Genomic DNA, 142,101 nt, shown 5'->3' with positions numbered 1-142,101 from the left:
TGGACATGGTCCACACGTGGCCTCGGGTGCGCGTCCACGACGTGGACGGCCCAGATCGGCCCAAGCCGATCGGGCGGCTGAGGAGAGCGGTGGCCGGGCACGGGCACAGCCGGGGCTGGCCCGACCGACCATAGAGGGCGGCGGCGCGCAGTCACCGGCGACGGCGGGCGGCGGGCGGCACAGGGAGCGGCAGCGCGCAGCGCGGGAAGCGGCGAGAGGAAACGGAGGCAGTGAGGGAGAGGGAGGTGGCGGAGCTCACCGAGGGGCACGGCGACGGCGAGAGCAGCCGGCGGAGGGAGGCGGCGGCGCTCCACAGGTCGACAAGGAGGAGGGGCTCCCGGCGGCGGAAGGCGGCGACCGGGCGGCGGATGGGGAAGAGCGGGACGCGGCGAAGCCGGCGATGCAGCCGATGCGTCGCAGCGGCAGCCGGGGTGAAGGCAAACGGCGACCGGAGGCGGAAAAAAGGCGGCTGGTAGGGTGGTATGGTGGGGAGGTGGTTCTGGTGGTGGAGGGGAAAAAGGGATCGGTGGCCGGGCTTGCCCGCGCGGCGGCGAAGCCGGCTGCGGTGGTGGCAGGGCGCGGGAGCGGCTCAGGCGGCGACGACATGCGGCTGGAGGCGGTTTAGGGTGGTGGCGACTCGGGTGCATGGTGGAAGGGGAGTTTCGGTGGAGGTTTGTGCAAATGGAGCGGTGGCCGATGTGCGGCGAGGCATGGCGAAGCCGGTGGTGTAAGCGGCGCAGCGCGGCGGTGGCTACGGCGACGGCGGCGTGCAGCCGGAGCTCGCCGGAAAGCAGCGGAGCGCGGGCTCGCGCGGGGAACACGGGAGAGGTAACGAGGAGCTCGGGGAGGAGAGGGAAACGGAAGAGGAGAGCACGAGGGTGCTTTTTATAGGCTCGGGGAGGAGAAATCGTGGCCGGACGTGGCGGATTTGAAGCGGCAACGGCCGGCGACGTGGGCGACATCGTGGGCGAAGTGGGGCTCGATTTGGCGCCAAAAATTGGGGAAAAGTGGGGGATTTGGTGGAGGAGGTGGAGGGGAACCGATTTTATGCGGTTTGGGCGCGAGGGCGCGAGCGGGAGGAGCCGGAATCGGCGGCGACGTGGTGGCAATGGCGGCAATGGCGGTTTTGGCTCTGGAGGCCGAAGGTAGAGGAAGGACCTGACAGGTGGGGTCGTCGGGCCCACCTGTCGGGGAGGGAGAGAGGGAGGAGAGCCAGGGGGTTATTTAGACTTTGCACGAGGGGAAATTGATCGGGCCGAAAAGGGAGGGGTCGGCCCGAGAGGGAGAAGGGAAAGAGAGAGGGGCGAGCGGGCCAAGGAGGGGAAAGGATCTTGGGCCGAAAGCGGCCCAAAGACAAAGAGGGGAAAATTTATTTGTTTTCTTTTTATTTGAATTGATTAAATAAAATTTGTGCTATTAAAATTATTTCTCGAGCTCCGAAAATTCACGGAAAATTCCGGAGAGTATTTTAGGGCACAAAGAATATTACAAAATATTCCCGGCCAATGATTTTTAAGGGAAAATTTTAATTCTCCCATCAATTCATTCGGATAAATTGCTTTAACTTTTAATATAATTTCTAGAAATGCATTATTAATTGATTTTTAATCCCGAACGAAAATCGGGGCGTTACAGCAGTGCATGTAATGGCATACGTAGTAGCCGGACAAGTTAGTCCCCTTTTCCTGCTTTGCACACTGAAAGAGAAACAACGAGAGATTTAGTATGCATATCTGATTTAGAACAAAGAAGTGATTCAATACAAAATTGGAGCTAGCATGTACTAACCGGAAAATTGAACCTTCGGGTGAGTTTTTCATTCCAGATCCCGCGGACCAATGTACGGAACCGAATCCATGCTCTATTTAGAGTTGTTAGGAAGGATTAATTTATTATCCGAGATCTAGTAGTTATACAATGATTCATAATGACAGTGCAATATATGATAATACCTATCTATCACTTCGAAAATCTTTGCGAAAGTTTTCTCCGGTTTATCCATTGAATCGTAGACATGAACTTTGGATTTCTCAAGGTCGAAAAGAAGAAGGACCCAATGGAATCTGCAATTTGCATTACATGATACATTGTATGATTGTAGGAACTTTGTAGGAACAAAATTGAAGGAACAAAATTGAAGTTAATTATGATTGTAGGAACTCACGATGTGTTGTAGGGAAGTAGTATGAACCTCTTATAATGCTGCTGCACCAGGAAATGGACGATATTGTCCTCGGTTTGTTTCTCGTATTGTTGTATCATCAGCGTGTTCACTTTGCGTGGGTCCATGAATCCAGTATTGAATTTGTTGTGTTGACGACTCAACTGAATCTCCATTCTACAACGGGGAAAAGGAATGTGTGTGAGCAACGTTCAAAGGAGGAACAAAATTGAACTATAAACGGTACTTACAAAGTCCACGCGCTGAGAATAGAGACGTCGAGGGCCTTCAGGTGGTATAAGTCGAAGACTTCTTCGTAGCGGATCCAAATAACATCTTCTCCTTGGTAATAATCTGAGTTTCGCACCCTAGCTCTGAACATCTCTCTACCCATCGCTGATTTGTCCATGTACCATTGATGGAACCGGTACATCTGTGTAGGTAGCTCTCTGATCTTATCAGGCGTGACTAGCGGTTCACCGAGTTTAAACGTGTACATGACCAGAGTATGATGGCGTGGGCTGTGTCTCCAAGTTTCTTCTCCCCGTCTCCTCCGGGGATGTCAAACTCGAGATCCTCGTAGGTTCGTTCGATCAGCTCTATCTCGACCTTCGCATATCCATGTGGAATGGGCCTACAATGGTATGTACTCAAAGGGTCCGTGGGTATGGCCATACCCGACGCGACCTTCACAAGAAATATAGTTCATTAATTACTAATCAACATATATATGTAACAAATTTGGCATTTCGCATACCTTGATAGACAAGTTCCTGAATGGAGTATGCATATCGCAGGGTGTTTGCTGCGTGATATCATCAACGGGGAAGTGGGTTGCTTCGTGAGCTGCCACTGCCTCAATGCCCTCTGATCCAACTTGGCCCGTTGATGCGCAGCTGCTGCGGTTGCCCGAGGGGCTCACCATGACGGGCGCTTGTGTTTCCATTCCGCGCTGCTCGGCCAGGCGTTGGTCCACCTGTCTTGTCACCTCCTCTTGCATCCTTGCCTCGTAGGTGGACACCCTGTACTCAAGATCGATGATCTTAGCCTCTGTATCCCTCTTGCTCCTCATCCGACTCCTATACGTGTGGATGTCCTCTTTGAATCCATATTTCCAAGGAAGGACGCCTTTTCCTCACGTTCGTCCTGGATGCTCAGGATTCTGTAGTGCGAGGGTGAGCTCGTCCTTCTCTCTGTCGGGCCGGAAAGTCCCCTGCGTAGAGGCTTCAATTGCATCCGCAAGTCGGCGTGCTGCATCTCGAATCTCATCGCCGAATATGAGGGAGCCATCACCTGGATTGAGCGATCCACCGTGTGCATAGAACCAGTTCCTCGATCGCTCAGGCCAATTAGCCGTGGCCGGCTCGATACCCCTTGCTATCAAGTCAGCTTCCAACTTGTCCTACTTAGGGATTGCCTTTCCATATCCGCCTGACCCAAGACGGTGATGGTATTTCTTCTTAGCTGCATTGGCTTTGTTCTTTTCTATCTGTGCTTGCCCTTGCGCTCCAGTCTTGTATGCCACAAACGCATCCCAGTGATCCCTAAGCTTGTTATGCACGTTGAAATCAGGTGTCAAGCCCTTGAGGATGTATCTCTTGTACAGATCTGATTTGTAGCTCTGGAATAGTTCTGCCATTTTCTTCAGGGTCCATTCTTTGCATCTGGGACGATCTGCCTCAGGGATCGTGAATGTCTCCAGCATGGTGGTCCACAACATGTCCTTCTCTGTGTCAGGGAGAAAGCTATCTTCATCCCCGTGTGACCTAGTTCGACGCCAGTACACTATGCTGATGGGGACGTTGTCTCTCAAGACCCAACCACAATGATTCACAAACTTTCGTCCTATACCCACCGGGGCTACTGGTTCACCGTCTGGGGCAATCTCAGTAACGATGTGCCTCCCTCAAGCTTCTTCGCGGGACCTCTTTTCCCGCGTGGCCTCTTCTGTCCAGCCGATGGTTGATTATTAGTCCCCTCCTCGGTCCCCTCCTGGTTAGCCTCCTGGTTACCCTCATCGTTGCCCTCCTCGTTCAGGTATTGGTTGGGATCCTCGTTCCCCTCATCATCCACCCAGTACTGACTGCTGCCCTCTGCGATCGTGTCTAACAGGATTTGTTCGTCATCGCGGTCTGCCATCTGTGCGTGCAAAGAAAAAAAGACAGTGAGGTCATGGACATCAACATGTACAGCTTATACGTCTAAACCCTACAAGTATACATGTATAATTCGCTAAGTCATTGTTCTCGTTAAGTCGTTAAGTCGCTAAGTCGTCGTTCTCGCTAAGTCGCTAAGTCGCTAAGTCGCTAAGTCGTTGTCCGTCAAAGTCGCTAAGTCGTCGTTCGTGAAAGTCGCTAAGTCGTCATTCGTGAAAGTCGCTAAGTCGTTGTCTGTCAAAGTCGCTAAGTCGTCGTTCGTGAAAGTCGCTAAGTCGTTGTCCGTCAAAGTCGCTAAGTCGTCGTTCTCGCTAAGTCGCTAACTCGCTAAGTCGCTAAGTCGTTGTCCGCCAAAGTCGCTAAGTCGTCGTTCGTGAAAGTCGCTAAGTCACTAAGTCGTCGTTCGTGAAAGTCGCTAAGGTGGCGGCGGCGGTGGAGGTGGAGGTGGAGGTGGAGGTGGAGTTGGCGCGCGGCGGTGGCGGCGGCGTAGGTGGAGTCGGCGCGCGGCGGCGCGCGGCGGCGGTGGAGGTGGAGTCGGCGCGCGGCGGCGGCGGTGTCAGCGCGCGGCGGTGGAGTCGGCGACGACGATGGCGGCGAGGTCCGGTCGGCCGGCGTGTGTCAAGATCGATCGAGAGAGAGAGAGAATGCGAGATCGGAGGCGCAAAATTTGCGCCCCTCACCTTGAGGGAGGCAACGCTATCGGTGGCGTTCGCGAGGGCGGATGAGCATGGCGAGCACGACGACGACGACGGCGGAGGCGACGGCGACGTCTGGGGCGGTAATGGCATGGGAGGAAGAAGATCGATCATGGAGAAGTCTAAGTGTGGCGCGGGGAAGCCGATGCAGTGGATATTTATACCCGGTAATCTTTTGTCCCGGTTCGTGGCTTCAACCGGGACTAAAGATATCTTTAGTCCCGGTTGGTAGTAACAACCGGGAATAAAGAACAAATATTTACTCCCGGTTGTTACTACTAACCGGGACTAAAGATATCTTTAGTCCCGGTTGAAGCCACGAACCGGGACAAAAGATGTTTTCCCGCTATTCCAAAATTTGTATTGGTCCCGGATACTGTTAAAAACCAGGACTAAATATGTGTACACAAAACCGATTTATGGCCTTTTTAAATTGTCTTACAAGTCGAAATAAATACCAATAAATCCAATATAATTAGCACATGGCCGATTTATATGGTTTCAAAGTCCAAATAAATACCAAAATCGTACGTAATTTACGTATGGCCGAATTAAATGTTTTCAAAATTTTAATAAATAGAAATAAACAGGATATGCCTAAGTAAATGGTCTCAAAGTATAAATAAATAGAAATAATCATTTATAATTAACATAAGGCCAATTTAATTATATTCAAAGTGTAAATAAATAGAAATTATCATTTATAATTAAGATATGGCCTACTTAATTGTTTTCAAAGTGGAAATAAATACCAATAATCAGTTATAAATAACATATTGCCTAATTAATTGTATTCAAAGTGTAAATAAATGGAAGTAACCATTTATAAATATCATATGGTTGAAAAATAGTAATACATTACAAATTAAGCAGTTGAGAATAATATATTGATCCAAATTGTTCGACCTTCAATACAATACAAATAATTTACATCTTCCATCAAACAACCTAGGTCACTGTCTTCCTCACGTACTTTCTCCTCACTATTGTTCCTTCGCTATGATCGTTGCATGAGTATGGCGTGTCCTCCTTTGATAGTATGATGCTCGGGTCAACCGTCACTGCAAACGGAGGTTGCCCCTCAAACAGATCGTAATTTTCGTCAGTCTTATCCTCGACTCCAACGATTTTCCTCTTGCCTGGGAGAACAACATGGCGTCTTGGCTCATCGGGCCCTTTCCCCTTCTTTGGTTTGCTATCCATGTTCTTCACGTAAAAAACTTGTGTTACATCATTGGCTAGAACGAATGGTTCATCTGAGTATCCTACCCTGTTTAGGTCATCTCGCTGTCATCCTGCTGTCATCAATCATTACGCCTCCACCGGTCAGCCTAACCCATTGGCACCGAAACAGAGGGACCTTCAGGGGTCCATACTCTAGTTCCCAAATGTTGTCGATGACACCGTAATACATGCTAGTTGGACCATCGTGTCCTATGGCATTGATACGAACACCACTGTTCTGGTTCGTGCTCTTTTTGTCTTGGGCTCTTGTGTAAAAAGTGTATCCATTGATTTCATGACCTTGGAATGTAGTTACCGAGCCGGAGGGTCCCCTAGCCAAGAAGGCTAGTTGTCGGTCAATCGTCTCGTTACCCAGGAGGTGTTCTCGCAGCCAAGCGGGGAAAGTATCAATATGATGGCGTGTAATCCAGGCATCGGACTTGCCACTGTTTTCTGAGCGAACAATCGCAAGGTGCTCATCAATGTAAGGAGCAACCAACGAAGATTGTTGCAAAACCGTGAAATGTCCTTTACGGAATAAATCGTTGTCTACAGTCATAATTGCTCTCCTTCCAAGTGTGCCCTTTCCCCGTAGTCTCCCCTCATGGATTGATTCGGGTACCCCGATTGGCTCGAGGTCTTCAATAAAATCTACGCAGAACTCAATGACCTCCTCTGTTCCATACCCCTTCGCGATGCTTGCTTCCGGACGAGAACGGTTACGAACGTACTTCTTTAGAACGCCCATGTACCTCTCGAAAGGAAACATGTTGTGTAGGTACACAGGACCGAGAATACCGATCTCTTTTACAAGGTGGCACAGAAGATGTGTCATTATATTGAAGAATGATGGTGGAAAGATCAACTCAAAGCTGACAAGGCATTGCACCACGTCATGCTGAAGGGCGGCTAAACTTTCTGGATCAATGACTTTCTGTGAAATTGCGTTCATGAAAGCACAAAGCTTCGTTATTGTTACCCGCACATTATCAGGAAGGATACCACGAATTATAACAGGAAGCAGCTGTGTCATAAGCACGTGACAGTCATGAGACTTTAGGTTTTGTAACTTCTTATCCTTCGTGCTTATTATTCTCTTTACATTCGAGGAGTATTCGGACGGTACCTTGATGCTCTCTAGGCATTGAAACATACTCTCCTTCTCTTCCTTGCTTAGGGTGTAGCTCGCCGGACTTAAGTAATGGCTTCCTTTCTCGTTCGGTTCCGGATGAAAGCCCTCGCGTTGTTCCATATGCTTGAGATCATTGCGTGCTTCGAGTGTATCTTTGGACTTCCCATATACACCTAAGAAGCCTAGCAGGTTTACGCAAAGGTTCTTAGTGAGGTGCATTACGTCGATTGCGTGGCGAACGTCCAAGACCTCCCAATAGGGTAGCTCCCAAAAAATAGAGTTTTTCTTCCACATCGCCGCGTGACCATCTTCGCTCTCTATAGGTTGGCTGCCAGGCCCCTTTCCAAATACTACTTTCAGATCCTTCACCATTTCGAACACTGCTTTCCCGTTGCGATGTTTAGGCTTAGTACGATGGTATGCCTTCTGTTCGAAGTGCTTGCCTTTTTTCCGTACAGGGTGGTTTGCAGCAAGGAGTCGACGATGGCCCATGTACACAACCTTCCTGCAATGCTTCAGATAAGTACTTTCAGTTTCATCCAAACAGTGAGTGCAAGCGTTGTACCCCTTGTTTGATTGTCTGGATAGGTTACTAAGTGCAGGCCAATCGTTAATTGTAACGAATAGCAACGCTCGTAGGTTAAATTGCTCCTGCTTGTCCTCATCCCACACGGGGACGCCCTCTTTCCTCCACAGCACTTTCAGATCTTCAACCAATGGTCTTAGGTACACATCAATGTCGTTACCAGGTTGCTTCGGGCCTTGAATAATAATCGGCATCATGATGTACTTCCGCTTCATGCATAGCCAAGGGGGAAGATTGTAGATGCACATGGTGACTGGCCAGGTGCTATGGCCACTGCTCATCTCTCCAAACGGATTCATTCCATCAGTGCTTAAACCAAACCTCATGTTTTGTGCATCCTCGCCGAAGTCTTTAAATGTTCTGTCGATATTTCGCCACTGCGACCCGTCAGCGGGGTGTCTCAGCATCCCATCCTGTTTACGTTCTTCTGCGTGCCACCGTATCATTCTAGCTTGTGATTTGTTCCTGAAAAACCGCTTCAGCCTTGGTATTATAGGAAAATACCACATCACCTTAGCAGGAATTCTCTTCTTCAAAGGTTGTCCGTCAACTTCACCTGGATCATCTCGTCTTATCTTGTATCGTAGTGCTTTGCAAACAGGGCATGCTTCTAGGTTTTCGTACTCACCGCGATACAGGATATAGTCGTTCGGACACGCGTAAATCTTCTGTACTTCTAGACCTAGAGGGCAGACTGTCTTCTTAGCTTCGTATGTACTTTCGGGCAATTCGTTCCCCTCCGGAAGAATGTTCTTTACGAGTTTCAATAACTCGCCGAATGCCTTGTCACTCACACCATTTTTAACCTTCCATTGCAAGAATTCTAGGATGGTACTCAACTTTTTGTAGCCCTTCTCGCAACCTGGGTACAACGCTGTTCTGTGGTCCGCTAACATGCGCTTCAGTTTCTGCACCTCCTTTTCACTTTCGCAGTCCTCCTGTAAGTCCCGCAATATTTGACCAAGTTCATCAGCACCGTCATTCCCTTCAACATCCAGCTCCGCCTCGCCCATTGTGTTTTCTTCAAATCCGCCATACTGAGCCCAGTCCGGAATGTTCTCATCTTCTACTTCATCTTCTTCCATTGCAACCCCAACCTCTCTGTGCGAGGTCCAACAATTGTAGCTACGCATGAACCCCCACTGAAACAGGTGGGCATGAATAGTTCGTGGGGTGGAATACTCCTTCTGGTTTTTGCACTTGTCGCATGGACAGCTTATAAAACCGTTACGCTTGTTATCATTGGCCACACCCAAAAAATAATGCACGCCGTCAATAAACTCTTTCGACCGCCGATCCGCGTACATCCATTGCCGATCCATCTATATGAAATACATATAAATCATAATTATACAAAATCCAAGATTTACAAGGTAATTACATAATAATACAATAATTGAATATAATTATTCATACAATTAATCATTATTATTAAATTCATTGTACATATTTTTCATGTTTTAATTACATTATAAACAAATATTTAATATGTTTTTCTTATTTTAATATTAAATTAGCTTAGTTTTATAATTTCATACAAAATTATATGTAATTATTCAAACAAGTATTTATAATCTTCTTTATTCCCTACACACACTTTCTCTCTCATCAGCTTCCATCACATTTTTTAGAGGGAAAAATATGTAAAAAAAATAGCTCCAAATGTAGATGCTAAGCAAAACAAAGAGTAGGATGAAGTTACTAACCTTTTGAAGACCTCAAATTTGTATATTACCACCAAAAAAATTTACTTAAAATTTTGACAGCAACTCCCTCCCTCAAAGCTTAATTTTGAAGCAATGGCTCGGGCTAGAGGAGGAAGAAGGGGTATATAAAGCTGTGCAACTTTAGTCCCGGTTGGTAACACCAACCCGGCATAAAGATCTCAAATCACTTTAGTCCCGGTTTGTATTACCAACCGGGACTAAAGATATGATCTTTAGTCCCGGTTGGTAACACGAACCGGGACTAAAGATCCCAAGCCCCCCGACAGAGGTCTGACATGCCCTGTCAGGAGACGAACCGTCTTTAGTCCCGGTTGGTATCGTCCCGTTGAAGTAATAAACCGGGACTAATAAGCCACTTTAGTCCCGGTTCGTTTTGGAACCGGGACTATTGTGGAAATCGGCCGACCCTCTAAAGACCTCTTCTCCAGTAGTGATATATCTCAAGGATCTGTTTCCAATAAAAAAGAAATCTCCTCTCTCTATACATACGTACTCCTCCCTCTGTGGTAAGTACCTGAATTTCCTACTTTATTGCTAGCAACCCCATATAAAATCTTAAGTTACTAAATTATACTCACTCTGTTTCTAAATATTCGACACGTTGACTTTTTTAAACATGTTTGACCGTTCGTCTTATTCAAAAAATTTTATAAAATATGTAAAACTATATATATACATATAATTCAAATGATAGGAAAAGAATTAATAATTACTTAAATTTTTTTGAATAAGACGAACGGTCAAAGATGACTAAAAAAAGTCAACGGCGTCAAACATTTTGGAATGGAGGGAGTATAATAAACCACAAAGATGCAGAGAAATCAAAACATTGAATATGTTTTCAACGTGCGTGCTGCTTGCTTTAATGTGGTTATCCAAATAGACTAACCTATTCTTGCTAGGGATTATCAATGCAGTTAGCATTAGGTCTGCTACAAATGAGGGTGTGCACGTGTTTTCATCCTGCTAAGCTCTACTAGATTTATCTTAATCATCAAATTTGCGAACACATTTAAATTTAGATCCATGGTGTCTTTAAAATACTTAATGATTCAACCGTGGTAAACTTCTATGGAAAAGAATAATTTCTAGGGCATGTCATCCTAATTACCATTTTAAAATTAAAAAAAATTATATACTAAAGGTATACAAACACTCCTATACTACCACGTGGTACGCCTATAAACACTACTAAACCGCACGTGGAATTATAATAAATCGGTAAACCATCAATTTTCGACTATTAGATTTATCTTTTTTTTCTTAAAAAAAACCACAATCCACATCCATCGCCTGTCTCCCACCGGCATAACTCTCCTCTCCCCACTGGCCCACCCTTCCGACCACCCCACGCATGTAAGTATATATATATACACTTTCTCCGTCTTCAATAATTCTTTCTCTCACCTTCCTTTTTTATAAATAAAAAATTTAATTATAAAAAATATTATGAAGAAAACAAATCTAACCATCAATTTTCAATTAAATTGGTGGACTTATAATTTCATCAATTTTCATTTAAATCAGTGGAGTTATAATTTTAAAAATTGGATTTAAAGACATAAATAATTCAAACAGATGAACGCATTAAATCTACCTCAATAAAAAAAATCTCCTTACCAAATAACAACAAAACATTAAAAAACATGACAACGCATATTAGATATTCTTGAATCATTTTACATAGTAAAGATCAATTAAACGTGCTCTACAGCACTCTTAAGTCACCACGTATGATATTTTAAAACTTTGAAAAAATTGAAATTCAAAGAAAAAAATAAAGTACTCCCTCCATCCACAAAAGTTAGACATATTTCACATTTGAGTTTTTCCAAATAAGTTGTTCCTATTTATAGTCTTTATGTATTTAAGACTTAAATGAAGAGATAAATTAAATGTTTGATTAGAACCGGAGGAGTCATCTAAATATTCATTGGTTGCATACTTGCATGCTTGCATTTACTCCTTGATTTTATAACATCCAAGATGATTTAATATTTTCTTGGTTTTGGTGACAAAAGTAATATGTGTGGATGGAGGGAGTATATATCTATACATTGGTTTCCACTTAATTTGATGACCCATTATTTTTAACTATTAGATCACCTTTCTCTTTATAAAAAAACTTAAGCCACCACATGTCTTGTCTTAAAGATCCTTAGAATGAGAAAACAACAAATCATAGGTTCTCACTTAGATTGTTTACAAAGATTGAAAAAAAAATAATGTACCCTCCACCTCCCTCTCCAATCACATGCACATAACACTATTACACTGCGAACCCTTTCTTATACCTGATTCGAGTTCTATGCTATTCGTTTTTCTCCAGTCTCCTCCCTATTTTCAGCTACTAAACTAAAGAGAGAAACAAATATTAAAAAGACCATAATTTTAAGCTACACTTATAATTTTATTTTATATATCATCTAATCGATGATGGTTTCTTTTTTATATAAAGTCTCCACATGTTACCCCATAAATCCTCCTAGGCGTTTTTAAACTGATGAACCCATTATTTCTAGCCATTAGATTTATCTCATATTAAAAGACAAGTGTGTATTCATAATACATCATCTTCCAAAATAATATATTGCACAACTATATTTCTTCATCCAATATTATTCACGCTAAGTTGCATGGAGTCTCACCCACACTCTACATAGAATGTTCACATATGGATTCTCTCTCAAACTAAACAATAATATTAGACTATATAAACCCATGCATTTAGTGGAGCCTCATATCCCACCCAATTCATCCGTCAACAAACAATGACAACCTACATTCAATTAAAAAAACACCTTACTTTTGAATTTACACTTAATTTGCTATACATGTTTTCTAACACAAAATATGTCAACCTACTTTTTAGATGATGAAGAATATTATAAATAATTGCTTGTAGGGATTAATTAAATATGACATGTTATAAAAATAACTAATAGCTAGGTTAGAAAATTATAAAGCAATGCTAATGAAAACAATTTATGGAGAAATCATATATTGTAGATGTTCAAACATAGTCTACGACACATGCTCGCGTGAATGCGCGGGCAATCTTCCTAGTTCTTCTTAATAGCTGATGAAAGGAGGGTTGTGGGTTGTGAATAAGCAACGATAAAGATGAAATTTTATAGATGGAACAACTTGGGTTGAGTCAAAGCCACTATGGCCTTGAGTGACTTCAACACGTGCCTTTAGATTTACTGGGGCCATTTGAGACCACTTTGCATTGTGGCTAGTGTAGCATGGGACTTGGGCTTACATGGCACTTAGGGGAGTGCCCCTCATTGTTCATGGCCTAACCCCTTCAGGCTGCATACAACTTTTGGTTGTGCCAGCCAGTTAACAATCCTTTCTTGTTCTCCATGTCCTGATCGATAATCAGATTGTCGATTAATCCAGAGTTTTTATTCTCGGAATATTGTTTGCATATTGTCTCATGAAACGGACGTGGTACTCTGGAATTGAAAGTGTTAACAAATAAGCATGGTGATGCTAACCATAGAAACAATCTTTTTAAACGTGTCTATACATTTAATAATCATGGATATCATGTCTTGTTAAACGTGTCTAAGTTGTGATATTTTTAAACGTGTCTATACAGCTTCTAAGTTGTGATCTTTTCAGCACAATTTCAAGTTTTCAACCCAGATGGCTGCTTTTAGTCCCAAAGATTATTTTGAGGCATTCAGATTTGATAGTTTAATCGAGTTGGCTAAGTCCTATCCGGATGATTTTACTTCATTGCAACTGAAGGATAGCTTCATATTTACATTGATAATATGCGAGCAGATGAAAGATTTGGCAATGTAAACACTATTTCTGAACTTGCTAAGCTGATGGTTGAGACAAAAAAAACATCTTGCTTTTCCTTTGGTCTATTTTTTGAAGTGGAATTTTCCTTTGGTCTATCACCTCCTCAAGTTAGTACTTGTCCTCCTGCATCAGTAGAGAGGTGCTTTCCAGCTATGAAAACTGTGAAGACAACACCACGTAATCGCATCGGCGACCAATTTATGAATGATTATATTGTGTGCTTCGTTGAGAAAGACTTTCTAGCTACAATTCTTGTTGATGAAGTGATTGCTCCTTTCCAGAAAATGGAAGATCGTAAAGGGAAAGTATGAGAGATTGAGAGGTAATCACACTTCTCGAAAGATAATTTATTTTTGCAATACCTTGTTGTCAACATTTATCATTATATTATATATACATTGTTAATTTAATACAACATATATGTCTGTGTTAAGACTAAGGATTCTATAGTGACCCCATCGTCATTTTGGGCTGGTTCCGCCCCTGTCTCCAAGTTTCTCTCAATTGGTCCTATTTTCTGGTTTCATGTCGGTTGGCTAACGAATATCAACCTATAGCAAAGGAAACGTATGTCAGTTTTGGTGCGAGAAACTGATAAATCAGTTCTGCACTTCTGCTAAAATCAATCATAAGATGTGCTCAGATGCAAACTCCATAAACACACACCTGCCAACTGTATATCGTTTGGCAAGGTAAGTAAGGTGTGCCAGCTCCGCTCTACTGCATGACATGCATATCACTTGCCTTTTATACTGGTAGAAAGCAGTGTTGTAGCACAAGAGCCCTCAAAGCAAGATTAGCTGCCAAATGCGACGTCTAATGCCTTATCAGTGTGGCTATGGATAACTCCTAGAACACTGATGTATGGGACAAATACATTAAAGTGTAATTTTAATGTTCGGTTTGATAGTATGTAGTATCAATATGATCAATAATTCAAGATGTGCATGTAAAATATATAGAGTAAAATGTTATGCGGAAGGTTGAGTATGTCCATTCAAACCATAGATCAGGAGGGAAAACAAAAACATCACAAAAAGGAAACACTTCTTGGTGATCATTTTGTTTAACATTGTCAATATTTCATAAGCAAATAGACATTAAGGGCCTCTTTAAATCGCATGAATAGAAAAACTGAGTAATAGGGAAAAAAACAAGATTCTAATAGGAATGCAAGTGCAAAACAGATGATTATGAAACACATGAATGACCGTTTGATTGAATCGTAGGAAAATCGCAGGAATCAGATGAGATAGATTCAAAGAAAAATTTCCAAGAAGTTAAAACTCTTGCTAAAATTCCTCCAAAATCTCTATAGAATTGTCCATTTCATAGAAATTTCTAAAAATATGATATGATTTAATCCTTTGTTTCAAAGGTATTCATATAGGCCATCTTCTGTTGTCCTGTGAGGAGAAGGAACATTAACATTGATCCTTCCTGATTTTGTTCTCTTTTTGACGCAAAAGATTTTGTTCTCTTAAGTAGCTCGATCGATCTTTGACATGGCTTTGCCCCCTACAGGGTTTTGATGTGTAGATAAATGTGATGAGATGAATCCACGTTATTGCAGTTCTCATTTCTGGTTGATTGCTATGTGCGGAGTTGATTTCTGTGCATCTTTTCCCTTGAAGTGTGATTTTTTCCCTGCCGGCTTGAGTGCCTTATGAGTTAATTTTGAACTTAATTATTGCACTCTATATGGGTTTTGATTATTGGCATTGGCAGATAGTATAGGAAGTGGTAAGGTTTTTACTGTTTTCCGTGATAAGAATCTTGCTTACCCATAGTGTTGCTGTTGTCAGTTGGCCATCAGCTGGCTTAATTGTGGCTTGTGAGAGTTGGGAATTGTCTTGCACGGCACCCCATCTGGCTGGATTTTGCATTGCAATATAAAATAGGAGATAAAACTTGCAGGGGTTTCTTGTGCTTCACCGCAGTGTTATCATGTTGTCACCTGATTCAGATAGCAAATGTTATCCTCACTTGTCACAATGAGAAGAGCTTAAGCTCTTTTTTACCATTGTAACAACATATATATATTGGGCTGCGTGCAAAGGATAAACAGGCTGGTTACACTAAACTGGGAAGGATGTTTAGTGGCTTGGGATTCTGTCTGCATGCCTAAGAACGTAGGCGGGCTGGGGGTCAAAAACATCGAAAAGCAAAATACAGCTCTCCTAGTAAGAGATTACACCACCTCCACGCTGATCACTCTTCCTGGGCTTCCTGGATATGGGGGGAACATCTAAACTCGAACTTAGCTGCTCATAATTAACATGCTTGGAACGCATTGGGACTCCATGATGTCCCTGCTGCCAATTCTTCAGAAACACACCTCAGTACGTTCAGGTTGGAGATGATCAACGAACCTCATTTTGGCATGACCACTGGTGTGGCGATGTGCTGGCTGACAAGTTCAGGCCTCTGTATACTCACTCGCTTGAAAAAAATGCCTCAGTGGCGCAGGTCCTTGCTGACGACCTCAGAACCCACTTTGCCCCCAGGCTCTCCACAGCGGCGGAAGATCAATCCAACCATCTCAGCAGCCTCTTGATGCAGTGCCTAGTGACTCATCATCTTGATGGGAAAATATGTAGTGCAAACCACATATGTAGTGGAAACTTGGAAACTACCGTTGGATCGAGAAATGGACGTCCGAGATTCGTCCACGTCACCATGAGTTAAAATTTAACTCCCTGTAAAATTTTAACTCATGAGTGAATCTGTGAGTTAAATTTTAACTCATGATGACGTGGCCGAATCTCGGACGTCCATTTCTTGATCCAACGGTAGTTTCCAAGTTTCCACCACATATATGGTTTGCACTATATATTTTTCCCCATAGAATCCTAAAAACTAGGGATCTTTATCTTGCAGGATACGACGAGATGGAGAAGTGCCCCAACTGGAAATTTGTGTGGGAGAATAAAGCTCCTATGAAAGTTCAGTTCTTTGCCTGGCTCTTGACTAAAGATCGTTTCCCAATAAAACGCAACTTGCACAAGAAAACCATAGTACCGGCTCCGACCTGTGAACTTTGCAACTCTGCTGATGAAACAGCCCTCCACCTATGCTTCCAGTGCCCCTTCGCTGTGACCTTCTGGAGCGCGATGAATATACCGGTCAATGTTGCGATGCTTGTTGAGATTGCCTCAAGTTCCCTTGAAGCACTTTAGGGTGTTCTACTTGCTATGCTTTTGGAACATGTGGAATCACCGCCACGGGGTTGTCTTCTGACACGAGGCTCCTTCTTTGCGCCGTTTACTAGAGCAGTGTATCGAGGATGCCTCCCTCTGGGGGGAAAGAATCAAAGTAGAGGAGACATGTAATTTCGACCTGGAAAGATCTCTTTTCTTCCTCCCTCCACTCTCTCAATATGTAATGCTCTAGACTTTGTAAAACTGCCCTTTGCTCCCTTTTTAATGAATTCAGGTGGGGAAGCTCTCCCCCCAGCGAATTTTCTAAAAAAAAAATGGGAAGGATGGGACATGCCTGAGTTTATTTCCATAAAGTTGGACACACCCTGATCCAAGAGTGTCAGGAAACTCATTTTAGCCTTGGATGCTCTGCATCACCTCCTTCAACTCGGGAGTTCTCAAGAAAAATTAAAGTTAGGTTGTGTTTAGTTCAGCGCAAAGTTTGGATTTTGGTTGAAATTGGAGATGATGTGACTGAAAAGTTGTGTGTGTATGACACGTTGATGTGATGGAAAAGGACTGAAGTTTGGATCCAAACTTTGGATCTAAACACAGCCTTATTGTAATTCATCAGCGATGTTCCTTAATCCGACGTGTCGACACCGTTGTCAACAAATCTTGAAAGAGAAAATTGACATTTAGCCATCCTCGGGTTGGGGTTTCGCTAGAATGCCATCCCCGAATGTGGCTTCGTTATAATGCCATCTTCAAACGTCACCATCTTGCCATATTGCCATTCATCCAATTTCAGTTATTTGCAAATGTTATCCACTATGATCTGACTTTTTTGCCCCTATGGCTATTTCGTTGACTTGCATGGGAGGGACAGATCGATCTCCATCCAGTCGTCTTCTTCCTCTAGTAGTCGCAGCCGGACGGCAAGCATAGCTCGGACGTGCTCCCGGTCCCAGCGCTATCGCAGCCGAGCTCTAGCAGTCGGCTGCGCATCTTCTCCGGCACGGCGAACCCGACGCTGGCGCAGGAGGTGGCGTTCTATCTGGGCATGGAGCTGGGTAGGGTGAAGATCAAGCGGTTCACGGACGGGGGAAGCGTGCGTGGTTGTGACATGTTCCTGGTGCAGGCCACCTGCCCACCACCCAACGAGAACATGATGGAGCTCCTCATCATGATTGATGGACGGCCGCCGCGCATCTTGCGGTTTGGGCGGCAGCAGCAGCACTAGTATGGCTATCGATCTCGCCAGCCATGGCGGAGCTCGCCATTGAAGAGGGACTTCAAAATCCACAACAGAATTAAGCCGATTTGAGTGGGATTTGTGGGGGGAATTGATGAGGAGGACGAGAGGAACTGATTTTTGCATTCAATTTGGGGCGAGAGCAACCGAGGAGGGAGATCAAGAGAGGGCATTGTTGCATGAGTTCACCGGAGGGAGAAGGATGGTGGCGGGCGGAGGTGGAAGACGCTCCTGGCGAGTGGGCCCCACGGTGGAAGGATCTTGGCCGGTGCGTGGAGTGGCTAAAGCAAGGGCATTTTGGTCAAACCAAATAAGCAAAACAATGAAAAATATTTGCAAATAACTGAAATTGGCTAAAATGGCAGTGTGGCAGGATGGGGGCGTTTGAAGATGGCATTATAACGAAACCACATCCGGGGATGGCATTCTGGCGAAACCCTAATCCGAGAATGGCTAAATGTCAATTTTCTCATCTTGAAATGGTTTGGTGATATGACATACAAGCAGTTGAGATTATAGGCATATAATGATTTAATCTATTCCATAAATAAATCATGACATTACAGATAAAAACTAGCATGAACGCATCATTAGATCTGCACATGTAAACTACACAGTATAACATGAACAGATCAAACATGCGCAACATATTGAACACGTACCGAGGTGGCGGAAAGACCGGCTGCTCGGTCGAAACTTTTCGCAGGCGTCTATGAAGGCACGCAGCACGCGAGCGAAGAGGAAGACGAGCCGTCGCGGACGAACAGGGAGCAGTCGTGCAAAGCGCTTCCTAAAAACCTTATTACCGCCTTCTCCCGGTGCAGGACATCGAAGGCAGAGGTTCCGGAGACCTGCTCTCCCGATCGCAGGTACACGCCGGCGAGCGGGATGGAGTAACCTACGAGCGATGGCGCGGCACAGAGTAGGAGGCAAACCCTAGATTGATTTCGCGTGTGTTGCGTGAAGGCGGTGGCTCGGTTTATATAGAGAAGGGTCGCTTGATCAGGGCGCCCGCACGATCTCCACTACGCGTAACCGAACCGGATAAGTCGCGCGTAACTTATCCGGACTCCACGCCGTTTGCACGCACCGGATTTTTCGGAACGTTTCCAAAACAAAAACGAATCCGAATTTTGCAACAAAACAAAACTGCAAAAGGAGGCTGCATCTGCGTGTGTGTTCTCTCTCTTCTCTCCACCACACATGCTTCAAGTAGCTAGGAGGGTATCCTCTCTTTTAAGGAGGTCCCTCTTTTCTAGAATAAGCAAGGTGATACTAAACTCCATATGCATGTCATCCCATGAGGTGGGCTTTTGTGATTTTTCAAAGAATTAATCTTCGAGTGGACTAAGGCCCATTCATTAATTCCAACACAAGCCTCGAAGTCGATACTAGGTACAGAATGGCAAATATTCTCCAAGATTCTGACAGCATGTACAGACTTTCCGATGACCTATCTTGCTTAAATTTCAGCTAATAACCACGTGCACAAGGCCAAGGCAGGTACATTTGCAGAGGCTTGCAGCCAATACAAGCTTATTGGATTATTAAGACCAGAAAGGGCATGTCATAGTGTCGGACTGTATCGTGTCAGAATTCGTCTGGTGTCCTCGTCAACAGTTAGATGACGAAGCGGAGCCTCAAATCCGAGTCGGAGTCGGAGAGAAGACCGTGCACTCGTGCAGCCTCCAATCCAAGTCGGAATCAATATATCAGGGCTCTTCAATCCTTATAAATAGCCTACACCCCTTGCCCGCCACTTCCACGATCAGCAAGTTTCTCTCTGTGTGTGTGTCAGTGTCAACTTTTCATCTTTGCCCGCGCTGCAAAACCAACTCATCAACCAGCGACATCGAACGATCCATCCATCACCGATGGCGGGAAGCGACATGGACGACCTCGTCGCGCGGTTCATGGACATCACCATGCTCGACAGTCGAGACGCCGCAGCTAACCACATCAGATCATGCCGCGGCAGCCTCGACGACGCCCTCGCCCTCTACTTCGCCGCCGCCGACGACGAGCCCCCCATCCGCCCGCCCATCCCGACCCGCACCGAGAGGCTCTACGGCGACGACGACGACGACGACCACGGGCATCTCACGGCCACGCCACCGCCACCGCCACCGCCGCCCCCGCCGGTGCCCGTCGTCCGCCCGCCAATGCCGGTCCCTGCGCGCACGGAGAGCTTCTTCCAAGACGCCGGGTATCTCAGGGCCGTGCTCGGCAACAGCAACGTGGTGGAGGAGGAAGACGGCGACGCGGCGTCGGACTACGGCGAGGCGACGGAGGGGGAGGAGGCGTGCAGTGTGCGCGTCAGGTTCCCCGACGGGCGGGTGGTGCAGAAGGAGTTCGGCGCGGCACGGCCGGTGGAGGCGCTCTTCCGATACTGCCACCGCCACTCGGTTTCGGCGGCCGGCGGCGGGAGGCGGGCGTTCCGGCTGGTGCGGTTCGCCGGCGCGGCGTCGGAGGAGATTCGCCGGGGCGACGCCACGTTCCAGCAGCTGGGCCTCCACTGCTGGACCCTTCACCTCCTCTTCGGGCTCGGCCCACGGGCCCCCAGTGACGGACACTGACTGAACAACTCCCGAGTCCGAGACTATTATTATTGTCTTCGTCCACGGCGTTACTGCTGTATTCGCCAAATTCTTTTGTTTTTGTCTCATTGTGAGAGCAAATTTCGAATTCAATTCGTGTCAGATTCTTACTTCGATTTTAATTTGTGTTAAACGCTTAGAAGGTTCTTAAGAGAGGCACCAAAGGGAAGCCTAGATGACCATGCACCAAGTGGACTTGACACCATGTGCCAAATTGATAGTACTAGTATTTATAATTATTTACTCCCTCCGTTCCAAAATATAGTTATTTGAAAGTGTCGTCCCAAAATATAGCTATTTGAAAGTGGATGAGACATATCCAGTCCAATGAATTTAGACAAGGGCCAGATTCATTGGACTAGGATATACACATCAGTCCCAAATTGTTATATTTTAGGATGGAGGTACTAGTATACTTCATAAGTTAAGATTTTTGTTTGAACATTGGCCGTCTGCTACATGTCGCAATGCAGCCATTGGCATGTATTTGCGTAACATCAAATGCTTAGATTCAGATGTAATACGACCAAACGAGGACAGCAATCTCACGAGTTAGAGAGACAATTCGTTTGGTGCAAGGGGCCGCAGGCATACAACAGAGGGCACACAAACTATATAGAGATGTTGATTTACATATGAAGGTCGATAGATACGGTCAAAGTTCCCTGAAGACAAAATCGGAACTCCTCTGCACACAACTTAAAAGAGGAGACCTCAACTCAAAATGGAACATAGATGAAGACGCCAGAAAAGGTTCCAAAAGAAAATGCAGGGAAAGACTTCCTCTCCACACCACCACTAAAAACTCATGTAAATTGTCTCCTTGCTCTCCTCTCTTTCTCTCTCTCCCCTCAGCACAGTTACTGGAAACTGCTATACAACATGGGGTTAATACATTCTTAAAAAGTGACCAAAATCTGGAAGCTCTCGCTGCGCCTTTCACCTTTCTCGGCCTTCAGGTTAATATGATAATGGTAGGTTCAGGGGAAACTGGAAGCACCCTCTCTGTCTCTCTATCCATGTTTCCATCAGGGACAAAATGTTGCAGCAATCTAGCCAAGTCTTCGGTAACCCGCATTCATGGAAGTTAATAAATACAGATTGGGGGTCATACCAAAAAAACCAAAGTTGGGGGAAAAAGGGCGGAAAACTGGGAAATGGAAACCGCGTCGCAAAAGTTATGATTTGGGATTTGGGGGTTAGTGATCCAGAGCAGTTGTGTTACTCAGTCCTTGGCAGGCCCTGTAGTATCAACTCCATTGGTAGAAGTGTCACAATTAACCGAGGTGATTGAGATGTCCTGGTGGCTTTCTTCGCCAGAGGAAGCTCGCGATCTCCCTGACCTGGCTCGGATGTTTGTACCCATAGGGAATGGTTCCTAATGGACAACAAAAGGACAAAAGGTGTTAATCATATAGTTAAAGGAATAGCAATCTGCATGGAACAATAAACCTTTCAGAGCTAACATAAAAGGTTCTGAAAGACCAAACAAGAATGACTAGTGATTATGGAGCAAACTCAGTGCCATTAGGAGAGAATAATAAGTAACAGATACTATTATCTTCTAGTTCCCAAAGAAATGAGAAGGAATGGTGCTTGCAACTGTAATATATAGGAAAGAGACCATGACATGGCATGCAAAAGAAAAAAGAGAGTGAGAAGGAACCCACAATGTGGCATGAAATTTGGAACTGCAGAACAGAAACAACCACAAAATATAGGTCTATTTGTGATAAAATACATTCAAATACAGCAGAAAAGGCCTGCTAACAAAAAAGAACTTGCCATAAAACAGCAAACTGTGTCCAAGTGTCATCTGCTGCTTTAACTCCATTTATCAACGAGAGAGAGAGAGAGAGAGAGAGAGAGAGAGAGAGAGAAAGATCATACCTGATCTCCTGCATTAGGACCATCCGAATGGAATAGTATGGGGCGGCAGCGCTTGTCCTCATTCATCAAACTGGAGTTCTGGAAGTGAGCAATAAGAGCTGATTTCCCTTGGATTCTAGCATAAGCAAGTGATGCCACTTTCTCACTGTTAAACTTTTCCCACTTCTTGCCATTGAACGTCTGCAAAAAAGGGATGAGGGCACAATATTGATTTATTTCAAATTGGATAATGTACAATGTCCAAAGTTGACAAGCCGCATGCAGAACGTAAGCTATTGCCTTCATGCGACTAGCACTTGATAATGGTTTCTCTTGGCTGAGCTGGCTGCAGGAGCAAGCCACTGGCATTGCTGCTTCGGGCAGCAGCTGGCTGTGATGCAGTTGCAGCCAGCTCAGCTGGGCAGGCCCTATAGATAGTATCTCTCACCTGATAAAATGGAATGATATGCTGAGGATTGGTCATATTGATGAAAGCATAGCCTACATTGCACTTGTTCTGAAAAGTAGGACACATCCCATTCAGTAATTCGATTAGGCAAGACTATCTGAACAAATATGATGTATTAGTTGCATACTAAATAAATCTAGATCACCTTGAAGTCAATTGGTAGGTAAATAAAATCATAAGTCCCTTTATGATTTTCATCAATAGCAGCTAGAAGCATCTTTGAGGTGTACCTGGAATCCCAAGTCAATTAGAAATACATGAAAATGACAGAAAAGAAGGCAAAGGCAAGAAAAAAAAATGAACCTAAATTAACAGTTGTTACACATACTTGTTTGGGATATTCTTTATCATCAGCGTAGTCCGGGAGTCATCACCACGAACAATGCGGTCAACATCAAGCTCATATTGCTTTTTATTATCAGACTGATTACCATTTGAATCATTTCTTCGGCTCCTCATCCGTTCACCAGGTGAATCAAAGGATGGAAGGGGAACCATAGGATTCCTTCCATGGAACATCGAACCTCTCTGCTGAGGAGATGGACCACCAATCTGTGCAGGAGACACAGTTGGGTCCATGCAATTCCCTCCAGTTTGAGGGTATATGTTATTAAGCTCCATCGAGTGAAGCTGAGGACTACCAGGAAATCCCATGCTTCCCACACTACCAGGATGGAAATTTGGTGCTTCTGTCAATTCCCCTGCATAGCCATGCCGCCTATCCCAAAGTGATGGGTTGATCGCTGGTGCCGATCCTACATGGAGATGGTGCATGGGAAGCACATTGTCAATCATGTGCGACGATGGTGCTCTTGGAACTCCATGCATTTGTGCAGGGGAGCGAGATGGAACATTGTTTACAAATGATCCAGGGCTTGGCCATAGAACAGGAGAATTTGGGTGATGATGGAAGTTACTTGAATTATTCCACATTAACTGGTGACCACGGACAGAAGAACTTCCACTTCTTGAAAATCCAAGAGCTGCAAGTGAAAAAAAAAATACACATTCAAGGAATGATTAGATAACATATAAGGCTTGTAGATTGATCCAGATGTAATTTCTTTCATCCAAACATTACACAACTTTCATTGGTTTGAGAAACGAAATGTGTTTGGTCGATCACCACCTCATCCCACAAAAGCATGTAATTATAGAAAACGAGGAATTCATCCCACCAAAATCATGGCATGACCCATGATGGAACCAACATATCCTAGGATAGTTCAGTTCCTCTTAACATAACAGATTTTTCAAACAAAGGAGATTAGGATATACAAATTACCTCCTTCCGCACGATCAAATGAATGTCCATTGAGGTTGCCGGAACCCACTTTATGGAGATGTCTGTTGTCCACAGCTTCAGCTGTCCTCGAGTTGGTTCCATTGACAACTTGTGCCATGCTGTTTAAGTTGTAAGGGACACCATTGTTCACTCCATTGTGGACTTCAGGCAGAGAATGAGGATGAAGAGCACTCATGCCCTGAAAACTATAGTTCATATGCCCATTCATCCGACCTAGAGATTGGCTGATCTCACCAAGGGCAGCCTGGTTACTATGAGTTGCACCGGATGAAATTCCAATTGGAGTGGACAAACTTTGTGGTATGGTAGAAGATAGGCCTGGAAAAGATGTTTCTCTGAACTGGCTTATTGATGTCTGAAGTCCAGAATGCATACCCTGGATACTTCCATTTTCATGACCAGTTGAAGTTATTGTTGCCAAATTAGTAGAACCTTGCAATATAACCATCCGTGTCAGAAAATGCACCTATCAGCAAAACATACATTGAGATGAAAAAGGAAAACAGCATACCAAACGAAGCAATTGGAGGGCTACTTGTGCTTGGACTCCCCAGTTTGCATACACCAAACTCTTCCTGACACAATTCTGAAGACATATGCTGCGACAAGCTGTGATAGAGAGCATTGAAATCAGTCAAAGCAATAGCTACAATTAAAATACTCAGAGAAATGCCATTCTACCAACATGTTTGACATTTTTTTCGTTTATTCAATATGCTGCATTCAACTAAACTATTCCTGCACAGCTCAGCATGAACATTATGTGGATAAGAAACTCAAACATAAAAGAAGATACACTATGCATTCAAAATATATACTCTATACTCTACCACTGCCACCACCCACCACCCACCACCACTGCTATGTGAGTCCCCCAAACAGTGAGGTAGGTGGACTTTTGTCCCTTTCCTAACCTCAAGCCGTCTAACAGGGAAAACAAATTGGAGGTGAAAATGACGACAAAAAATATGACCCTAAGATTTACATTGAGGATAGTTTTATATTAATTTTTGAGGCTTTAGAGTGTGCAGTGTGGTTCTCTAATAATTAATTCCCATTGCAATGTATGGGCATTCAGCTAGTATGTCAAAAATGTTAAAATGGTGAATATGTATGTTATAAAAGTGATGAAGAAAGTAGTAGTAAGAACTAAAAAGAAAACAGCAAACAGAGTATTATCACTGTTGACAAGACCCAAATGACTTACCGCCTAGCAGCACCCAGACGGCTGGTCTCCAATTTGATTTTCTTGCCTGCAATATCATTCCTGTTTAATGCACGAAGTGCAGCTTCAGCTGCTCTGACATCATAAAATTCTATTATTTTGTGATGACCCTTCTGTGGAGTGTCACGAATCTGCAAATAGAACTAGTGAGTCATACTTTCTAGCTATAATAGTAGTCAGCAAATGAAATATCGTACCTCCTTTATTTCACCATAGTCACCAAAGATCTTATGTAGATCATCATTTGTTAAAGATAGGTCAACGTTAAAAAGTACAATAGTTCCCTGGTTAATATCTTTCTCCGAAGGATTGTCCTGTGGGGAAAGAAAAGCAAATGTGCTCAATTTTAGTGAATATCTAGAATAATAACATTCTAAGCACAAGAACAGGCAACAGAAAATGCAGATAAGCATTTTCAGTTAAGTGGCAATTGATGATTTGATGGTTACCTTCGGAATGGAATAATGTATGTCAAGTTTCCTACGCCTCAGTGCCTTGTTTTGAAGCTCCATCTTGGCATTCAGCGCTGACCTTATATCATAGTAAGATATCATCACAAAACCACGATGTTTACAGGCAGTATAAAGGGCACGGATATCTCCGAAATGCTGCATAGAAGAACAGATGGCTTCTCAGATGTCAAATCTGTTGTAACAGAAGAGTGATTCAAAGAAGAAGAAATAAGTAACTAACCTCAAATAGGAGCTTCAATTCAGAGTCCTCAACATTACTATTAATGTTTCGAACAAAAAGAGTTCTCGAAGGCTGTTCCCGGTATAGATGTTCACCATTCAACACACCATTTAACAAACCAATTCCATCATTAGCACTGCCATTAAATTCTTGCAGTTTTTTATTTTCATCAGTTTCGAGTTCCATCCCGCCTCCAGTGTAGAATATATCATCATCAGCATCATCCCGGTTGTTAGCGTTGGTTGGATACCCAACTTCATCAACAACACCTGATAACAGGTCATCATCATCAGGAAGAAGATTTCCAATTATTTGGGCCTCAATTTCCTCGGTCAACTCAAAGGGCTCATCATCAACATGGTTTAGGTCAACCTTTTCAATTGACTGACCGACAAGACCATTCTTGGATGTTAATCTCACTGCACAGGTTACAAATAAAATCAGACAGTGGTCAATGATTGGAAATTGGAGATAACATATTACAATAGAATAAAGGTTGAACCAGAGTGCAGACTTTTTTTTGGCAAAAGAATGTACAAGAATAACAGACGGACTACGATACCAAACTAAAGTGGATTGATTCTTTTAGCCACTAGAAAGAAACAGGAGATAAAGGAGGCAAGATTCTTATGGAAAAAGGGGAAGGGAATGAAAGTCATTTCATTTTACTACCCTTTCATTTCAGTTGTATTTTTTGTTTTACTTTTGTACATTTCTATTCATTCATGAGAAGCATTAAGTATAGAATGTAAGATCGTAAGGAAGCGTTGTAGTTGCCAATACATATGTCATGTGATGGTATATTTCAGCACATTTACTATCAATGGAATGGAAATTTCTCGAGTCTGTGTTTCATAGAATCAAGCATTTTGATGAAGCAAATGCAAATGATAAAGAAAAACCACTCACATTTCTTGTCAAAAATATCTGATACAGAGCTTGAGAAAAGCCCATTCTCGTTATAGGCACCATTCGGATTAATCCTCCCATCAGAAAATAAAGCTGCCGACTTCAAAGATGAATCAGTTTGGCGGCCAGTTTCTTGATCAGGTCTCCAAGGAGATGGTGGCAAGTTAGCATGCCTCTCTTGACCGAATAGCTTGTGCTCAAGGCTAAATGCAGCTCCCTGGTCTCTTAGTTTATATGGTTGTAGAAGTTCTAGTCGACCAGCCATCCTTGTCCCAATAGGTTGAGGTTTTTCAATTGGTGAAGATGCAACAGACTTGCTTCCTGTCAATATTGGAAACCCACCTAGTTATGAGAAAATATCATGGGAAACCCACATATTTATGAACCATCACATTATCAAAGACTCAAAGAGTAGTACAATAGAACAAAGAAAGTAACCATAACAAGAAAAAACACAACAACCAATTGCATATATAAGAAGAACATGCATGTTTATTTATTTATTTATTTATTTATTGCAAATTAATCTAACATAAATAGAGGGGAAAATACTTAAAACCAATGTTCACCAAGGCACTAATCAGGTGGCAAGGCCAGCACCTAGTGTTAACTCAATTTAGGCAGGCTAGATGGCTGTCAAGGCCAGGTAAACCTTTCAAAGAAAGCCCTCCTATAGATGGTTTGTAATTCATGCAGAAAAAAGAGCCAATAGATGTCCCCAAAGTTTTGCTATCCATGCATAAAGAAACGACTAAGTACATGCCCCCAACAGCGTGAAAATTTAAAGCTGCAACCGCAAGGCATACTAATAGACAAATGTAGAACAAAACCCAGTATAAGTTAAATCAAACTCAGCACTAACCCATGTGATGAGGTAATGACTCCTGCTTCCAAAATCCAACTTGCCTCTGCAAAGATAGAAGAAGAGATGAACATGGTGAGAGAAAAATTAGTACAAATTATAGATATTCATCATAATGAATATATAAACATGGTGAGAATAATTGGTAAAGATTTGTAGATATGAATCATAACCAGGTCACCAGGAAAGGCTAAACAAATAAAATTTCCAGACAGATCACCATTAGCCATCACATAGAAAAGACTTCCAGAAGGAAGATTTGGACCAAAATTATCGCAATTATGGAGTACCTCTGTGGGGAGACGAAGCTCCTCCGAGAAGGAGGATGCAGCCAAGGTGGGGTGGCTGTACTGGGACATGTGATGCCTCTGATCCATGACCTGAGATGGCATCCTGCAAGCGCATAGCCATGGAGCTAGTTAGACAAGGTACCAGTCGACACATCTGGCAACTAGATTCCACCGGATCAAAGTAGAAATGGCGAAATTTTGCTAAAATCATGTGGTTCTGTGGAAAAAAAACATGGCTAACCATGTCAATTCAGCACATAAAAATTTGGATTCCACAGCTTCCAAGCCAGGAAGCAAAAGAAATGTGAAGAATTTTGCGTTCGTAAGCTCCCAAGATGAAAATTTTCGAACAAGAGCCGCCAGATTTGACAAATCCGAGGGAAAAACCCCCCCACAGACTTGAGCACGAAATGTTTAATTTCCCGATAAAACAGCGCAGAAGATGTGGAATTTAATGCGCCTCGGGCTCCCAAAGCTCCAAGCAAGCAAGTATCTTGTGATCAAAGAAACCCCACCAAAAATTAAACAGAAATTCCGAGGTGCCCAGGCCAAGTTAACCCCCACCGAAATTTGAAGCTCAGATCACAGCAAAAGCTCAAAATTCCCCAACAATTCAAACACCTCCGACCAAAGCTAGGCACAAAAAACAGCACAAAACGAGCAAGGCCTCACCAGATCGGCGCGTGCGGGTCACCTCCCTCTTCAAAACCAAAATCCCCGCACGAATTCGAGAGCGGCGGCACCACCACGCGGACCAGCTGCCCCCATGCCCCCCCCCTTCCCCGAGCTGGAATGGACTACGGCCGGATCACCTCTCCCCCCTCAATGCGACGACGACGACGACGAACGCCGCCGGCAAGGAGGACCAACCCCCCGACGCGGCGGGGCGGAGGTGGGGAGAGAGAGAGAGAGAGAGAGACCTCGAGAGCGAAAGAGAACGAACAAAAAAAATTGGGGGTGGGAGAAAGCTACTCCAGCAACGCCCCTACCTAACCCTAGAGGGACGCAACAACAACAGCAGCAGCAGCAGCGACGACGTGCCCCCTCTTCCGGCCGCCGCTCCCCATTCCCCGCCCTCCCCCTCCTCCTCCTCTAGATGCTCGCCGGAACCTGGCCGCTCCGGCGAAGGGCTCCCCTCCCCTCCCCTCCCCCAGGCGAGGCGGTGGGGGCGGTGAGACGAAAGCGAAGGAAGAGGGCGAGAGGGGGGCGATGTGGGCCAAAGCTGAAGCTCCTACACCTAGCCAGCAGCGCGCGGCGCGGCGGCCCGCCTATATACGCGGCCCACCCCCCGCACCCGGTGACCGCCACCGCGGAGCACGGGACCGGGTGGGGGGGGGGCGCACCCGCGCCCACCCTACCCACGGTCGCTGACGCGTGGGACCCACCGCGCCGGGGCGTGGGGCCCACCCTGTCAGTGACGGGTCAGCTGGCGCGACGGGCGGGAGGTTGGGGGAGTTAAATTTGGGTGGTGGGAGTTCGCAGGGGAGAGGGAAATTTTTGGTTACGACAGAGCAGAGGGGGTTGCTTGCGCCGGGTATTTAGATGGTTCTCTTTGGATTAGGGATTAGGATCAGGATTAACATAACATTAATAATAATACTATTACTCCGTTATGCAGTGTTTGTAAGTAATGAGGATGAGGATTAAGTAAGGGCACGCAGAATGAGAGAGCTATTAATATATAAATAATTGAGTTTAAATCATTAAAAATTTTCAAAAGTAGATCCTCCGTATGAAACACACCATTTAGCGATTTAAAAATCGTGCTAATGAAAACCGAAGTAAAATCTGCATCTTAATTAAAAAAAGAGACATGGCCCAATTTAAGATAGATGAAGATTGAGTAAGGGAATATAAAGTCATTAGCGTATGATTAATTGAGTTTTTGATTATTACAAAATTGAATAATGGATTTATTTGATATCTTTAAGCTACTTATATAGAAAGTTTTCGCACGGAACATATCGTTTAGCAGTTTGAAAAACGCGCTAACGAAAACTGAAGTAGAATGTGCATCTTATAACTAGAAAATTAGAAAGAATGGTCTAAGCTGCTCTTAATTTTAATTGTTGCCTGTTTTGACAGAGGTTAATTTATTGATATAGTTATTTTGCCCCCTTTTTTTCTCAAAGTAGTCCATCTGACAGTAAGCAGGGAAGGTCCTTTTCAATTTCTTGTTTGCTCCGATTGGTTGTGATTTTCTCTAGTCTTGACCCATATACTTAAGTACTTTTGGGGTAGTACTCCTACTGGTTAATCTAAACTAAGCCTTGTCAATTCGTTTTCATTGGATGGGGTTTGCAAGTTGATTTCAAAATAAGTTTAATTAAGGCGAGTACACCATTTTTTTTATGTTTGTGTTTAAGATTGATCGCTGGCCTTGGATTTTGTACTACCGACAGCTCAAACTAAGAAAAAGATGCAAACGTTGCTTCTTTCTCTCTCCTTTTTCCTTTTTCTTCTTGTTGGGCCGTAATAAATTATGTTGCTAACTATAGCAGAGATTAAATTACTGAAAACGGTGTATTTGACCATGATAAAATTACGTTCTGAGAGCGATGTATTTGACCATATGGTGTGTCTTTTAGCTCTTGTTTAGTTGCAAACTTTTTCTTCATACTTCTAACTTTTCAATCACATCAAAACTTTCCTACATACATAAACTTTCAACTTTTCCGTCACATCGTTCCAATTTCAATCAAGCTTCTAATTTTGGCGTGAACTAAACACGCCCTTAGCTAGTGGCTCATGGTTATGCTTTTGCGCACTACTATGAGTTTTGAGTTACATAAGTTTAACCGAGTTAGATGTGGGTTTAGTTCGTAGTCGCACCTGCTTCTTTTGTTAACTAGCTCTAATATGTTGGTAATGTAACGGTTATAGAAATATTCGTGTTTTTAGTGAAAGCATGGCTCCTGTCGAAAAGAGGATTCTTCGCTTCTTTCTCTCATGCAAAACTGTGCATGAGACTTTCATCTCGTATGGAATTACAAACATGAGTTCCATATTTGGTTTAGTGAATGTGGAGATACAACCTTTCTTCTTTCCCTCCTCGGCCTCCGCCTTTGTCCGATTGAGATAGATGCCCATCATGCCCTTTTCTTAGATACTGATTTCACTTTTGCTCAGTTTCAACACATTGATTACATTAGGCGGTTCGACGAGAAAACGATCAATTTTAGATAATGAGAAAAATAGCCTTTTATGCGATTATAAGCAGCAAACACTAACAATATTGTTATACAAACAATGCGTAGGCTGGCCTATTTCCCTCAAATTGCTCAAGTTACAAATTTTAATCGGAAATAGTCCTATAAATTCTAGTAGTTTATTTTTAGGCAGACAACATATGTTTGGTGGAGCACGTTTTGTCAAAGTCATAGCTAAAGATAGATATGTGCAGCATTGATCACCTCAAATACAAATTACTGATACTAGCTACTACTTCTTGGTGCACAAGTTTTGTGACTTCTGCAAGGTATTCCAAAATGAGCATGAAGTATAGTAAAAGAGCTGCTTACCAGTGATTTCTACCAACTTTCTAAAAACTGTAATGCATATGCTTCCAAGTTCATGCAGCACCATGGCCACATTGGTCACCACCAAAGCCATGCATGTTAGTTCTCTATTCCTTTATTTTTTTTTTCAAACTGAACTGTACAAGACGGTGCGAGATTTCATATTGATATAGCAAAAAAAAAAAAACAAAATCATAGCTATAGGAGTCCATGACTAGGAAAAAAAAACTACAAACCACACCACGCGCCTACAAGATCCAACTTTTGTGAGAACCAAAAGAAGTATAACATCCCAACTCTACTCATTTATATCCATGCCTTTAGGTTGGAGAGGGGGAGGGAGAGCACAACCCACTGTTCCTTTATTTGCCACCTTTGATTTCATACTAACAAAAAATAATAAATTCAACCATTGTTGATGTCAAAAGTATCTGGTACCATTATAGTTCAGATAAGTTAGTCAGCATGTGCATTATTTTTTCATGGCCTGTGTGTTTGCTAAATCCAAGTCGATGTGAGACATGGAAAATGTTTGGACCTTAAGACAAAATGGTACCCACTTCATCCATCTATAAATGTAATATCATCCAAACTTTTTTTTGGAATAGCGACAAAGGAAGGATAAGGAGAAAAAATTCTAAGCGGACAGCCTAGAAACCTAAGCCAAGTCAATCCCCAAGCGTGAGTTTATATGACCTAGGCAGGTGTATTTCTATTATTGTCTTCTCCTATCACATTTTGTAAGGACTATTGCCACGATACCTCAAGTGCGATGGAGTAATATATTAAGATTGTAAGATGACCTCAAGGGCAAAGGAGAACGATTTAATGATGACAATCATGACCATTGGATCTAGATAGAGGAAGAATACAGCTTGTACTATATACTTTTGTGTTTCGACAAATACAGCTAAAATCATGTCAACGTACATGCTAGTGCTTTGTATTTCAATAGATTAGAGCTGTCGAAATCGAATCCACTGCTAGATGATATCGGCTCTTGTAGTTTGTTGGGACGTAAGATGGAGAAGAGGGAAGTGGTAGCCCGTATGAGTACGTGGATGAGATGGTATGATGATAGAGTTGGGTAGCTAAGTGGTAATAGAACCACGAGAGGAGAATACGATGGGTAAGATAAAATGCATAGAGAGCATATTTTATTTGTGTATAGTTGTTGACATGTGGACCAAACTTAGGCACTTTTGATGTAAAAAATTGTTTCATGTCACCCATGGGCCAGCCTTGGAGGAGGGGGTGGCTTATTAAGGGCAGTTGTACTACATGCCTAATCATTATCAATACCTCAATGCAAGTAACATGAAGATGCTAGCAAAAATCCATGGGGAATATCAATAGGAGTTCGCCTCCACAAATTATCTAGCCATCCTTTTTAACATGCCTCATCAATTTCATTGAATGAGCGAATTTTCTTTGTGCACTAGGGCCCTACAAAACCATTATCGAAGCCGAACAGAGTCCCTACCCATTGTGGGACCTAATCCTAATCGCCACATGCCTATCTCCTATTGGTCTTCTCCCTCATAGCCCCTCAATGTAATCTAATGCCAATAGGAGATGCACATGTGCCTATAGAAAAAGATATAGAGATGATTGGATGGATCACAATTCACTAGTTCCATATTGAACATTTCAAGGGTAATTTGGAGTGACCGAGTTAGTTCATCTCTACCATTTGTTTATTATGGACTCTAGGCTTTATGTTATTGGAATTATATCAAATTTTAATGAGTTTTCTCTTTCCTCGAATGAAAACATAACCACCCTTACACTCCCTTCATTTTCTACTTAAATACTATCCATTTTTTCTTACATAAAAGGGTTGAAAAATGAATTGCACTAACCTAGACTAGACATATGTTAGGCACTTAAACTATGCTTGAACTAACCTTAAATTCTTTCTTAATTAAAGGTCGAACAATGACATAAAATAAATTATACTTGATAAACATTTGTAAAAACTAAAGATACAAATATTGAAACTTGGTTAAAAATAAAGTAGATCCATATACATTAGAAAAACTACAGCAAAAATGAACTAAACTTACAATTTCAAGGATTAGCAATATGCAACAATTTCAGGCGATTAAAATTATTCCAAGCAGGCCCTGATATTCCACTAGTCTAATTACCCTAGTACTAAATAAATTTAATACAACCATTACATCAAGTGAGTAATCTTCCATAACAATTTAGTCTTTTTATTTTTTATTGGTATGTACAAGATGGATATAAAATAAAATTATTTTAGGAGAGAAGAGGCAGATGATATATACTCCATCCGTTCATAAAAAAAACTCAACCTACAAGGGGATGTGACCCCTCATAGAGTCCTAGGGCCTGTTTAGATCCCCTGGCAAAATTTTACACCCTATCACATCGAATATTTGGACACATGTATGGAGTATTAAATATAAAAAAATAACTAATTACACAGATTGCGTGTAAATTGCGAGACGAATCTTTTAAGCCTAATTGCACCATGATTTAACAATGTGGTGCTACATTAAACATTTGCTAATGACGGATTAATTAGGCTTAATAAATTCATCTCACGGTTTACAGGCGGATTCTGTAATTTGTTTTGTTATTAGTCTACGTTTAATACTTCAAATGTGCGTCCGTATACTTTAAAAACTTTATGCCCAAAGAACTAAACACACTTGAACTAAACACACCCCAAGTGGTTATCATGACAACATCTCAAAAACCAAGCACATCTTTGGCGTCGAATACTTTGAATGGACAAGTGAAAGATAATAAAAGAAAAATTGTAAAACTAGATTCTACTGTAGTAGGAATACTTCTTAGGCCTTATTTGGATCCCAAAAAATTTTGGCCAAAAACATCACATTAAATGTTTAGACACATGCATGTAGCATTAAATGTGGGGAAAAACCAATCGCACAGTTTGCATGTAAATTGCGAGATAAATCTTTTGAGCCTAATTACGCCATGATTTGACAATGTGATGCTACAATAAATATTTGCTAATGACGGATAAATTAGACTTAATAAATTCGTCTCGCAGTTTACGGGCGGAATCTGTAATTTGTTTTGTTATTAATCTATGTTTAATACTTCAAATGTGTGTCCATATATTTCAAAACTTTTACACCCAAAGAACTAAACACACCCTTACCCTGGATTGTAAAAAAAAAAAGCATGGAACCTTTTTGTCAGCAAGAGAGAGGGAAAAAAGAGAGAAGAAGAACTATGAACTTGGGCCTAGTTTAGTTCCCAACTTTTTTTTCAAACTTCTAACTTTTTCATCACATCAAAACTTTACTACACACATAAAATTCTAACTTTTCTGTCACATCGTTCCAATTTCAACCAAACTTCCAATTTTGGCGTAAACTAAATACACCCACTGCTGAGCATATCATATCATGCTGGGCCCTTGGGGGACCATGCAGTGAGCATCAACAATGAAACTAAGGGCTCATTTCTTCTGATGCAAGCCTTTGCAGCAACAAAGAATACTCCTAGTATACAATAAAATACTACTAGTAATACATATAAAAACAATCCTATGCATGAAAAACTGGTACAGGAATCTACTAGCTGTGTCAGGCTGCTGCATAATTTCATTGCCTCCTCCATGGGGCAGCCTTAAATTTCTCTATGCTTTTTTTAACAACAAAGGAAAAGGCATATCTGACAGACTGACGCCTCCCTTCAATCTACCCTGAAACTATTTATTATATGCGTCGTCTAATTATATAAATGCATCTTTATTTATCTCTCTCCTTTTGTCCATGACTGTGTTGCATGGCAATGGCAATTGTATGTCCATGCCCTTTGGCCCCCACATGAACCTATCAGAATAAAGATCAAAGATGCTGCTATCCACAACTTTGGTGCTGGTGTCACACACTGTAACTTGCATGGATTTCTTAGGATTATGCCTATCCATCACTACCGATTGACCAACTGTTGGATTGAAAGGCAAATAATTTTGTAGCTATTTGGAACCAGTTTTTAGGGGTGGGTCGAACGGAAAAGACCGAGACCGAAAAATTCGGTCCTAGGCCGTGAAAGACCGAATTTTGTTCGGTCAATTCGGTTAGTCTTCTCGGTTAACCGAATAGACCGAATTAAAAAAAAGTCTAAATGCAACCTACGATCCACTAAGTTCAATAGGACTAAACTCTAATTTTTCACATCCCTACTTCTTCTAGACACGCAACCTAATAAGAGTTTTATACGTGCTTACGAATTTTTTTGTGATTTTTTATTGAAAATTTCCATTATTTCTTTGCATATATGAAAATGTTGCTGAATTTCAGTCAGGACCGAGACCGAGACCGAATTTGTCGGTCTTGACATTTTTTGTTGAAATTTGGTCTTCACTTTTCAAAGACCGAAATGACAGATACACCGAAGACCGAGACCAAAATTTTCGATCAGACCGAATGCCCACCTCTACCAGTTTTAGGTGTTGCCTGAATGTAAAAGCTGCAGTCTTCCGGTGCCTAAGAGCAAGTATAATAGTGAGCTATAAGCTTACTATAAGCTTAAGTGGAGGAGAGAGGTAGTGAAAAATTAAGGGTGTTGACTCTCATGCAAGAGCTAACTTATCACAAGCTCCAAGACAAATACATTAAATGTATAAGTGAGAGATAGAGACAGGAGAAGAAAATTGTAGCCAACCTTATAGCTAATCAATTTTATATGTTGGTTTTAAGATGGGCTAATAGTAATAAGTTGGCTATATTATTATTCTTGTTCTAACAGCTGTACAAATATGTGTTGGAAACTTAACTCATGTGAAAACTCGTGTAAACCATAATTAAGAAGTCATCTAAATTAAAAAGATTACGCATGTAGATAAGATGATGTTAAACTACCATGTAAAAAAAATCATGTACAAACTCTCGATTCCGTTTATGAGATATTAAAATAACAATTTGTCATGATGATTCGTTCAATTTTTTTTGTTTTTATAGCTTGCAAATGAAGTTGAGTTTGAAAAAAATTACATGGTAGCGTAACATCATCTTGCGTACGTGTGATTATTTTAGTGAATTTAGACGGCTTTTTATCAGGGTTTACATCAAATTTAACCCAAATTAAGATTTCCACCATATATTTACCACCACAACCCCAGCTTGTTTTAGTTCAAAGGTGAGTGAGAAATTAGCCCAAAACTACACAATTGACAGATAAAACAATCCCTAATTATAAAATAAGATAAGATACGACCATTTGCTAGGTTACCGCAAGGTCGTTTTATAAAAGAGTACCATTGATCTTGACTTGCAAATTTCCCTAACGTTTCTTGGACACATGCACATCAACTCCAGCTTGTTTTCCCCGGAAAAAAAAAAGATATATCCAGCTTGCTTAATTATATCGTGTTAGAATGGAGTTAGTTGGGACAAACAAAGGGAGCGAATAAAGGGCAAGGAAAAGGATGCCATGCCTTCCTTGAAAATTCTGTCTCTCCTTTTAAATACTACACCCTCGTGACTTGTGAGGCAATGCGTTGAATACTCAAGTGGTATTCGCATGGTGTTTTCGCTGCTACCGACCGACTTTAAACTCGTACACAGTATTGTACGCTTCATTCAGATAGCGTGTGCAACTAAGCATTACTGTACTATAATTAATATAATAAGGAAAATGTCTATATCACCCTTAGGGCCTTTTCAATCGTAGGAATGAAAAAAACAGAGAAATAGAAAAAACGTAGGCCCTGTTCGTTTCTCCTACTAGGAGAGGATAAAATTTTGGATTATCGTGGCACGCTTTTCAAACTGCTAAACGATGTGTTTCGTGTGAAAACTTTCTATATGAAAGTTATTTTAAAATATCAGATTAATCCATTTTTAAAGTTTGTAATAATTAAAACTAATCACATGTTATTACTATATCATTTTGTGTGAATCATTTAATCTTCATCTTCATCTTCAGGAGATTCAAACACCACCTACTGGAGAATTCTAATAGTAATGCAAGTACAAAATAGAGGATTGCAAAACGCAAGGAAAACACAGGAATGACCGTTTGATTGAACCGCAGGAAAAATGTAGGAATCGGATGAGAGAGATAGACTCAAAGAAAAGTTTCCAAGAGGTTGGAGCTCTTGCTATATTTCCTCCAAAATCTCTATACGATTATCCATTCCATAAGAATTTAAAAGGATAGGATATGATTTTTAAAGGGTTTCATAGGAAATTTTCCTATAGGATTGGAATCCTCCAAAATTCCTATGTTTTTCCTCCAAATCAAAGGAGCCCTAAAATTTGATTGGAAGTTCATGCAACATCCTGGGCCCCTTCGGATCGCAAGAATGAAAAAAAAACGAAGGAATAAGAAAAACACATAATACTAATAAGAATAGAAGTGTAAAACAGAGTATTGCAAAACACAAGAATGACCGTTTGATTGGATCTTAGTAAAAACACATGAATCGGATAAGAGAGATAGTCTCAAAAAAAAATTCCAAGAGTTTTGAGCTCTTGCTAAGACACCATTTGATTCAAAGGAAATTCATAGGAATTTTAGAGGATTAATTCCTGTAGGATTTTTTCCTATATAGCCCTTTGAATTAAAGAAATGAATACTATGGAATGCCTAATGCCATACAAGTTTTGGAGGAAAACTAACATGAGGTTCTACCTCATGAAAACTTTCCTTTTAAGTCTTTATCTCTTCTCTAATTCCTGTGGTTTTCCTACGGTCCAATCAAATGGCCATTCTTGTGTTTTTCTTGTGCTTTGCAATCCTCTGTTTTTGTTGACAGTCGTTATAGACCAATTTCGACCGTGGATACTTCCAAAAATAATGGAGAACCAGTAATGCTTGCATGCATATTTATTTAGAAATAATCTAGTTCCACTTGTACTTGGCAAAGCCATTTGTTTATAGGAGATCACTATATAAATGGAGTAGAAATGATGAAACATAATCGTTCAACCAATCAGAGGTCAACATGTGGCGTACATATGGATGGATAGGCCCACAAATCCATTGAAACACCTGCAAATGGACCTAACCACTATGCCACTGGGCCGAGGATCCATCTAAAGATATTCTGGAGGAATCACTGGGCTAGGGAGGCCTGCCAGGGGTCGGTCGACCCAGCACCAGCTCCGCTGGCCCAAGCCCAAGCTAAGGTAGGTGGTAACCGCCTTCCAATAACGGTTACTACTGGTATTGGCTCTCCCAACTGTCATAAACAGCTATAAAAGGACCTTATCTACTTTACTTTTAGACACACCAAGAAGGAATCAAGTGAAGAAGCTCTTTAGTTTACATATTTTGCTCTAGTGCTAGTAGAGTTAGAATTAGAATAGTCTTCCTTAGTTCTTCAAGTCTTTTGGAGAATTTGAGTATGGTTCTAGTAACTCTTCCCTCTCTTATAAGACTTTATTCATTAATGAAATATTCTTCTTTATATAGTTTTGGTCCTTTACTTTATTTGCATAATTATTCGAGTACCAACTTTAGTTTATACTTCACTCGTATGAATTGTGTGGCTAGCTTACCAGAGATATGCAATGATATTGGCTTAGTGTTCATTTATGTGGTTGCTCGATATCATCTGCAGAGACATAGTGTCAGGGTTATGGATACCACATACCTAATAGTAGTTGATTAAATCTCGGCAGGACCCACCACATACCATGTCTTATACGGAAACAACCTTCGGATATAGGAGGAGTTCCGGATAAGGAAAGACAACCAGAGTTCTACATGTAAACGGCAAGGACTACTCGGATTGTATCCATATTGGTTTCCCTAATTCTACTTGGACAAGGGGACACCTATGGGTATAAATACAAGGCACCCTAGGAGGAGAGGGGAGACGGAATAACAGAAGCCACAACATACAAGCCAGCATACGCAAGACAAGACGTCGGATATCGACTTCAGAGATAGGCATGGCTAGTCCCCTACGGTGCCTACGGATACCGTCAGGAGAGATAGAGCGCTGTCTTAGATCTCGCCGGATGCGGATTCGAGGAGAAAGGTGTAGGGATATGCATAGGCTACGATAGCATAAATCAAAATTTTCTATCGCGTAAACCAGGAACCATGCAAGTATTAGATCATAGATCGTTACCACTCGACGCGCTGCGCAGCGGAAGAAGACGCTGAGAAGTCGAAGGAACTCTCGTGAAGTAGCGCGCGTCGATGTAGAGGAAGTAGTCGATCGCACCGGCTCGACCTTCTCCTCCTCGTGCGTTCTCCTCGCCGTACTCCCACACCGATCAGCACCGCAAACCAGCAGCGCCTCTACCGGTACCCACACGTACAGGGACGGAACGCCACGCGCAGATGTGCTAGCACCCGCGCGCAGCTAGGGTTTTGCTCGAGGAGGGAAGTGACGGCTAGGGTTTCTCACGTGATGCAATGCCTCCGCCGGTCACACCCCTCACGAATATATAGGATCCATCACTCGGACCTCCAAGGCCCGTAGGACTCCTATTCGGATCCCTATCTGAATTAAGCTTATATTGGATCTCCATCCAATCCCCTTATTCCGACCCATTAAGCGTGCGACCCTATAGGTTCATATATACTCGGCTGTAACCCAAAAACTCCTTTTCGTTCCACGCGTCAACAGCGGCCCCTAGCAGAACGTATTGACCCACCGGGCATACATAAAGATCATATCGGCTGAACCTCTAGTGTATACTTGTATGAACCCCTTTGCCTCACGATATCGATTAAGCTCAAGGCTAGATATGTGTCATCCTCTAATAGCTCAATCATTCACTCGAACCTGTTGATAGATTATATAACTTGTGATTGACTCCTCAATCACCTTTGGCATGGCCATGCACTTCTATAATCTACAACATCGAGGGGCCCAGAGATATCTCTCCATAGGAGGGGCAAATCCCATCTTGACTATTCATATCCCACTACATGTTTCATAGCATACCTGAAAACTACTTTTATAACTACCCAATTACGGAGTAGCGTTTAGCAGTCCCTAAGTAAGCTACTACACATGTTGGGAACCATGATAATCTCAGGTCTAAGGATTCAACACCAACACTAAATGAGATCACTGATGATACAACACATACGGCTCTTGCAGTGTCTCATATTGGGTCTATCCAACAACATGTTCACTAATATGTGTCCACATTATTAATTTGGTATCTCTATACCATGATCCATGAGACATGATCATCAATTAATACATGTGCTGATCATCTAAACATATTTGTTCCACATATGATATTTGATCAGGGATCCTTTAGAAATAGCAACACACAACATAAAGAGTCTCATGAAAGAATCACATATTCATTAACCAATAATGAGTTTATCTATTTCAAGGAACAAAGTCGGATAAATATGTAAACATAGTGTGTGATACAATCATCTCTATGATTGCCTCTAGGGCATATCACTAACAAAAGGCTACCCTATTGTCGACTACGAGTCAGACCTTCAGACCGCCATGTCGACAACAGTTAGATAGGCTACCCCAAATATTGTACTGGTGTGATTATGATGAATAAAAGTAACGGCCGGCTTCGGCCAACAGGATGTAGGGTTATTACCTGATAATTCAGGGGCCCGAACCTATATAAAAATCCTCATCTCCATCTCTTTTACTACAATCTCGCATATATCCTAGTACCAACGATCCCCATACTATGCAAATACCGGAATCGCGACATCAAACGTCGACACATAGAGTAATATTTAGTAATGTAAGCACAATGCCTAGATTATTAGATATCATTAAGTGGTGCTAGTCACCACAGATCTGTAGAGGTAGGACGCTGATGGTGACAGCTCAATACGGGTATTCCTCCACGTACGTATATAGGTCTAATAAAGGTTCCCGGTGCAGTTACTCCTCCGTATCTATAACTGGTTGGATAGCCATGACGGATTGTCATAAAGAACTCAGCAATTAGGGGTGGTTTTTCGATATACCAGAAGGGTATAGTTAGGAGGTATTAGCCACATAGTTGTATATTAGCAAGCGTATACTAAAATGACGATATACTAGAAGTATAGAAACGATGCTTTTCTTATTTCTTCTTCACTAAGCCTAGACTTATTAATTAGTAAGAGTATTCTAAACTGTTCCTTCTATGTGTCAACCTATCCTTACCTTGACTTGATTAAACCCTGCATTAGACTTTGATTTGCATAAGTGTGATATGAATTTATAGCATAGTACTCTCTGACCATAACTTTCCTTGGGATTAAGTAAATACGATACCCTGGAAATACTTTCGGGTAAAATAATACAACGGTATATCCGTGCACTTGCGAATTTATATTTGTAAACCATAAGAATATCGTCTAATATTTCTGGCACCATTGCAGGGGATTATATTCCTGGTAACATCGTTCAGAAATATCAACAATTTTACACTTACATTTATATCAAAATACCGTGTTTGTCCTATTCCCACGTTTTCTCAATCCTGCGATTCAAAGGGCCCTAAGTTTCCTCCAAAATCTCTATAGGATTGTCCATTCTATAGGAATTTCAAATGAATGGATATAATTCAATCCTTTGATTCAAATGCATTCATAGGAATTTTTTCTATAGGATTGAAATGCTCCAAAATTCCTATGTTTTAAAGGGGCCCTAAACTTTAAAACCCAAGATTCAACCTCCAAACTTTACACTTATAGTAAGATGATTTTTGTTTTTATCAAATTTGCATACATATTGAATGGACTTGACTATGTGATATACACATTGGGGTACATGTTAAAATCTCTACTTAAATATTTCATCTTTACCTCTTTTTCTCTCACCCACAAATGAGTGCAAACACATACTTGGCATTACTATATTGTATAAATTGAGGACGGAAGTTGACAATTTTATGTTATATTAGTTACTCCCTCAGCCCAAAAAAAATATAATATAGTTTTAACTAATCAAATACATAGTAACCAAGAGATTAAAAAGACTTCTATGCCCTTTATTAATACGGAGAGAAAACAAGAATGGGAGAAAACAAGGAGTTAATACGGAGAGAAAACAAGAATGGGAGAAAACAAGGAGGAACGAGTACTATTGGTTCAATGGTTACAAATGATAAGAAATGGTCGAGCACTATTAAAGAAGCGTAGTGAATCACTCTAAAACTACACCCTTCTATAGACAAATTTTTAAGGCAAAAACGTTACTACATTCCTTTTAAGGACGGGGGGAGTATTCAAAACCCTTGTTGAAGCTTCGAAATATGTAAAACAACTATCCAAAACTACTTTAGAGATAATATGAATGGTTTTACATCAGGTTGAATGTCCGATCCGGTTTTGAAGTTAGGTGCTAAATAAAATTCTGTGTAAAGTTTAAGGTTATATATTGACTTTTTCCTTAATAATTCAATGACACGTTTTTCAGGCTTCTTAATTGTGCAATTTTCAAAAAACTTTTTGCATATGATTTTTGAAAAAAAAACTTTTCAACTTTATAGTAAGTTAATTCGTTTGTGCGCTCAAAACGATATCACAAGATTGCTTCGCTATTCAGCCATTTAGCTATTTAGAAAAAAACCCTAAATAAGCTTGCTTCCCCCTTTTAATCTCAGGTACTTGCTAATACACTTTTAACACGGGTAATCATGCAATAGTCCTATATTAAATAAAGACATATAGTCACCTAGAAATAACGTGAAAGTTTACATAGCCGTATAAGGTTGTATTCTATACTATACTTTCCCAATTTCTATTTGCTCGTTTTCTTTATACACATTTCCCGTTCGGTTAAAAGGTATAATTTTTTTAAAAAAAGTTCTACCAAAAAGTTGCTTAAAAATTATATTAATTATTTTTTAAAAACTTTTAGCTAATACTTAATTAATTATTCAACTCTTTGTTTTATGTATTGAGGAATGGTTCTCAACCCCAAACGAACACAGAGCCTAATCCCTACCAGAAGCTCCTTTCGTTTTTTTTCTTTTCAAGAAATCACTATCATAATACCTCTAAAAAGAAATCATACATCGCAACAGCGCGTTTAAACTTGCTACGTAAATATAAATAAACCGTAGTGGTACTTGCAGGTAGAGCAGCAACCATTTCTTTCCATGAACAAGCAGCATTTGCGTGAAAGTGAAATGCTTTTGGCATGACATGACCTTTGCTCTCCTTCTTTCTCTCCCTACTCTGAGATCCTTGATTAAATGGAAGATATCGTCTTAAGCAGGTAACTGAGCCTTGGATAATTTACTTTTACCGGGAACCTGGGACAACAATTAAAAACAATCAATAGGTAGCTCGATCAAGCTGGGCAGTTACGAAATGGTAATCATGTGAAATATTCTTTTAATAAGGGAATTAATAAGTGACAAACTTTGGCCACTGCAATATATTAATACAAGAAATGTATGTATTAATTAGTACTAAAACTTTGGTAAAGGAGATACCAGACATGCATGGATCTGGTTCTGCACCGAAACGAACACGCCAGCCTTCTGTAGTTGTTTGGACGACGAAAATATAACCGAATTTCAGCTAGGAAATTAAATAAGTTTGAATATGCCTTTTTGAAAAACGGTTTAGATCAATAATCATTTTGTTTTCGGGGTAAGTTTATATAAAATCTTTGTTTGGTCCACGAGAGAAAGGAAGTGATTCGTAAAAACTTTGTGGGGGGTGATTTTTGAGGGAGTACTACATATTAGGATATATATTTGGGTGTGTTCGCACCTTCTGGTTGGGAGCACTCCCATCGGTACAGAAAACGGAGTAATCCATTAACGCATGATTAATTAAGTATTAGCTCTTTTTTTGAAAGATAGATTAATATGTTTTTTAAACAACTTTTGTATAGAATTTTTTTTTAAAAAAACACAACGTTTAGTAGTTTAAAAAGCGTGCACGCGGAAAACGAGAGAGATGGATTGGGAAAACTGTGATAATAACACAGCCAAATATATCCTCGAGTGCCATCCAGTTGGAGGGGATATTAAGAAAAATAAAAAAAATTCTTGACTAGAGAAAGTACTCCATCACATTCCACACCATGATACACCCGTACATACGTAGAGGGGGAAGAACCAAATCCAGTTGGTTTTGGACTTGCCTGCAAGCATAGCATTTCGTGCGGAGTAATCCAAAGCTACCTAGCGCCCCCTGCCGCCCTCTCTCACAGATATAGTAGACGTTTTGCTCTTCTTCTTCTTCATGTGCTGCACGCGTTTGCCGTCGTTGGAAGCATACTACGCACATACTCCTCCTCTTTTAGAGAAAACCCACTTCTAGATATAGATTATGAGAGGTGAAAATAGGAAAGGGAAATGAATGAATGAATGGCTATGATTAAATGAGATATGAAAAATGGATGGCTATGATAGGTACTCTGTTTTCCCAACTCTCTCTCCTACGGTTTTCCGCGTGCACGCTTTTCAAACTACTAAACGGTGCTTTTTTTTAAAAAAGTTTCTATACGAAACTTGCTTAAAAAATTATATTGATCTATTTTTGAAAAAAGCTAATACTTAATTAATCACGCGCTAATAGACCGCTCCGTTTTCCGTGCATGGGAGATGGGTTCCCAACACCCACCTCCGAACACAGCCTTAGAGGGTGGGATATAATTTCCCTATCCCATTTGCCAAACAAAGCCTTAGGTCGTAAAAGGTTGGAACCCTTCCTCTCCAACATGTAAAACAAAACACACATTAGCGTATGATTAACTAAAATAAACTTTAAAAATAAATTAATATGATTTTTAAAGCAATTTTTTTAGAAAATATATATAAAAAACACATCGTTGAATAGTTTGGAAAACGTACGCACCGAAAACGAGAGAGGTTGAATAGTTTGGAAAACATACGCACCGAAAACGAGAGAGGTGAGTTAGGAAAAGAGGGGAAGAACACATCCTTATATTTGGAAGTAAGTTTATTTTTATTTTATTTTATGAACGGAAGGAGTATCTCGCTGATCCATTCATATGCGCATGAAGGCGTGGTCCAGGACAACAGTACACAGACGTTACTATAGTGATCCAAATGCATGGAGGATCGATGTAGCCAAGGTTTTTCTTTGATCTGTGGATTTCAGCGGAGACCTTGCTTTCGATCCGTTGATCTTGTCTCCGATCGCGCGAGACTCTACAGCGTGTTTTCGTCCTATCCGTTTTCTGGGCGATCCCAAGCAAGCAGGGGGTAAGTTCCTTTCAATATTGTTTTATAATGATTTCTACTAAAGGAGAAATCAATTTACAGTATGCTTTTTTATCTTTTCTAATTTAATACGTCATATCTATTTATACTACTTAGTAAAATAAATTTTCTACTAGCGGTAAAACTTACTATACATCATCGATTGTGATCATTTAATAGTGATAATTAATATATGAGATGTGCTTCTATACTTCTTAAAAAAAAGTTGCATGAAAATCGAAGCACATCAGTGGCTGTGATTAAAAGTGGGTTAACAGTTTAATCCTCATTAGTGAGGGGTATTTTCATCCATAGAAATTTCAGCCCACAACGATATCGTTCTCTCCTCGTCAGGCAGCGCCACTGCCCGCTGGTTTCCTCTGCAACGTAAGCACCACCCGCTTCCCCTCCCTGCCCTGCTAGACCACCCTAACTAGATCCCATCGATGGATCGATGGATTTGCGGTGATTTGAGTCGGTAGTTCACTCGCAACACGATGAGCGGGAGCTCCAGTGAATAATATGCTGCCCCACAATGAAGATCGTCGCCGCCATGCTCAACATGATCAGCCTCGAGCACGAGGACTATATATAGCAACGTCGACGTCCTCATCAAGGGCCACCACCTCGCGCCGCCACCACTGCCACATTGAGCACGCCGCTGTGCCGGCAGTAGTCAGGCCACCCTAGCGACAGCTGCAGCAGCTTCTCCGGTGCCATGATCTACACCTCATTTAAGGCCAGGTCGCAATTCGATTGAACCAAAGTTTAAACAGAAGAAATAACACAAAATAAGCTTATGCCCTTCGTGCTTTGGCTTGTTTGATATTTGTCTGTCTGCAATCTGCAACGGCAAGTTCGATGTGACTTGAGATGGTGGTGAGCTGTAAATGAACGGGGTAGACATAATGGCATGCAGATACTTGTTTTATGACTACTGGCTGTGAGATGGACAAAATGGAGCGTCGTGCTGCACCGTGCGTCGAGAGGAAGAAGAGGGCGGAGCGGCGGCGCTGTTTGCAAGAGGAAGCCGGGCAACGAGGGGAGGAAGAGGGAGGGGAGGTGGCGAGGCAAGGGAAGCGCGGGCGGTGCTTGCGAGGCTGAGGAGCGGCGCTACCCAAGGAGAGAGCATCCCGGACTAGCGGTCGTAGTCGTGGAGGAATCGGTGTCCCCATTGGTAATTTGGTATCGCTGCAGAGTTGGACCGGGGCTCAAAATTCCATGGATGAAAATACCCCTCGCTAATGAGGATTAGAGTGTTAATCTCTCTTTTAATCTCAGCCACCTATGTGTTTTGATTTTCGTGCAACCTTTTTTTTAGAAGTATAGAAGCACATCTCTTAATATATTTGTTAAAGAATATTACAAGTAAAAAGACCACCGTAAATTATACTATTTTTTAAAAATATATGGTCACTGCGTACTCGTATGTAAGAAGCCATGATCACTTAATTACTAGTACAAGTTTTCCAAGGGAAACCATAAAATGGACCTGAAAAAATGCGCATTCCCGTGAAGTCCCTTTTTCGAGTAATGGATAAACTGGCCGATGCATCTGAGCTACGAAGAAAAACCGAGTAAAACCCATCTCAATTGAACGGTAGTTTCTCGGAGAAATCATTTTAGCAGAATTGTGAGATCGGAGGAATCATGTTAGCAGAATTACGAGATGGATGGATTGTTTATCGCATTTTTTTACTAGGACTTCAACACTACTACAGAAATGATATTTGCAAATGGCTAAAAGCCATTTTCACAAACGACTGAGCGGCTCGCCTCCCCCGATATATCTATAAAAATAGAAAAATTTTCAATCAGACACTCATGCGAGAAAACTTATTCTCGCAGACGGTCAATTAATCCACCCACCTACGAAAAAGAATTACTAAAAAGTTAAAAAATTCCAAAAGTTAAAACCTTAGGTAGCTCTGATCCACGCCGTTGCCGCCATCATCGTTGCCGTCACCGCAGTGTGTTGCTCCCACCGTCGCCGCCAAGGCCCCGCAGCTCCTGAGGCCAGCGGCGGCGGATCTAACCCTCCCGAGGCCGGCGCAGCCGGATTAGCCGCCACAGAGCTCCTAAGCACCGGAATCGCCATCGCCGAGCTCCCTGTCGTTTCTAAGCTCTTTGGCGTCGGATCCACCATTCCTATACATGGACACCGTTGTTGATTGTACTGTCGTTGTCGCCCAAAGCGACGCGTCTATGCTTCTAGCACTTGAAGCAGTTGCTATCACCGCCTTTGCAACCCTAAACGTCTAATTTTTTGCATATAGGTCTCTTAAGCAGTCAGCATGTGAAAATAAATCTATTTTCGCATGCGGGTCTCTTAAGAAGCTCGCATGTGAAATTCAATTTTTATAGGTGGGCCTTTACTAGACACTCCGAAAAATAAAGGGGTATCAGCAAAAACCATTTTTTATAGTGTGACTATAAATCCAAAATGTTATTTAATAGATTAAGTCTATTTTGTAAGGGAAACATATCCTATACACATAAGTTTCCCGTGCACACTATGTGTACACCAACTAGCAAATGTCACGAAAAATTCTATAAAAAAATGGACATTTACTGCTATTCGTATTACACATATCTACAAAGTCTCATATTCAAATTTCTTTTTAAGGGTAAAAATCTGTTAAAATTTTATCTTTTTTATTACGGCTAAAATATAATAAATTTGAAAATAAAATTTCACATGTAAGTGTAATACTATTTAGAGTATGTGTAGAATTTTTCCTGATATTTGCTAGTTGGTGTGCACGGAAGTTTGTGTGAATAGGATATGTTCCCTTCTGTAAGGAAGGGCATTATTGGCAAAGTTAACATATGAAAGGGACTAGCGGTTATTTCTCGAGTACGTGTTAGCTCTGTTATTGTTTGTTGCATTCAGTTTATTAATATTTTTTTTGTTTCCGCTCATGCAACAATTTCTAAACTGCTTTGCTTTTTTCACTAATCTACTTTGTATTCTACTTTTCAAGCTAGGTAATTGTTGCATGCCTTTTGTGCTAACAGGGCTTGGCATGTTGGAAACGTAAGAGGAGTTTTTTTTTTTGAAAAAAAAATTGCTAGCTAGTGAAATGGATCGGAGATGATGCTTAAATTTCTCGTGGAACTCGTACACGATTCCGTTGTTGTTCTAAGCTAAAGGATGCATGGTCCAGGCTCTAGGGCGTTTAATTTTACGCCTCCTTTTCGTGTTGACAGATTCGGAGCTGTTGAAACAGATAAGCAGCTATAGTACTGCTACTATGCGCATGCATTGTCACCTTCAATCAATTTCATCCATAAATCTCCAACAGTTCGATTAATTTATGCATTTGCCAATGGCGAAAACGATCTTTTTTCTTTTTCTTATTATTATTTGCAGGTATGTCTATATATATATTTCTCTGACAGTGACGGGAAACTCAACAAGAATCATGTTTGTTTTGATGAACACCATGATGACAATATCAAGAGCATGACATGCCAACCATGTTATGTAGGAGTACATGGGAAGGACGGTTCGGAGCTTTCCCACAGCTTTGGATGATTTTGAATTTTAGAATTTGGTTCTAGGTTAATATAGGGTTTTTTTTTTGGGGGTCACTTTCGTTATCCAGCTTTATTTTCATGGTTGCTAAGATGATAGACAAAAGGCCTGTCTAAAATTGCTCTAACAAATATTAAAATTAGGAAATACTGGAAAACTTACTGACACCTAAAATAAGTAATATGTACCATAATCATCCAGAAATCAAAGATGATTCCTTAATCAAAAGGCCAGATCACACATAAATGATTTTTCCTCTTTAACATACACAAATGATGTGTCATCTGATCAAGAAGAGGAAAAAAAGGGAGCACACAATCACCAGATCTTGGCTTGGACAAGAAACAGAAAACCATAACATACTTGAACAAGAATACAGAAAGCACACAATCACCTTCTGATGGCATATACTAATCAACTTGCTAGAATTAATCCCCTTGATACTATTAGTGGCACAATCCATTTATGATCCCAACCACTTAATCCATCCAATCAGAGAGAGTGCAAAATAATGTGGGGTCTTAGCTGTGGCACTGAACAAAGTGACAAACCAACAACCATCCCCTACCTGGCCTTTTCTAATTAAGCCACCCTATCTCTACACAGACACACACCATCTATCTACTTACATCTATCACCTCATGTTCTCACCTACTAATTGATTAATACTAATCCTGCAATTAAATACATATCCTATGCAAGATAGGCACTTGTTCCCTCATTTCTTTTCCATAAAGTAGGGCTTTGTGGGGGGATGGCAGAACAAAGAATCCATTGCAATTAGCGGCTGGTGGTTGAAGCCTGAAAGTGAGAAAAGAAAGATCCCTGTTGGTACAATTCTCTCCGGTTTCAGAACTGGAATGGATCAACGAGTTGTCAGTTGTCACTGTTTGCTGGGTGAGTTGCTTGCAAGTAATGAGATTTGATAATGCCAGATCAGGTTAGTAAGGAAAGAAAGATCCCTGTTGGGAGGAATTTTTTGTGTCATTCACTCTCTTCTCTTGGGTATATGTGTTTTATGTGCATTGTGACTAAAAAGTGGGCTTGATAGGGAAAGTTGATCAAGTACGAGTCCTTTTGGATATACTAGTTGTTATATCTTTGATTTTACAGCGTGGCTTACCTGCTTGTTTAATTTGAGCTTAAACATAATCTCAAATTTTTATCTTTGGTATTCTTACAATTTCAAGCAGACAATTGTGGCCCCCCTAACATAAGAATAACAATTTTAATGTCGGTGCGCAATTCCTAACAATCTGGCATATGCAGGTAATCTATGTTGGCTTATTTGAATTGCGGCCTTTGCATTTCAGAACCTAATTTTAGATTGACATGGAGGCTTTTTCGTCGCTTTCTATTTTCAGTTTTGGCTTTTGGAGGCTAAAAGTAGTAGTATAAAAGTTTTATGCTAAAAACTACTACATTCGTCCTAAATATAATAACTTTTGGCTATAAATCTGGATACACAGTTATACAAATAAGGAAAAAGTACGAATTACCCCCCTGAACTATCGCGGTCGTCCGAATTACTCCCTAAACTACAAAACCAGATATTCTTCACCCCCAACTATGCAAACCAGACAAATTACCCCCCTCAACCCAATCCGCGGTGGTTTTGGTCTACGTGGCGTACACGTGGCAATTCAGTCAGCATTTTATTTTGGGGCCCACCTGTCATATATATACTTTATCTATCTCATGTTTCTCTCTCCCCCTCTCTCGCGCGCTGTCGGGCTCAGGGCGGTCGGTGCGCACGGCGCCGCTCGGGGGCGGGTGGTGGGAGGCGGCGGCGGGTCGACGAGCTCGGTCGGCTCCGGTGGTAGTCGGCGCGGACAGCGGCGCCCGTGGCCGGAGCTGGGTTGGCGCGCCCCGCCGCCTGCCTCTCTGCCACGGCCCCGCCTCGCCGCCGCCTCCGGCCACCGTCCGCATCTCCGCCACGGCCGCCAAACTAGCTTCCAGCCAACCAAGCTAGAGAGATCGAAGCATGGAGAACGCGGCTTAGAACCTCGTAAGCAACGTTAGTCAGTTGCTGACCGAGGAATACCGGCAGCTCAACGGCGTCGGTAGCGAGGTCGCCGAGATGGCCACCATGAACACCCTCTACCGCATGCAATCCGAGGCCGACGACGGCACCGTGGACCACTTCGTCCTGGAGTGGATGAAGCAGCTCCGCGAGCTCGCCTACGACTCGGAGGACTGCATCGACCAATACCGCTCGTCCAGCTACAGCATATGAAGAAGAAGGCCCACTCCAGCCCCTTCCTCCTTCTCCGCATGGTGGCAACGTCGCGTACAGCTCGTAGAGACCACCTACGTTTGCTGCTCCTCGGTCTCCTTCTCCAGGTGCAAGAGCGTCATCATCTTCACAGGGAACTAACAAAAGGAAAGGAATTCGTTAGTGTTAGTATCAGACCACGATCGAGAAAATAACCAAATCTCACAAAAAAGAAATGCATGCCGAACTTAACACCACCTGCTCGCCACGCTCTTCCCGCGCCGCTGCCTCGCCGTCGCTATCAACGAGCGCCACGCCCGCCACGGCGTCAACCGCGCCACGCCGTTCCCAGTCCCCGCCTCCCTGGTGATGGCGGCGTCCGCGTCACCCACTCAGCTGCTCCACCATGCCAACAATGGCGGCGCCGCCGCCAGGCACCAGTAGGTGGTCAGCATCGGGGACGTGGTGGACGCCCTGGTTGAGTGTCTCAAGGCGCGGGACCGCCCGCCCCCGCGCGTCGCCGTCCGACGCCCACCGCCCGCTCCCACGCGCCGCCATCCACCGTCCGCCGCCCGTCCCTCCGTGCAGCGGGCAACCGGTAGGCTGCGACGGCCGCGACGCTGAGGCGGGAGGCCACCGGGACAGAAGGTGGGCGCGGAGGAAATGGCGAGCGGCGGTCGCGGGAATGGCCTCCTCCTCCGCCGCCGCTGTCTCCCTCTTCCGCCTCTCTTGCTCCTCCTCCCCGTCCTCCTCCCGACGCCGCTCCAGCTCCCGACGCGCGCCTCCGTCCGCCGTCCCCCGTCCTCCTCCCGACGCTTCCGGCCATGGCTCGCCTCTCCGCCATGGCCGCCGGCGCCCGCCTCTCCCCCATCCCCTCCACCTCCCCGCGCGCCGCGTGCGCGCTGACCGCCAGCCTGCCCCCGCGTCGCTGCCCATTGCCCTTCCCCGCGCCGCGCCATGCGTGCCGGCCGCCGGCGTGCGCGCCGCTGCTGCTGACTGATGAAGAGAGAGAAGGAGAGAGATAGAGGAAGAGAGAAAGTGGAGTTTGACATGTGGGTCTCACCATTAAAAAAACTAAAATACTGACTGGACTGCCACGTGTACGCCACGTAGACCAAAACCACCGCGGATTGGTCGAGGGGGGTAATTCGTCCGGTTTACATAGTTGGGGGGTGAAGAATGTCCGGTTTTGTGGTTCAGGGGGGTAATTCGGACGACCGCGATAGTTCAGGGGGTAATTCGTACTTTTTCCTTCAAATAAAATGCTTATATTTTGATATGGAAGGAGTATTTTATGCTGCTTCTATTAATATCGTGTGACTCGGCTTATAAACAGTGGACAGAAAAAAAAAATAAAAGCGGCTTGAAAGTAAGGCATGATCCTAAAGATGGCACAGTAGTATTTTTCATATAGGACATCATGAAAAATATGGATATGCCTAGATGTTGACGGGTTATACCGTGACTACAATATTAGGAAGTATCGGGGTACGATGGTGCTAAGGTACACACGAGATTAATGTTAAAGTGTTGGGAGACAAAAAAAAATTTTATACAGGTTTGTGCCCCCTTATATGATAGGTAATATCCCTACTCCTGTTGGCCGAAGTCGATGTTGCCTTTATATATCAGTATCATACGAGTATAATATGTGGACTAACCTAATCTAGCCTCCATCCTCGAATATGAACTCGACGAGATTGGAGGTAGTGCCAGATCCCTCATGTTGGTCTTTATGGCGCCAGATTGGGTATGTCTAGGGTTATATTATTGTTTAGATCCGTATTGACTTGTATTGGTGTGCCCCCCTTCTACTAGAGAGTCTTGTATTTATACCTTTATATTCCCTTTGTTCAAGTAGAAATAGGGAGACAAGTATAGATACGATCTGAGTAGTCCATGTAGTATCCAACTAAAACTCTGCTTTTCCTTTCTTATCCAAAACACCTTCTGTATATGAAGCATGATTCCGTATAACCCGTCAACATTGCTGAGCCCAACCCAAAACTAGTGCGTATACACTAACACTAGACACTTTAAAAAAACGACGGTTATTTACATGCGCTTGGACACTCTATTTGATATATCCGTTTTCTAAATATGTCACAAGAACTATTTGGTAACAAAAAGAAATACGTATGCGAGTATGACATATGGGACTGACTTCTATGAAGGGAAATAATATGATCAACCCATCTTCCTTTCCTTCCTTCACCCAGGGTTAACAATCTCAACGAAGACCATTTGATTTTTTAAAACTTTAAGCTTCTTGAACCAAGCTAAAGTCAGTTCTCTAGGAGAACTTTGAATGTTTTTTGAGAAACCCAAATTTGAAATAGTTAATCTGATTGAAATTCCTTGGTGTTCGATATTGTGGAGATTATGGGTACCCCATATCCACACGGCATGGTTATCCGACTAGTAATAGGGGATAACATATATGTATGGAATATGTAACAGATCGTGACTTGGGTATTACGTTTCCCTATATATTATGGAACGGCCTAAAGTCCTGGTTTGATAAGATTGTAAAGTAGATTTAGGAAACCGATACCGTATTGGTTAAGGTTTCTATCTTGTAATCCTGCCCCCCATCCTATATAAGGTGGGCAGGAAGCCCTCCAGGGGGCATGAGTCAACTTGATCGTCAGATCTATACTACACCCGGCGGATTCAAATCCCCAAACAGGAGTAGGGTATTACCTCTCATCGAGAGGGCCTGAACCTGTCTAAATCTTTTGTCTCCACATCCATCCACTTTTAGGTCTCGTGCGCTACCCCGTTTTATTATTGCCGAATTCATGTTTCGACAGTTGGCGCGCCAGGTAGGGGTGCGTCGAGTTCCTCGTCGACGAGTGCGATGGAACCAATCTTCAAATCACCGGATGCATCTTGTGTCCATGCATGCCTGGGATCGATCAGCAGAGAAGCGGGCATACGTGCATTGCTATATGCATCTAATCTTCCTGCTACATGCTAATTAGATTGATTTTGGATTATAGATTATTAATCTTAATTTTGCTGGTTATTTTTGCCTGCATGTCTGCACCGGTTGACGAGGACTGATGATCATGATCACTGTCGCATCGCCTTACTGATCGCAGGAACCGCTGCGAGCCGCTGCACGTCAAGAAGCCGTCCACGCTGAGAACGCGCGAGACCACCGGCCGACAGCCGCCGCACACGACCTCGCGCGGTTTCGCGATCAGGCCGTCCGTCTTGGTTGCATGCAATGCAAGTATACTAGGGGAACGGCGCCGGATGCCCGGGGGCTTCATCCTTGCGTGGCTGACGCGGCCCGACTACACCCGTGGCGCGTGCGTCTGCGGGCATCCCGCCGCGTGCTCGGGAGGTCTCACCAACCGGCCTGCCTCCGTCGCCGCCGACTGGTGTCTCCGCCTACACGGTTGGCCTATTATGCCGCCGCTATTGGGTGTCTACGACTTCGCCGACCGGCTGGCCTTCGCCGCCGCCGACTGGTGTTTCTGCCTACACGGCTAGCCTATTATGCCGCCGCTGTTGGGCGTCTACGACTTCACCGCCGGCCTGCCTCCGTCGCCGCCGACTGGTGTCCTCGCCTATACGGTTGGTTGGTCACACCACCGTTCATGGGCGTCCACGTCTTCGCCGACCGGCTGGCCTTCGCCGCTGCCGACTGGTGTTTTTGCCTATACGGTTGGCGGACTTCGCCGCTGTTAATGGGCTTCATCATCTACACCATTGGCTTGGTTCCACTGGCGCCAACTGGTGTTTTTGTCACCATTGATGGACTGCTTCGTTCCCACATCGGCTACTTTTGCTGTCACCGAGGGAATATTACAAAGCTAAGTCATCATTTATTTTATTCTTTATATGATATTTTTCCTTTTCCTCTGCCTCACTACACCAATTGGTCTTCCATTGAGTAGTGAGTCGGGGGCTACAGATGTTATATCATATTTTTTTATAATATTTATCTTGATTGCTTGCGACATAATCTGAGTACAAAAGTACCTATCGAGTTATAGAGTTCTATCTTCCTATGCTTTCCGTTTGGTTTGCCAATGGATGGTTGCCTTTGGGCCGATTCCTAGCACCCGGGGGCTCGTTGGATGGACCGAGTAACGCAAGGTGCTAAGTATTATTCGGAATAAATCAAAAGCATAGAGATAAAATAAATTTATTTTCTGCTCTTTACAATTACAAAAGTACCCGAGTAGTAAATTCTGATTCGTGAAACTTTGTTCCATTAATGACGAACTCATGTCACTCATATGCATGTTTGGGAAGTGCCTAGGCCGACTCCCGGTGCTTGGGGGCTATGGCTAGTCGGACAGAGCGTTTAAACGTAATGAGTCATCTGCTCGGGGAAATCAAAATTGACAAGAGGAGAAATACATATTTATAAATATTTTAAAATACTTGCATTTTTCTCGAGTATTATATTTATATCAGATACTACTCATCCTATATGTTTGTTCTGCAGGATCCAGATCCAGATATGCATAAAAGGGATTCATGGCTTTAAGCTTATCTCTTACACTCCAGGAATGGATCAGTCAGAACATCACCACCGGCTCGCCTCGACCGCCGCCGACTGGTGTTTCCGCCTGCACGGCTGGCATATTATGCCGCCGTTGTTGGGCGTCTACGTCTTCACCGACCGGCTTGCCTTCGCCGCCGCCGACTGGTGTTTCCGCCTGCACGGCTGGCCTTTATGCCGCCGTTGTTGGGCGTCTACGTCTTCACCGACCGGCTTGCCTTCGCCGCCGCCGACTGGTGTTTCCGCCTACACGGCTGGTCTATTATGCCGCCGTTGTTGGGCGTCTACGTCTTCACCGATCGGCTTGCCTTCGCCGTTGCCGACTGGTGTTTCCGCCTGCACGGCTGACCTTTATGCCGCCGTTGTTGGGCGTCTACGTCTTCACCGACCGGCTTGCCTTCGCCGCCGCCGACTGGTGTTTCCGCCTGCACGGCTGGCCTATTATGCCGCCGTTGTTGGGCGTCTACGTCTTCACCGACCGGCTTGCCTTCGCCGCCGCCGACTGGTGTTTCCGCCTGCACGGCTGGCCTATTATGCCGCCGTTGTTGGGCGTCTACGTCTTCACCGACCGGCTTGCCTTCGCCGCCGCCGACTGGTGTTTCCGCCTGCACGGCTGGCCTATTATGCCGCCGTTGTTGGGCGTCTACGTCTTCACCGACCGGCTTGCCTTCGCCGCTGCCGACTGGTGTTTCCGCCTGCACGGCTGGCCTTTATGCCGCCGTTGTTGGGCGTCTACGTCTTCACCGACCGGCTTGCCTTCGCCGCTGCCGACTGGTGTTTCCGCCTGCACGGCTGGCCTTTATGCCGCCGTTGTTGGGCGTCTACGTCTTCACCGACCGGCCGCCTCGTCCGCCGCCGACTGGTGCTTCCGCCTGCACGGCTGGCCTATTATGCCGCCGTTGTTGGGCGTCTACGTCTTCACCGACCGGCCGCCTCGACCGCCGCCGACTGGTGTTTCCGCCTGCACGGCTGGCCTATTATGCCGCCGTTGTTGGGCGTCTACGTCTTCACTGACCGGCCGCCTCGTTCGCTGCCGACTGGTGTTTCCGCCTGCACGTTGGCCTATTATGCCGCCGTTGTTGGGCATCTACGTCTTCACCGACCGGCCGCCTCGTCCGCCGCCGACTGGTGTTTCCGCCTGCACGGCTGGCCTATTATGCCGCCGTTGTTGGGCGTCTACGTCTTCACCGACCGGCCGCCTCGTCCGCCGCCGACTGGTGGCACCGCCTGCACGGCTGGCCTGTTATAACGCCAACTGATGCTATCTTCTTCACGGCTGGCTACATCGCTGTCACTACTAATAGGCATCAGTATCTTCAATACAAGCTGCCTACGTTTGCCATGGCTGCCGACTGGTTTCTTCACTTCCATGGCTGCATGATTCTGCCAGTGTTGATTGGCCTTACCATCTTCATCGCCGGTCGTCTCGTCTGCTGCTGACTAGTGCCCTCGCCTCTACATCTGGTTTATACAGCTACCACTACTGATGGACATCATCGTCTTCCGCCGCCGACTCGTGTTATGCCGCCGCCGACTGGTGCTTTTATCTTCACAACTGCGCGTCTTCACTACCGGTTTGCTTCTGTTGCCGCCGACTTGTGTTCACTTCATCACGGCAATGCAACTTTGTCATCATGGTAGAGCGACTTCATCTTTATTATCTTCGGCACTGGCAAACTCTATTGCTGCTACTTCGCAAGTTTTGCTACTTCACCAACCACGACGTCTTTGTGAGCCTCGACATCTCGGCATGCAATGCCATGTTATTTTACTACAACAAGAGGCTCTCCAATATTCAGGATTTCTACTTGGACATCTTCAACACATATCTTCAATCAAGCAATGACTATTCGACGACAAGAAGCTATAATTCTCGACTCTATGTTCAGTTGTTTCCCAACTAATCAAAGAGTCGGGGGCTACACAAATACAAGGCTCAAAATTTGACAAATTTTATGTCAAGCTGAAGAAATCAATTCATCAACCAACGAGTCAACTCCAGGAGTCATTATCTTCATCTTTGATTCGGAGCAGACATTCTACTTCAACAACTTCAAATATTTCGGTTTGGACGACACCTCTGCTTCATCGGCCCTGACATCTCCGCTGTTGCTAATGGATGATTATGTTTTCGCCGACTTATTATTTCACCTTGACGGTTGACCTACTATGCAAATGCTGATGAGCGTCTTCGTCATTATCATTGGTTGCGACACTGCTATTGACTGGATCACCGACATCGTCATCTTCATCATGTCAGTTGCATTTGTCATCGCCGACTATTTTCTTCATCTCCATGATTGGTGGATTTTGTCATCGCCTTTGATTTGCCTCGTCTGTCACCGACTGATTATTTCGCTGCCATGGCTACACAACTTTATCGCTGGGCGCTTTCATCTTCATTGATGGCTGACCTGACTACTGCCGACTGGTTTCTTCGCCTCCACGGCTGTGTAACTTCATCACTTTTGATTAGTATCACTATCTTCACTACCACCAATATTTTTGCCACCTCTGGTGGGCAATATTATCTCTATGTTGGTCATCTTGTCTCTATGCCAACTGCGTCAGCTATCATCAATGGACAATTGTGACTACGACAGAAGGACAAGCTATATGCTCAGGGGCTTACTAGCTCAAACACAAATATCATACCTTCAATTTGGACTTGCTCTGGATATATGCAATATGAATTCGTGATCATGGGTCTATTTTCTATGCTCAAAGACTGGACTATTTATTATTCACCGTAAGGGTTATCAACTGAATACTTGCGCCAGTCGGGATTCAATTATTATATTTATTTTGGAGTATCCCATAAGGGATAATCATTCAGATCAGAAGCTATTCATATGAGCTACACTTGGTCTATATTACCCGGAAGATTTATTACTCGGGAGCATGTTATATGCGTCATCCTTTAAAGGGTGTCGAAGGCATATTTTTTGGCCTAGGCCTAATATGTCTGCAGCCCATATTTTCAGGTGTGGCCTGTCACGTTCTTTTAGGGACTTAGGCACTTTTTGCTTAGGCCAAAGTGCGCGTGATCAAGTGCCCAATACCTTAAAATCCTTTTATACCGCAGTTACTTAACTTTTTAGGAGTTGGTACAATGCATCTTAAAAGGTGTCAAACAGTAAAGCTTTATATAGCTGTCCCGCTGACTTTTTTTATATATAAGTCAAGGTGCTGTTTGGGTTTTTAAGCAATTGATTGGATACAATATCATTGCTTTTCGCCACGTAAGTGTGCATTTTTATTGACCAATATTATGGCTTAGGCTGATTATATATTGTGGTCATTTTCTAGGCGGTTGGTAAATCCTTTATGAGTTTATTTACTCGGATTTTACACCACATATGCCATATATTTCCAGGTGTGGTGAAACCATGTGTCTTTTAGGGACTAAAGCACGTCTGTTAAAGCAGTGTGCGCATGGCGTATGCCCAATACTTTGGAAATTTATTTATTCACAACATACAAGCTTCTTTATAGCTGTTTTGCTATGTGAATTTTCAATAATGTAGCCAACTTTAGGTTACACTCATCATATTTTACAAAGCAGTCGGTATATCACTTGGATCATATTATTCAGGGATTCACATCGCATATGCTACATATTAATATTAAGTCGCTTGGTTGACTAGAATTGTCGAAACCACTCGGTGCATCTAGTCGATGCACCTGACTTTATTTTTTCAGCCCTCCACAGTCTTCTGATTTAGAAAAAGTACTCGAGAGATCATGGCGAAGATGATTGAAGCACTCGGCTTTGGAGTAATCTAGTTCGAGAGAAGATTATATTTTCGACTGTGAAGGTCTCAGGGGCTACTGTGGAGATTATGGGTACCCCATATCCACACGGCATGGTTATCCGACTAGTAATAGGGGATAACATATATGTATGGAATATGTAACAGATCGTGACTTGGGTATTACGTTTCCCTATATATTATGGAACGGCCTAAAGTCCTGGTTTGATAAGATTGTAAAGTAGATTTAGGAAACCGATACCGTATTGGTTAAGGTTTCTATCTTGTAATCCTGCCCCCCATCCTATATAAGGTGGGCAGGAAGCCCTCTAGGGGGCATGAGTCAACTTGATCGTCAGATCTATACTACACCCGGCGGATTCAAATCCCCAAACAGGAGTAGGGTATTACCTCTCATCGAGAGGGCCTGAACCTGTCTAAATCTTTTGTCTCCACATCCATCCACTTTTAGGTCTCGTGCGCTACCCCGTTTTATTATTGCCGAATTTATGTTTCGACAGATATCCTTAACAAGATTCTAAACCCTGCTTTTGCCCGATTATCCGAACATATAATTTTAATCGACATAATGTATTATAGCAAACAAGCGGAACTATTTGTGACCGCAGGACAATAGCCGATTTTGCCCTCGCCAAAGGCGCTACTAATATTAATCGCGCGGAGAGGATGAAGGACCAATTTGCCCTCATATCTTGTTTGAGCCAATGCATGGAGACTGATGGACCCTTCCCTATCCATCCGAATAACGCTCAGCTTCGACAATTAATCAACATGGTCGATTCTCCTTTTGCATCATCATCATAATATAATGTCAGGCGATGAGACGAGCTAGTGGCCCCCATCCAAAACGCATATGCCCAGGGCCCCAGAGGCAGGAGGGCAGCTTAGATAGAATTTGACCCAATTATTTGGCTGCATTATTGCTAACAATAATGTCTTAGCATGAGAGCTCGTATATACCCCATAATCCTCCATGCATTTTTGCTGAACTGGACTGTCAAGGCCATGTGTTGGCCACCTGAACCTGAACATGAACCCCTTGAATTTCACCTCCTCCCGTATTTAGGTCTTCAGTTCTCCCTTTTCGGAGTTTTTTTTTAGTATTTTTTTTCGAAGCTACTACTACACCTGTGCTCATGGACTAAGGGTGTGTTTATTTCGCGAAAAAAAAAAAATTTAGGTGTCACATCAGATATTTGATTGCATGTCGGAAGGGGTTTTCGGGCACGAATAAAAAAGCTAATTTCATAACTCGCCTGGAAACCACGAGACGAATCTTTTGAGCTCAATTAAGCCGTCATTAGCACATGTGAGTTACTGTATCACTTATGGGTAATCATGGATTAATTATGCTCAAAATATTTATCTCACGATTTTCATACAAACTGTGTAATTAGTTTTTGTTTTTATATATATTTAATGCTCCATGCATGTGTCAAAGATTCGATGTGACGTTTTTAGGAAAAGAATTTTGGGAAGTAAACCAGGCCTAAAGAATCTGGTCTTCCACTGGAGCGGTGGGTCCCGCAACTCACTGGGGAGGCCCGGCCCCACCATTAGAAGGACAAGGAAACAAAAAGTAGAAGAAACAGATAAAGAAGCAGCTACCGTTCAAAAGCCTTTTCCCCGCATCTCTCTACTTTTAACGAAGCAGATATGATTTTGTTTCTTCGTGCTGTACGGGAACCAATCGGCGGAATAAATTTATTTACAGCGTTCGACTACGAGGATGATTTTTTTTTTCGAAGGGTGTGTACCTATTAATACGAGTATCGGTATTCCCCATAGCTTGGGTGCTTTCCCTTTACCAATTACCATGACTAGTTGGGCAATATACTATGCATACTCCCTCCGATTTCATTGTAATTAACATTTTGGACAATGGTACGCTCTACAAGATATACCTTTGACCTTATTTTCTATTATAATATATATAATAAATAAATACATGTTTAATTTTATTATAGTGTTTTTAAAGACAAATCTATATATGTCTTTAAACTAAATATTTTTAAAGTTATTGATGGTCAAAGTTATAAAAGTTTAATCTTAACCTTGTCCAAAACATTAATTATTATATAACCAGAGGGAGTACGAGGAGTATGAGATATTTTCTTTGCGATGCTCGTATTTCCTTCAGTGCGGCTTAGAATATGCTGCGCATATGCTCAGCTAGCTAGCCTACAATTCCCATATCCCCGAAAATAAGGGAAGGGCATGCTAGGAGGACTCTTACTGTTCTCAAAAAAGAAAAATATTTTTTTTCAAAAAAAAGGGCTCTTACTTTTCTTTTTTTAAAAAAAAAATCTAGGAGGACTCTACCTTCAGCTTCATATCTTATAGAGTTTATACTTACATATACCTTTATAATATTAAGAGCATTTCACTAATTTCAAAAGGTTCTTGATATGATCTTAGAGCGTTGCCGATTAAGCTCTAATGATTTTCATAATTGAAAAAAAATAACATGCTAGAATGCAGCTTCAATGGTAATATAGCTCTCGTACATGACACATATGGACGGTGGTTATGAGCGGTAGCCCGTGGCAACGAATTCGGTACACTAGTGTATTTCCTCTATTTCAAATTAATTAATTATCGTTCTGGCATATATTACATTAAACTAGAAGATATGATCACTGGTGGAGAAAGAGTTTTTACTCCCGGTTTTAACCCCCTTAGTCCCGGTTTTTCAACCGGGACTACGAATCCGGGACTAAAGACTCTATCTTTAGTCCCGGGTGAAAAAACCGGGAGTAAAAATACAGGTCTAAATATCAGTCCCGGTTGGTAACAACAACCGGGACTAAAGAGGCTAGCTCCTGTTGCTACTTTATTATATTCTTTTCTTCATTGTTTTTAATATATTGATTCACTCTATCCTATCCCAAAATCCCAAATCAATCATCCCCGAATAGTCTCCAAATTCTCAAATCAATATCTCTAAATACATCACAAAATCTTAAAAAATTACATTACAACTTCTACAAAATTCATCACAAATACATCACATATTCACATCACACACAAATCAAATACATCACATATTCACATCACACACAAATCATCTCAGATCCGAATCACAGATTCTCAACCAAAAAAAAAAGAAAGAAGACGAACGGCCCACTGCCGCGGCGGCCGCCGGAGCGCCGCCCGCCGCGTCCCCAGCTCCGCCGCGAGGCCGCCAGCCGCCAGCGCGCCGCCACGCCGTCTCGCCCAGCCCTCCGTGCGCCGCGCCGCCGCGCACCGCCCGGCGCGTCCTCGGCCGCCGCCGCGAGGCCGCCAGCCGCCAGTACGCCGCCGCGTCGCTTCGCCCGCCCTCCGCTCGCCGCGCCGCCGCGCCGGCCGGGCGGCCCTCCGCGCCCCACGCCGCCAAGCGGGCCGGCCGGCACTCCGCGCCCCACCGTTGCAGAGGGAGGTGGGGAGGTGGGAAGGAGGGAGGAGGGAGAGGAAGAGATAAGGGTGTAACTGTGTGAGGAGATGAGTTAAAAAGGAGAGGAGGAGTTGTATCGATCCGATGCGCGTGCAACCATCCCACTTATGTCAACTTTTTTCCCAGTTGGTGTTACCAACCGGGACTAAAAATATATCTTTAGTCCCGGTTGGTAACATCAACTGGAAGTAAAGCTTATATCGATCTTTTTTCTCGGTTGGTGTTACCAACCAGGACTATAAATGGATCTTTTAGTCCCGGTTGGTGTTACCAACCACTACTAAAGATCAAAAAATTTCTCTGAGCATTCAAACCGGGACTAAAACATATTTAGTCTCGGTTTTCAATATAACCGGGACTATTTGTGAAATCTAGTGGACCAACCAAAGATGGTTTCTCCACCAGTGGATAGGAGTAAAATACAATTGCTATCCTCATTAAATTTAGTGTAGAAGGGTAGAAAGGGAAAGACATCTAAAGTGCTTTGGATGTGATAAAGATAAGTATTTTAACATAAATTTTAAATGCTAAAACGGTAAATAGTTTGAAGCAGATGGAGTACATTTTTTCGGTTGCTCTAATCAGTAACGCTTCATACCAAAATCTTGCAAAAATAAATTATACTATCACACTGTTAAACCACGCATCCGTAACAAGAACTTGTACTGCAAAATGGAGTACTGTGTACCTAGACAGTACGGTAGGATCTAGTTATCTACACTAAATTTTACTAGAAGAGAAAAGTGTACTAGTGATAGTAATTTAATGGTGAACATTAGGACCACATTTAGTCTAACCAATTGCCCATTACCAGTTGACCAACCTCCATGCTTAATAATGTGACTATATGTTTGTTGGGAAATCAACATTTCTAATTTTTAGTAATAATTAAACTAATAATATAGATACGTATTATCATGGATGTTATATCGTTACAGTCGTATTAATTTGAAAATAGTTTTATATGATGTTAGCTTCATAATTATTCATAATATAACCACAAACAAATTAATAACTATTAAAGTATAGTAGTGTTGATGAGCATGTAATTAAGAAAGAACTCCGTATACTATGCTTTATATTTTGGGGCATAAAAAAAAACTCCCTCCGTATTTTAATGTATGACGCCGTTGACTTTTTAATCAACGTTTGATCCATCGTTTTATTCAAATCTTTTGTGCAAATATGAAAATATTTATGTCATGCTTAAAAAACATTTGATGATGAATCAAGTCACAATAAAATAAATTATAATTATATAAATTTTTTAAATAAGACGAATGATCAAACGTTAGATAAAAAATCAACGGCGTCATACATTAAAATAATATGGAGGTAGTATTCAGCAGACGAACACCACAGGAAGGTAAGAACCAAACCCCACTGACCTAATCCTTCGATTGTGTTGAAGTTTGTGTAAACAATTAATCGCTTTGCACAAGATGCAGTAGATTAATTAGTGATATTGAACTATAGTACGATTAGGTTAATCATCAATGATAGGATAAGACAAGATCTACTCGATTTCTTGTCAAAAGAAACAATAAGCATAGTACATGTGAGTGGCCGATCAAATTAAGTACTAAGTAGTCGTACTAGTACTACTACTCCCTCCGTTTTGAAATGTTTGACGCCGTTAACTTTTTATCATATGTTTGACCGTTCGTTTTATTCAAAAAATTTAAGTAATTATTAATTATTTTCCTATCATTTGATTCATTGTTAAATATATTTTTATGTAGGCATATAATTTTACATATCTCTCAAAAGTTTTTGAATAAGATGAACGGTTAAACATGTGCTAAAAAGTCAACAGTGTCAAATATTTCGAAACGGAGGGAGGGAGTAATTAGCAGTAGTACTAACTAACATCACCGCGAAAAAATAATTAGTACTGTCTTGGGAGAGAATGATCAAGCTGCTATGCTGCTTTGTTTTGTTTTTTTCTCTGTGTCTCTTTAGACAGCATTTTTTTTCAGTGTCTTTAATTCCTTGCCAATCATTGTCCGGCCAGAATCTCATATAGGAGTAAGTAGCTGCGGTGGTAAAAGCATTCAAAAAATAAATAAATTCTGACGTGAAAGTTTTTCTTATACTACTTCTTCAGGTGTGAGGTGATGTTATGCAGATTAATTTATTTGTATCGTAAATATCTAGATGACGAATATCGTTCTTCAAACTTTTTAATATAATAGTCTCTTCGGTCGCAGATATACGTTACTACTTCCTCCGTTTCATAATGTAAGTCATTTTAACATTTTCTACGTTTATATTAATGTTAATGTAATACCCAGTGTTCTAGATTATGGTTGGGTGAATTCGAGGGTGAATTAGATTGAAGGGGGAAGAATGTAATACCCCAAATTTACAATTTGTATATTTCGGGGAATATTAGAACAAACATGCAAAATTTTAACTTTTAAAACCGTTATTCGAATAGGCGATCAGGAACCGTGGATGCGTAGAGCTCGCCGAGTAGTGTAAAATAAAGTTTATAGTAATCGAGGTCTGAACGAAGTCCCAGTGACCAAATTAATGTGGGCCATTCGATCTTCATTAGTCTTTCTCTATTTAACGAACAGAAGAAAAAAGAAAAAGAAAAAAAAAAGAAGCTAACCCTAGCCGCCACCGTCCCTGCGTGCGTGCGTGTCGCCGCTGCTGCTCCCTGTTGCCGGCGCCGCTTCTACGCCGCCGCTGCCACAGCCGTGGTTGGACCCCGCAGCCATTGTCATCCGCAGCCACCAGTGGTCCCTTTTCCGTTTTTCTCCTTCCCGGTGAGCTTGTTGCTGCTGTCGACCCAACCTTGCCTGCTGCCTGTCGACCTGTTGTTTTGGTTGGCTGCTGCTGCTACTGATGATTTCTTGCTGGCTGCTGCTGCGTGGTCAGAGGAGAAGGGTGCAGGAGAACAGGAGAACAGGAGGAAGAAGGGGGAGAGAAAGGCCAAGCAATTTTGGGGATTTCAGTGACTTCGTAACTAGTGCGTTTGTTCTCAAATTCTAGTATCTTCGCTGCAACGGTACTTTTGTTTACTCCCTAGAAGTATAATATTTAAATAGAAATTTATTAGATAGCCGTTTGTGCAATTTTTGAGGTTATTGATTATAGGCTGAAACCGTATTTTCAAATCTGGTATTAAACCGTTAGGATTCAGGTTATTTGTCCTAAATAAAGTTTGTAGCCATCGTTGATATCTTTCTAATAGCGCTGGTTTCGCTCGATTCCGATAAACGGTTTGGGAGAAACAACAAAAAAATAGTACTGCTGACCGGGTCCGAAAATCATGATAGCAATTCGTTTTCCTTAATCTGGGATTTCATAGGCATAATCTGATTTTGTGCTCAACATGAAAGTGGTAGAAAATTTTGTCTGGATGTCCGAAGTTGTATTATTTGCTAGGTTCCGTTAGACGGTTTGTGAGTTACATATAAAACAAAACAGTAATGGAATAGCTATAGGTTATTTAACACAAATCGGTAAAAATTTGTATGAACTGGGTTTCGATTTTAGTAAATATCCTTGTAACTATCATTAGTTGGATATAGTAGTTTATACGTAGTTTTGGCTCCACGGGTGTGGAGGGTTCCAACGTTGGAGGAGTTGAGTCGGATTATCGAAGGAGTTAAGGCAAGTACAAGACGGACTTGTGTGATGGATAAACTATGTTATTTTGTTTGGTTTCATTTACCCAATTATTATTCGAAGCTTCCTATTATCAATTGTGTGGTGTTGGTATTATGCTACGTATTCATATTTCACTTCATGTTCAAGTTCACGACGTTATTCATGTTTCATTCTTCCGGAAGTTTTTGTTTACATTATTCAAGTACCATGCGTAGTCATGGGAGTGCAATTTGGATCTTTATTCATGATCCTTGAGAAGCGCTGATTACGTTTGCTCGGCTTACCGGTAATGCTAAGAGGATATTCACACCTGCCCGGGAGGGAACTACTACTTTTGCCTCCTTCGTTTTAAATTAAAGGAAGTCAAATGTTTCATATTGGTTTTCTTATTGCATAAACCTGTGTATGTTTTACTAGTTCAATATTGTACTTGCTGAGTATTCTTTACTCACTCTTGTGTTTAATTTGGTTTTTAGGTACCTAATGACATTGATTGGCATGGGACGGGAGTAGCACCCTGGACTACACATTATTATTGCACATTATTGGAATTTAGTTTTAGACTATGATTCTGCTTAGCAAAGTTTTGCATAGAACTTGTAGAGGTTATTTAAAGTTCTGGTCCTTATTTTCGCGTGGAACTTATGGAGCTAGGATGGTTTGGATTGTGTGGTTTATATCGTTATTGTGTTATCTTATAATTGCCTGTCGTGGATGTCCGTATTTTTTAGGGGAGACTTTGCCGAAATTTGTAATAATTTTGGGAGTTAGTGGTTTTGAGTGTAGTTTTGGTGTGCCACTCTAGGTACATGGTTACCTGGGGTGTTACAGTTAATGAATCTAGATCTACTCCATCCGTTTCATAATGTAAGTCATTCTAGCATTTTTCACGTTCATATTGATGTTAATGAATCTAGATAATTGTGAAACGGAGGAAGTATGATATTGATGTGTGCTGCATACACTACCCCCCCCCCCCAAACCCCAATTCGCAGCTGATTTTATCTGTCTGATGTGGATATTAAAAATATTTATTTAAATTAAACATATTATAACAACATGGTTTTAACGGAGTATATCACTTATGATCACTTTAGGGACCAGGATCTCCTAATTTTAAAGTTACGTGATTTTGTCGCTAACATACGAGTCCAAAAAAACCTAAATCTGCATGTTAATAATAAAATCACAGTGACTTTAAGGTTAGAAGAACCTGATCTCTGGTCTACAAAGTAAAGGGTGAGGGTATGTTGGTGATGACATCTTTGTCGCCATTTAGCATGGTATCATCATAAAAAATTTAGCTAGAGGCGAGAAATGATAAAAGAAAAACATGTTATCTCTTATGTTGGAGACAGTACCACGTAAAACATAAGAAGGTTATTTTTTCTCTCCACCAATATTTCTCTACAATTATTAAAAATTGAAAATGTTTTTGCTGGTTTTTTGGTACGCCGTCCGTATTTTAGTCGGTTTTTAAGCTTGTTTGCTTTTAGAAATACATATCCATATTTGAGTCGGTTTCTAAGATCGTTTAAGATCGTTCACTTTTGGTAATACAGAAGGAATCATATAAGAAATATATTTAAAAAAACTCGCATGCTAACTTGAGACAATCGGACTCCTAACTGTAGGTCATGATTTTCTAAAAATATATATATTTAAGCAAACTCCCACAGTGAATTTTATCTTAAAATAGACTTCACCCGTTGCAATGCACGGGCATTTTTTCTGGTTAAGAACAAACCGATACTTAGCTATTTGCAAAAAATGAGTCCTTAATTTGGCAATGAGTAAAATATTACCATGTCAATACATGTAGCATGACAGGGGCCTACAATGTACTCTCTCCATCTCTCCATCCGAAAGTGTAAGATATATTTCTTTTATTATCAAGACTAAGGAAAAAATAATCTCACATGTAAATAAACACCAAGAAATTGTATCATGCATGAGACCATCGAGTATTACAACAACTTCTCAGGTTCCATCAACAATTTAATCTAACACTAAAACAAAAAGATAATATATTTATTTAAGTCTTGGATGCATGAAAACTATAAATATGATTATTTTTTTAAAAAAAATAAAATATGCTTGAGATAGAATGAATATAAAAGAAATCAACACTTACATAGATTCCAATTCCATGTACCACACTCTTCCATGCCTACTGGGAGGATGATATGGCAGAGCCTTCTACATCCTTAACCCTCTATTCTTCCATGCCACCTTCCAATCCTTAGAGCATCCCTAGTAGCTCATCTAAATTTCATCCTCCATACTCCCATTTAGATAGTCATCTAAAAAGATTCATACTCCATATTACTTTTCATTTCAACAGATCATCTATATTACATCCTCCATATACCAACATCCTATATTTTACTAATATTTTACAACTACCACATATTTATACTCACCCTTCACAACTCTAAAAAATAATCTCCCCACCTTTCTCTCTCTTCTACCGCCGAGAGGATGGGGAGGACGAGAGCTGACCGGCAGGGTGGCACAGTCGGAGGAGCAGCCGGGCGGAGGGGCGGCGCAGTCGGAGGAGTGGCATGGGCGGCGGTGCGGGCGGCGCAAAGGGCGGAGGAGCGGCGCAAGAGGCGGGCGCAAGTGGCCGACGGCGGGAGTGGCCGGCGAAGGTGGCCACCGGCGCATCCTCTCTCCTCTCTCTACCTTCACCCTCCATGGCTCGATCCGGATGGAGGTGGCTGGCGGGTGCGGAAGTGGAAGCGGTGGCGGCGGGCGGGCGCGGAGGAGGTAGGCAGTGGCCGGCGGACATGGATGCAAGCGGTGACACTGTCCTTCCGATATGCCTCTCTTTCTCCACCCTCCTCCTGGCAAGTCCATCTCCCTCCTCCTCCCGCCGATGGCCCACCGCCACCACCACCCAGTCTCTGAGAGGAGTCGATTCGGATGGGGCAAGGCCGGGACGGGGCATTGATCTGGATGAGGGCGGTAATTTGGTTTGGGTGCTGGCAGTTGCGGGATGGCATGAGGAGAGAGGAACGCCAAATTTGGCACTTTTCTCTGCCAAATAGAGGATGCATTAAATTTGTATGGTGGGATGGAGTATCTGCTGGAGGACGTTTTTCTTCTCCTAACCGCTATTTTCTCGATGGATGTTTGGATGGCATATCTGTTGAGGATGCTCTTACTCTGCTCCATCTCTTCTATCTTCAGCCGGCTCTGTTTTGAGAACCTTTGGAAGTTATAGCTATTTCAAAAATCTCTAGCTTTATGAAACAATCTATGTTCTTATTTCAAAATGTAATAGGTTTAGTGAATTTTTTTAGGGGTGAATAACTAATACGGTCCCTGATATTTCATTTCGGGCTCAGTTTAGTCCTTGAGATTTCAAATCGTCCAAACAAATCCCCCAAATTAATTATTTGGATAAATATAGTCCTTTGACCCACAAAAAATGCCACGTGAGCACGCTAAGTCATCCTCGCATACAGCAGAATGAATGAAATGACCATTTTACCCTTATATACCATATAGAAAAGAAAGAAAAGATACAAACAGAAAAAGTAACATGCCAGCCCAGGCCCAGCATTGTTGCAGATGGGTGGCCGACAAATGAATTTACATGATCAGTCCTAAGTGACAGTTCCAAAACGATCATACACGTGTGAAACATTTACCTTCTTACTTTTCTTTCTTTTCTATATGGTATATAAGGGTAGAATGGTCATTTCATTCATGCCACTACATGAGAGAATGACTTAGCATGCTCACGTGGCATTTTTTGTGGGTCCAAGGACTATATTAACCCAAATGATTAATTTGGTGGACTTGTTTGGACGATTTAAAACATCAAGGACTAAACTGAGCCCAAAGTGGAAATTTAGGGACCGTATTGGCTATTCACCCTTTTTAAGGTAAACCTCAAAATAGGATAGGGAGCGCTTGCTTTTATTTAAGAAGAGACTTGGTCCAATTTTTGAAGGAAAACCGGTCAAAAAAAACCTCACAAATACACGTTAATTGGGGAAAATCGGCTAAAGGCCCACACGAGGAATAGAACAGGATGCATGCGGCGGCACAACTGAAGTTCAAGACACAAGTTAACATTGCTAACCTCAAAAGAGCAGCTCTGACTTCTTAAGAACAAACCACGAACTAGATGACCAAAACGACCAAGAAAACGTAGGGCAGGGTCTTCTAGACGAAGCCTCCAAGGAGGAAGAAAGCGTCCAAAACGCAAACAATGTCCATATGAGCATCAGAACAAGGTTTTCACCCGAATAAAAATTAGAGGAAAGTGACAATGCGTTCATGAAGAAAACGGCACCCATAGGTGTCGATGTCGTTAGCTCTAGTCAAAGACCAAGCAGAACTTTCACCCAGACTCTCGCTCCCTGCCAACCACAAAACCAAGGCCGTTACAGCACTGCCAAGATGAAAGTGGAAGAGGGTTGTCGTTGCCGAGTTTGCCATCCCTTGCAAACAGCTCCGACTCCATCCCAACACACCAACACACAATGACGTCAGGAGACCACCTGCACACAACACCTTAGACGCTTCCAAGATGAAAGATAAGGGTTATCATTACCGAGCTTGTCATACCTGGTCAAGTAGATCCGACTCCATCCGAACTCATCAACCAAAGGTTGTGCCACAGGAGCTTCATGCACCACCAACCTAAAAGACCACACACCTCGCTGCCACAAAGACTTTCAAAGCACAAACAGAGTTGACAACATCCTAATCTCTACCAAGCAGAACCCTCCAACAGAACCCGCGTCTCTCTCCTTATCATGGGGGCACCCCTTGACTGGAGTCTAGAAACAGACTAGTCAAAGAAGGGAAGGGGTTCCAAGGAACAGGAGAAGAGAACTTCAGCCGGTTATGGGGATCCCTTGCCGTCGACCAGGTCACTGACCACACATTTGTTCATCGTGTCCCGCAGCTTTCCAAACAAGCAAACTTGCAACAACGAACGATCGATCAGCCAAAGAACAGCCTCTCCATGTGGCAACTCCACCTACCGGCACCTACTACACCCCGCCGACCACCTCGCCAGCCTCCTCCTGCCAGTGCCAAATTGTGTGCCTTGCCTCTTGCACCTCCTAAACCGGCGGGCCTGTGTCTGCTTCTCCACTTCTTCTGGCCACCTACACATTGCCTGCCAAGGCTCTATTTCCACCTCCGTTAGCCCTGCACTCGTTGGCCAACTCTACCTCGAGCAGCACCTCTCCACCTCATCAATCCCCCTTTATTTCCACCTCTACCGTGCCCCAACTCGCCGGTCAACTATAACTCCACCTCCCCCGTCCTTACAACTCCTCCACTGCCAGCCCTACAACTCCACCTCCACCAGCTCTACCACTCCTCCTCCACCGGCCACCCCCATCGCTTGCTCACCGGCCACCTCCATCTAGGACAGGGGTGGCCAGATCTGGGCTAGGGGGCCGATTTGGCCGTCACCCCTTCCAACTTTGACCGATAACACCCTCACGCCGCCTTGCCTTGCCTTGCCGATGGCGCATTCCGTCGTCGCCTCCACCCTGCAGTTGTCGCCGAATCATCTCGCTGCTAGATCGCTGCGGTCGCCACCACGCGTCGGCTCCTTCTCCCCCATGCAGATCTAGGCCCGCCGCTACGGCCGTCTGCCTCGCCGCCGTCATCCTTGCTTGCCCCACCGAAGCCCGGCCGCTTGCTCTGGGGACGGAAGGGGGAGAAGGTGGCGGCATTACGGTTTCTCTTTTTCGCTTGGGTCGCTCATGCGGGGAGGCGATGCTGGGGTCTTCACTATCTCCAGATTAAGATTTATCTAGGTACACAAATAGATAGCCAAAAGATGAGAAACTCTGTCTTTTCATTCTCATCAGGCGTCAGTAGATCAATACATCTCCTCGGTGCTGGCTAATGAGCCTCGGTGACAACTGACAAGTCAAATACTATATGAACAAGTTGTCTAAGCAAGTAGAGTAGAAGAAACCTTTTTTATTTGTTTTATTTTTTAATGCATGGAGCAAAAAAAATGTAGTAATAATTTGGTAAATAATCTTTTTAGAATGGGGCTTTAGGTCTCAGTTGGATCCAAGAAATTTTAGAGAGCTTTCATTGGAATTAAACTAAAAATGTTGAATCTGTGTAAAATTCTGGTCTGAAGGAATGTAACCCAGCATTCGTTCAAGATATGAAGCCCGGTATAACTTGGGCCAATTCCTAATGTGGCATGACCCAAGCATGTCATGTCAAAATCTAGTAGTTATGCTAATTAATGATCAGGACAGATAATGGTAACCTAGCAATAATAATGGTGGTGCCAAAGATATGTATAAAAATATCTTCCATTCGAAGTATTTGGAAAAACAACGGACGGAGAATATCCCCATTCCGATCCTTTCTATTTGATTTTTATTTTTGAGGCCACCAATAGTACCTCCTCTCTCTCTCATACTATATATCTTTTTAGCCCAGAATTTTTAGTTGGTGTTGATGAATTCTTTCTGGTGCTATTTAGTATATATATTTGTAGCACCATGCTTTTTATATAAAAAAATAAAAAATTACTAGAAAGTGTTTTACACTGTAAATTTCATATCTAATGCAAAACAAAAAAGAAAGATAAGAGTATACTCCCTCTGTTTCTAAATTTAAGTATTTCTAGGTTGTTTAGTAAAGATTAAAGTTGAGGGGGAAAATCCATCAAACTCACCTCACTTGTCAAATTTAGAATTATGAAATGGTTAGAATCACTTTCTAAGCATATGATTGGCATTTTAAACATGTCTAAATTCCTATGCATTAGTATCAGTATCACATAAATGCTTTTGTTGTGTAAAAAAGTTAAATCCTATATATATTTATATTTGTGATCCAATGGAGGACAAATATACTGCCCATGATATAAAGTATAATCATATTGTGAAGATACAAATATTGTATTTTTTTTATATAGCTGCAATTGTATTTTTTCAAGATATAGTCATGACTCATGAAAACAGTGGTGAAGCCAGAATTTGAGTACGACAGGGTCAACTTAACGAATGATTATGATTAAAAGAAAGATAGTGTAAAAATATATGCAAATTTAAAGGTTTTTCATATATGATACATCATATGAATGCAAACAAATGATAATATTTTCCTTTTAGATAATGAATTATTTGCCTGTCAAAATTTATTAAGAAAGAATGTAGCCGTTTACAAAGGGGCACAACAAATGCAATAGCCACTAGCAAGTCGACCACGCAAAACACTGTCATCACTCATCAGCCTACAAAATTTAGGAAACTGATACAGAAACTCAAACACATACTCATGTACATCTATCACGGTAGTCATAATTAGGAAACTGATAATATATTATTACTACATAGATACTAACAATATTTTAGATAATTAACATATAAACAGGCATTTGCTTCAACTAAACCTATATACCAACACTTCTTACAAAAATTTAACTCCAAGTCTAAACACAAAATACTATGAATACACTTATCAATGGGTTTCATTTCCCCATCCCCATACCCACACTATGGGCCGAAAACTTTTAGACTTGCGTTCACATTATAAAATATTATCTAATTTGACTAAAATTCAGAGGAATGATTTATTATGTAGAAAGAGCAACTTTATATAAATTTTAGTAGTCCATTTCTACGAGTGGAACCCATATAGGAGTATGTTTTTTCTTTTATTCGTTGGGTTAGGATAATACTCATTTGATTTAGGTATGAGTAAGTAAATTATTGTTGGAAATAGGGATGAATAAATTTTGGTTACACGATACCCTCCAAGTGGCATGGTTAGTCATGTATAGCTGGGTGAAAAGTTTTAATGCGTCACATCGGATATACGGATACACATTTAAAGTACTAAACGTAGTCTAATAACAAAACAAATTACATATTCCACCTGTAAACAAATTACGTACTAAACCGCGAGATGAATTTATTAAGCCTAATTAATTCGTCATTAGCAAATGTTTACTGTAGCACCACATTGTCAAATCATGGCGCAATTAGGTTTAAAAGATTCGTCTCGTAATTTACACGTAATCTATGTAATTAGTTATTTTTTCTATATTTAATACTTTATGTATGTGTATAAATATTTGATGTAACAGGATGAAAATTTTTTGTGTGGGAACAGGGCCACAGTAGTAGTAAAACTGTAAAAGGCGAGACAACAAAAGGTAAGAGCATGAAACCAGGGAAACTGAAACTGCCTGGTCTGGGCCTCTGAGGACGGACGATACGGCGATGGATGAATGGATGGAGTTGGAGTGGACCCGTCCGGTGCTGGTATTGGTAATGTCCCTCCGCTTTGATGATGTGACGTGACGTACTCACTCTCTCTCAACTCTCAACTGGCCCCTATAGATCCCCTGCGGCTTGCTCACTCAACTGATGTTTGCTTAAGGGCCTGTTTAGTTAAAATATTCGATTTAACAGGATAAAAAAAATTGCCATGGAATCTAAACAGGCCCTAAAATACTAAATGATGTGTATTTTATAAAAAAATTTCTATATATAAGTTATTTAAAAAATTCAAATAAATTCATTTCTCAACCGGCCTCCTCGAACTTTCTCTCTCTTTCTTTCTTGCTCACCCAACTGTTGTGTTCTTGACTAAATGTTCTTTTAAGTGAAGATAACTCTCTTATTTTCACCTGTATGTTTTTCGAACTACTAAATAATATATTTTTATTAAATTTTTATAGAACTGTTACTGTAAAAATATATTAATTTATTTTTTAATTTTTTATTTAATACTTAATTAATTATATGCTAATAAGTCAGTTCTGTTAGACCGATTTATTCTCAACCATAGGTAACTAACATAGCCACATGTCAATCTTGGCTAACTCTGTACTGTGTAGTCTTGGCCTGTCTTATACTCCTCCTTTACATTTCAACTCCCTTCGTCTCTAAATATAAGAGATTTTAGTTGGATGTAATATATCCTAGTATAACGAATCTGGACAGGCTTCATGTCTAAATTTATTGTACTAAAATACATCATATCTAACCAAAATCCCTTATATTTAGGAACGGAGTGAGTAATAGAAAATTTATTTTACCGTATTTTGCTTACACTAATTATTTTAACCTACTCCTTTCATCTCTAAATATAACCACTTCAAGAGCTTTCTCTCCAAGAGAGAGGGGTAAAATTAGTTACGACTAGTCCAGATGAGAGGTAGGTAGAGAAATTAAATAAGAGATATTTGTAACTAGTTGAGATGTTGCACTCTATTGTTTGCTCTTTATTTATTTGTAGTTAAAATTTATTTTTAAAGCTTAAGTTTAGAGTTGATTTTTGTTAGTGTAAGGATAATAGATATCTCCTATACACGGACTCATGGAATATGACAACACCATATAACCAATTGTTTACGCGAACACATCCTTTCATTAAGGAAATACTACAAATAGAAAGGAAATTATTTTCCTGGAATAGAATGTTTCAGAATCTTATTCGAAAAAGATAAGGTCTCCTCCAACCCGTATCCTATTTTATCTCTTCGAGTTATACTTGGAGAAAAAGATAGATCTACACTATAAATAGTGAATACAAGGTCCCCTAATTCCGAGAAGGGGATCGAGTTACAAGCGGTAGCCAGAGCCACATTGAGAAGCAATCCGGGAGAAGCCATAGTCGTATTTGCCGAATAGATCTCGTCGGGCCAATGTCGACAGCTTCTAGTTGACGGTTTGTTTATTCGTCTTACACCCCATTGTAATCTTTGTGCTATTTTTATCTATAAATCAATATAAACTAGACTAGGATTATTAATCTTCTTGAGGGCTCAAACTAGTATAAATCTTTGCGTTCTTGTCTGCTTGATACAGTCTCGCGTATACCCTGGTTACAACAATCCCCATACTTATAAATCCCGTCTACGGGTATAGCCCGTCAACAATTTTGAAGTTTGCTGATTGCATGTTATTTCAGTATTAATTTTAAGTTACTAATAATACACACATATACATAAATAAAAGTTTCACCCACAAATTAAATTTGGTTGCTAGCAAGCATTACAACTTATAATCAACTGTACACAAAACATACAAAAGCAAAAGGTTGAGAGAACTGATTTTTCTGGACGAAACCCATTTTAAACTTAAACTGTAGGTGGGTCATAAGCGCTCCTGTCTGCAAAGGAGTGGGGACGGCAAGGTGGTGGACGACCACGACGATGGATCTCGAGCTACGGGGCCTCGGCAACGGCAGTGGTGACAACGAGCAACGACAGACTAAGAGCTAGCTAGGCTTTCGGGTTTCAATTTTTGGGATTTTTTTTCGTGATTTTTCTTTTCGCAAGCGGGTGACATAAGCACCCACCCGCGAAAAACGGATTTTCGCGTGCATGTGCTCCACCCGCATGGAAAAATAGTGACTTTTACAGACGCCTTCAGGCATATTGAGAGTCCAACTGAATGGAAAAATAGATTTTGACCACATGCATAAATACTTTTTTAATAGTGTGATAGAGGAGGCGAAGAAGTAGCTATAGTTTAAAACCAAATTAACATCAGAAAGCAACCATATTTCGGGACAAAATGAGTATTTGTTACGTTTATTTATTAATTTATTACTTTATCATATAATTAAGTAGTTAATCTATAAAGGAATATTTTATTCACTAGAAAAATTATCCGTTCGTTGTAACAGGGGAAGGCTATTTTAATTTCATTATTGTTATACGGTTTAGTTAAGGTGAAATTCACCGTGAGAATTCGCTTGGATATATTTTTTTAGAAAATCATGAACTGCAATTAAGAGTCCGATCATCTTAAGTTAGCATGTAAGTTTTTCTAAAGAGATTTATTATACGACTGCTCCTGTATTTCCAAAAGCGAACAAACTCAAAACCTGACTTAAAAATAGATATTTATTTCCTAAAGCGAACAAACTTAAAAACTGACTCATACATAGATGATGTACCAAAGTACCGGTAAAAACATCTTCAATTTTTATAATAGTTTCACTGTGAGAATTCACTTGGATATATATTTTTCTAGAAAAATCATGAGTTGTAATTAGGAGTCTGATCATCTCAAATTAGCATGTAAGTCTTTTTTTAAAGAGATTTCTTATACGACTCTTCATGTATTTCCCAAAATGAACGAATTTAAAAACCAACTGAAATACAAATATATATTTCCAAAAGTGAACAAACTTAAAACCGACTCATACACAGATAACGTACCAAGGTACCGGAAAAAATATCTTCAATTTTTATAATAGTAGAGAAGAGAAATGCTGGTGCTGTTGTACAATTTTTATAATAGTAGAGAAGTGAAATGCTTGTGCCGTCGTACGTGGCACCATCGTACGGCCACGTCTCCGTGGCAAAGTATGGTTGAATAAGTTGTGTGCCAGATAGAAGTGAGATCACGGTCACATGTTAGGAAAATATGTGGTGGAAATAAATATTGTGAAACTTGAAAACTAACGTTAGATCGAAAAATAGATATTCGAGATTCATCTATATCATCATGAGTAAAAATAGTACAATTTTTACTCATGAGTAAATCCGTGAGTAAAATTTCTACTTGTAATGACGTGGATGAATCTTGAAAGTCCATTGTCCACTACATATGTGATTTTCACCTCATATTTACCCTCACATCTTGACATTCATATGTTCTATCGAAAGTCCATTGTCCACTGCATATGTGATTTTCACCTCATATTTTTCCTCACATCTTGACATTCATGTGTTATATCCCAATTTTTTTTTCAGTCGAACCGGGGTATAGATACTGCATGTGCATGATATTGATAACCTCACGTATCCTAACCTCGTAATTTTTAGCGAATTCATCATATACTAACTTGGTGTAATACTGTATTTGCTCTCGCCTATCCTTCCCGCGAATCTCGGCTTAAGCGGACTAGCTGTTTTTACTCCTATACCAAAAGGTTGACTTTACTACATAGGGTCTCATCCTTTACCAAAAGCTTATAAACCACCGTTAAATTTTAAATTTTATAAATTTGATTTTGACGATTTTAACAAAGTTTTTTTAATTATCTTTTAAATCGTTAAAAACATATATGTAAAAGTTTTATCTATACACTATTATTTTATCACTAATCACGATATGTGCCTAAGGCCATAAATGTTATTCCCTCCGTATTTTAATGTATGATGCCATTGACTTTTTTGACCATTCATTTTATTCAAATTTTTTGTGCAAATATAAAAATATATGTCATGCTAAAGAACATTTAATAATAAATCAAGTCACAATAAAATAAATAACAATTACATAATTTTTTTTAAAATAAGACGAATGGTCAAACGTTAAACGAAAAGTCAACGATATCATACGTTAAAATATGGAGTTAGTATTTAGGAATTTTATTCTTTTTCCCCTACCGTCTTGAGAGTGCCAGCCAATATATGGCCTCCTCTCCAGCAAGGAACTAATTATACAATCTGTTAATTAAGTCTATCATTAAGCTGTGCAGTGGGATGATGGGCATACAGAATCCGGGGCCTAATCAATCACGGGATCAATCATGCTGTGTTGCTGTGCTCCACCCCAAACGAAGGACAACAGGATAAGGATCATACTAGGAGGGAGGAGTTATATATCGGTGTGCCTTCCTGTCATCCTGTGTGCGCGTGCGTGTGTGTGTGCATTATTTAATGGAGGGGAGGAGGGGTGGCGTGTGCAACAGCGCAAGGCTACAAAAGCCTTGCTCAGAAGTCAGGGCCTCGCACCGTACGTGCTGTTTCATCGGTTTTCAGAGCCCCTCCGGCCGGAATTACCGAATAGCCGGTACGGATGAAAACGGTCGGAAACGATACCTTTATTTTGTTTTTTTTGTTTTTTTTAAAAAAAAGCAGGTGGAAATGGTTGGAAAATTTTCATATTTATGAATTGAACTATATAGTATCAACTTCGGTATCACGTTGACATAAATTGAAAAAAACTAAATTTTGACAACAAGAACCGTCGGTAAATATATTATCACTATTAATTTTACGGAAACGGTATCGGTACGGTCGGAAAATTTTTATACCATTTTCACCCTTAGCCGAAATCCTTCCCACCCGCTGCTTATGAAAAATATGATTTGTAAAACGTAAAAATGATCAAACAAATACCTCCCTCCTAAAATATACAAGGAGTAAGAAGTTTTAAGAATTAGATCGTAGTGTTAAAAAAGTAAGTGAAATTAAACATAAAAAAAGATTATGTTTTCGAAAGAGTAGTATAGGTGAAGAATTTAAATGGTCGAAGGTTATGATTGGTTGAGAATAGAATATAGGTGAACAAGTTATTATATTTTAAAATAAATTTTGAATGCTATATGTCATAATATTTTCGGTATAAATTAAGAACTCTAGAAGTAGTAAGGGTGCATTCTATATAGCTTTTCACAACAGCTATTTCATCGTTCTCTGTGAACACATTTTCCAAACTAGTTCTATTTTTGTTCTAAAATATAATGGGATATTTTCTGGGTCTATTTTGGAGGGAGTAGAAGTTATTCCTATTTATCTGTTTTTTTTTTCACAGAGTCCAAATCTTTTGTCTGCACAATTGGACTGGACCCAGTGTAGGGAATTTTTTCATTTTTAAATTTATATTTTTTAATACATATAGAAATATTATACCGGCAAAAATATTTAAAAAATAGACTCTGCCGCCCTCCCCGGAATAGAAGTTATTCCTATTTCTATGTTTTTTTTCAAATAGCCCAAATCTTTTGTCCTCACGACTGGACTGGACCCGGTGTAGGGAATTTTTTTCATTTTTAAATTTATATTTTTAATATTTATAGAAATATTATACCGGCAAAAATATTTAAAAAATAGACACTGTCGCCCTCGGGCAGGGTGACTTGTGTGACCAGATGCTAGAGGCCACTGAGCGGACATGCGAATTTTGCATGCGGCGAAAATTACATTTACCCCCTTGCCGGCAAGGGACCTCAACGCAAAATATGCACACGGCGCCATGTGCCACGTCACCTTGATGCCCTCTACTTGGGCGGCCGGGTCTATATAAATATTTTCGTCGGTATAATATTTTTGTAAATATTAAAAAATAAAAATTTAAAAATGAAAAAAATTCAGTGTAGAAGGCTCTTGTTTCCTATGGTATCAGCCCAAAAACTTGATGCACAGCCTTGTTACTGCTGGGCTTTGTTTTCGGTGGATCTGGCTTCGATCTACACTGCAGCCCACGAGATACACTACAGGGTGAAAGCAAAGTTTGTGCCACCATCCCATGGGCAACTCAATTCGAAAGGAGTCTATGTTGTCTCTCTTACAGCATCCAGCAGCTCATCCAAATTTAAATCTTCATATCCCTATATGGATTATTATAGAAAACGATTCTCTCTGCATATTCCTCTTCACTCCAACAGATCATCCATATACCTTCATATCACAATTTTCTATATGTTGTTAATATCTTCTGACCATCCATATATTTGTATTATTTTTTATAACCATATTTGTAAACCTAGCTGAAAAATCCAAATTTATTGTATTCTAAGACAACTAAGGGTGTGTTCGGATATCCCTTTTCCCAACTCCTCTCCTCTCGTTTTCCGCTCACACTCTTTTCGAACTGCTAAACGGTGTGTTTTTTTGTAAAAAGTTTCTATACGAAAGTTGCTTGAAAAAAATCAAATTAATCCATTTTAAAAAAAATCTAGCTAATACTTGATTAATCATGCACTAATGGATCGCTCCGTTTTCCGTGCTTACTGTGCTGATGGGAACCAGAACCAGCGAACTCACCCTAATACTAACTCTATCCAAGCATATTTCTCTCCCTCTCTCCTCTGTACCTGCCAATAGCCAGGAGAGTGACAGAAGAGGGGAAGGATGAGTGGAAGGACGAAGGAGGAGGGCTAATGGCAGACAGCGGACAACACGGCCAAAGGTGCAAGTGGATGATGGGTGGCACAAGCGGAGAGATGCGAGCGGCTGGGATGGCGATGCGAGTGTGGGTAGCGGGGACGACAGGAGTTGTGGGCAGAGAAGCTTCGGATAGCGCAGGCAGTGGCATGGCACGAGCGGCGGGGTGCTCCAGCGATCTCTCTACCAGATCCAGCGCTTCTCTGTCTTCACTCTGGCAAATTTCCACCACCAAATCCGGTATGCAGCTCCTCTCTACTGTTACTCCCCTCATGGTATGCAGTCCGGATGGTGGCGTGAGTTTGATTGGGAGCTCGACACTTGGGGTATGGCGTGAGGTTTCTGCTCGGATAACACCCAAGCTATTTTTGGTTGCCCGGATGGAGTATCTGTTGGAGACTGACTTTCATTTCCAATATGCCATTTTCAGGATGATGGGATGGAGTATTTGGTGAGGATGCTCTTATGGTCTCAAAACCATTCCGTCCCTCAACTGTAGAACTGTTTGATTGGTATCCCCTAACTTTTAAAATCGTTTATTTTTTATCCATCGTCTTAAATTTGGTGGATCTAGTATTTGGGCCTTCTGGAAAATCAAAATAAGAAAAGGATTACACATATTTCGATGCAAATCTTTCGCTAAACAAAGAAAAGGAAAGTAAGCTGGTGTGGTCATTTGGCTGTAGGAGAACCGGTCAAAGTAACAAATACTCTCTCCTTGACTCCATTAAAAAAGATAAAAACTTGAGTCTTTCATGGAGATTAAAGATAAGGTAAAATTAAATGATTAGGTGACTAATCAATTAAGATAAAATAGTAGGTAAGAAAATTAAATAAGAGATGTTATAATTAGTTGAGGAATAGATGGAGAAATTAAATTACGGATGGTTGTAGGTGAAGTAAGGTTCCATTCTATATCTTTTTCTCAACTTTCACTATCTCATTTTTCATGTGTACATCTCTTGATCTATTAAACGATGTTTTTTAAATAAAAGTTTCTTTAAAAAGTGTATTAGTAGATATTTTTAAAATTTTCGAGCTAATATTTAATTAATCACGTGCTAATGAGTACTTCATTTTGCTTGCCACTAATAAACCACACCGTTTTGCTTGTCCAGACGATTGGTTTTCAACATGCCATGCAACTATATTTTGGAATGGATCTAGTAGAGAATTGACGGGGCCCACTTTCATCCTACTGAAAATCAAATAGGAGTAGTCATTTGCATTGCAAATGGGATCGCTGTTATAGACTGTTAAGACTCAAAATTCAAAATGCTGCCATGAAAATTGATATTGGCTTCTTTCGAATGCAAGAATCACATGATATAGCTTAATTTCCATAAAAATCCCACGAATTCCTCCATTCAAATGATCACTCGAGGTTAACTGCAACTACTTCATTCAAATGATCCAGTTTAAGGCTGCAACTAATAACTACTGTACACAAACTTACAACAAAGGCAGGCAGCCTTTATCCTGGTAAAAAGTATATGATGCAACCAGAGTTCCCCCCTAAAAAATTGTTTTTGAGCAAAGAATAAGCCAACATTTATAGTAACCTCAAAGTACCAGAACCTGTACAACCACTGCTGCTAAACCCACTAGTCTTGGATGTCTTCTTCACCGGGAGCATATGAATGTTATGTTAAAAGCTAAAATTCGCCCCAACATAGTGTTACAACAGTGCATGTACATATGCATATCAGGTGGGTGCTATATAAATGACCCACCGAAAGGAGATTGTTGGTCTATGAGATTAATCTGAAGCCTAAAGTCACATTCTGAAGAAGGCTAATTTTTCCTGAGCAAATGGAACTTTCTCCAAGCTCACGACAACCTTAGAGCGGTATAATAACCGACTATTAGCCAGCTATAAACATATTTTAATGAGATAAAAAATAAGAGAGAAGAGTAGCGGACTACAGATCTATAGCCACCTGCAGCATGGACTTTAAAACACAATGTGTGTATGACAGGTGGGACCATATATTAATAGTATAGTAAGCAACTATTGTATGAATTGGCTATTAGATCGGCTATAGATGAATTGAAACTAGTAGTGGGCTATTAAACTTGCTCTATTGAAGGGGTTATGCATGTCTCCAAGATATAAAAGAATTACCATCCGCAGACAAGCACATTTAAGCATTGACAATCTACAGTATTTTGGGGGAGGTTGGGCATCAGCTCTCGTTGACTCTCACCTTGCTGCCGCAGCAAGCGCGCCCCTCGCCGGCGCCGCGGCAGCGCCGTCGGTGGTGGTGCGGTTGAGGAGCTCGCGGTTCTCCTTCCAGACCTCACCGTCGTCGTACACCTCCTTCTTCCAGATGGGCACGGACGCCTTGACTCGTCGATGACGTAGCGGCACGCCTCCATCGCGTCGGCGCGGTGCACCGCGGACGCCGCCACGAACACGCTCGCCTCCCCCGCGGGGACCGCCCCGAGCCGGTGCGCCACGGCGAGCCGCCGCAGCAGCAGGGGGCGGCGGGCGGCGCGGGCCTCGCGGACGATGGCGGATAGCCGGCGCCGTCGTGGCACGCTTTTCAAAGTGCTAAACGATACGTTTCGTGTAAAAATTTTTTATATGAAAGTTGTTCTAAAATATCAAATTAATCCATTTTTCAAGTTTGTAATAATTAAAACCAAATTAGTCACATGTTATTACCACCTCGTTTTGCGTGAAACATTTAATATTTATCTTCATCTTCAGGAGATTCAAACACCACCTTAGACACATGCATGGAATATTAAATATAGATAAAAAAAACTAATTACACAGATTACGTGTAAATTACGAGGCGAATCTTTTAAGCCTAATTGCGCCATGATTTGACAATGTAGTGCTATCGTAAACATTTGCTAATGACGGATTAATTAAGGTTAATAAATTTGTCTCGCAGTTTCCAGGCGGAATCTGTAATTTGTTTTGTTATTAGTCTACGTTTAATACTTAAAATGTGTGTCCGTATATCCAATGTGACACGCCAAACATTTTCGTTCGTGAACTAAATAGCCCCTAAACATTCACTCTACAAACTTTAGGTGGATAAACTTTAGATGTATAAACTTTAGGTGTATAAACTTACTAAAAGAGGAAAAATATAAAATATTTGAATTCGAATTTGAATTTAAATCGGGTATATAAACTTTTGACTTATAACATTCGTTTTACAAACTTTAGGTAGATAAACTTTAGATGTGTAAACTTTAGGGGTATAAACTTACTAAAAGAAGAAAAGAAAAAAAAAAGAAAAAAACGATCGCTGGCAGCGACTGAACGCTCGTCAGGAATTTCGCCAACTACTAGCTCCAAATCATCTATAGTCAATGTAATAGTTAATTCATACAAGTAGTTGCTTACTATACTATTAATATCTGGTCCCACCTGTCATACACATATTACATCTTGAAGTTCGTGCTGTAGCTGGCTATATATCTTTAGCCCGCTGTTCTTCTCTATTCTTTTATCTATTTAAAATATATTTATAGCTGGCTTATAGTGTGCTATTATACCTGCTCAGTAGTAGGATGATGAGCATACAGAATCCAGGACGTAATCAATTACGGGATCAATAATGCTGTTGCTGTGCTCCACCTCAAAGGAAGGACAACAGGATAAGGATCATTGGAGGAAGGATATCCGGTGTGCCTTCCTGTGTGTGTTGCGTGTATCTGAAGTATTTAATGGAGAGGAGGAGGGGTGGCGTGTGCAACAGCGCAAGGTAACAAAAATTAGTGGGGATTGTTTATAGTACTGCCGATGCAGTAGCAAATATTAACATATGAGTTTGGACCTATATGTCAACCATTTTTACTGTATTAGCAGTACTGCAAAATAATCTTTTGCATCCGCTAAGAAGCTCACCTCCTCGCTCAGAGCCTCGCACCGTACTGTGCTGTTTCATCGGGTTTTCAGACTCCGGCCAGAATCGTCCCCATCCGCTCCTTAGGAAAAATCATGATTTGTAAACGTGAAAACGATCAAACAACTACTGTTCTCGTCTCAGTATATTTGAAGTTTCGGACTTAGATATGGGTATTAAGAAAATATTAAAACTTAAATAGGAGAAATTTGTATTTTTGAGAAGGGTAGTTAGGTGGAAAAATAAGTTTCGGAGTATAATAAGTCTCGGTGCCAATCCAGCACAACTCGGTGCAAAATGGAACATTGGACTGGAGTCAAGGCTCTTGTTTTCTATGGGATCAGCCCAAATACCTCATGCACAACCTTGTTACTGCTAGGCTTCGATCTGCACAGCAGCCCACAAGATACGTACACTACTTGGTGAAAGCAAAAGTTTGTGCCACCATCCCATGGGCATCTCAATTCGAATAGAAGTCCATATTATCCTTAAACAATTTTTGTCCCTCAACTGTTGAACTGTTTGATTTTCATCCCTCAACATTTGGAACTGTTCGTTTCATCCATCGCCTTAATTTCGGTGGATCTAGTTTGTGCCTTCTCGAAAATCAAAACAAGAAAAGAAAATGATTACACATATTTTGATGAAAACCTGTCGCTAGACAAAGAAAAGGAAAGCAAGGAAAGCAAGCTGGTGTGGTCATTTGGCTGTAGGGGGGACCTGTCAAAGTAACAAATGCTCTCTCTATCCAAAATATAGGAACTTGAGTTTTTCATGGTGATTAAAGACAAGGTAAAATTAAATGATTAGGTGACTCACGGTTAAGATAAGAAAGTAGGTAAGAAAATTAAATAAGAGATATTTTTATTAGTTGAGAAAAATATGTGAAGAAATTAAATTATGGATGGTTGTAGTTAAGTAATTTAGATGCAGGTTATCTGCAGTACTGCAGGAGATCTCAATTGCTAAAATATGGTTGTAGTATACTAATGATGCCAGAAGCAACTATATTTTGGAGTTTTGGAACGTATGGAATAGTAGAAAATTGATTGGGGGAGGGGGCACTTTTTTTTTTTTGCTGGTATGGATTGTTAAGACTCAACGATGTTACCGTGTAAATAACATAACTTCATAAACCGAGAACTGTTGTCACACATTGATATTGGCTTCTTCCGAATGCAAGAATCGCATAATGTACAGCTTAATTTCCATAAAATTTCCATGAATTCGTCCAATCCAGAAGAGGCTAACATTTGCTCAGGGTTTCATGCAGAATTACTGATACATCTAACCATCACACGAGGTTAACTGCAACTACTTCATTCAAATGATCCAGTTTAAGGCTGCAACTAATAACTACTGTACACAAACTTACAACAAAGGCAGGCAGCCTTAATCCTGGTAAAAAGTATATGATGCAACCAGAGTTTCCCCCTAAAAAAATGTTTTTGAGCAAAGAGTAACCTGGAGGCAAGAAATAAAATGACAACAAATTGTAACCATGTATAAATAAGAGATAATATAGCCCCAGTTTCCAGTATCCTCACTATAGTGTCAGTAGGTACCTGGAAACACTGGCCATCTCCATGACATTTTAAATATCTTTCCAGAAACCTAACAAACATCACCACTTCATTATCCCCAACACACTTTTGATCCTAATTAAAACATGATAAGACCAGACTACTACGCACTTGACGCTAGGAACCTTCCACACTAGTAAAAAGACAGACAGGAAGGCCTCAAAGTACCAGAGCCTGTACAACCACTGCTGCTAAACCCACTAGTCTTGGATGTCTTCTTCACTGGGAGCATATGAATGTTATGTTAAAAGCTAAAATTCGCCCCAACGAGACGGCTAGTTCATCCCTGCATAGTGTTACAACAGTGCATGTACATATGCATATCAGGTGGGTGCTATATAAATGACCCACAGAAAGGAGATTGTTGGTCTATGAGATTAATCTGAAGCCTAAAGTCACAATCTGAAGGCTATTTTTTCCTGAGCAAATGGAACTTTCTCCAAGCTCACACAACCTTACCTTATGAAGGGGTTATGCATGTCTCCAGATATAAAAGAATTATCATCCAAAGACAAGCACATTTAAGTCCTTTAAGCATTGACAATCTACACTTTTTGGCATCTTGAGCTAAATCAACCAGGAACAGACTCGGAGGTGATGTGCCCACCATTTGCACCGCTGGCATTAAAACCAGTCACTGGCATGGTTCGCTGAGCAAAATCAAGCAGCAGCTGGCGTTGCTGATCATTTGTATGAGGGAGGCTTGCACGTAGCAACTCAACCGGCATCTCCCTGCTGGTTGCTTTGGAGACCTCAGATCCAATTACAGAGCCTGGTGACTGCATGGTAAACATCTGCCTAATACTTTCATACTTGCTGAGACAGTATTTTGTCAGAAGTCCAAAGAAAGCATCAAATGATGCCTGCCAGAGAGTCCGGTTTGACACTGTATAGCTGGCTGCGGCATGCTGGTCAGTCAGTAACTCAGTTGCTCGATCCAGTACTGATTTAATAATAAGAGAAGCCCCATCACCAGCAGAGCTAGCTAGAGGACGCAGAGGTGGCTGCTCAGGTGAACAGACCACAGCAGCAAGGCAAGCACTAAGAGCACCTAGTTCCATATGGCGCACACAAGATGAAAGAGTCTTTGCAAGAGTAACTGTTGTTTCTGCTGCACTAGAATCTGATGGTAAACCCCCGAACAAGTACCTCAGATGTCGAAAAATAGCCATGCATACTATACGGGTCAACTCACTTCCAGGGGTAAGAAGTCGAAGGTAACGTGACAAAAACTTGCGTCCTTTAGGAAGAGAAACAATGCGAAGAAAAACAAGATCATCCTTAGCAGCCAATCCAGATGAATGGCTTGATGTGCTCGGCCCGAGAGGGTCAACAAGCTGAAGTGATGCAGCTAAACCTTCAAGGAGGACCTGCCGTCTTCGCCTCAGTTGGAAACTGTTATCCTGTGCCTGACTAGACTGCAACAGACGGTCAATATCATCCACCTCAAGAAGAAGGCAGAGGGCATCTTCAACAGTGACTCTAGCGGCCAGCATTGGTTCTTTCTCCAATGGTCTCAGAGAAGACTTCTGATCATGAGAACCATCACTTGATGAAGGAAGGTCAACTTCAAGAAGAGAACGAGGCCTACGTATGGAAGAGAAGGAAACTCTTCCTACAGCATCAACCTGAAGATATGCATGATGGTCACCACTGGATCGGGACTTGGAAGGCAAGTCTTTCATTGACGTTGGGGCAAAATTGGCCTTTGGCCTAGAATTGGCACCCCTTTTCGCGATGCAAGCTTGGTGGTAATAATCAACCACATAAGGATCACTGCTGTGACTTGCTGAATGTTGCATTCTTAAGATAGATTCGATCTCTTCAGATGACATGTACTTAGATCTGAATTTTATTCCTCCACTATCACCATTTTGATTACCAGTATCAGGCAATGGTTGAGAAAAACGTATGTTGTGTTTTCCTCTTCCTGACCTTGATCTCTTGTCTCTTGATGAAGGAACACTGCTAACAGAATCAAATCTTCCTGTTAATTCTGGGGAGTGATGTTGGTAAAATATGTGAGGTGGTAAATTTAGGTAATTCTGATGGGATGGTTGGACTTGAACTTGTGCCAATCTCTGCTGCTGTTGAGAAAATAACAGTGATGACATCGGGCTATTTGGAAGTGATATTTGTTTCTGTAACATGTTCGGCAGTAGATTAAATTGCTCCCCAGCATAAAGATTGGCTTGGCTTGGCCAATCATTTTGCATTGGATTGTTTACAGGCAGATTTGAAGTGCCGAAGGACATGCTCCCTCCATACGGTAGTCCATGAGATAGTCCAGCTATATGATATGGAGAACTTGGAAGGGACATGCTTGGAGAACCCATTTGCAGGCCAGCACCAAGTGATGGAATGCTCCCATGGCGTGTAAGGCCTTGAGAAGTATAAGGTGATCTACCACCTGGCGGTGGAAAGGACGTAAATGAAGGAGATTTTGGTGGAATGATAGGTTCACTTGCCCGGTGCTGCAGTGGTTGCTGAGGATAGGAAGATGTTCGGCTCAATGGTTTGGCATCCCCTTGCTGCACCAGAGTGTGTGACTGTGACCACCATCTTTTACTTTCCTGAAATTCCTCATCCTCTAAAATGTCTTGATCTACCCAGTTAGGAAATTCTACATCTTCAGCCCAATCAACAGTTAGAGAACCTGAAAAGGGCATTTACATAGTTCAGTAACAAGTTGAGCCTTCAGGCATTAATTTGACTTTGGCTACATCCCAGAGTTCCAAAAGAATAGTTGTTTTTCAACAAAAGGGTGTAATAGACACAAAATAGCCTTCTTCTGGTCGATATTGATGGCATTAAAGTTTTGGAAACATGTGCAGTAATGCAGAATGGAAGCATTTCATAAGTGAGATTATATATAGCTTTCAACAAAGATGCATACAAAAGCTGCCATATTTCTCTTGGTGAAAATAGTTTTGTACAATTCTCTTCTCTTTTTTTTTTTACAATAGTCTATTGACATGAGTGATACAAATCCACAACTGTGTATAGCAAGTCAAAATTATACCAGCAATTAGCAGTGAAACGCAAAATGGCCGACTTCAACATATTTAAAAAAGGAACTACATGCACAAAAGATTATGCATATGTTAACATTTTTAGTCAACAATCTTTTAAAAACAAAGATTGGGCATCACATTTTATAAGGATATACACAAAACAAACTCCATAACACTCATCACGACTAGTTTTGTATTGGGACACAAAGATTGACTTACTTCCTCTTGAGATGGATCGTCTGTCACCAATAACACCAGGATTCCGTGTTCCACTAATGGTTCGGTTCAACTGACATTAAAAGATATAAATAAATCAGTGTGCGACAGCAGAACGAACGCATACAACAAAAACATAAGTTTTTAAGGCTAGAACAAAATATTATGAAGTTACGGTTCCATATGCAAGCAATTTGTCAGGTATAGATAAAAGTTGAGGCCTCATTAGTGATTATCCTGAATTCCTAATCCATTGGTTGCATGGGCTTCAACTAAGCAATATGATATAAAATATCCTTAGAAAAAGAACAACAGCCAAGCTAATCAATCCAAAACAACTTCAGACATTACAGATGTATCTAGATCTTCTATGTACAATTGGGCCTTAGATGCGGCAAAATACTTGCAGATTGCAAAACAGATTATTGCAATGCCAGAAGAAGCTAGATTCAGCCAAAGGACTTGACTAACCATGTGTCATTTATCCCGTACATGCTTGGCAGCAGGCAGGACTAGTTGTAGTGGAAATAGGCAGATAGCTACAACTACAAATGAATAAAATGTGCACTTGATGTTTAAGTTAGCTTAGCCTTGTGGGGTGGAAGGTGGGGGGATTAGTGACATGCAGCCTGAAGATGCAACCTTTCTGGGGAAAACATTTCTTGATACGAGAATGGATTACGGAAGAATTAGAGTAACCACTTAGCCAACAATGGTAAAGCATAAGTATCCTTAACATATCTAATACTTCCAAGGGTTACTGCAAAAGCATTTTTTTTTAATAATGGAACCTCAATTTAAAACAGTGGAGCTTGTGAAACAAACCTTTGCAAAAGTGCTCGCAAGATCATCAATATCGGACAAGTTACTCAGATTATCAATCTGCAGAACATAGTAAATTGAATCAGAATAACTCCACAACACTGAAAATGATAGTAAATCTATAATCTAAGGAGGGAAGTAGAAATTGAAAGTGCTACAAAATTAAAAAAAAAAGGGCATGTATAGAATGCAGGGTGCTCAAACATGCATGCATCCATAACTCCTTGTAGAGCCTGAGCAGTTCAAAGATTGATGGCCAATTGCAATGTAATATTAAACATAAATTTTGCCCATCACAATAAACTCCAATTGGCTATTTAGACAAGCACATTAACTATTTCAATTCAACCCCCCAAAAACCTTTTAATCCAACCAACAAAAATATAAAAGTTATAAATTGCAATTGCTCAAAGCTAGAAGTGTTAACCTGTAAGCTTAGGCTTACATGACATGACATGGACAATAAAAACCATCATTTGATCCTCAAGAAAATTTTAAGTCTGCTAAATAGTAATCATTGGCAATGCAATCTATCAACAATGCAGCAGAGAATGCGAGAGCAACTCAAGCATTTAAGAAATGGCAATACAGCCAACAGTTGAAGCAGTGCAGCATTTTGTAACGAACTAGATTATATGGTTTTTGCCCAATTATGCTATTGATCCCAAAATGCAGTAATAGTTCTCTTTGAGTTCCAGAGCAAATGAGCATTGGGCCAAGCAACACAAGGAAAAGTGTGCTAGAAAACTAACCAAACCAAAGATTCCATAGCCAGAAGCTATACAGCTATAGCTTGATGAACTATCAAAAGGAATTATAATTGGACTTAAACAAGCAAAGAATAGGCTTTTGACGAAGCAGCCAAAAGGCTACCTTGAACATTATCGATTTCACTGTCATATCCTGATGAAACATTCATAGTCACTATCAATTATCAAAAGAAGCATGCACTGTTCTAGTGATTCTCAACTCTACATGTAGCAACAGGATGGTCGCAGCAAAGATTCGTCTTCCATCCGTGTCTCATGAAATTCTACCGTTGCAATGGAACCTTTTAGCTATCAAACAACTGATAAACACCGTCATTCAACACACATCGATCTGCCTATAATTGAAGCACAAAAACATTCCAACATAGCCACTTCCCGGACACTACTGATGTGAACCTCAGCTCCACTAGTAAGACCCTAGAGGCCCACATGGACATTTATTCTTGATTCCTCCTAGCACTAAGCCTCCACTATCGCTTGCCGCCATGCCGAAAGGACTGTGTTATCGAGAAAAAGAGCTAAAGCATGCATGTGAACCCAAGAACACAAACGAATAGCACGACGATAGTTCACAACAAAGACGGCAATCTATGGGCATGAAGGCTCCTGAATCCTCGCACCTCTTCTCCAACAGAGGAGAGCCGGTACAGCCCTTCTTCTGCTCCTCCACTGAATCCACCGCCATTGGCATCACCACCGCCGCCGCCGCCATCCTCCAAGCAACTGAGCTCGAGCCCCTCCAGTGGCTCCTTCCCGAAGAAGGAGTACTGCGCGGCATCGAAATTATCTGCATCGAGAAAAAAGCGTCAGATGGCGCAGATCATACTAATCGTACGCAGTAAAAACCCACATCTTTTACCCCCAAAATTACAACCGAGAACAAAGAACAACAGCAAGAACATCACGAAACACCAATCAAGCCAACAAAAAAAGAAAACCAACAGACATCCTTTCCTAGTTGGAATTCGAGCAATTCTCCGTCGATAACCCAACGATTCGCATCGGGAAGAGACAGCAAAACAGATCAAGGCGCCGACTTTTCCCGCAAACCAAATTCAACGCCAACACAGCACCCCAAACTACTCGCAGCAGCAGCAGCTACCAGATCAAGAAGCCTCAAGAAAAAAAAAAGCCTCACCTGGAGCGGCCGCGGAGGAGGAGGAGGAGAAAGGCGCGCCGCCGCCGCCATCCGACTCGACGCCCCGCATCTCCGTACAAGAACCCTAGCAGCAGCAGCAGCAGCAAGCGGCGGCGCGCATCTAGGGGGGGCTAGGGCTTCGTTTCTTGGCACCGCGATTCCTCCCTCCCTCCCCCGCGCGCGGCTTTGGATCTGAGCGCGGCTGCGCGAGGAGGAGGAGGAAAGAGAGGAAGGATAGTAGATGATAGATAGATGGATAGATAGATAGCTCCGGCCTCACTGTTGCTTAATTACTTCTCCCTCTTTTCCTTTTCTCCTCCCCTCCCCTGCCTTAAATAAATATATATTAAAAAAATAGTTTTTGGGATATCCAACTACAAATAAATATAAAAAAAAGTTTTTGGGATATCCAAGTACTGTACTAGTGTACTCCTAGAGGAGGAGAATTTAGCAATCCCAAAAATAAGAATGACAAAAGTAAATTAGCAAAACGATATATTTTTTTCTTTTTTTAAGTAGGAGACTTGTTAGGGTTGCACTTGGAAGGCACACAAATAAGGAGAGAGAGGGGATTAGCAAGGGGGTAGGCATAGGAGAGAGAAGAAAGACTTTAGCTTTGGCTTGTTTGTTACTCAATCTATATTTATTTTCTTTTTGTGCTTGCTTTCTTTCCCACCTTTTCTCTCTTTTCATGGTGCATTTTTTAGGCCCTGATGCTTAAATTTATTCTAGTGTTACTGCTAATCCTTATCTTTCTTCTCTCTCTTCTATGATTATCTGTTGCACTGAAGAAGGTCTTGGGGTGGATTTTGGCACTCGGTTAGCAATTGGTTAGTGGTGAATAGAGGAATTGTTAATTGCCAGTGGTGGTGGTAGGTTTCCAATGTACTCGAGGATATTTGGGGGCAGGATCCTATGTAGTATGTGGTTCTAACTAAGTTTTCACATTATTTATATAGCTATAAAATGAAGCATATAAATCACTAATGCATCTATATCCATTCTAATACAAGTAGATAACAAGCGTAAAATTTGATGATCGTTTTGTGGTCTTTATTTTATTCAGAAAGGGCTACGTGGAGATTTAGAGACTATGGATGTGTTCGCTATTCCTGGTTCCCAGCTAGAACCGTCTGTACGAAAAACGGAGCGTTCCATTAGCGCGTGATTAATTAAGTATTAGCTATTTTTTAAAAAATTAATTAATTTGATTTTTTAAGCAACTCTCGTATAGAAACTTTTTTTAAAAAATGCACCGTTTAGCCGTTTTAAAAGCGTGTGCGTGGAAAACGAGGGAGAGGGGTTGGGAAGAGGGAATGCCGAACACAGCCTATGGCAACTCTATGTTTAAGGTCAATCAGTTAAAGTCAACCTATATATACATTTTACTCCCACCGTTTAAAAAAAGAACATCCCTAGCATCCTAATGCACGTTTAGTAGAGAGCATATGACTAAATGTACATTTTGTTTCAGTCAATTAAATGGTTCGAAATATCAAAAAAAATGGCTTTAGATATTTTTTTCCAGTAAAATATCGCAGCCTGCAGATACACCCCTGTAATTCCACACAAAACCAATATTTGGAATCTTCTCATGCAATATTTCCAGTCACTCACATAGGGTAAAAAAAAAAGTGCAGCTACAACAGAGAAGAACATCGTTTTCAACAGAAGACGCGAGTGGGGAACCTTGTTCACTACTGTTTCATCGGTCCATTTGGGGTTTGACGTTGTTAGCCATCAGCGTCTCACACCAAACGCCATAACCTACCAACAGGCAAACAGCCCAGTTGATCATTTCAGTTGTTCATTGTTTTTGTTTCTGAAGACATTTCATTTGTTCATGTACTTTTCCTTTCCTTTTTTTTCCCTCCAAACAAATAAATATGCCACTGGCCTCTTGCCCTTCTCCAATTGTTCAGCCTTCTCTAATTTTTTTTTAATTTTCTCAAAAGCTTCCTGTGCTGAAACGCCGTCTAGAAGAAGCTGTCACTGGCCGGTACCAAACATGTCAAAAGGAACACGCATTTTTTTTCTGAAAGGATCAAAAGCTGCATTGTGCGGATAGAAGTATTCGGTTCCGTTTGCTTTCGTCCTGCTTTAGTTCCTAACTTTTTTTTTAAAACTTTTAACATTTTCATCACATCAAAACTTTCCTACACATATAAAGGTTGTGTTTAGATGGTGGAAAAGTTGGGAAGTTAGGAGAAAGTTGGTAGTTTGGAGAAAAAATTGGTAGTTTATGTGTGTAGGAAAGTTTTCGATATGATGTGATGGAATGGAAAGTTGGGAATTTGGGGGAACTAAACACGGCCAAAATTCCAACTTTTTCGTCACATTGTTCTAATTTCAATCAAACTTTCAATTTTGGCGTGAAGTAAAAAACACCCTTCATTTAAAAGAGCGCTTTGCAGGACCACTTTTGTATTTCTTCGTGTGGGATAAATCCCTATTACACCTCTCTATTTATTAAAAAAATTTATCAACTATAAAACTAGATATTTTACGTCCCTTGACAATCATATGGAATGATGTGAATACTCGAGGATATTTGAGGGCAGGATCCTATGTAGCATGTGGTTCTAACTAAGTTTTCACATTATTTATATAGCTATAAAATGAAGCATATAAATCACTAATGCGTTTATATACATTCTAATACAAGTAGATAATATAATATAGAATACAAACTTGTTTCATATCGTGCTTTTTATGATTCTGAAATTCAAAAGGTGTTCTTTTTACAATTGATGAGTAGTTAAATGCAAGTAAAACACGTATATTTGGATGTCAAATCATGAAAACCACTTAGTATAAGTGAGGTTGTATTGCACTAGGGTTTTTTTTTCTTCTTACCAGTTTTTGATACTTAAGGATGTAAAATTATGTTTGATTGTTGATGGGTGTTTGCTGCACAAACTAGATACTCCTCCCATCTTAAAATCTATCAATTTTTAGCATTCGGCACAAGTATTAAGAAAAGATGTTAAAAATCAACTATTACATTTACTAGGTTGCTATATTTTGGATAAAAAATTAATTGAAGAAGTTGTTATATTTTAGAACTGATGGGGCAGTTAATTGTTTGGTTTCCTTTTTAGCTACCATGCATACGAGACTTTTATAGAATTATTGGTGGACAGAATATTCTTTGTCATGGGGATGGCTGGGAGGAATATGTTCCAAGGAGCTTGGTTAATCATCACATACTCTTAAAGCCTAAGGCCCTGTTTAGTTTTCATGCGAAAACTTTTATACTGTCACATCAAATGTTTGACACATGCACGGAGTATTAAATGTAGAAAAAAAACCAATTATACATATTGCGTGTAAATTGTGAGACAAATCTTTTAAGCCTAATTGCGTCATGATTTGACAATGTGGCGCTATAGTAAATATTTCCTAATGATGGATTAATTAAGCTTAATAAATTCGTCTCGCAGTTTACGTGTGAAATCTGTAATTTGTTTTGTTATTAGACTATGTTTAATACTTCAAATGTATGTCCATATATCCGATGTGACACGCCAAGGCTAAATTTTTTTTTGCCAACTAAACAGGGCCTTAATTCTGGAGCAAACACAAAACCTTAGTCTGGCTGCCCCAGAACCCAGGAATCTGCATACGGCAATGGCGAGAGTGATGTGAGCTTCCGCTATTACGAATCAACATTGACTTCTACTCCAACATTGCTTTCGGACCCGTTTGGTAGAGCTCCAACTTTAAAATTTAACTCCAGAATTTGGATTTGGGGTGATGTTGTGAAATAGCCTAACATAGCTCCACCTCTTTAGTTTATTTTGTGAGAGCGCTTTATCCGGCTATACTCTTATTTTAGGTGGAGCTGAAAATGTTTGACTGAGCTCCAGCTCCAATAGAAGTGGAGCTATAGGAGCTGGAGAGTCAAACATGCCCTTCCTCTAGCTACACAAGTGAAGTACGTATGATAGTAAGGGTCCATTTGTTTTGAAGGGAAATTATAGAAATTTTATAGGATTCTAATCCTATAAAACTTTTTCCTACATGACCCTTTGAAACAAAGGATTGAAAACTATTAAATACTGTAAAATTTCTAAGAAATGTCTCAATCCATACGAGTTTTGGAGAATTTTAACATGAGGTCCAAACTCATGGAAAGTTTATTATAAGCCTATCTCTCTTATCTAATTCCTACGATTTTCCGATGGTTCAATTAAATGATCATTCATATATTTTTTCTACGTTTTACAATCCTCTAATTTTTATAGAATTCCTATCAAAAAAAATTATGTTTTTCATATTCCTCCCTTTTCTCAATCCTTCGATTTAGAGGCCCTGAAAGTTTATACATTGTAGATATACTCCCTCCGTAAAAAAAATACTTGGCTGCTGCAATACGGCAAGGGGATTAAGGCTGTCTTTAGATCTAAAGTTTTTTTTTTCAAACTTCCAACTTTTCCATCACATCAAAACTTTCCTACACACAAACTTCCAATTTTGACGTCAACTAAACACAGCCTAATTACTTGGCTTGTTTTGGCTCAGGAGTTGTACCAGCAACATGTACTACTAGTGTACTATATTACTGGAAGCTAGTACGACTATCTTGTAGTTGTAGCTACAGTGAGCTTATGCTACACGTGACAGTTCCCTTTCGAGCTAAGCATTAACTTGATGAACATTAGTTAACTTCTTCATAAAGTTAATTAATATTTGTCTCCAAGAAACCTAAACCCCACAAATTAAATCTCCACAAAGATAGTAAAGTGCAGAATACCTACTACGGAGTACCCGGTCAAAAAAAAAAAACCTACTACGGAGTATCTAGTAGCACGCCATCCTTTAATATAAACAATTGCAGCAATTACATTAAACTCTATAAACCTAGTAATGCCAGCCAAATATTTAATACAACTTCAAACAACATACCATCGGATCTAGTAATGCCCCCATTTAAATTACTTATCATTTTAGTTTGGCCTAACCATTAATTTTTCGAAATCAGTACAATTTAATTACAAATAAATTAGAGTAAATTTCATAAACTACATATACTTTACACGATTTATCACAAAACTACATATTTAAGAATTTGTTTCACAAAACCACAGATTTAGTGTCTTCGTTTATTACAAAACTACATGTACTTGGCATAATATATCACAAAACTACATATTTAAGAACTTGTTTCACAAAACTACAGATTTAATATCTCCATCATCACAAAACTACTACAGGTTTTAGCAATGAAGACACTATATGTGTAGTTCTGTGATAAATAAATACACTGAATCTATAGTTCTGTGAAACAAGTTCTTAAATCTATAATATTATGATAGATTGTACAAAGTACATCTAGTTTTGTGATAAACGGAGACACTAAATCTGTAGTTTTGTGAAATAAACTCTTAAACTTGTAGTTTCGTGATAAATTGTGCAAAATACCTATAGTTTTGTAAAATTTACTCTTATATAATAGAAATATATTTCTTATGATAAATATAAATTATAAATCTAAAACAAACTGTACGAATATATAGAGATTAATGGTCAAATATAGAAATATCCATGCAGCCACGCCAAGTCCCAAATTCTTGTCTTAGAGTGTGTTTGGCACCCCTTGCTCCCAACATAAATAGTGTGTACGGAAAATAGAGCGATCCATTAGCGCATGATTAATTAAGTATTAGCTATTTTTTAAAAAAATAGATTAATTTGATTTTTTAAGCAACTTTTGTATAGAGACTTTTTAAAAAACATACCATTTAGCAGTTTGAAAAGCGTGCGCGCGGAAAATGAACGAAAGGGGTTGGGAACTAGGGGTGCCAAACATGGTTTACATTACCGTCCGTATACCGGCCTTACCGCAGGGGTAGGGTAATAGAAAAACCGCTGTAACCTCCTTAAATTCAAATAAATTTAAAAAATAATTTAAATTTTTGATAAATTTTACACGAAACAGCTTTCACTGCCGAACACACCCTTAATCCACATCGCCAACCTTAATGTTCGTAGTTGCCGTGAAGAGAGGTTTGTCAGATCAGTGTCGTCCCATGTCATTTTCATGCCCGCCCATGTCTTATCTGCCAATCTCCATTCACGCCACAACCACCTTATTCATGGTGCTGTTGCGAATTCCCTTCCTCGTAAAGTTAATAAATATCTAGCTCCAAGAAACAATATTAATAACTTTTAGTTAAACGCCCCAAACCTCCCCTAAAATAAAAAAGTCCGAATTTCCCCTAAACTATTATGGCAGTATAAATTATCCCTCTTAATTTAAAAACCAGAAATTTTTCATCTTCAACTTTTCATATCGAACGAATTATCCCCTGACCCACTCTGGAACGGTTTTAGTTCTACATGATACACATGTGACATTCTAGTTAGCATATAAAATAAAAAATGCTAAGACTCAATTGTCAGTTCTACCTCTTCTCTCGTCACTACATATGGGCCCTACCTTATATTTTTATGCTACATGAACGGCCACGTGTACGTGGGCCAAAATCGCTCAGGAGACCAGTAGCGAAATATTTCAACCTTATAAAAAGTTAAGGGTGAAGAATGTCTGGTTTTTAATTGATCGAGTAATTCTTGTTGCTACAACAGTCTATAATAGTTTAGGGGTAATTCGAACTTTTTACTTTTTTTACTGAGGACCACCCCATATCAATTTTTCAATTTCTCTCTTCTCTTCCGGTTTCCCACTGCACCCAAGCCGCCATGTTCTTCCACAATTAAGTTGGTGGCGACCGAGGTCATTGAGCTGCATGATAACAACACGCTCGACGCTGCTGCACAGGCCATCACGGCTAGCCCAAAAGGGTCGTGCTGGTGCCTACAGGCGACTCCACGATCTGTCCCGTGACATTTGTTGCCGCTGCTGGCACTAGTGATCAAGCCATGATCACCATGGTCGAGGAGGAGAAGAGAGATGGAGAAGGGGTGATCCAAAATAATAAAAAAAAAGAGTAAAGATATCTAGCTTTATATGAAAATAGGTAACTATATGAACGTTTGGTAGATACATATACCAGCCAAATATTCGATGCATAATTCAGACAAATTAAAATATCATCCAGTGTAAGTAGGTAGCCATTTTTTTATAATCAAGCTTAATACCGACTAATCGTGAGGACGCAATTACAAAACCGGATACGTCAACGTACCTAGAAGCACGTAACGATGACAAGTTTTTCTGTGTGACTCTCCATACCATTTTTATTACTACTATCTAAGAAAAATTGCGGCTTTCGCTTTTAGACGGGTCACCAACGAGAACGACGAGACCGCGGTTGTACGTACTCTCCCCACGTGTACAGCCCAAAAATCGGTGACACGTAGCAGTAGCAAAACCCACGTTTTGTTGGGCTACCTGGGAAGGTTTTAGACGCATGCGGCTGACGACTGACGACGATGGGATGGAGATGGACGGTGATGGATGCTCTCTTTGTTACTACTTCTTTTGTAAAAAAAAAAATAATAAAACTACTGCCTATACTCAGATACATAAATGGAAGTTATGTTTTCTTTAAGACGAAGAAAGTAGTATTTTGGACAACACACGGCACGCACGGACGGTCCATACTAGTCTCGTACTCTTGACCAAGCAGATGTGTTGGATGCTGTAGTGCCCCCGTTCTTTTCTTACTATAATTCGACTTCTGTTAACATGTTTTTCAAACCGCACTAGAACTTTCTACGTAGAAATTACTTTAAAATATTAATTAAATCTATTTTTAAAATTGATAATATTTAAAACTTGATTATTTTTATACGTTGATAATTACTTTTTTTATAATATTTTAAAATTTATAATATTTTTACACGTTGATAATTTTTTCCTTAACTCTCATTTTTTTTAATCAGTCGCGAACAGGGCACCGAGAGGCAGAATAGTAGATCGATCGTACGATCTATCATATATCGATCAGGCCATATGCACGCTTGCCCAGCTAGGGACGTGTGACCGGTAGTGGGCTCCGGCCTCCGCGGTCTTGGGCTGTGTCCACTGTCCACCGCTTCGCCATGGATCCGGATCGGCCGGCTGCTTGTGCCGCGCGCATCGTCTCGCCGGGGAGCTGACCACCGGCTCTGGGGACTGGGAAGGGCAGATCAACGAGAAGTGAACAGCGTGAAGAGAAAAACTGTTTTCGTCAACAAAAGATGCATTTTGGAGGGTCCAATAGCTTTTAGATACTGTGGTGGTACCTGCCAAAAACGATAATATTATTGCGGTATGACAAAATATAAAACAATCTGGGAATCTTTCCAAGTGAAAAGAGAATCTCAAAACATCATCTTATTGATCCACATAAAATAAAAATTCTAGACCATCAGATAGAGAAAAGGAGGGTGAAAGCGGCCGTTGGATTGGATTAGTAAAAAAACCAATGAAACGCTATCTAGAGCTTTCTAGCCTTCTTTCTTGCAGGGGGAGAGAGACAGTGCACATCAGGCAACGATTATGGCTGGATGGGCTGGCTTGGCCGATCATAAATAAATATAATAATTCAAGCCCAAAGATCGAAAACATAGCTCTAAGAGCAAGTTTAATAGTTGCTCTTAATTAATATATGGTAAAAACATAAGATCTAAAACATAGCCCACTATTAACTCCAATTTATCTATAGCCAATCTAATAGCCAATTCATACAATAGTTGTTTACTATACTATTAGTAACCATCATGATGCTTAAAGGTAAAATCTCCAATGACAATAAAATATCAATAAGACGCATGCATGCTCGACGAAACATTTGATAGTGCAATTAATGGGTGTTTTTCTAACATTATTGGTGAGTAAACATGGCAATCCATTTTACTACTTCAAATCGGACAACAATATTTCAAAACAATAAAAGAAAAAAAAAACATCTTAACTTACTATTATGATGCTATGCTCAAACGTAGACCTATAATATTTAGCAACGAAGGGAGTAATAAAATTAGTATTTATTTTCATGATAACATTTATTTATTACATACAAGATAGATATATTTGTATTGTATGTATAGATTTTTGGTCAAATAAGTTTTCCGAACACCTATTAAGTACATAAAAATAATATGAGAATGGTAGGGTCATACAAAAATGCAAACGATGATCGGTGGCAATGAGGCGGCTAAACTGCTAAAGCAAAAGCTAAAAAGATGATTAGGGAGGGAGAAATGGCAGCATAGAAGACAAATACAAAACCCAACCCTGTCCGCTACAACAATTCTAAAACTCTATTCTGCATATAAATTCTTTAAAAAACATACAAATAAACCCACTTCTCATATTTATAAACCACGGATCCACTGTCGCCGATAAGTATAGCTATAGACTAAGTATAATTTATCAGTACAAACAACGTGTAAATGTAAACACGTTTAGTACATAAAGAGGTTAAAGTCGTGCGAACGTATGACTGTATACGCTAGTTAATCATGAAAGTGGGATAATGTAACCGCAATTCGGTTGGAAAATGCTATAATAATCAGTATAAATTTATATAAATTTCTAGAGCAACATAAAGAAAATAATAACAATCGTGTTTGTAGAATAATCTGAGTCAACGCACATGTGACATCGTGAAACACTACGCCAGATCCTCACACCTCTGACGGGATACCTGTGACGGGCAAACGATTTGGTCACTAGTGACCATTACCTCTGACGGGTCAGACGGGATAACGTCACCGGTGAGCCATCCGGCCGCGGACCGTCACAGGTATCCCCTCACCTGTGACGGGCCGAAAGGAAAACCCGTCAGAGGTATACCAGTGACGAGTTTTGCTTCCAACCCGTCACTGGTATCCCCTCACCTGTGACGGGCCGATACATTAGAAGCCGTCAGAGGTGATGGGCCGCCACCTGTGACGGCTTTCATTTCTGGCCCGTCACAGGTGAGGGGATACCAGTGACGGGTTGGAAGCAAAACTCGTCACTGGTATACCTCTGACGGGTTTTCCTTTCGGATATCACAGGTGAAAATTCAAATTTTTAAATTTTGCAAAAAACCTCGGATTGAAACATGTCCTATATAAAAGTTGTAGCTCTCAATGATATCCACAACTTTATAACTAACAACATTTCTATTAGAGATCGTTTACATCCCCGAACATGCATTACAAGTGATCAGATCTACTTTTAAAAACAAAATTTTGAGTTTTTTTTCAAATGACATGGATGGATACATGCCCCGTATCAAAGTCATAGAACTCAATAAGATCTACAACATTATAATTGAAAATATTTTCATTTCACAAAATTTACATGTTATAAAGTGAGATATATTTTGAAAAATGAAATTTTGAATTCTTCAAACAACATCGGATGAAGATATTTTCTATGTAAAAGTTATAAAACACGATGAGATCTATAACTATTTAGTTGATAATATTTTCATTTGAAGTCATTTAGGGTGTTAAATATATGTTAAATGATTCAGATAAGCATAGACAAAATAATAACATTAGGTTAGTAGTCAATATGTGTTGAGTAGGTGAGTTGGTAAGGGAGCTCTATATGGAGGTTGAGGTCTTGAGTTCGAATCTCACTTGTAGCATACAAGTTATATTGCGTGAAAAATTGTGAATTTGTAGGTAGTGATGTGTAACCATGTATAGAATGGCTAGTAAAATTCAAAATATTTTTTTGAGGTTTTTTGTTGCGTTTAAAATTCAAAAATTGTATTTCTTGCTTTGTCATCAGTGACGGGTCGTAAGTTACAACCCGTCAGAGATGAGTCATCAGTGACGGTCAGGTAGTTACGACACGTCACTGATGACTCATCTGTGACGGGTGACAAGTTTTAACCCGTCAGAGATGACTTATATACCGGTCAGAGATGGGTTATCTGTGACGGGTGTTTCATCCGTCACAGGTGATTTTGTCATCAGTGACCACTAATCACTGACCAAGACCAAACCCGTCAAAGGTGAGGGTTTGGGCCCGTCAGAGATGACCTGGTCCGGCGTAGTGAAAATTCTCTATACGATCAAAAGGGTACAAACAAGGTTGTCAGTATCCCGATACATATCCTAGTATCTTACGATACTACGATCCTACCAAGCCGAAACGATACCAATCCCATCTAGTATCCTAATTTTCATAGTATCTCGATCCTACTACTCATTACTACATGATCCTACGAAATCTTAGGTGCTATCCCGATTCTACGATCCCTACGATACTACAAAATATTATTTAAAATAACATGGTTTGAAAATAATATAAATAAATATGCTCAAATTTTTATAAAAATCAGTTAAATATATCAAAACCAACATGGTTTCTCTTGATAAATGTCTCTATTTGCATTACATATATCATTACTATATTTTTTTATATAGAATGGCTATATATATAATTAATATAAATATTAATTAAACTTAAAAAAAGAAAATCTCATAGTATCCTGAAACTACAATACAATCTTACAATACGATATTACTTTGAGCGAGACGATACTATCCTGGTCCTAGCAACCTTGGGTATAGGAAAGTGTAGTAAATCGCCTGTGGTGGGGGGGACAATACTAATCTACCGTCCCACCCACGCGTGTGTTGGTTGGTGCCATAAGCAAACGCGGCGGGAAAAGGAGTAGCGTCACGCACGCCAAGCCATGCTGCTCTTCTCCGGCCGTGGGACGTGTGCATGTTTGACGTGCACGTTTGATTGGATCGGATCGACGAGCGGGACGTGGGAAGGGCGGAGGCCTCTCTCCGTCTCCGTGGCGGCCAAGCACGAGGACTAGTACGAGCTCCACGCGGGCGTCAGCTCAGCTCAGCGCAGCGAGGCGACCGGAGGGAACGCGTGCGCCGCCGCCGCACTACGGAGGCGACGACACGTAGCCGCGCTTCTCCATACCGTCTGGGCCGGTGTTTCTCTACTTCTGGGGGGGCTTTTCGATCGGCAGTCGATGACCGATGAAAGTGGGCCACGGCGACATGGGCTGCATGGCTCCGATCAATGGCCGGCTTGGACGAGTTGTAGGAAAAAGTACGCCAAAGGTCCCTCGACTTGTCATCGAGTTACAAAATCGTTCCCAACCGCAAAACCAGATATATCACATCCTTCAACTTACAAAACCTAGTTCCCTAGGTGGTTTTCTTCCCGGTTTTATCTAATGTGGCAGCTGAGTCAGCGTAAGACCCACGTGACAGGGTGTCCATGTCACCCCTCTCTCTCTCTTTCCCCTCTACTCTCCTTCCTCTCTCATTTTTCGCCTGGATGTGGATGGCGCTGCGTCTTCGACGCGACAGGGAGGAAGGCCGGCGTGGCCGGCGGCTGGCAGGGGAGGAGCGCTGCGGAGAGGAGGGCCGATGTGACGGGCGGCGCCACCGATGCCTGCTGTCGCGCGGATGGCCGCGGCGGTCGTCCCCCTCAACCGTCGGCCTCGACGCGGCCCAGCAATCTGCTCCCGTCCACACTCCTCTCCATGCACCTCCGCGCCGGGGACAAGCGGCGCGGGTACGTGGAGCTGTGGTGGTGCCATGGGGAGATGCGCGGCCATGTCTGGCTCGACGAGCAACCGGTGGGGCCCTGGCTCGCTGGCGTCGTCGTTGTGCGCGGTGGCGCTGAACTTGGCCTAGCGGCGGCGCTCGACGGCGCACTTGGTGACGCGCGTGCGCGCGACCTCACGGACGCGGGTGGTGGTGGTCACCTTCACCGCTTTCCCATCCTCGTTGAAGCGGTACTCGACGGATCCTGTTCTCGTCCGGCCGGATGACCACGCGCGGTGGGAGCAGGGTGCTGAGGTCACCGCCGTCGCCGTAGTCGTCGTCCTCGTCGAGGTAGCTCCACCGCATCGTCTGGAGCTTATTTGTCGTCGTCGCCGCCGCCATGATTTCGTTCCGGGGTGCTCTTCCGATGGTTGTGCGACGTGATACGATGCACTGGGATGGGTGGTTCGTGATGGGTGACGACGACACGGTGTTCTTCCCGGACAACATGGTGGCTGTGTTGAACAAGTTCGACCACGCGAAGACGTACTACATCGGGGCGCCGTCAGAGAGCGTGGAGCAGGACGTGATGCACTCGTACAGCATGGCGTTCGGCGGCGGCGGGTTCGCCATCAGCTACCCCGCTGCGTGAGGCGGATGGGCGGCGCGTGCGCGACCACGGACCGACCCCGCCGCGCTCATCGCCACCACCCACGGGTACGCCGCATCTCAGCAGAGTATCAGAAGCGCGCGGCGGAGACGGCAAGGAGGTCGACGAGCGGCGACCGGAAGTCGAACACCCGCGCGGCCGCGCCTGCGTGACGACGACATCCACGAACGACGCGTCCCCGGCGCGGAGGTGCGCACGGAGAGGAGTGTGGACGGGAGCGGATTGCTGGGCCGCGTCGAGGCCGACGGTTGAGGGGGACGACCGCCGTGGCCATCCGCGCGACAGTAGCCATCGGCGGCGGCGCCCGTCACATCGGCCCTCCTCTCCGCAGCGCTCCTCCCCTGCCAGCCGCCAGCCACGCCAGCCCTCTTCCCCGTCGCGTGGAAGACGCTGCCGCCATCCACATCAAGGCGAAAAATGAGAGAGGAAGGAGAGAGGGGAAAGAGAGAGAGAGAGAGGGGTGACGTGGACACCCTGTCACATGGGGCCCACGTGGGTCTCACGCTGACTCGGCTGCCACGTCAGACAAAACCAGGGTGAAAACCACCTAGGGAACTAAAGTGAACGGTTTTATAAGTTGAGGGATGTGATATATCTGGTTGTGTGGTTGAGGGACGAATGACAAGTTGAGGGACCTTCGGCGTACTTTTTCCTTATCTTAATTAAAGCCATAATAAGCCGGGCCGAGCTCACCAGCAGGCTTGATATTCAGCCCTAACAATGGCGACCGCAGGCTTGATCGGTTGGAGGTTTTGGTTGGCTGGGCTAGGCCAGTTCCGAGTAGAAGCTACAAGGAATAAGTTCACCGGACGTTTCTCAACTTAACAGAGAGATTTTCTGAGATTCCTCAGCCACAAAATCAGAAACGTTCACCCCTAAACTCATTTAAACCGTGCAAAGAAGGTATTATGGCAGTATTTACATCCAGTTTTGCTCACGTGACATCCTAGTCAGTAAAAAATAAAAAAATAAATATCTAAGGCATACATGTAAGTGAGATAAAATGGAGAGAGACGGCTGGCGCGATTGTGAGCTCGACGGCGGAGAGTAGCGGCGCGCGGTGCGGCAGCGGGGGAGAGGAGCGGCAAGAGAGGGGGAACACCGGCCGTCCTCCATCGTGATGGCGTGCAGCACGTGCTTGTCCTCCAGCGACGCCGGCGTGCCGACGTCGGACCACGACCAGGCGAACCATCGCAATTAACAAATCACACCATGTAGTATATGCCGAATTTGCGTGATTTTGCTTAATATTGCGGCAAACCTAAGGGGACGGAAATAAATATTCCGAAAGACATAATCAAAATTTCTCAAAAAAAAAAACAGGGAGTAGTCATCGATTTCCTAGGCTAAAAGAGCAAAATTATCGAGTACCACGACATGAATAGCGCTCAAAATAGGGGTGCAAGCGGGCCGACCCACGAGTTTAAATAAATAATAATTTATGGGTTTTCGCGTCCCGGCCCAACTTGCTGCATCTAAATATACAAGTGGATCGATCTATAAACCTATTTATAAGTCAAATTCATAGTTAACCCGCTAGTCAAACTGGCGGGTTACGCACTATTTTTGCCTATAAACGGGTTTGCGGGTAAACCCACTTGATCTAAAAAGAGGGAAAATTTCAGAGTAGAACATGAAATTTCCCATCCGGACATAACGAATCGAGAAAGCCGCAGTCATGGAGGAGCACCAGAAGCCACGTACTGGGGCGCCCAAACCCCACCACACAGATCACGCCCACCCCCCCCCCAACGCACGCGCCGCGCGGCGCAGGAGGAGAAGGAAGCAAATGAAGCAGGAGAGGGAAGGAAGCAAGCAAGGAAGTGAGCGAGCATGAGTGAGTTGACTGACCTGAGGACGTTGACACGGAGGTTGAAGGAGAGATGGAGGAAGAGCTGGTAGAGGTGCCCGAGGTCAGCAGCGTTGCCGTGGGAGTAGAGCAACGTGGTGGCGGCGTCCAGGTGGCGGACGTACACCGCCACCACGGTGTTCCACCGCCGCGTCCGGAGGTGGAGCACCTCGATGTTCTCCCTGTGTGGTTGGCCCGTCATGGTGGTCACCCCCGCCGGGTGGTCATCCACCAGCGCGCAGGGTGTGAAAAACCGCCGGTAACCGCGCGGTTACCGCGGTTACCGCCCGTACCGCGGGGGTACGGTTACCCGTACCGCGCGGTACGGTTTAATAAAATTCGTCCAAATTCAAAAATTTAAAAAAAAAAGAAAAAAATCAAAAAAAAATAGTGAAGGTAGTGCTTGATTTATAGTGTTTTATGGTGAAGAAATTTCTCAAAAAAGAGTAATATTTATTCAAATTTGAGAGCAAAACGGAGAATAAATTTGAAAATTGGAAAAAGAAAAAAAAAATGGGCCGGCCCGTTACTGTGCAACCCATTACACATCGCGCGGTAACCGCGCCAAACCGCGTGGTTACCGCGTCAAACCGCGCGGTAACCGCGCCAAACCGCGCGGTTTGCCCGAATTTTTGAATTCAAATTTCGATTTGTAAATTTGTCGCGGTTTTGCGCGGTTACCGCGGTTACCGCCGGTAACCGTCGTACCGCCGGGTGGCGGTAACCGGGCCCCCGGCGGTTTTTGAAACCCTGCCAGCGCGTACGATGGCGGCGTCGGCGGGAAGAAGGCATCTTCGCTGCCACGCTCGACGTCACCCCTCCCATCCCCCCGCACCCGCCCCGGCGCCCCCGCTTCCGCTCGCGTGGTGGTGGTGGGGTCTCCCCTTCTCCCACCGCCGCCGCACCTACTTCGCCGCCGGCCGCCTCACGCAAAGTCTACTGCCGTGCCTGCTCGAGAGAAGAGAAGAGAAAAAGAAAGGCAAGAAAGGAGAGTTGTGGGCCTACACCATTTTCTCTCACTTACATATGGGCCCCACATATTTATTTATTTATTTTTTCTTACTAGGATGCCATGTCATAAAAACAGGGCACAAATACTGCCTTGGTACTTGCTTTGCATGGTTTGAGTGAGTTTAGGGGTGAATATTTCTGGTTTTGTGGTTGAGGGATCTAGAAATCTCGCTGTTAAGTTGAGGGACCTCCGGTGAACTTATTCCAAGCTACAACTAGTGGCAGTCGAGTCAGGTGAGATGGACCGAAAGGTGTGTAGTTTATGTTGGGCTTAAATTTGTTTCTACACATTTTGTGCCTAATAACTGGTTGTGCCAGGCTTAATTTGGGTTTGGTCTAGAATGTACCGAACATACGCCTGTATATATAGTACGCACTAAAGCGAGTACAGAGGCTCTTTACACACTATCAACGTATATAGTACTACCGTGGGGGAGCAAATGTACATTATCGAAACGCGCGGACTCGAACTTTAAATTCGTTTTGTAACAATATAGAAAAGATTCAGGTTTATACGTGCCAGATATTAGTTGATTTAGCATGAATAATTTTTTTTATCAAACCACAACAGGTGAGGCCCCGCGGTCTAAATTTTACTACTTCCTCCGTCCAAAATATTACTCACTCCATCTACTTTTGATAGTCATATTTCATCTTGACATACAAACCAAGGATAAGTGATTCTACTTATCATCCATTTAAATATGCTACTAGTTATTCCTCGTAAACAAGCGACTCATTAATATTTACATTTCTCGATGCCCATGTAGCCAATCTTGTGTGGAAGAATGGAGAGTCACGCATTAAATATAAGAAAACTATTAAGATGATAAGTTGTTGGATTGAAATATGCCTATCAAAAATAAATTTTTCAGATTTAGAAATATGACTATCAAAAGTAGATGGAGGGAGTAGCATTTTTGGACCCTCACACGGTCTCCGGTATGCTACTTTGACTAACAATATCTATAAAAGTAAGACGTTTTAAATAAAAATAGTTGTATCTTATGATAGTTTGTTTAATGATAAATCTAATAACATCAACTTTATATGATTGATCTTTTTTATTTTTTTTATTAATGGTTAAAGTTAAAAATGTTTGACTTGTCACTATGCTAAAAATGCTTATATTTTGGAACGGAGGGAGTATCTCATTAAGTCTTAAAACCTCATTAAAAGGAGTAAATCTCATAAAACCTCACATATCAAAGCACAACAGGTGAGGCCCCGAGGTCTAAATTTCACTATCTCATTAAGTCTTAAAACCTCATTTAAAAGGAGTAAATCTCGTAAAACCTCACATATTATGGTTCAAGTTATACAAAACCACATAAATTGTGACATGTGATACATAAACCCAAATATTGTGGCCTAAAAGTTTCACAAAATCACACCATTAACCAATTTGACGTACTCCTATATCAAAAATTTTAAAATATACTTGCATACATGTAGCATTTATATGTGAATAAAAAGAAAACAAATCTCATATAGGAGTGTAGAACTTAAAAGTATGGTAGATCAAAGTTAAAATGATCAATAATATGGTTTTGTGAAACTTTATAGCCATAATACATGGGTTGTGTGTCATGTGCCAAAACTCTTATAGGGCTTATTTGGGGGAGTTTCTAGCAGTCTAGCTTTTAGTTCAGATTCTGATAATCTTTAGTTGTAGAATATAAAAAATGAACTAGAAGCCAGAAGCTGAGAAACCCAGCCTTTTAGATTCTCAGAAACTGGCTACCAACCAAATGCTTCTCAGAATCTTAACCTCACCAAATAGACCCATAGTTTTATGTAACTTATTCGACCATAATAGCTACTGTCATAGGAAACTTACTCTGAAATTAAAGATGTAGTTAAATCTTTAAATAATCTGAAGGTCTTTAACTATATATTTATCTCACTCATTAAGTCTAAAAAGAAGTAAAATGAGGCCAGTCTTGAGAATAAACCTCCAAGAAGAAGAAAAAGGCTTTTCATCGAAAATGTAGCTGTTTCTTATCTTCCAGATGTTACACGCAGTTGGCAAACGTTTCTCCAGAAGCAATCACCTCTTGATACCGCCTTTTTGGCTTCCCTCATATCATCATATCAATTTTTTTTGTCAAGTCCCATATGATCCCAACTGAGGCCCAACATGAAATGGGGCATTCAAAGAAGAGATGCATCATTGTCTCTATCACCCCCTTGATTACAGAGAACACAAGATAACTCATTGTCTAGTGGAGCACAATTCTTATGGTCCAACATATATCTTGTCTTAAGTCTGTCCATGAGCAATAGCCATCCAAATGTACCTTTACTTTTGAAGTACATTTATTTGTCCACGGCCGAATGAAGGGTGAGGAAGGTTGCGTAGTGCTAAAAAATTGAGGGTACAAAATATATCTTACACTCTCCCAGACACATGACCATCGTTCATGTTCTCGAGTTAAAGCCAAATGAGCAACTATATTGTCTAGTTGCAAGAACTCCGTATAAGCTTGTTATTAGGATAGGGGCGGCTGGAAATTATCATCCAAATGATTTAGCGTGAATATTGTTTCAATCATTACATGTTGTGAGTGTATACATGAAACAAGCTAGGTTTAAATCCTAGGCCAGCAGGATAGGAAAAACACCACAGAAAAAACACAGAAATTAAAGTTTCAGTTTTTCCAATCCTGCATGACTTGAAAATGCATGAAATAAGAAGAGAATCCGTTTGATTGCACAAAAAGAAATTAAGCCAAAAGTAAGTTTTACAAGAGGTCTAATCTCTAATCTCTTACTCGTATTCCTATAGATCATAGAAATGCAATTATGTAGAAAATTTTCTATCTTCTTCCTATGAATCAAAGGTTCCATAGGAAAAAAAAGATCCTTAGAAGAAATTGAATTCTCTAAAGTTGTTTGCCAATCCATTTCAAAGGGCCCCTATACACGCGTGTGCACTTCGGTTATAGGAATTTAAGTAAAATGATCACGTTAGTTCTCAATGTCTTGAACATGTATTAATCGTGCACATACTAGTGTGTGTGTATATATAGCGTGTGCTCGTGGGGTGGTGTATATATACTTCTTCCTCCGTTTCATATTATATATAATTATAAGTCGTTTAATTTTTTTTAGTCCAAGTTCTTTAGGTTTGATTAAGTTTATATAAAAATTAGCAACATCTACAATATCAAATTAGTTTTATTAATCTAACATTGAATATATTCTGATAATATATGTTTGCTTTGTATTAAAAATGTTAGTATATTTTTCCACAGTCTTGATCAAATTTAAAGGTATTTGATTAAGAAAAAAAGTAAAATGATTTATAATATGAAATATGGGAGTATTTATGTGTTAATAGAAAAAAAAAAGCAGTGTCCGATTGATGGCTGGATAGCTAATCCCTCCACCATATATGCAGCCACGCACCGATAGAGTACCCTATCTTAGCTGTGGGTGGCACTAATCCACCCACGAATTAATCATTCCCAAATCGAGTACACAAGATCCCCTAGAGCACTTGCTCGTGTCCTAATTGTGCTCAGCTTTGGAATATGTCAATCCATCGATCATCTCCTCCTCCGATCTCCACTCCCATATGGATGTGAATACAACACTGCACACTAGCTTATAAATTGCGCCATTCTCTCTCTCGCGCGTTGTGTCCCCACACGATAATGAGGGACAATTTTTTTATTCTAAGCCCCTATATATCTGAAAAAAATATAACACAGTTCTAGGCCTTTAATAGCTTTTTCCAAAATCTCCCGAGGTTCTCTAAATGGTCCAAATTTATTTAACCAATAGATAAGTAAAAGCTGAAAAACACATCTCTTCTAGATGTTTTTAAGAATCTCCGGCAATCTTCCAAACAAGATCTAATTGTGAATGGACTAACACGTGGTGGTTAATCACTATGTTACAATATTAATCATGATGTGTCATTAATTTAGCAATTGATACAGTAACATACAAGTATAGATGCATATGGATATATATGCCTCCAGCAGCAACAGTAGTGGATGACATTAAGCAGTATATTTAGCTGAGTTAATTAATTGTATAGTGGTCAAGAGGTGCGATTAATTAAGAGGATACGTGGCAATTTTTTAATTAGCTACTCTGATGACATGCTTCATGCATTAGCGTTACGTATACGTGCGGTCGTTGCATCAACAAGAGCGTCATCCTTACGTATACGTACAATGGTCACACAGCGCCACTCGCCATGTGTACAGGTGTTTTTGGTTATTATTCTGTGATGAACAATTGGCATTAGAGATTATTGGTTTTGTTATTTGGTATTTATTCATGAAGTGGTTTTAGAGATGATTGGATTTCACAGGTGATCGCAGGATTCGTCATTTTATGTGACCGGTCAGACCGGGCTCTGGTAACCGGTCAGACCGGCGTGTAATGCGCGGTCAGACCGGCGCAGCCCGCGGTCTGACCGGCCGACGCTGTGTCAGTTTCGGTTTCGGGTTGTTTGTTTGGATATCCGTGATTATTTCATGATTATGACTTCTAGATGGATACTATACGTATGTAATACTACTGTTTGCTACTAATGAGTCAAGTTGGAGATAGCTTGGTCTCGGAATATGGTTTCTTTGTTTATTTCATGTGTAGGTGACTCAATGCCTCGGGAGAGTATTTGCGGTGATGGATCGGGAATCGGCTTGGGGATAAGACGACGTCCGTGGTGGTCAGAGATCATGCGGAATACTTAGGCTAGAGTTGATGCACGTGGTTGATGGAGATTCCATATGGCATACGATGGAGGTATTGTGTGCGTATGGGATGCGGAGTTGAATTTGGAAGGAGTCCAAATTTGGTACGATTGGTTATGTAAAGTTTCTTTCTTGTACTAGAGGGTTTCCTAAGGTGTTTAGGACTCCTAGTATGAGTTTGGTTCGTGGCTTTAGGCTGCCCGCCTCATGTATAAATAGAGGGGGAGCGTGAGGCTTCCCGGTATCGCTTTGGAGAGCAATTGAGTTGAGTTTTGAGTTAGGGTTTCGAGTTTAGTCGAAATTTATGTAAGGAGTGCTGTTGGTGCACTTTGTAAACACAGAGAGAATCAATAAAGTCGTCATCCACTTTTAGAGTTCTTCGATTTGTGTTTCACCGGGTTTCGGCGGTCTAACCGGGTAACTTTTATTTCCGCTTGTTGAGGGGTGATCCTCTCTAGCGGGAGATCGTGAGACCCCCCCTTTCATGAGTTCGGCCGAGGGAAGAAGCTCGCCTCTAGAAATTGCGTATCCGTCCCCAAGGCTCCTAGCTAGCTCGCACACAATCAAATTATACAGGATCGGGCCGCTATCAAGCGTAATACCCTACTCCTGTGTATGGGATTTAGACTAAGAGTTACAAGGGTTCCTAAAATCGGCAGAACACTCTTACTTCCCTCCTCCACAAGCTCAGGTTTTCTGAGAGTCGTCCTCTCTCTCGGTGGGCAAAGTCCTCCTTTTATACCTCAAGGGGATACCACATGCACCGCCTCTACCTACTCTTCTTTCGGGTGGGGACCCACCCTAACTTGACTGGAACTCGACCCGTGCCTTCGCCTGAAAGCTAAACCACAGTTTGTCCTTGAGCGGGGCCCAGCGCCGTCCCTCGCCTGACATGGGGGACAGCCCTGTCATTCCCTCATTAATAGGTGAAGACTTGTGGTGGCCGCCGCCCGAATGACCCTCCGATGGGACGGGTCATACCTACCTCCACTCCGCCGAAAGCAGATGCGACGTGGGAGCACGGTTGTCCGTCCAGTCAGACGTGACCGGCGTCAGGCCGGTCACAGACCGGTCATTCTTGACCATCGCGCGTCAGTTTAGCACGCCGCACATCTGCTCCACTGCATTAAATGTGACAGGGGGCAGTTGGGGCGCTGTGCGCATTAAAGGAAGTTCAGCCTGGGCCCCCTCCTCGCTTGCTCCCCCTGCCAAATGGCAGCTGGGCGAGAGCCTCGGGGCAAAGCAGTGCAAGGGCCCGAGGGGCATGACGTGGCACCCCGAGGCCCCGACCCCCCGGCCGCTCCTGCGGTTCGCGGAATGCGGGGACAGGACTAGGCTGTAGGGACGCGTGGCAGGATGGGAAGGTAGATTCCCCTCACTTCGCATACCCCCGGGCCCATATCTCCGACACCGCTAAAAGTTTTCGGTTTTTGGGTATACCAACCATTCACCCCTTCCTCTGGTTGTCTTAGTTCTTGTGTTTCAATCCTACAAGTGGTATCAGAGCCTTGTTTTCTTCTTTGAATTTTTATCGATCTAGAGTTTTTGCCATGGCTACTCCTGCTAGGTTTTCAACTAAGCCTCATGTTTTCGATGGAACGGATTTTTCTCATTGGTGTAGTAGGATGCAATCTTACATTATGGCTGAAGATTATGATATTTAGAGAAAAGTTTCTCATCCTTATGTGATTCCTGAAGAGATTAATACTGCTGCTTTAAAAACTGAGTTTGAACAAAATTGCAAAGCTCGCAACATTCTTTTGAGTGGTATTTCTCTTTCTGATTATGATCGTGTTGCGCACTTTCGAACTGCTCATGAAATTTGGAAAGCTTTGAGTAACTTTCATCAAGGAACAGATAACATTAAAGAACTTCGTCGTGATATTTTCAAAAAGGAGTATATTAAATTTGAGATGAAACCTGGAGAAGCTTTGGATTACTATCTTTCTAGGTTTAATAAAATTTTGAGTGATCTTAAATCTGTTGATTCTTCTTATGATACTAATTATCCACAATCTGATATTTCTCGTCACTTTTTGAATGGTCTTGACATGTCTATTTGGGAGATGAAAGTTACATCTATTCAGGAGTCTGTTAATATGTCTACTTTGACTTTGGATTCACTTTACACAAAATTGAAAACACATGAGATGAATGTTCTTTCTCGGGAAGTTGATTCTAAGTCGAGTGCTTTGGTTTCTTCTTCTTCTTCTTTGGATGTTGATGCTTCTTCATCTAAGCCTTCTTTTCTTGCTGTTTTTAATGCCACATACAATGATCAACTCGAACAAATCGAGGAGGAGAATTTGGCTTTGGTTGCTAATAGAATTGCTTGAGCTATAAATAATGCCAGGAACAAGAAAAGAGGTGGTCCAAATCATTGCTTTGAGTGTGGTTCAATTGATCATCTTCGTTCGCATTGTCCTAAGCTTGGGAGAGGCAAAAGAGAAGACAAAGATGGTGAGAATACCAACAACAACAACAACAAGCCGAAGGGTTCATCCCAAGGGAGGAAGCTAGAGAATCTCAGGAAGGCTTTTCAACAAGTTTGCGCCGCCTTCGAGTCGCTAAGTGATGTAGATGGTGAAAGTGGAGATGATGATAAGGGAAAGAGCATCTCCGATGTTTGCTTCATGGCGCGTGGTGAATCTGACACAGAGTATGAAGATAATGAGGTAAGTGCTTTTGAGGAAGCTATTAATATTTTGAGTGAAAAGAATAAGAAGTGTGAGAAGATGTCTAGAAAACAGAAATTTATCATTGAATCTCTTAAATCTGAAATTGCTAGATTAAAATCTCTTATTCCTAATGATGATGATTACGAAAATTGTGAGGTTTTAATGAATGAGATTTCAAAAATTAGAGATGTTAATGCTGCACATGATTTGAAAAATAGATCTTCTCTTGCTTGTAGTTTTGCTTTGCACACACGCACTTTGGATGAGTTATTTTTAACTAAAAAGTTGTTGCAAAAATATCAAATTGCTTTTCATGCTAGTTTGATGTTTAACATGATTTCTGTTAAAAAGTTAAAACAACCTCATGATATTTTGGATTGCTCAACATGTAATTTGAATAAGTTGAAATTGAAAGATGCTTTAGGTCATGTTGAGTTCATGGAAGATGTTGTGAAAAACAATGAAGTGCTTTCTTGCCCTAAATGTCGTAAAAGCAAATGTGTCATGGTAGATTGTGAAAATTGTGCTAATTTGGATAAAGAGGTTTCTTATTTGAAAAATTCCTTACTAAGATTTTCTGATGGTAAAAAGAACCTCAACATGATTTTGGATCAATCAAAGGTTAGCACACATAACCGTGGTTTAGGTTTTAATCCTTATGCTTATAATTCTAGACATCCTCCTGTTGTGTTAGGTGTTGGTGCTAGAAGTGGTGAGATTTTGGTTAAACCTAATGCTAACAAAACTGTGTTTAAATCTGCTGGTATCATGTCTACTATGAGTGCATCTTCTTCAAAATCCAATGTTGTGCATGCAAAACCTCATGTTGTTGCTAGTGTTGCTAAATCTTCTAATGCTACCAATGTGTCTAATCATCGTGAAAAATATACTTGTTCTTTTTGTGGAAAAGGTGGACATATTGTTGGTTTTGGTTTCAGATTAGCCCATAAACAGAAAAAGGAGAGAGAAATTGCTTTTGTAAAATCAAAGTGGCAAAAATCGGGTTTTCCCTCGAGGAAACCGGTCAGACCGCAGTGGGTCCCGTGGTCAGACCGGTGACCGGTCAGACTGGCTACTGAGCGTCAGTCAGACCGGGCACCGGTCAGACCGGTGGTACAGAAGTGGTCAGACCGGCCACTGTACTTCGGTCAGACCGGCCTCGGAGGAATTTTTCTGAAAATTCTAAAATTGATTTTGCACGTGGATATATGCTTATTGGATCTTCTGGTCGTGTGTTTCAGTACTGGATTCCTAAATTTTTATTATCATCTAACCCCAGTACTGAGGCTTCGACTTCTGCTTGTGTGTAGGCTTTGGTGGCAAGGAAGGAGAACGTGTGGATCGTGGATTCCGGTTGTTCGCGGCACATGACCGGTGATAAAAATTGGTTCTCCTTACTCAAGAAGGCATCCAAGACTGAATCGATTATCTTTGGTGATGCTTCTACAAGTGTCGTTCTCGCTATAGGTTTGGTTAAGGTAAATGAAAAATTTGAATTAAAGAATGTAGCTTTGGTTGAGGACTTAAAGTACAATTTGCTTTCGGTTTCACAAATTGTTGATGAAAATTTTGAGGTTCACTTTAAGAAAACTGGAAGTAAAGTTTTTGATTCTTGTGGTGATTCTGTGTTGAATATTTCTCGCTATGGAAGAGTGTTTAAAGCTGATTTTGAAAATCCTGGTTCACCTGTGATAACATGTTTGGTTGCTAAGTTTGATAAAGATGTGATGTTTTGGCATCGTAGACTTGGACATGTTGGTTTTGATCATCTCACTAGGTTAAGTGGTTTGGATCTTGTTCGTGGTTTGCCTAAACTTAAGAAAGATCTTCATTTGGTTTGTACACCGTGTCGTCATGCTAAGATGGTTGCTTCTTCACATGCTCCTATTGTTTCTGTGATGACGGATGCACCGGGACAGCTATTACACATGGACACTGTTGGTCCAGCTAGAGTGCAATCAGTTGGAGGAAAGTGGTATGTGTTGGTTATTGTTGACGATTTTTCTCGATATTCTTGGGTTTTCCTTATGGCAACTAAGGACGAAGCTTTTCAACACTTTCGTGGTTTGTTTCTTCGATTGGATCTTGAATTTCTTGGTTCTTTGAAAAGAATTCGAAGTGATAATGGTGGTGAGTTTAAAAATGCTTCTTTTGAATAATTTTGCAATGAAAGAGGTCTTGAACATGAATTTTCTTCTCCTCGTGTTCCTCAACAAAACGATGTTGTTGAAAGGAAAAATCGTGTTTTGGTTGAGATGGCTAGAACGATGTTGGATGAGTATAAAACTCCTAGAAAATTTTGGGCTGAGGCGATTAACACTGCTTGTTATATTTCAAATCGGGTTTTCTTGAAATCAAAACTTGGAAAAACTTCTTATGAACTTCGATTTGGACATTAACCCAAAGTTTCACATGTGCGTGTTTTTGGTTGCAAATGCTTTGTCTTGAAATCTGGAAATTTGGATAAGTTTGAGGCACGTTCTACCGATGAATTATTTCTTGGTTACCCCGCACACACTCGTGGCTATCGTGTACTTATTTTGGAGACAAACAAAATTGTTGAGACTTGCGAAGTTTCTTTTGATGAGGCTAGTCCAGGTACTAGACCCGATATTGCAGGTACACTGTCACAGGTTCAGGAGGAGGATGGTCATATTTTTTAAGACGAGAGCGACGACAACGACGACGAGGAGGTCGGCTCGGCTGGTCAGACCGGGCGCCAGGCCGGTCAGACCACCGTCACACCTCCGGTCAGACCGGCACAGGAGGTGCGGGCAGACCGGCCAGGGTCGTCGGCTGAGGGTTCTGTTGATGTTGTTCGAGATGCTCCTTTGCACATTCAACGACGACATCCGCCGGAACAAATCATTGGTAATATAGGTGAGCGGACTACAAGGTCTAAGGTAACGACTCATGATGTTTGTGCAAATTCTGCATTTGTTGCTTCTTTTGAACCCAAAGATGTGTCACATGCATTAACCGATGAATCGTGGATTAACGCCATTCATGAAGAACTTGAAAATTTTGAGAGAAACAAAGTTTGGACTTTAGTTGAACCACCTTCTGGACATAATATTATTGGAACCAAGTGTGTTTTCAGAAATAAACAAAATGAGGATGGTTTGATTGTGAGAAATAAAGCTAGACTTGTTGCTCAAGGTTTTACTCAAGTTGAGGGTTTGGATTTTGATGAAACTTTTGCTCCTGTTGCTAGAATTGAGGCAATTAGACTTTTGTTGGCTTTTGCTGCTTCAAAAGGTTTTAAATTGTATCAAATGGATGTGAAAAGTGCTTTTCTAAATGGTTTTATACAGGAGGAAGTTTATGTCAAACAATCGCCAGGTTTTGAAAATCCTGATTTTTCCAACCATATTTTTAAATTGTCTAAAGCTTTGTATGGTTTGAAACAAGCTCCTAGAGCATGGTATGATAGTCTTAAGAACTTTTTGCTTGCGAAAGGTTTTATAATGGGAAAGGTTGACAAAACACTTTTTGTTTTTAAGCATGGTGATAATCAACTTTTTGTTCAGATTTATGTGGATGATATCATTTTTGGTTTTTCGACTCACGCTTTGGTTGTAGATTTTGCTGAGACTATGCGCAAGGAATTTGAGATGAGCATGATGTGTGAGTTATCGTACTTTTTTGGGATTGCAAATTAAGCAAACACCTCAAGGTACTTTTGTGCATCAAATGAAGTATACAAAGGATCTTTTGAGACGGTTCAAGATGGAGAATTGCAAGCCAATTTCAACACCAATTGGTTATACAGCTATGTTGGATCCTGATGAAGATGGTGAAGCTGTTGATCAAAAGGAATATAGAAGTATGATTGGATCTTTGTTGTATCTAACTGCTTCTAGGCCAGATATACAATTTGTTGTGTGTTTGTGTGCACGCTTTCAAGCTTCTCCTCGTGCTTCACATCGTCAAGCGGTCAAGCGAATAATGAGGTATTTGAATCATACACTTGAGTTTGGAATTTGGTATTCTACTTCATCTTCTATATACTTAAGTGGATATTTCGATGCTGATTTTGGTGGTTGTAGAATTGATAGGAAAAGTACTAGTGGAACATGTCATTTTCTTGGTACATCATTGATTGCATGGTCTTCTAGGAAACAATCTAGTGTTGCTCAATCAACTGCTGAATCTGAATATGTTGCTGCTGCTAGTTGTTGTTCACAGATTCTTTGGCTTTTATCCACTTTGAAAGATTATGGTCTTACTTTTGAGAAAGTACCTCTCTTTTGTGATAATACTAGTGCTATTAACATTGCTAAGAATCTTGTTCAACACTCACGCACAAAGCACATTGATATTCGTTTTCACTTTTTGAGGGATCATGTTAAGAAGAGAGATGTTGAATTGCAGTTTTTGGACACAAAGTTGCAAATTGCTAATATTTTCACTAAACCTTTGGATTCTAATCGCTTTGCTTTTCTTCATGGTGAATTGGGCATAATTCATCCTTTTGGCATGGTTTGAGGGGGAGTTTGTACCTCATGGTTTTATCAAGCAATAATATGACAATGAGAAAAATTGAGAAAAGAGAGCTTTGTTTATGCATATGGTATTTTCTTGTGCATGCTAGCAATACTTTGAAGGTTTATTTGTCTCTAGCATAGCTTGTATGTATTCTAGTCTTTTCATGAGATTTAGATTTTGCTTTTAAGGGAGATGATGCATGACATTTAAATTCTACTTGAATTAAGAAAATATGCAATGTTGATGCTAGCATATGGTTTGATTTATAAATGCTCTATATATATGCTTTATTGAATTGTTATTCCTCAAATAGCTTTAATTGCTCATTGTGAAAAAGAGAATAAAAAATATGAAAAAAATGAATACCGAATCCTTGGAAACGGTCTTGACGACGAGGACGTATTCGATGTGAGCAAAATAATTGGAGCCGAATCCCTGGAAACAGTCTTGACGATAGGGACGTACCCGTAATAAAAGAGAAAAATATGAGCAAAAAGGCTCAAGAAAAGAAAAGGTTAAAAAAATTCTCTTGGTTATTTTGTGCTAAAGGTTATTTGAGAAAGAGTGATAAATGCAATAGGTATATGTGTTTAGTGTTTATTCTTCAACCTATGTGCTTGTTAAGATGTTGCATTATAAATCATATGAAATCATGAATTTTGATTGTTGATTCAAGCTTAATTGTAAAATCTTTGGTTCATGGTTATACTTTAATGCATGCTTGTTATATTATAGATGGGTTTATCTTCTTTTTATTGCAACACATGACTTGATAAAGTCGTCATCCACTTTTAGAGTTCTTCGATTTGTGTTTCGCCGGGTTTCGGCGGTCTAACCGGCGACACACCGACGGTCAGACCGGCGGCATCGCGGCGGTCAGACCGGCGGGTGACCTGCGGTCAGACCGGCGGTGACAACAGGCGCGACAGGGATTCCAGGGCGGTCCAACCGGAAGATCAACACCGGTCAGACCGGCGGCTACGCTTCGGTCAGACCGGCAGATAAATCTCGGTCAGACCGACTTCCGTCGATTTCGAGGGTAACTTTTATTTTCGCTAAAAGTTTTCGGTTTTTGGGTATACCAACCATTCACCCCCCCTCTGGTTGGCTTAGTTCTTGTCTTTCGATCCTACAATTTTGTCTTTCGTTTAGTTTTTTTTCTCCATTGGAAAGACAAGCCAAACAAAACAGAAATTAACAGAGGTAGGTGATGAGGTGAGTGGTTTACTGGAGATTTTCAAATTCGTTTTACCGGCAAGTTTCACCCTTTTTTTTATTGAGGGACCATGAGAGATTTTATTTGAAAGCTCTATTCGATCACCTCATTTGGGGATAGAATTTTAGCGCACGCAAAACGAGAAAACTCATTAGCACATTAATCAAGTATTAATAATTATAAACTTAAAAAAATTATTTAAGTTTTTTAAACAACTTCTATTTAGAAAAAAAACTTTTGCAAAAAACCATATACTAACGAAAAATGAGAAAATTCAAGTTTAGAGTCGAAGAATATTCTCTAGTGAAGCATGCAGATGTAGGGTTAGTTTAATTCTCTGAACAAAAAAAGAACATCAATCAATGTTCATATGCTCATAACACAAATTTTCCTATCAAATCGAGCAACATATATATTTTCCGTCCCTAGCTACCCTATCAAAATTGTGGTGGATTTCAATTAACTCTTGCCAAAAGAATTATATGAAAATATTAACCAAACAGAATGAAAATATAAATGGTAAAGAAATATAGAAACGGAACTGTTGTACCAACCATTTCATTGTCTTTACTTTTTTATGGATATTACTATTTCTACAATACAATAGTTACTGTATTTCTAAATACCCAGTATCTGTGGTTCATGTTACTATTTGGCCCATACTTTAGTGGTCCATCAACTACTCAACCAAATCCCTAATTTGAGTATATGGCTAAAGGGGTAATATTTTGTAATTTACATAGTGTAACTTTAAATTTATATCATTATATAATATAGTCATATTAAGTTAGTGTGGAGATTATGGATATCCCATATCTACACGGCGATACTATTTGGGCTGGATATAGGATACCGAATATGTATAGAATATCTTATTTGTATCTCGGGTTTGTTTCTTGACTTGTACAACAAGGAAACACCTTGAGACTTAGTCGGTCACGGCTGTATTTAATCTATATCTGTGTATTCCGTTAGGGATATTGATTATCTTTTGTAACCCGGACTCCTTCCCATATATAAGGGGGGTCCGGGCGCCTCTAGGGGCAGATGTTGATTTTCTCTAAATCATACAATCAATAATACACTCGGCGGATTCATCCCCGGACAGGAGTAGGGTATTACTTCTTTTATAAGAAGGCCTGAACCTGTATAAATCTTTTGTCTCCAAACCCATACACTTTTCCAGCTTGATAGCCACCCCCTTTTATTATTGCCGAAATCTAGTTTCGACAGTTGGCGCGCCAGGTAGGGGTAGCGTCAAGCTTTTCGCCGATCAGTGCAATGGGTTCCGTCTCCGGCATCGACGACCTCGTCTTCCCACCCGGGCAGACGTTTCGGTTCGGCAGCCTCGACTTCATCACCAACAACTTCGGCAAGATCTCTCTCCTAGACTCGGAGTCAAACCAGTCGGGAGAGAACCGGATTTCGGTCCCGTTCGGATTCCCGAACGCGGCTGAAAGCTACTTCAAGACCATCTCAACCGAGTCGGCTTCAAACCACTCGACCGAGATCGCATCTTCTCCAACGACACCAGATCAAGATGATGGGGCTTACCCACCAGTCCTGATGAAGCTCCCCGACGATTTAGCGGCCGTCTCTACCACGACAGCGTCTTCATCCCGTAGGCCTAGGCGGAAGTCGGCCTTAACACCGATTTCGCCTAGCTTCAGGGAAGTCGGCGTCATCCTCCAACCACTCGGCACGGTTTCGACGGATCAGCTAGATGACTACAACAGCTCTCCCACCGTCGACTCACGTCCTACTGACATCGTGGAGTACGACGAATTTAGTTCTCGCTACAACGACTTCAACGACTTCGACGACTTCGACGGAAGCCTAGATGACAACTATACCCCTCTCTACTTTGGCGTTTTCATGGCCAATAATGAGACGGAGGAGCAACGCCAAGCCCGGGAGACCGAAGAACGTCGCCGACTGGAGGAGGAGCATCAGGCACAAGAACAAGAACGGCTACGGCGTGAGCAGCAGGACCGTGAGCGGACCGCGAAGGAGGCTGAGGATCGACGTCAGCGAGCTTTGGAAGCAGGGCGCCGAGCGCGTGATCTCATCGGCCAACAAGATGCCTTCACCGACGACCTGCGTCGAGTGGATTGGCCAGCCGGCTTCAAACCGACTGGAATAGAGAAGTATGACGGCACCACTAACCCCGAATCGTGGCTTACCGTCTACGGTCTCGCAATCCGCGCAGCAGGAGGAGACAACAAGGCCATGGCGAACTATTTACCAGTGGCTTTAGCGGATTCCGCCCGATCTTGGCTCCATGGATTGCCCCGTGGTACAATTGGATCTTGGGCCGAACTACGCGACCACTTCATCGCCAACTTCCAAGGCACCTTCGAGCGTCCCGGCACACAATATGATCTTTACAACGTCATTCAGAAGTCCGGAGAATCCCTTCGAGATTACATCCGGCGATTTTCTGAACAACGTAACAAGATCTCCGACATCACCGACGACGTCATCATCGCCGCATTCACCAAAGGGATTCGCCACGAAGAATTGGTCGGCAAGTTCGGGCGCAAGCCTCCCAGGACAGTCAAGCTCATGTTTGAAAAAGCCAACGAGTACGCCAAAGCTGAAGACGCTGTCACCGCATCAAAGCAGTCGGGTCCGAGTTGGAAGCAAAACAAGGGTACGCCGGCTACGGGAGGAGGTGGATGTAACAATCATAAGGACCGCAAGCGTAAGCCTGCGGAACTTGTTGCAACCGCCAGTCACTCTTCTCGACAGCGTTCGCGCGTCAACACGTTCGACAAGATCATGAACTCCCAATGCCCGCACCATCCTAACTCCAACCACGTGGCCAAAGATTGTTTCATCTACAAGCAATTCGCGGATCAATACACCAAGACTGCACGGAAGAATTCTGACGAAGAACAAAGCACGTCAAGGAAGAAGGACGACGGTGACACCCCGGCAGGTTTTCAAGATCACCGCAAGGAGCTCAACCATATCTTTGGCGGCCCCCTGGCTTATGAGTCTAAACGGAAGCAGAAGTTGACTGAACGGGAGATCAATGCTGTTCAGCCCGACACGCCCCAGTATCTTCGATGGTCAGAGATTGCAATCAAGTTTGACCGCTCGGATCATCCTGACCGAGTGGTCCACCCGGGGCGGTACCCCCTGGTACTAGACCCAGTGGTCCGTAATGTCAAGCTTCACAGAACCCTCATTGATGGTGGCAGTGCACTCAATATCCTCTTCGCCAAGACCTTGGATGATATGCAGATTCCTCGCTCCGAGCTAAAACCAAGCAATGCGCCTTTTCACGGAGTAATTCCAGGATTATCCGCAACTCCACTCGGCCAGATCACCCTCCCAGTCACTTTTGGCACTCGGGAAAATTTCCGCACAGAGAATATCAGCTTTGAAGTCGCCGATTTCGAGACAGCATACCATGCCATACTCGGACGCCCGGCGTTAGCCAAGTTCATGGCCGTCCCGCACTACACTTACATGATGATGAAGATGCCTGGTCCCCGTGGAGTCCTATCCCTACGGAGCGACATCAAGCAAGCCGTCACATGCGACAAGGAGAGTTGCGACATGGCCCAAACTCGCGAGATGGCGTCTGCCCGAGAGGATATCCGACTGGCTGCAGCCACGGCGAGCGAAGGAGAAATACCTGCCACCAAGACTTCAAAAAGTGGAGAAAGCGAAGCCAAGACTAAAAAGATTCCCCTAGATCCCTCTGATCCTACTAAAACCGCTGTAATAGGCGCCGAGTTAGATTGTAAATAGGAAAGCGCGCTCATCACCTTTCTTCAGAATAATAAAGATATCTTCGCGTGGAAACCTTCGGATATGCCCGGTATTCCTAGAGAGGTGATTGAGCACTCCTTACATGTCAAAGAAGATGCCAAGCCTATCAAACAACGACTCCGCCGATTCGCACAAGACAGGAAGGACGCGATCAAGGAGGAATTAACCAAGCTGTTAGCAGCAGGCTTCATCAAAGAAGTCCTTCATCCCGACTGGCTGGCAAACCCGGTTCTAGTTCGGAAGAAAACAGGGCAATGGCGCATGTGTGTCGATTATACCGACCTCAACAAGTCTTGTCCCAAAGATCCCTTTGGGTTGCCTCGCATTGACCAGGTAGTCGACTCGACCGCCGGCTGTGAGCTTCTCAGTTTTTTGGATTGCTACTCGGGGTATCATCAGATCCGACTGAAGGAATCCGACTGCTTGAAGACTTCATTCATCACGCCCTTTGGGGCATACTGCTACGTCACCATGCCGTTCGGATTAAAAAACGCAGGAGCAACTTATCAACGCATGATCCAGAGATGCTTCTCAACGCAGATCGGTCGCAACGTTGAAGCCTATGTGGATGATGTAGTCGTCAAGACCAAGCAAAAGGATGATTTGATCTCGGATCTAGAAGAAACCTTTGCGAGCATCCGTGCTTTCAGGATGAAATTGAACCCTGAAAAGTGCACCTTCGGAGTACCGTCAGGGAAGCTGCTTGGCTTTATGGTGTCTCATAGGGGCATCCAAGCCAACCCGGAGAAAGTTACTGCTATCCTCAACATGAAACCGCCAAGTACCCAGAAAGATGTTCAGAAGCTGACTGGATGCATGGCGGCGCTCAGCCGATTTGTTTCAAGACTTGGCGAGCGGGGGATGCCCTTCTTCAAGCTACTGAAGAAAACAGATAACTTCCAGTGGGGACCCGAAGCACAGAAGGCCTTCGAAGATTTCAAGAAACTCCTCACCGAGCCACCAGTCTTAGCCTCACCACACCCGCAGGAGCCGTTGTTGCTGTATGTATCAGCCACCTCCCAGGTTGTGAGCACAGTTTTGGTCGTTGAGCGCGAGGAAGAAGGCCATGTCCAAAAAGTCCAGCGACCGATTTATTTTGTCAGCGAGGTCCTAGCCGACTCCAAAACGAGGTACCCTCAGGTTCAGAAGCTGTTATATGGTATTCTAATTACTACCAGGAAGCTATCTCACTACTTTCAAGGTCACTCGGTAACGGTGGTTACATCATTTCCACTCGGTGATATACTGCACAACCGCGAAGCAAACGGACGTATTGCTAAGTGGGCTTTGGAGTTGATGTCTTTGGACATATCATTCAAGCCCCGAATTTCAATCAAGTCCCAAGCGTTAGCTGATTTTGTCGCCGAATGGACCGAGTGCCAGGAGGATACCCCCGCGGAGAACATGGAGCACTGGACCATGCATTTTGACGGATCCAAACGACTTTCGGGCACTGGAGCAGGAGTGGTTTTGATTTCCCCAACTGGAGAAAGATTGAGCTATGTGCTCTGGATACATTTTTCGGCGTCCCACAACGTCGCCGAGTATGAAGCCCTCCTTCATGGGCTACGGATTGCAATTTCCCTAGGGATAAAGCGTTTAATAGTTCGAGGCGATTCACAGCTGGTTGTTAACCAAGTTATGAAAGAGTGGTCCTGCCTTGACGACAACATGATGGCATATCGACAAGAGGTACGCAAATTGGAAGACAAATTTGATGGACTCGAGCTCAGTCACGTTCTTCGACACAACAATGAAGCCGCCGACAGACTTGCCAATTTTGGATCCAAGCGTGAGGCGGCGCCCTCAGATGTTTTCGTCGAACACCTTTATACACCGACCGTACCTCATAAAGATACTACTCAAGATGCGGACACTCATGACGTAGCTATGGTTGAAGCCGACTGGCGAGAGCCCCTCATACGATTTTTGACTTCTCAAGAACTCCCCCAAGACAAAGATGAAGCCGAGCGGATTTCAAGGCGGAGCAAACTTTATGTTTTGCATGAAGCCGAGTTATACAAGAAAAGCCCTTCAGGAATTCTGCAACGCTGCGTATCTTTAGAGGAAGGGAGACAATTGCTAAAAGACATACATTCTGGGATATGCGGAAACCATGCTGCTGCACGCACCATTGTCGGCAAAGCTTACCGGCAGGGTTTTTTCTGGCCTACTGCAGTGTCCGACGCCGACAAAATTGTGCGCACGTGCGAAGGTTGCCAATTTTTCGCCAGACAAATTCATCTACCAGCTCAAGAGTTGCAAACAATCCCGCTGTCTTGGCCGTTTGCGGTTTGGGGGCTCGACATGGTTGGCCCGTTTAAAAAGGCAGTCGGCGGTTACACGCATCTCTTTGTGGCCATTGATAAATTCTCCAAGTGGATCGAAGCTAAACCGGTTGTCACAATCACAGCGGACAATGCTCGAGACTTCTTCATCAGCATTGTGCATAGATTTGGAGTGCCCAATCGGATCATCACCGATAATGGCACACAATTCACTGGCGGAGTTTTTAAAGACTTTTGTGAAGACTTTGTAATTAAGATTTGCTACGCTTCAGTGGCACACCCCATGAGCAATGGACAGGTGGAGCGAGCCAATGGCATGATACTTCAAGGGATTAAAGCGCGTGTTTTTGACCGGCTAAAACCCTATGCCGGCAAATGGGTGCAACAGCTGCCATCAGTACTTTGGTCTTTGCGAACTACACCCAGTCGGGCCACAGGCCAGTCACCTTTTTTCCTTGTCTATGGGGCAGAAGCAATGTTGCCGAGTGAAGTTGAATTCGAGTCTTTGCGCTTTCGAAATTTCCGTGAAGAACGCTACGAAGAGGACCGAGTGGATGACTTGCACCGATTGGAAGAAGCCCGCGAAGCAGCTTTGATTCGGTCGGCTCGATATTTACAAGGGTTGCGGCGCTATCATAATCGCAATGTTCGATCTCGTGCCTTTTTAGTCGGTGACCTGGTTTTGAGGAAAATTCAAACTACACGAGATCGGCACAAGTTATCTCCTCTATGGGAAGGGCCATTTATTATCTCTGAAGTCACCCGGCCAGGGTCTTATCGACTCAAGCGCGAAGACGGTACTCTTGTCGACAACTCTTGGAACATTGAGCATCTTCGTCGTTTCTACGCTTAAGTTTATCATTGTACTTCCCTATCTTGACTGTCAACATCAAGTTTTCTTCTTGAAGTTGTCAGTCGGGGGCTATCATTATAATAATGGAGTGTGATTTTTTATCAATTTAATTTGCTTACTTGGTCTATCATTGCCTTGTTTGGTTTTTTCTACTTAGTTTGCGAGGACTGAAAGTTTTTAATAGCTTATTTGGGTTTTAGGCTCAACAAAGCTTGATAAAAACTTTTAAGAAATCAAAGACTTGGCTAGAACTATCAAGCACAGCATAAATACACCAGTATAGTACAAATTATGCCTCCATTTGTTACAATCATACTCAGTCAGAATCAGTCCTTTCATCATCAGAGTTATCGTTGCTCGGCTGAAGGTTGTTGTTGCGGAATTGATCTACCACATCGCTTGCAATCTTGTCAGCCGCATTTTGAGCATTGTTGATAAGATCAAGAGCAGCTTCTTCGCTTGTCCCATCTGCAAATCCATCAATGGTGTCGATTTCAATTCTTGGGTACAAGGATTTGGTCATCGCTAATGCCATGCTAGCTCCCATGCTTCCAGCTTTCTTGATGTTCTTGAAGTATACATCCGGTGCAACTCTTAACTTGTCAAAGATTTCGGTTGCGTCAAGTGCACTCGGACCACTGTTATTAAGGAACATAGCTTGGACGAGTGGTGTAGCGACATTGGCGACTTCGTCTCTTGCTCCTTCAAGCTTCTTGATCTTACCAACCAGGACATCAAACTGAGCTTGCGATTTGATTTTACGGTCTACAAAATACATTTATAATAAGAATCTGCTGCATTAAAGAGAGGACAGTTCAAATTGTCAGTTGGCAGTACCTTCAACCTCCTTCAAGGCTGAGTCCCTTTTCGCAGCCAGTTCTACCTTGTCTCTTTTCAAGGCTTCAATCTGTTTCTCCATCTGGGCCATTCTGGTGGCTTGCGCTGTTTGAAATCCAAATGTTTGAGGATCCAGCTATGACAGTATAAATGGGACAGATCTAGAGATTACCTTTTGATGAACCACTCAGCTCGAAGTTGGAGTCCTGGAGCTGTGCAATTCGTTCCCTTAATTCCTTCTCCGTTTTCTTGGCATACTCCTTGGCCTCGTGTAGCTGTTCCCTAACGGCTTCAAGAGTTCCCAAATGTGGAACCAGCTTTTCTAAGGTTGCAGTCTTGGCCTCATTACGAAGATGGATTCTCTGCACGGTGGTTCATGGATTAGTTTTGCTAACAAGAAAACAAAGTTATTAAAGGCAGTCACCCGGAAGATTTACATTCACAATGCGAGTGGCTTCTCCAAGTGCTTTCTTCAGCTGGCACACTTCCTCATCTTCTTTTTGGCGATTTATAACAATGCCGGAAACTTGAGAGTTCTCGTCCCACCATTTGAGTAAGATAGGGGGACGGGAGTCATCAGCCGCCTTTATGCGAGGAATTGTTTCTTCGTCATCGCCTAGTGTTCCTGATGTATTTCCAAGACATTAGACGAGCAAGCTGGAGTTATTCAGAACGATATCACTTGAGAAGATGAGTTACCTGAGGATGTGCCTGGCTGAGCGCGAGATGATCCTTGTTCTTTATCTGGAGAGCCAACCACCGAGTCATTTCCAGCCTCTGGTCCTTGAGAAGATGTCGCTTGCGCTTCAACTTCAGGGATTTCTTGATCAGGACCTACATCCGACTGGTTTCCAGTTGGGGGCTCTCGGGTTGTTGCAGTTTCAGTTGTTGCCGACTGGTTTCCAGTCGGCGGCTGGTCACTCGGATTGGCCTTGTCATCCGAAGCATGGGCGCCAGTCGGCCGGCTTTCGGCAGTCGGCTGGCTTTCAGCAGTCGGCTCAGCGTCCTTGGATATATTTTGTTCTGTCACAGCCGGATCAGGATCTTTTCCGGTTGGATCTATATCGGACGGTTTCCTGCAAAGTGCCCTTTCGATATTTAGCATAATTTCTATAAGGGAAGCATGCCGAAACAAAATGGTATCGAGAGGTTTATACCTGGAAGATGTTCTAATCTTTGGCATTTGACGGCCAGCCAGTTTTTTCCTGGGCATGGTATGCTTCGGGAGTTTGTTGGGCGTGCCCTTGTCCCCAGATTTGTTGCTGTCATCGCCCTCGTCGTCATCAAGCACCAGCTTTCTCTTGCGAGGACCTGTCTGCCCAGCCGGTTTGGAGGTTTGAGGTTGTGGGTCTGACATGATTGTCGGCCCTCCACTTCCCTGAATGGTGTGCTGGCGAGGAGATCGTCGCTGAGCAATTGGGGGATCGGATTTCATCAATACATATTCCTGAATAAGATGCCTCCATGGTTAGTTAATTCAACATGAAGACAAGATACTATTTTGGTCATAAGTTGAAGATTTCAGATACATACCTGCGGAGGCGGATTGAATGCATTATATGGCACAACTGGCAGCTGGTGTGAGTAGCTAACGACAATGGCATTTGAGAAGATTTTATACATTCTCTCCTTCATGATTTTGAAATCCAGAGAGTCAGGTTCTTCACGGTTAGGATCATGCTTGCCGTCGAACTCAAAAGCTGTACGGGATCTTTCTTTAATTGGCGCCAGTCGGCATTTGATGAAATGCCGAGTAATCTGCTCTCCTTGCAAACCTTGTTCTTTGAGTTTTAACATGCGGTCCATCAACTCCAAGGCTTGGACTGCTTCATCTCCGATTGGAAGGGAGTTCCAGGTATCTTGGTACACCGGAGGAAGACAAGAGTACCCGGGAAGAGCAGGCTCAGGATTCTGAACGTAGAACCAGTTTGCATGCCACCCTTTGTTTGAAGTCTTGAAGGGCATAGAGAAGTATTTTTGGCTCAGAGTTCCCCTTAGCTGGAATCCTGCCCCCCCCCGACTACGCACGGTTTGCTCTTGTTCGGTTGGGGTTTGAGGAAGAAGATCCGGCGAAACAGGGCAAAGTGAGGCTTGATTCCCAAAAAGGCTTCACAAACATGGACGAAATTGGCGATATGCACTATGGAATTTGGGTTTAGGTGATGCAAGCTGATTCCATAAAAGTTCAAGATCCCGCGGAAAAATTTCGAGGTCGGAAGAGCGAAGCCGCCATAGAAGAAATGCGAGAAGACTACGATCTCATGTGTATCAGGGGTCGGAAAAGCCTCACCGCACGCTGGCCGCCACCCGATGATCTCCTTGGCTGGGAGAACGCCGTGCGCCACCATCTCCTTCAAGTTCTCTTCCGTTACGTCGGATGGCGCCCATTGGCCTTCAAAGCTTTCTTTCTCCTCCGCCATCGATTTTACCCGAATGCGCTGATTTGATTTGATGGATGGCTTGGGAGAGGTGAGGAATTGAGGCGGTGGATCACGGGAAGGATTTTTAATCACTTTTCGAAGGTGGATTTGGACGGATTGATGAACCCTAGTTCGCCGGCGCAGCTCTTTACTGTAGCAAGGAGTGGGGAAAATGGCGAGCGTTCCGGCGGGGAAGACGAAGCGTCGCTTGGATCTCGGATTTTTTGTTAAGGGTATCGGAGGTGCAAATGGGCCTAGGCCTGAACAGTACCTCAGCCCAATACTTTTAACAGCGTGGCCCATTGTGTTCCTTAGGGACTTAGGCATATTTTGCTTTGGCAATATTTATGCACACAATAGTGTTGCCCAATGCTGACAAAATCCTTTTTATGCGGTCATATAATTCTTTGGAGTTATTGCAATGCAAATTAAAAGGTGCCCTGCAGAAAAGCGTTATGCTGTTTTTGTAAGCTTTTTTAGGCTACAAAAGCTGTTTGGGTTAACTTGGAATGACTTGTTTTTATCATAGTCATTTCCTTGGTATGTTATATACCTATTTTTATTGTGGTAACTTGACATAGCCTAGGCTATTAGTCTTTTTGTTACCATAATTTTTATAATATTTGGTGGGTAATCTTTATAGTTTTATATTCGGATGCCTGTCCAGTGTGTTCATTCGTGAACCTTTTCGAGTGTAAACCACTCGGATTCTTTTTATTATGGCTAAAAAGCAGTCGGCTAGAATGCCTCTTTAGGCGACGCGTATGCTTTTGCCATCTAATGCATGATTGTGTTATTATATTGTTCTCAACTATATGTTTAGTTTGTTAACTAATCACATAGTTGGGGGCTACACCTAATTAGGTGCATCTATTCGATGCACCATATTCTTTATCTTTTCGCCCTTTACAGTCTTCGTCTTCGCTACTCGGTGGGCCTTGGCATGAATAATCTGAAGCACTCGGATTGCTATCTTTGAGAAGGCTACGATGGTTGACTGCAAAGGTCTCGGGGGCTACTGTGGAGATTATGGATATCCCATATCTACACGGCGATACTATTTGGGCTGGATATAGGATACCGAATATGTATAGAATATCTTATTTGTATCTCGGGTTTGTTTCTTGACTTGTACAACAAGGAAACACCTTGAGACTTAGTCGGTCACGGCTGTATTTAATCTATATCTGTGTATTCCGTTAGGGATATTGATTATCTTTTGTAACCCGGACTCCTTCCCATATATAAGGGGGGTCCGGGCGCCTCTAGGGGCAGATGTTGATTTTCTCTAAATCATACAATCAATAATACACTCGGCGGATTCATCCCCGGACAGGAGTAGGGTATTACTTCTTTTATAAGAAGGCCTGAACCTGTATAAATCTTTTGTCTCCAAACCCATACACTTTTCCAGCTTGATAGCCACCCCCTTTTATTATTGCCGAAATCTAGTTTCGACAGTTAGATACGTGCTTTTTTTATATATAGTTTAATGTTTTCAGAATTACTGTCGGGTTCAATTCCAATCAGTATCAGTATGTTTTCATCCGTATGGTTGTGTTTTAAAAATTTTCGAGATTTTGGATAACTTCAATTTTGTTTTGCGGTCAAGAAGTTACCGCACAAACGCAGATATAATAAAAACCAACAAAAGAATTTAGAGGTATCAGGAAGTACACCAAGAACCATTAAATTATTAAAATTAACGTGACAACAACATCAAGGAAGGAATAGAGAAAAACCAGACGTCGTCACGTCACGTGCGCATATGCTAATATATACACACAGCTATATTTTAATTTTGCAGTGGATTATACATATGCAAAAGGAGGAGAAAAAGGAGGAAAACAAAGTCAAAACGGACACAAGATCGAGATCGATGATGAGTCGTCAACATGGGATAGGATGGCAAGGCACCAACAAGAGAGGCACCTGTCACACCTCATCTTGCCCTATCTCAATATCTTTCATCCTCGATTTCTTTCTTTCTTGATTTCTTTCTTTCATTTCATTTCTAATGAAAGCAGTTGCCATCACCATGACCTATCCACCCATCAGCTAGCTTGCAAAGCTACTAACTGCCCTCCCTTCCCTCCCCCACACATAGCTAGGGCACATCGCAATGGAAACATCAGCATCCAGCTAGAGGAAGAAGAGGTCATCGTCTCATCTCATGGACACATATAATTAAAGAAAAAATATACCTTTTTTCTTTTTATATAACGTTGGTTTGTTTAAAAAAAATAAACAAAATAGCCATAAAACTTCCATGTGTCATGACGTATAACCATTTAATGTTTATTGATGTTCACAGTTAAAATTTTTGTTGTACTGGCCAACAGTTACATACATTCGAAACCAGAGGTAACATATATATATTTGCATATATTATAGTACGATGAATCTAAACATATGTATATCTAGATTCGTAGTATTAGGATACGTCACATTCGGTACTAGGCTGGTTTTTTATGGGACGGATGGAGTATATATGTATATGTGTAAATGGGTTGCAGGATGCGTAGCCTCTTGTAGTGGCTGAAAGGGCAGGAGAGATGGATGGGAGAGGCCCATTTGGTCACACAGAAAAGGGGAAGTTGACACTGAAAGTTACAGGAGGCTCGAGCGAGCGAGCGAGCAAGCAAGCAAGCGAGGTGCATGGAACAATGGAAGAGCCACGCCTCTCGTTTTGGGACCTCTCTCTCTCTCTCTCTCTATGGGCGATATCCTCTTAGGATCATGCCCAAATCTCCCACAACCTTTTGATTTGCCGCCGTTTTATTTACTTCTCTCCTTTTTTTTCTCAGGATTTTGTTGCCGTACTGGGAATTATTATAAAATCTCCCCAATCAAAGTCAAACAGTGTCTCCACAGTGACAGGAGAAAAGATATCTTTTTTTTTCCGAGATCAAGAACTCTGTTACTATTTAGGATTTTTTTTTCTAAGTTTCTCTTTTCTAAGAACTCTCTCACAGAATTATGTGTAATTTTCATTATTAGTACAAAAGCATGAAAAATTTTCGCGTTCGAAAGGGCCCCCTAATGATGTTCTTTTTGGCTCTTAGTGCAAGAATTAGCTAGATTTGGTCCACTAATTAATTGATCTCTCTAATTATCAGTGCGAAGCTAACTCTCTGAAACGGCTAACTATTGCATGACATGCATCGAAAAGGGAAATTCAATCATGGGGCTTCTCTCCATATTCTCATCGCAGTGCTAATTAAGATGTGTTCTACAAGCTGCAATAATAATATAGGGGAAAGCTAGAGGATACATCATACATGTACCAAAATACAAGCAGTGTAGTTGTTTACAACCATGTTGACAGGAACTTGGCAGTAGGTGAGGTCAATTCAAATGCCATATGGCATGGAAATGGACCTCCTCAAATTTAAAGGGCCAGGTCAGGGACAGCTAAACCAATACTGGAGCCCTAATTATACAACTCTATTAGGTGAGGTCCAACCTGCTTATAGCACCATATATATATGATGCACACCTATACACAATTTTGAGCAAAACCATATCATCATCATGGCATTTATGCAGATAGTACATGTTCTATACACTGGTTCCTTACATCTTTATTTTTTTTTTCAATTTTCACAAAAGAACAATTAATTAAGAATAATTAAGTCTGGCATCTTATTCTCTTAGTAGCAGCATCCTAACGTGGTCATCCTTTTTTGTGAACTTTAGCCATTAGGGGCAAGGTTAAGCACTAATTCAAGAGGGTTAGTGCTAACCACTAGTTGATGTGGTTTAGCAATTGGCCTCCCATATAATTCCACCTCCGGTAGACACGTGTCTAGCACACAGACAAATCAAATACTCCTGTACATTTTTTTTGACTAAAAAAATAAAATGGGCCAAATTAAACCCCTTGGTGTGGAATAAAGATAAGAAAAGAAATTTTTATCCCATCACAAAGATTGACAGAGACGGTAGGAGCCTGGCAGGGTATTGTTGTGCTCTAATCACAAGTCCTAATCACACAATAAATTAATCCACCTCCTTAAGGCAGCACCACTCCTTGCAATGTCCACCATTGTTATCCAAAGGTTTCTCCAATTCCAAAACCCCAAAACACCTTTTGCTTGTTACATCATGGAGATATGAGGCATCATGGGCATTTGGTATTTAGCACCGATTCCTCTGGTTAAGCCCCAACTAACTCTCTCCCTCCAGGACATTTTTTTTCTTTAAGCTAGCTTATGGAAGTGGCTAAGACTGCAACTATGGCAATTAATATCCTAAGTTGATCACTTAATTAAGCCATCCATTCCTACACGGATATACCAACATTGTTCTAAGCCCATGGCTGTTGAACAATACACATGACCCTCCTCCCTTACTAATCCTTTTAATTGAAAAGCTCCTTATTGGCTTCCCACCTAAGCAATATTGTCATCAAACATTTAGACATAAAGATAAGGACATTCATAAATGATTTTATTTTCCATGTAAGCTATTGTAGTCTCCTGATTCGTTCATGTCGATGTTCAAAAGGAATTCTACTTTTGTAAACAACTCACATGTTGAGAATAAAGAATAAATCCATCACATAAATTTAGAATACAATCAAAATTACCATCTCTCCATTTTAAAAAGTGTCCCTAATAATACCAAGTTTAGGAGAATGAAAATGCCATGAGAAGAACAATACCTTTTTTGTATAAAAAAATTATGGATGGTCATTTTAAAATATATCCCTAATAAAACCAAGTTTGGGCATTTGGGCTTGGATGCTTGATTACAATTTAGTACTAGTGTACTACATAAATGTCTCATCTCCTCCACATGATGAGTGTCTAATAACTAAAACAACCCCTCCAAAATCCTCCTAATCCCTTCTCTTAAGACACAACCCCTCTTCCCTCCTTCCTTCATGCCCTCTTTGCTCTCTCTCTCTCTCTCTCTCTCTCTCTCCCCCTTCCCTTCTTCCCCACGCGTCCCCTCCCCTCCTCGCCGTTATCTCTCCGTTACACCACCCGCCTCACGCCGTCACGTCAACTTCCGCCACAAAAAAAAAAAAAGAAAGGCACACGCGCCGCGCATGTCCACCGCCGGCGACCCCGCCGCGGCGGCCGCGGCCGCGGCAGCCGCCACGCCGTCCGGCCGCGCGCCGAGGCTGCCGCGGTGGACGCGGCAGGAGATACTGGTGCTGATCGAGGGGAAGCGCATGGTGGAGGGCCGAGGGGGCGGGCGCGGCGGGAGGGGCCGCGCCGCGGCGGCGGCTGCTGCTGCTGCGGCGGCGGCGGCGGGGGGCTCTGGGGGGGAGGCGGCGGTGGCGGCGCTGGAGCCCAAGTGGGCGGCGGTGGCGGAGTACTGCCGGCGGCACGGCGTGGAGAGGGGCGCCGTGCAGTGCAGGAAGCGGTGGAGCAACCTCGCCGGGGACTACAAGAAGATCAAGGAGTGGGAGCGCGCGGCGGCGGCGGCGGCGCCGCCGCGGGAGCCGTCGTTCTGGGCCATGCGGAACGACGCGCGGCGGGAGCGCCGGCTCCCGGGGTTCTTCGACCGGGAGGTGTACGACATACTCGACGGCCGGGGGCGCGGCACCCTCGTCTCCCCCTCCGGAGGAGGTAATGCCGCGGCGGGGGAAGAGGAGCCCGCGCGCGCGGCGGCGGAGGTGGAGGTGGAGGTGGAGGAGGAGGAGGAGACGGGGAAGACGCGAGCCCGAGCCGAGGAGACGGTGTTCGACAGTGGCCGCCCCGCCGCGGAAGAGTCGCTGTTCTCCGACGACGAGGAGGAGGAGGACGACGACGAGGCGCCGCCGGCGACCGCCGCCGCCGTCGCTGCGACGGCACAGGCGCCGCCTCGAGCGGTGATCGCCTTGCCGATATCCGGTGAGCTGCCCTTTGACTTTCTTTCCTTTTTTTGCTGCTAAAATTGCAATATCTTTTGGCGATAAAAGCAGAGTTCTCGCCCCTCTTCCTCCTCCTCCTCCTCGATGAATTCGAACTCTTAGCACTTTTCGGCGGTAAACTCGGGAAATAATTTGCTACAAAACCTAGCTTTTGAGCGACGAATCTGTGTTTACGCTGTTCATAGGACGCGAAAAAGGTGGGAATCTTTCCGGTTCCCATCGCACAGATTGTTCAGCGTGTCCTCTTTGCGTTGACGACTTGAATTGCCGCAAAATTTTGAGCTTCCAGTGCTCAAATTTAGTCTGTGCGTCCTCATATTGAAATTTTGGGGTGAGGGTTTGAATGATTTGCCTGGTGTCTTTCTTGTTTCTGGTTCGTGTTCGTTCTGGTAGAGATGGTTCGTTTGGTAGGTTCATCGATTCATGTTGCTTTTTTTTTCCTCGTGATTTCTTTTTCCAGAGAAGAACAGAGAAAGGAGGTAATCGGATTTCACTTCATTTTACATCATCTTTTCTCGATCGAGCTCTCTCCTTTTGCTGCCTTGTTTCCAGATTTGTTGCTAGTGTTGCACAAGGGAAAAAGAAATAAGTTACTGTTCCATTGACTTGATCAGCATAGTCCGTAGACAAAAAGGCGAAAAAATTGCGATTTAGATTAGTGATGCATGTTATGATTATCAGTTTGGGTGGCAGGAGGTAGCTGCAGCCTGCAAATGCACTTGATGCATCTCTTTCACCATGTCACTTAGCAATGAAATTTCAGGATTATCAGCAAATGGTTTTACTAGTAAACTGTCAGATGCTTCCTAGAATGGGAAACCTTTTTTATCCCGTAAGAGAGGTTTGCCCCGTCATTCTTTCAAATCACATGTAATTTGTTACGGAAAAATTTGAAAATGTTTAATGGCATTTGCACAATATATATGTATTATCCTAAAATTTAAATCCAAATTCAACCCACACAGTAAGACCAAAAGAAAAAGGAAATCCAAATTGTCAATTGTACTTGCACTGTTCACCTTCCTAGATTGTCCATCATGTTAGCCACTAGCCCAACTAGTGCTAAACAGTGGGCTCCTCGGGGCAAAAACTACATCTCTGTCCAACCAATTGTTGCAACGCAATGCAAACTCTGCTTTCGCATGATGAACTGATTGAGCTATATATGGCCGTGTGGGGGCCATTGAAACCAAAACTAGAGTTTACTCACCCCTGTGGTGTGATGGAAGTGGCAACCCACCAAAAACTGAATTGATTCGGTGGTTACCATGTCCCTCGAAGCTTTCTCTGTATTGGCAGTCCTTGATATCGAACACGGCTTTCGGTTCCTTCCTAGCGCACGGCATTTAGGATTTCAAATTTGCAATGTTCGAATAAAATGGGTCAGTTTGATATGATTCTGATTCAAAACTAATACCTTAGTTTAGTGCTTCAAATCGAGTACACCTGAAGATTAGTAGCATTGCCAAACGGTTGTACGTAGTAGTAGCAGCATTGCCTCTAGATATGAATTTTCATCTCTTAAGGGGATATCCTCTACTTACTTGCATGTCACCTCAACATAGATTGCTATGAAATACATCACTTCATAAGCATGCAAAAGCCAAATTCAACTTCTATAAGTTGCAAAAAAAATGAATTAAACTGAAAATAGTTATCGTATATTCGCAGCTTTTTTTGTTATAACTTGCCTATACTATTATACAAATTGAAGATGTTTTTGTCGGTACTTTGGTACGTTATCCGAGTGTGAGTCGGTTTTTAAGTTTGTTCTTTTTGGAAATACAAAGCCGTATTTAAGTCGGTTTTTAAGTTCGTTTGTTTTTGTAAATACAGAAGGAATTGTATAAGAGATTTCTTTAAAAACTCGCATGCTAACTTGAGACGATCAGACTCCTAATTGCAGCTCATGATTTTCTAAAATAATATATATATCCAAACGGGTTCTTACAGTATATTTCACCTTAACTAAAAGATATAACAATAATAAAATTAAAATAGTATTTACCCGTTGCAATGCACGTCTACTAAAAATTAAATTTTAACTTACATGTATGTGGAGTGATATATTTCATATTAATCTTGTCAATTTATTTTAATTTTTTTAATGACTATTTAGATGACACACATAAAATGAGAGAGATGAGAGATAAATACGTTTTCCCGGCCAATCTTTAGAGCTGGGAAGAGGCGTGAATTCCTGTGTCCTTTGCCTTGTTTTGACAAATGAAAGGAGATGGTTTAGATCGGTAACCTATTTCTTTGCAGATACGAAATATTCATGTGCATTGTACTGTGCAGATGATGATGCCTGCAGATTTAATTAATTATCGTTTCATCATACGCGTCGTGGTACTTCCTCAGTGTCATGTCAATATGTCATCAATCGTAGTAGCAGCAAACGAATCCGTTTGCTTTTTTTTTTTGGTTTATTTCCACGAGCAAATCTGCAGTTTTCATTAGCATCTCGATGTGTAGTACAGTTGAAAAAAAAAAGCTTCCATTTTTTTTTTTTGCCGGCGAAGAGTTGAAAAGACTTGGTAATTAGTAGTTGCATGATCAGACGACACAATCTTCTCCGAAAGTAACGTGACGAACAGCTGATCTGAGCTGGAAGTATCGTAACACTACTAACCAATCAGCGACTATTCTTCTTTTTTCACAGGCACGTCGAAAGACAAGCAGCCGGAGCAGCAGGCCGCATCGAGAGGCACGCCACCGCCGCCGCCGCCGACGACGCAGCAGCAGCAGGGTGGGCAGAAGCGGCGGCGAGCCGACGACGACGAGGAGGAGGAGGACGACGGCCGCCGCGGCGGCGAGCTGCAGAGCAAGCTGGTGGAGATCCTGGATCGGAGCAGCCGGATGGTGGCGGCGCAGCTGGAGGCGCAGAACGCCAACAGCCGGCTCGACCGGGAGCAGCGGCGAGACCAGGCGGCCAGCCTCGCCGTCGTGCTCGGCCGGCTCGCCGACGCGCTCGGCCGGATCGCCGACAAGCTATAGCCAGGCATATACAGTATATGAATAAGATACTAGTACTCCTATATGTAACGCTAATTAAGCGTAGGAATTCAGGTTGTTCGGAGTCACGTAGAGTGTGAAATAATTTACAGCAGGGGAGAGAGAGGAGAAGGTGACATTTTTATGGGGATATTGTACAGATTGGCTTAGGGATCATTAATTGGCAATTCGATTCTTTTGTAAACCCCCGGTTCTGAAGTTCGGTCAGAAACCGTTATTGATTTGAGATGTTGCCTTTGTTTTGTACTGTAATTTATAGGGAGGAAAGGTAAGGTTGTTACTGGCATCTTGACGATCTGAATCGTAGCAATGTTTATCTGCTTTAGTGAAGTTGCATTACCAACGCAAAAGTTATTTTATAAAAGTATTTCAGGCAAACGTTTCCAGATGAAAGTTTTTCGGACGAATGTTTTCAGATGAATGTTTTTTAGGAAAAGAAAATGTGCACTGCGAACGCAAATGTGCTAAATAAGAATCGCCGTTTAACTTTGGGATATTTTTCTCATCTTGTATGAGTCTTTTTTCCTGTTTGATGTAAGAAATGGAATTGGTTCATTCGTTTTTACTTGAATTTATGAAAATGGGCCAAATGTCCTAGCAAAGGCCTAGCTTAACACGTCCTCCACTCTCCACCGGGATCTATTCTAGCAAGGAAGAAGTCTGTTCTGACTCCCTCATCTCTTGGTCTTTCCCCAAAACCGGATATAGCGCCTTCCCCATCTTCGAAAACTATTACAAATCGACTCCCTGGATGTTTTTGTAGATGGTTTTATCCTACATGGTGCTTAGGTGGCATTTTAAACAGAAAAAAAAAATGACAGTGGGTCCCACATGTCGGATCATCCTCCTTCCTCCT

At 42.1% G+C, this 142,101-nt stretch overlaps 5 protein-coding genes, 2 long non-coding RNA genes and 1 pseudogene across 10 annotated transcripts; 3 read left to right on the top strand and 5 right to left on the bottom strand.

The window, feature by feature from the left end:
* Window positions 1-5,960: 5,960 nt before the first annotated feature.
* Window positions 5,961-9,039, bottom strand: LOC136355261 (uncharacterized; annotated as a pseudogene).
* A 12,021-nt stretch (window positions 9,040-21,060) lies between these two features.
* Window positions 21,061-29,359, bottom strand: LOC9271988 (protein MEI2-like 4). 2 transcript variants are annotated; one of them, NM_001404914.1, is made up of 15 exons: window positions 28,788-29,359; window positions 28,116-28,218; window positions 27,826-27,871; window positions 26,964-27,284; window positions 26,055-26,473; window positions 25,811-25,969; window positions 25,559-25,675; window positions 25,344-25,492; window positions 24,648-24,745; window positions 24,116-24,568; window positions 23,159-23,813; window positions 22,976-23,060; window positions 22,810-22,878; window positions 22,383-22,562; window positions 21,061-21,870 (listed from the first exon to the last, which is right to left on the bottom strand). In NM_001404914.1, the coding sequence occupies exons 2-15, from the start codon at window positions 28,215-28,217 to the stop codon at window positions 21,718-21,720; spliced, it is 3,006 nt and encodes a 1,001-aa protein (NP_001391843.1). In that variant the 5' UTR covers window position 28,218; window positions 28,788-29,359; the 3' UTR covers window positions 21,061-21,717. The 2 variants fall into 2 exon arrangements, with proteins under 2 accessions (NP_001391843.1, XP_066163164.1); XM_066307067.1 differs by having other exon boundaries at window positions 21,084-21,870; window positions 29,105-29,354.
* Window positions 29,360-50,795: 21,436 nt separating this feature from the next.
* LOC136355015 (uncharacterized) lies at window positions 50,796-52,385 on the bottom strand. The gene is made up of 2 exons (XR_010739017.1): window positions 51,780-52,385; window positions 50,796-51,679 (listed from the first exon to the last, which is right to left on the bottom strand). It is a non-coding gene; the product is annotated as an uncharacterized lncRNA (long non-coding RNA).
* Window positions 52,386-65,847: 13,462 nt separating this feature from the next.
* LOC107280083 (uncharacterized) lies at window positions 65,848-67,736 on the top strand. The gene is made up of 3 exons (XR_001543137.3): window positions 65,848-66,023; window positions 66,136-66,265; window positions 67,347-67,736. It is a non-coding gene; the product is annotated as an uncharacterized lncRNA (long non-coding RNA).
* Window positions 67,737-81,659: 13,923 nt separating this feature from the next.
* LOC9271219 (uncharacterized) lies at window positions 81,660-85,592 on the top strand. 3 transcript variants are annotated; one of them, XM_015768745.3, is made up of 2 exons: window positions 81,660-82,245; window positions 85,258-85,592. In XM_015768745.3, the coding sequence occupies exon 1, from the start codon at window positions 81,730-81,732 to the stop codon at window positions 82,186-82,188; it is 459 nt and encodes a 152-aa protein (XP_015624231.1). In that variant the 5' UTR covers window positions 81,660-81,729; the 3' UTR covers window positions 82,189-82,245; window positions 85,258-85,592. The 3 variants fall into 3 exon arrangements, with proteins under 3 accessions (XP_015624231.1, XP_015624233.1, XP_015624232.1); XM_015768747.3 differs by lacking the exon at window positions 85,258-85,592 and adding an exon at window positions 83,954-84,439; XM_015768746.3 differs by lacking the exon at window positions 85,258-85,592 and adding an exon at window positions 82,852-82,984.
* A 1,311-nt stretch (window positions 85,593-86,903) lies between these two features.
* Window positions 86,904-93,400, bottom strand: LOC4329480 (protein PAT1 homolog 1). Its single transcript, XM_015770342.3, has 5 exons — window positions 93,143-93,400; window positions 92,625-92,791; window positions 91,238-91,294; window positions 90,416-90,485; window positions 86,904-89,838 (listed from the first exon to the last, which is right to left on the bottom strand). The coding sequence occupies exons 1-5, from the start codon at window positions 93,210-93,212 to the stop codon at window positions 87,755-87,757; spliced, it is 2,448 nt and encodes an 815-aa protein (XP_015625828.1). The 5' UTR covers window positions 93,213-93,400; the 3' UTR covers window positions 86,904-87,754.
* A 36,020-nt stretch (window positions 93,401-129,420) lies between these two features.
* Window positions 129,421-131,747, bottom strand: LOC136355260 (uncharacterized). Its single transcript, XM_066307643.1, has 8 exons — window positions 131,475-131,747; window positions 131,099-131,388; window positions 130,641-131,017; window positions 130,379-130,566; window positions 130,114-130,303; window positions 129,942-130,046; window positions 129,832-129,869; window positions 129,421-129,702 (listed from the first exon to the last, which is right to left on the bottom strand). The coding sequence occupies exons 1-8, from the start codon at window positions 131,745-131,747 to the stop codon at window positions 129,421-129,423; spliced, it is 1,743 nt and encodes a 580-aa protein (XP_066163740.1).
* Window positions 131,748-137,331: 5,584 nt separating this feature from the next.
* Window positions 137,332-141,531, top strand: LOC4329479 (trihelix transcription factor ASR3). The gene is made up of 2 exons (XM_015768123.3): window positions 137,332-138,207; window positions 140,893-141,531. Exons 1-2 carry the CDS (start codon window positions 137,418-137,420, stop codon window positions 141,225-141,227), a joined length of 1,125 nt encoding a protein of 374 aa, XP_015623609.2. The 5' UTR covers window positions 137,332-137,417; the 3' UTR covers window positions 141,228-141,531.
* The last annotated feature ends 570 nt before the right edge of the window (window positions 141,532-142,101 follow it).

This window comes from Oryza sativa, chromosome 2 (genome assembly GCF_034140825.1).
Source record: "Oryza sativa Japonica Group chromosome 2, ASM3414082v1".
Taxonomy (NCBI): domain Eukaryota; kingdom Viridiplantae; phylum Streptophyta; class Magnoliopsida; order Poales; family Poaceae; genus Oryza; species Oryza sativa.
The sequence above is the reverse complement of the archived record's forward strand: the minus strand, read 5'-3'. Positions and strand labels throughout refer to the sequence as shown.

What these genes read in the sequence shown, in the direction of transcription:
- LOC9271988 (NM_001404914.1), bottom strand. Translation starts at nt 28,217, where the DNA reads ATGCCATCTCAGGTCATGGATCAGAGGCATCACATGTCCCAGTACAGC. An exon ending in AGCTTCGTCTCCCCACAGAG is followed by an intron (nt 27,872 to 28,115) that starts GTACTCCATAAT and finishes CTATCTTTGCAG; the next exon opens with AGGCAAGTTGGATTTTGGAA. An exon ending in GTCATTACCTCATCACATGG is followed by an intron (nt 27,285 to 27,825) that starts GTTAGTGCTGAG and finishes CAATATTGACAG; the next exon opens with GAAGCAAGTCTGTTGCATCT.
- LOC9271219 (XM_015768745.3), top strand. Translation starts at nt 81,730, where the DNA reads ATGGCAGACAGCGGACAACACGGCCAAAGGTGCAAGTGGATGATGGGT.
- LOC4329480 (XM_015770342.3), bottom strand. Translation starts at nt 93,212, where the DNA reads ATGCGGGGCGTCGAGTCGGATGGCGGCGGCGGCGCGCCTTTCTCCTCC. An exon ending in CTCCTCCGCGGCCGCTCCAG is followed by an intron (nt 92,792 to 93,142) that starts GTGAGGCTTTTT and finishes TTCTCGATGCAG; the next exon opens with ATAATTTCGATGCCGCGCAG. An exon ending in ACGATCCATCTCAAGAGGAA is followed by an intron (nt 89,839 to 90,415) that starts GTAAGTCAATCT and finishes TGCCCTTTTCAG; the next exon opens with GTTCTCTAACTGTTGATTGG.
- LOC136355260 (XM_066307643.1), bottom strand. Translation starts at nt 131,747, where the DNA reads ATGGACCGCATGTTAAAACTCAAAGAACAAGGTTTGCAAGGAGAGCAG. An exon ending in TCAGCCAGGCACATCCTCAG is followed by an intron (nt 130,567 to 130,640) that starts GTAACTCATCTT and finishes GAAATACATCAG; the next exon opens with GAACACTAGGCGATGACGAA. An exon ending in AGCCTTGAAGGAGGTTGAAG is followed by an intron (nt 129,870 to 129,941) that starts GTACTGCCAACT and finishes TGTATTTTGTAG; the next exon opens with ACCGTAAAATCAAATCGCAA.
- LOC4329479 (XM_015768123.3), top strand. Translation starts at nt 137,418, where the DNA reads ATGTCCACCGCCGGCGACCCCGCCGCGGCGGCCGCGGCCGCGGCAGCC. An exon ending in GATCGCCTTGCCGATATCCG is followed by an intron (nt 138,208 to 140,892) that starts GTGAGCTGCCCT and finishes CTTTTTTCACAG; the next exon opens with GCACGTCGAAAGACAAGCAG.